At 41.9% G+C, this 144,179-nt stretch overlaps 2 protein-coding genes and 1 long non-coding RNA gene across 6 annotated transcripts; all 3 read right to left on the minus strand.

Annotated features, from left to right (window-relative positions):
* Nucleotides 1-6,529: 6,529 nt before the first annotated feature.
* LOC124242235 (olfactory receptor 2AE1-like) lies at nucleotides 6,530-7,462 on the minus strand. Its single transcript, XM_046667050.1, has one exon. It carries the CDS (start codon nucleotides 7,460-7,462, stop codon nucleotides 6,530-6,532), a length of 933 nt encoding a protein of 310 aa, XP_046523006.1.
* Nucleotides 7,463-60,082: 52,620 nt separating this feature from the next.
* Nucleotides 60,083-114,173, minus strand: RCC1L (RCC1 like). Of its 4 annotated transcripts, none has more exons than XM_046667037.1 (11): nucleotides 113,800-114,173; nucleotides 107,110-107,239; nucleotides 104,319-104,447; nucleotides 103,411-103,477; nucleotides 102,794-102,845; nucleotides 100,752-100,836; nucleotides 91,629-91,810; nucleotides 87,860-87,947; nucleotides 86,831-87,004; nucleotides 84,314-84,399; nucleotides 60,083-60,267 (listed from the first exon to the last, which is right to left on the minus strand). In XM_046667037.1, exons 1-11 carry the CDS (start codon nucleotides 114,121-114,123, stop codon nucleotides 60,223-60,225), a joined length of 1,362 nt encoding a protein of 453 aa, XP_046522993.1. In that variant the 5' UTR covers nucleotides 114,124-114,173; the 3' UTR covers nucleotides 60,083-60,222. The 4 variants fall into 4 exon arrangements, with proteins under 4 accessions (XP_046522993.1, XP_046522992.1, XP_046522994.1 ...); XM_046667036.1 differs by lacking the exon at nucleotides 60,083-60,267 and adding an exon at nucleotides 78,769-79,806; XM_046667038.1 differs by lacking the exons at nucleotides 60,083-60,267; nucleotides 91,629-91,810 and adding an exon at nucleotides 78,769-79,806 and having other exon boundaries at nucleotides 87,860-87,970.
* A 7,635-nt stretch (nucleotides 114,174-121,808) lies between these two features.
* Nucleotides 121,809-140,619, minus strand: LOC124242241 (uncharacterized). The gene is made up of 3 exons (XR_006889406.1): nucleotides 140,240-140,619; nucleotides 128,156-128,232; nucleotides 121,809-127,062 (listed from the first exon to the last, which is right to left on the minus strand). It is a non-coding gene; the product is annotated as an uncharacterized LOC124242241 (long non-coding RNA).
* Between the last annotated feature and the right edge of the window lie 3,560 nt (nucleotides 140,620-144,179).

Raw genomic sequence — 144,179 nt, forward strand, 5'->3', positions numbered from 1 at the left:
CCTTTTGCTTCCTCTGCTCCTTACTGTTTATTGGAAATCCCAACACTGCCACTTGCATCCTCCAATAATTGACATTTGGAGTCCTATTTACTGTGGCTGTTTCCACCATTTTGGCTAAAACCATCACTGTTGTTCTGGCGTTCAAGTTCACAAACCCAGGGAGAAAGATGAAGCAGTGGTTGCTATCAGGGGCACCTACTGCCATCATTCCCAACTGCTCATAGATTCAAGTGACTTTCTATGCAGGGTTGCAGGGTGGTTGGGAACCTCTCCCCCTTTTGTTGATGTAGATGCACATTCTGAGCCTACACTTCTTGTCATTGTGTGCAGTAAGGCCTCTGTCATTATGTTCTACCTTTTCTTAGGATACTAGAGCTCCTTGGCCCTTGTGAGCTTCACCTTGGCTTTTTTGGCCAGGAGCATGCCTGATACTTTTAGTGAAGTGAAGTGCCTGACCTTCAGAATGTTGGTGTTCTGTGGTGTCTGGATCACCTTCCTCTCTGTGTCTAACAGCACCAAGAGAAGGTTATGGTGGCTGTGGAGATCTTTTCCATCTGGCTTCCAGTGCAGGGCTACCAGGATGCATCTTTGCCCTCAAGCGCTATAATATTCTGCTAAAGCCAGATAGGAACACCCAGCCAGGATTAAGGGTTAAAGCAAACTCTCATGGAAAATAAATATTCTAAGGCTTTACTTCATGATTTCATAAAACTTTTAGAAAGCTTGAAAATTAAGCTATACCTTAGAGACTTCTCACCCTACATCTTGCCATGGATACCAAAATGTTCCCACATCATTTTTCCGCTGATTTGAAATGCCATGGTTATTACGTATTAAATTCCTGTATACAAATCTGTGTTCTGGCCTCACTCTTCTGTCATTGATTCTTTCCTTGAATGAATATCATGCTGTTTTAATATCCTGGAATTCAGAGCATGTTCTGACAGCTGGTAGCACCTGTTCTGCATTGTTGCACTTTTTCAGTTATCTTATGTTTACTCTTACAGATTTTCTCTTTTATTTGAGTTTTGGAATTATTTTGGCAAACTCCGTATTACATATTAAGAGATTTGGACTGGAAATTTTTGAATTTAGGATTAATTTAAGAACTGACTTCTTTGCAATAAAATCTTCCAATTCAGGAATGTGGTTTATCTCCATCTAACTTAGCATTTTCATTTTATTATCAGTTTTATTATATTTTCTGACTGGTTATTTGGATTGATAAGTAGTTTATTGTTCATTGTATGTTTCTTTAGGTTAGTTGTTGGTTCCAATTATTTGTAAGATGATGCTCTTGGACTTCCAAGGTATGTAATATAACATAATGTTTCTTTCTGCTCAAGCTTTATCCTATTTCTTTCTTATTGGGTAGGCAAGATTCTCTAGTATGATGCTTGATAGTTAATTGTGAGCTTTTACTTTTCTTGGCTTTCATGGGAATGTGCCTAAAGACTTTTTTCCATTAAAATTTATGTTTGTGGTAAGTTTTTGATCATACCACATTTTTGAACTTTCACATGAATTTTATTTATTCTTTTAATGAGATAACATTGATTTATAACATTATATAAATTTCAGGTGTACATCATTATATTTTGACTTCTGTATAGACTACCTCCTGTTCACCTCCAGAAGTCTAGTTGTCATCCAAAATAATATGTCATTATTGATGATAGTGCCCCGTATTCAACCCAAGCTAAGTTTTTTACAAAAATTTTACAAGTGTGGTCAAATACATATAATATTTACCATCTTAACCATTTTTAATTGTATGGTTAAGTACTGTTGAGTACCTTCACTTTGTGTGGAACCAGGCTCCAGAACTCTTTCCAACTTCCCAAACTGAAACTCCATCCCCATTAAACAATACCTCAAGCCCTCCTTCCCCAACCATTGGCAACAAACATTCTACTTTCTGTCTCTGTGAATTTGACTGCATTAGGTATCTCATATATGTGGAATCATAGAGTACATGTCTTTTCATGAGTGGCTTATTTCACTTAGTATTGCCCTCAAGGTTCATCCACATTGTTGCATGTGTCAGAATTTCCTTCCTTTTTAAGGCTGAATACTATTGCATTGTAGGCATGTACCACATTTTGTTTATCCATTCATTCATCAGCGGACACATGGGTTGCTTCTACTTTTGGTTGTTGTGAATGAAGCTGCCATGAACAGGGGTGTACAAAAATCCTTTTGGTATTCTGCTTTGGATTCTTTTGGGTATAAACCTAGAAATAGAATTGTTGTATCATATGGTAATTCTAGTTTTAATTTTTTGAGGAAACACCAAACTGTTTTCTATAATGGGTGTACCATTGTGCATTCCCACCAACAGTGGACAAGGATTCCAAATTCTTCATATCCTCACCAACACTTATATTTTGTTTTTTAATAATAGCCTTCAAAATGGACATGAAGTGGTGACTCAATGTGGTGTTTGTTCATTTGTTTTTATTAAAAGGTGAGATTTATTTTTCCTGTTTTATTGGAATATAACTGACATTCAACACTGTATTAGTTCAAGGTGTACAACACAATGATTTGATATATGTATGTATTGTGAAATGATTGCCACAATAAGTTTAGTTAACATCCGTCTCCTCACAAAGTTACATATTATTTTCTTGTTATAAGAACTTTTATGATCTATTCTCTTAGCCATTTTCAAATGTACAATACAGTATTGTTAACTATAGTCGCCATGGTGTACATTACACCCCCAGAATTTATTCATCTCACAACTAGAAGTTTTTACCTTTTAACCACCTTCACCCATTTCCCCTACTCCCAGGCCCCAACTCTGGCAACCACCAATCTCTTCTCTGTATCTCTGAATTCAATTTTTTAGATTCCACATATATATGAAATCATATAATACTTGTCTTTCTTTGTCTGACTTATTTCACTTGGCATAATACCCTCAAGATCCATCCATGTTGTCACAAATGTCAGAATTTCCTTCCTTTTTATGGCTGACTGATATTCCATTCTATATATACACCACATATTCTTTATCCATTCATCTATAGGTGGGTACTGAACTTGTTTCTGTGTCTTGGCTATTGTAAATAATGCTGCTAGGAACATGGGGGTGCAGATAGCTTTTCGAGATAGTGGTTTCACTTCCTTTGGATATATGCCCAGGGGTGGAATTGCTGGATCACAAGGTAGTTATATTTTTAATTTTTTGAGGAATCTCCATTCTGTTTTCAATAGTGCCTGTACAAATTTATATTCCCACCAGCCATGCACAGGGTTCTATGTCTCTATATCCTCTCCAACACTTGTTGTTTCTTGTCTTTTTAATAATTACCATTCTGACAGGTATGAGGTGGTATCTCATTGTGGTTATGATTTGCATTTCCCTGATTCTTAGTGATTTTGAGCATCTTTTCATGTACCTGTTGACCACCAGTACGTCTTTTTTAGAAAAATGTCTTTTCAGATCATTTGCCCACTTTTAACCAGATTGTTTGGAGTTTTTGCTATTGAGTTGTATAACTTCTTTATATATTTTGGATATTAACCATTTATCAGGTATATGATTTGCAAATATTTTCTCCCATTCTATAGGTCTCCTTTTCATTTTGTTGATGGTTTTCTTTGCCTTTCAAAAGCTTTTTAGTTTGATGTAGTCCCATCTGTTTATTTTTGCTTTTGTTGCTTTTGGTATCAAATCCAAAAATTCATTGTCAAGACCAATGCCCAGGAGTTTGCACCCTATGTTTTCTTCAAAAATTTTATGGTTTCAGGTCTTACTTTCAAGTCTTTAATCAAATTTGACATGATTTTTCATAATCATATCCCTAACGATTAATGATGTTGAGCATGTTCCCGTGTGTTTGTTGACCATTTGTACAACATGTTTGGAGAAATGTCTATTCACGTCCTTTGCCCATTTTTTTAATCAGGTAGTTTCATTATTGTTATTGTTGAGAGGCAGTCTCTCTCATTCTTTACATATTCAGGATGTTAACCCCTTTATCAGATAGATGGTTTATGAATATTTTAACTCATTGCATGCAGTCTTTTCACTCAAATGATTATGTCCTGTGATGAAAAGGACATTTTAGATTTTTATGTAGTCCAATTTACCTATTTTTACTTTTGTTGCCTGTGTTCTTGTGGCATGCCCAATAAATCATCAGGAAAATGCAATGACATAAACCTTTCCTCTATGATTTCTTCTAAGAGTTTTATAGTTTTAGCTCTTACATTTAGCTTCTTGATACATTTTCAGTTAATTTTTATGTATAGTTTAAGATAAGCATCCAAATTCATTCTTTTGCCATATCCAATTTTCTCATCACAATTTATTGGAAAAAAAAAAACTGTCCTATCTCTATTGAATGAACTTGGGACCCTTATTAAAAATCACTTTACCATATATATGAGAGTTTATTTCTAGGCTCTATATTCAGTTCCCTTGGTCAATCACCTGTCTTTAGGCCAGGACCACATTATTTTGAGTACTGGAGCTTTATGGTAAGTTTTGAAATCAGGAAGTGTGAGTCCAACACTTTTATTTTTTCGGAATTGTTTTGACTATTTGAAGCTCCTTGTTTCCATGTTAATTTTAGCGTAGGCTTTTCTATTTCTGAATAAAATGCCACTGGGATTTTGATGGACACTGCATTGAATCTGTAGGTCATTTTGTATAGTATGGACATCTTAACAACAGTAAGTCTTTGAAGCCATGAACCCAGGATATATTTTAGTTTGTTTATGTCTCTTTAATATCTTTCAGCAGTGTTTCATAGTTTGCAATGTACAACTCTATCAGTTCCTTGGTTAAGTTAATTCTTAAGCATTTTATTCTTTTTTATTATCATTGTAAATGGAATGAAGTTAGGCCCTTACCTTACACAATTTGGATACAAAACTTAACTGAAAATGCATCAAAAACCTGATGTAAGAGCTAAAACTATAGCACTCGTAGAAAAAAGCATAGGGGAAATTTCATGGCATTGGGTTTGCCAATTACTTCTTGGATATGACACAAAAAGCACGGAAAACAAATGTAAAAATAGATAAATAGGATTGCGTCAAAATTTAAAAAGCTTTCTTCATGAAAGGACGCAATCAACAACATGAAAAGACAACCTGTTGGATAAGATAAAATATTTATAAACCATCTATCTGATAGGAGTTAATATCCAGAATATAGACAGAATTATTAGAATAATAGTGTTATATCTCTTTTCAAGGGGAACCCACATAACACTGTATTAGTTACATTTGGCAGATGCTTCCATTACACAAATAACCATCCATAAAGTTGCCTTCTAAAACAATCTTATAGGCTTCCTGACAGGGCCATAGTTGTGTGTGTAGAGAGAGACGTAGCAGAGGAACAACCACCTGTCTCTAATTGGGATTGTGAGTTAGCTGTTAATGCAACACCCTTCTGCCTTCAAAAACAACCCGGGCACAGTTTCTATAAACATTAATTCTACTTGATATTGGAGTGTTACAGGATAAATCCAACCATAAGGCTAGGTTGGGAAGATGACACCCCACACAATGGGATACTCACCTTATTACAGAATCCAGAAAAGCTATTTCTCAAAGGGAAAATGCTTACTTGTCAAAGAGAGCACAACATTGCTCTCAACCCCTAAGTATTATTCTTCTGAAGATGGTCCCAGGAATTCATGACATTTTTTAAGTAGTAGGGGAAGCAAGATATAGAAATTTGTCCCTCACTTTAGCATCCCTCAGACCACTGAAACCCAGGAAACTTCACTGAGATGTCAGGCCTCTGCATTTGCATGGGATTAATATCTGGCTATCTGAGACAAATGAGTCTTACCAAGCTATCCACTATATTATTCGTTTTTATAATCTCCTACCATCTCTGAATTAAATATCATTAATGTTTTCTGGGTTAGGAAAACAATCTAGGTCCCTTTCGTTTATTAATCCATGCAACAAATAGTTATTGAGCATTTATTTCATGCCAGGCTCTTTTCTTTGCTCTGGTGAGATAATAGCAAACAAAGTAAAGTCCTTGCACTTCGGGAGTTTACATTCTGGTAAAACAGACAATAAATATAATATAATATATAACATACTATTGTGCAGCATCATGCAAAGTAGTATTACAAAGTAGAAGCAGAGGACAGGAAATGGAGAGTGGTGCTTTGGATAGGGTAGTCATGAACATGTTTAGACATGGTACATTTAAAATGAGATCAAAAGGAAATGAGAGAATCTCTGGCACTTTCAAGACTTGATCTTGTACTTCTCAGTCTCCTGAACTGTGAGTAATAAATGTTTTTGTTTAAGCCTCCAAGTCTATGGTAGGTTCTGTTATATTAGCCCAATTGGACCAAGATAGTGTTCTACGGTGCTTAGATGCCTGAGACCAAGTTAGAATACTAGAATTGTGTGTTGACCACTTCATTTTTGCAGTAGTCATCAGGGATCTGGACCCTTGATAACTCTTAGGAATTTATCCAGATAAAATTTAGGATATTATCCCATTCCACCTTCATATTCAGGGAAACCACAATTGCTGTCTTCAAGTGATATCTCTCCCTAACACTCTCCTTAGAGCCTTAGCTACATCCTTATTCCGGAGAGTATAAATCAAAGGATTCAGTGTGGGAGTAATGATGCTATAGAACACAGATGCAACTTTGTCTTGCAATGGGGTGCGCTTGGACCTGGGCCTCATATAAGAGAAGATGCAGGCACCAAAAAACAGGGAAACCACAGTGAGGTGAGAGCTACAAGTGGCAAAGGCATTTCTCTTACTCCCAGCTGAACGCATCTGAATGACACTGTGGAGGATGAAGGCATAGGATATAGAAACCACGAAGATGGGGAGGAGGATAAGTAGGACACTGCTGATGAACACTGTGGTCTCGTAAACAGTGATATCTTCACATACCAACTTCACAAGAGCTGGAAACTCACAGTAGAAGTGGCGGATATTTTGAGGACCACAGAAATGGAAGTGCATCAAGATCACTGTGTGAATTAGGGAATTTATGGATGCTCCCAACCATGATATGGCAGCCATCATCAGTCCCACCTTTCTGTTCATGAGAACAGTATAATGTAGTGGATGACAGATGGCAACATAGCGGTCATAGGACATGAGAGCTAGGAGAAGACACTCAGCACCACCCAAAGACAAATAGAAGAAGTGCTGGGTGGCACAGCCCACAAAGGTGATGGACTTCTTGCCAGATAGGTAGTTGGTAGCCATCTTGGGGATGGTTGTGGAGACATACATCAGATCCATGAGGGAGAGCTGGCTGAGCAGGAAGTACATGGGTGTACGAAGCCGGGGATCGGCACAGATGAGGAGAATGGTGAGGGTGTTGCCACTCACTGCAATCAGGAAGACCACCATGATCAAGATGAAAAGAAAACGTTGGGCAAGGGAATCATCAAAGAGCCCTTCAAGGATGAAGTCTGCCAGAGAGGTCTGATTCCTCTGCCACATCTCCCCGTTCTCAGTCACTGGGGAAATGGGAAGTGAAGATGAAGTGTGATATCGGAAAACTGGAGCTCAGCATACCTGACACTAAGACCTTTTGATCAACAAAAGAATTTTTGCAGAAATTTTTTTTCTATTTCTAATTATTCAACGCTCGAATAACTAAAATAATCTTTTTAAAACAGAGAGAATTTCAAATCTCTCTTCACAAACATGATCACTCTGAAATTCCAGAACACCTAGGCTCTCGTAAGTACCAAGCTTCAAAACAAGAGTTTCTCCTCATTAAGGAAGAAATATATTTATAAAAGTATACATATGTGTGTGTATATATATATGTATACACAATATGTATATATATACACACAATAAATTTTATATACATTATATATGCATAAAATATACATATATACTTTTGTGTTTATTGTATCTGTCAGAGTTGAAGCAGAGAAGCTGAACCACTAAGAAATTTATATGCACATCTACATATACATATACATTTAATGGATTGTACAGGAATTTGGCCTTATTCGATTGTGAAAACTGGCTATACAATCTATTTAAGGCTGTCACCTTTGTGTCTCATGCTGGAACTTGAAGTTCTTGGGGCACACAGTCAGGAAGGGAGGATGTGTATAAAATGTGGTAAATCAAGGGCAGGCTGGAACCCACAATCATGAGCTGCAATCTCACGAGGTGGACTGAAACCCATGTCAGTTCTTGTTGCCTCTGGAATTGGTGGTATGGTTATTGTGCAGAAGCTGAGGTCCTTCTTCATGAGGCTAAACACACACACTTGGCCCAGATGTCACAGAAGCTAAAGGAGGATCCTGGGGAAGGTAGAGTGATTGCAGTCCCAGCTGCTGCTTCACAACATTGACATAAGGTCAGCTGTTCAGAAAAACATCAGTAAAGCAGAAAACAGCTGCTTCCATTCTGCCTCTAAATCTCCCTGAGAATCTTTCCTGTGGCCCACCTTAACCAGAAACACACATAAATGGGAAACTTGGGAAATGTAGTTCATCCTAGCCAAGTTGACCCATTAAACATCACCAGGATCCATCCCCTGTCAATTTGGCTCACATACATATCTCCTTAAGCCAAACTTAATCCCAAAATAAACACAACAAAATCATCCTTCTACCTAACATGATATAACTATCCTGCATAAAACCAAAACATACCAAATATTTGTATAAAAACATGGAAGAAATATCCATTACTATTGTCCACAGAATGAGCCATCCATTCCAAGTGCTAATCAATTCTATGGATGTCAGGTAGTGTTTCTCACTCACTCCTCTTCATGCCAATGGACTCACAAACAAAGTGGCTATAGAAGCAAGGATGGAGGCTATACATGGGCTCAGCAACATGGACTTCCACTCACCAAGGCCAATCTATCTACAGCCACTGCTGCATCTCAGTCTTCCAACAGCTGACACCAATGCTGAGTCGTTGATATGGCATCATTGCCCAGGGGAACAGTCAGCTACGTGGTGGTAGATTGATTACATTGCATAGCTTTCATCATGGAAAGGATAGTGCTTTTTTCTTACTGGAATAGACTCTTTCTCTGGATATGGATTTGCTTTCCTTGCCTACAGTGCTGCTGCCAAAACTACTACTGGTGGACTTACAGAATGCTTTCCTCACTATAATTATATTCCATGAAGCTTTGCTTCTAACTAAGGAACTCATTTCACAGCAAATGAAGTGTGGGAATGGGCCCATACTCATGGAATCCACTGGTCTTTCCGTATTCTCAATCATCCTGAGACAACTGGTTTGATATAACAGTGGAAAAGGTTTTTGAAGACTCAGTTACAGCAAAGCTAGTTGGCAACTCCTCATATTGCTGGGGCAGTGTCCTCCAGGTTGTGGTAAATACTCTAAATTTGCATCTAATTTATGGTGCTAGTTTTTCCATCATAAGTCTTCATGGGACCAGGAATCAAGAGGTGGAGATGACAGTGATATCTCTCACTATAACGTTTATAACTATGATCCACCAACAAAATTTTTGCATCCCCTGTCTGCACTTTTAGGCTCTGCTGGTTTAGAAGTCTTACGTCCAAATGGAGGGATTCTTCCATCAGGTGACACAATAATGATTTCACTTACTGAGAGTTGAGACTGCCACCCTACCACTTTGAATTCCTCATATCACTGAATGAAGAAGTTAAGGAGTTTCTAAATAGTGGCTGATGTGACTGATCCTGATTAACAAGGAAAAAATGAGTTGCTACTACACCGTGGGGATAAAGGAGAGCATGTCTGCAATGCAGGAGACTTTCCAGGGTGCCTGTCTGTGCACAAATGTCTGTGATGAAAGTCAGTGGAAAATTACAACAACCCATTTCAGACAGGATTTCTAATGACCCAAATCTTTCAAGAGTGAAGGTTTGTTTCATCCCACTGAAGAAACATGACCAACTGCAGACAAAGGGAATGTGGAATTGATAGTAAAGGAAGACAGTTATAAACACCATCCATGCCCATGTGAACAGCTGCAGAAATAAAAACTGTAATAGTAATAGGCATTTCTTTCTTGCTTTGATAAGAATATTTTGTACATACATATATTAAGTAAATATTTGTGTGTTCTTCTCCTCCATCACCCCCTTTTCTATCATAAGCTTTGTTAATTTAATTAGGTTCATATCTCAGTATTTAAGTTATAGGCCATAAAAGGGGAAGTATGAATCAAGAGTAGGACGAGAATGAATTTTACTCAAAGACAAAAAAGTGATTTTGTATCCTCTTATTGGGAAGGGTTGGTGTCTTTTATATCCTCTTCTGTGGAAAAGCTGAACAGGTTTTTGAGCGTACATCGACAAATTTATCATGTTAGATGTAAGGATAACTCAGTATTGTCATCATTTGAAGATTAAGTATATAGAAATGTGTATGGATGCCAAGTTGACACATAACAAAGATATTATATTTGTGTACCTAAAAATAAACAAGAAATATGTCCTGGTAGACATGAGAGACTTCAAATTATGAATCAGGCTGATAAAACTAGGATTATCACTTTTAATCAGCCAAATTTCCCAGTCAGTCCTTTACCTAATTCTCCTATGAATGCTGATAAGAATGAGAACCTGACTTCCATGGTGAAGTCCAACTTACAAAAGTAATCCAAACTTATCCTCAAAATACCCAGTGTATCCCTCTTTGTGTTTTTCCTCATAAACATCTCCCTAGATCTTCAGGAATTTGACAATATCTACCTACAATTTAAAGTGAAGAACTCAGAACTGAATGTATTCTTCAAAGTATAATTTGACCAGTGAGAAAGAGGTCACATGTATTATCTCTCACTATATCAATGCAGCCTAGGACCATCATTTTAGCTGTCATCTCACTCTGTTATTTCAAACTCAGCTTCTTGTTGACTGAGGGCCCAACTTTCCCATGTTCCCCCTTATCAGTCCAACTCCAACAAGATGTCCACACATTGCCTTTTTACTAAAATATTCATATATCTTCCTATCTCTTTCCTCATTAGTTTTCATCTTTCTCTGTAAATCTCTGTAGCATATGTTTTCCATCATCTGATGCATGTCCTCTCTCTTCCTCCCCCAGGCAACTTTCCTAATAATTTCCCATTCTGATTTGTGGTTCACAGCTTACTTTTTCCCTCTGCCTTCTGAGGCAGTTTTCCTCATGGACTGACCAGTATCACCCTCTGCTTCAAGGGATGGGGACATAACCTGATAATGCCAGAGAATGCCTTAGTTTCTAAAAAAGGTTTCCTGGATACCTCAAGCCCCAACATTACCTTACCTGGAATTTCCTCTGCAGAAATGTGTATAGAAGTGAAATGGAGATGGCAGGATACGTCCACATGGTCTCACACATTGGCTACTTAGCATCCAAACAAGTCTTTTCTGAGGTGCTCATCAGACTTCCTTCTCTAACCTGGAAATCTCCATTTACTAATAGAATGGCATAGAGGATATTGTCTTAAACAGTCATAACTGTTTACGCTAATTATCCTAGCGACAGCAAGTCATCAGAAGCAACAGAACATGTAATTCTGTAATGCTCTTGCAATGTGTGCTCAGATTTTGAACTCCATCAGCACACATAAGGATAGACTAACTAACTGAATTTCTTTAACCTCTACTAGTTGGGCCTTGAATCATGATATGCTTCTTCTTCCTCTAAATTATATTTCAGGTGCATCTCTATCCCAAAATGACAATTTGAGTTTGAGCAATAAGAATTTCCATTAATGTTACCTGATTAAGAAGCTACATTTAATACCAGCTTCATCATCAATGAGTCCAGAGTCAAAAGAAAATATGTTTTCTATTTTCTGCTATCTGGGATCACTCAAGGCACTCTCTTCTTAGCTTCACGCCTCCTTTCCTACTTAATAAAATCAGAATTTGTCTTTAGCACTGGTCTTTTTAGAATAAGCCCCTTTCTGACTGCATGAATGTTTCCTAAGTAGGGATGAGACATGGCATGGACTGTGCCAAGCATGAGGGAGGAGGAGCACCATCTTTGAGAAGTGAAACAGCTCCTAACCCAGAGGACCTATAATGTTGGCTGAAGCAAATTGAAAACACTAAATATATGGCATCAGACATTCCAACCCAGAGGACACATCCTGAATCTCTTCTGAAAACCATTACTCAAGATGCCAATTACATTTCTTGTATGCATTGAGATAAACATTCCCAAAGGGCTTTCTTAGAGTTAGTTTGTAGGGGTCAGGAGAATGAGTTATTTCAATGAGCATGGCTCAGAAGACAACATGGGAATATCTTCTCTAATGGTCAAAGTGAAGAGAAACAGTTCCTACACTCCCTGGCTTGTTTTTCATCTTGGAACCAAGTTCTCTCTAGCTCCTTTCTATCAAACCCTTTTGAGAAGTCGGTCTGAGAAAGATGTACTCTCTTTTACCCACAGGACCCTTCTGAGGGTTTCCCCATGCGCCACATCATAGAAGAGAAGTCAAAGAATGGAGGCAGGAAATTACCACTAGCATTTCTCACTCTAGCTGCTAGTCATACTTCAATTTTATAGATTACATTAATATAACATGTAAAAAGATTTCAGGTACAGAAATAAAAGAAGAGGGGCCGGCCCCATGGCCAAGCGGTTAAGTTTATGCACTCTGCTTCAGCAGTCCAGGGTTTTGCTGGTTCGGATCCTGGGCACGGACATGGCGCCACTCATCAGGCCATGTTGAGGCAGCATCCCACGTGCCACAACTAGAAGGACCCAGGACTAAAATATACAACTATATACTGGGAGGATTTGGGGAGAAAAAGCAGAAAAAAAAAGAAGATTAGCAACAGTTGTTAGCTCAGGTGCCAATCTTTAAAAAAAAAAAAGAAGAAAATGGCGTATCCATATATCTCCTTATTTACTCCCATCTCATTCTCATGCCCTGTTCTTCCTCTCCATTATAAGGATATATTGAGCTATTCTTTCTCTATCTCAACTCAGATGCTAAAATGTCTTACTTTACTGAGCTTATCTTGTTTACCCTTTGTTAAAAACCCATATGATCTCAATAAAATAATTTAATAGTAAAAACATGGTATTTACAATGGAATACTACTCAGCCATTAAAAAAGACAAAATCATGCCATTTGCAACAACATGGATGGACTTTGAGGCTATCATGCTAAGGGAAGTAAGTCAGATAGAGAGGGACAAATACTGTATGATTTTACTCATATGTGGAAGATAAACCATAAAAACAAACACATAGATAAGGAGAACAGATTGGTGGTTACCAGAGGGGAAGGGCACAGAGGGAGAGCAAAAGGGGCACATATGTATGGTGACACACAAAAACTAGATTATTTGTGGTGAAGCCAATGCAGTATATACAGAAGCTGAAATAGAATACTGTACACCTGAAATTTATACAGTGTTGCAAAACAATATGCCCTCAATAAAATAATTTTTTTAAATGGTTGATAGATCAATTGACAGGCAGAAAGTCTAAAAGCATTTGTCAGCTTCTATTGGTATCAGAAGTTGCCCTGGTTCTTCCTTTTCTTTTTCTGCCTCTTCCTTCCCCTTCCCTCTCCTCCTCTTCCTGTCCCTCCTTTTCCCTTCCTGGACAATTCACTCCCAATGCCAGTAGGTGGGGCACAATAAGGTGGCAGCCACATATTGAGTTGCATGGTTAGAGAAGGGAAGCTATGGCTCCAAGTCAGAGACAAGTTATGGTGGAGAGGGTGTGCACTTGGAGGGGCAGCCTGGCATGCGCATCGGAGAGCAATCAAGGTGAGAAGGGGGTCCATGCAGAGGGTGGCCTAGCAAGACAACCGGAGCCTAAATAGAGTATAGAGAACCCACTTAGGATGAGGAGAGCATCCCTGAGTGGAAAGAGATGGAGGGGGATTGGCCACATAAAAGGGGATTGATCAAATAAGTGAATATACTGAGGATGATGGGAGCCATATTTATCACTGTTGGAGAAGGGAGTCACTGATTCAGAAAGAGAGAAATCCAGTGAACCCTGTGGGGTCAGATTGCAATTAAATGTATTGATGTAAATTCAGAATTTTCTTTATAGATAGATTAGATAGATAGATAGATAGATAGATAGATAGATAGATGTGTGTATGTGTGTGTGTGTGTGTGTAGTTATAAAAACACATTTCTTAGTTCTCTCCACTGATAGGACTTAGAAATAGTGAGACCCAAATAGCAATAAACACACTTCCTGCTCAGATCTTGACTTACATAATCTATGTCATTTTCCACTAAAAGGAACTAGGGCTTCTTGGAGAAATGGCTGATTCTAAGGCTGGGACTGGGAAAGTACAAGAAAAGCCTGAAACATCTTATTATGCTGGAAAGCAAGAGGATACTAAACACTGATGGGAAATTGTCAACAGGAGACAGAAACCAGCCTGACGGCCTTCCACTGACCAATCAGGAACAACTGTATCATCATAATAAAGAATGATAGTGAGAGATTATGACCCATTGCTTTAAATAGGAAAACATGAGTACATACAGATATATATATAAATAAATTGATAAATTTCAATTTGATGAGGATATTTGCACACTTTCAATGTGCTGCTGCTTAAAATTTCCATTAATTACAAAAGAGAAATGGTAGCTTCACAGTGGAGAGACCTGGCAGACAGCCCCTTAATCAAGTGATGCGAGAGAGCATCACCAGGAACAGGGTGAATTGATTGAGCATCGCCTGACAGGATGCAGTGAGAACCCAGTGTCACCTCTGTGACAGTCCTTCCAAGAAGGTAATGCTGAAAGAAATCCTGAAACAGTCAGACAAAAACAAACTGAGGAATGTTCTACTCCTCCTCTCTGACTGAGATGTAATCTTCAAGAGTCAAGGTCATGATAGCCAAAGACCGAGGAAGTGTTCCAGACTGAAGGAGACTCAAGAGAAGTGACATTTAAACACAAAACGGTGGCTGAGTCCTTCTGCTATGAAGACACTATTGTGACAACTGGGGGGATTCAATGGGGTCAGAGGATTAGATGGAAGTAATGTAGCAGTGTGAACTTCCTGACTTTGAAGGTCATTTTGAGGTTATGTAGGAGAATATCCTTGTTTGTAGGAAATACAGGAGGTTATAAAGTATCAGGTCAGCAATTTACTCTGAGATGGTTCAGGAAATAGTTCTTTGAACTGATTTTCTGTAAGTTTGTAATTGTTTTCAGGGAGTGAGGGATGTCACAAAGGCACCTTTTCACTTATACAGCTCTTCTCCTCTCTCACCTTAGTCTTACTTGTATTATTTTAATATAAGGAGGCAGCACAACACAGTGATTGAGAGATGAGGGGCTCTGAAACTGGAACTCCTGGTTTTTGAATCCTACCTCAGTCCAGGACTGAGTGTAGACCATCAGTGGCTTTGGGACAATGAGGACAAGGCACACTCATTGCATAGCTTTCCCCACAGGGTTTGCGCTGAATTTCAGCACCTGTATGCCTCTCAGTTTAGTGCCACTGTGCACAAATTAGCTCAGGGTTAGCCATTTAGCCACTGTTTTAGCTCAGGTTTTCTAAAAGCAGAGCCTGAGATGTGGGTTCTGGTGCAAACGGTTTACTGAGAGACTGTTTTCAGGAGAAGGGAGTGAGGAGAGCTGAGTAGGGAAGGAGGAAAACTTGAGTGAAGATGTGGTCTCAGTGGAACCTGATCCCATTGGGAGCTCTGGAGCCAGAATTGTATTACAGAGTGGATCCTAATTTTAGGCAGGGACCATCCTTTTGTACCCCATCATTCAATCATAGACTGGTCTCCCACCCTCCAGGAGGCACAAACTCCCAGGTGAAAGGGCTTTAGTTTGGCCATGGATGGTTCTCCTGAGAATGGGGCAACTGTGAGCTAGTAATAGCCAATGCTTCCAGCAACTTGGCAATGGATGCACAGCCAAATGAAAGGGATCTGGTACCTTTCTTATCAATACAACCGTAAACAAGTTACTTAACATCTTAGTACTTTTGTACTTAGTGCTTCAGAGTCCCCATCTGCAAAATAGGGGGATAACACAGCACCTATCTCAAGTGACGATGAAATCAGGTGATATGTGCAAAGTGTTTAGGACGCAGACCGTGAAGCATGCACTGAGAGCTTAATAAATGTCAGCTATTATTTTCATAGACATTATCCTCAGTCTTCAGGAGGCCAATGTTGATTTTGAAGTTTGGGCTCCAGCATGATCAACTCTAACTTTATCTGCCATTTTAGAAAATAAAGTTGCATACATATTTCATGGAGGTTTAAGTATGAAAACACTGGTGTCATAGCTGATGCCATTTAATAATTTCCCTAAGAACAATATAAACATCCCATTCTAGGAGTGGCTTTGTCATCACAACTAAGCCTGGGCAAACTTTGAGGGATGCACTGCAGTGACTCTAGGGAAATGCTCCCACTGTGTTCATGTGGGCTCTCTACTGTCCTCCCTTAGAATTGCTTTTCTGCTCCAGAATTCTGACAAGTATCTTGGTGATATTCAAGCTGTGCAGTGCCCAAAACAGATAAAGTTTATCCCTGCAATGCTCAACGATACTCAGGCAGGACAAGGGAAATATTAAGTCAACCTTGGACAATTCAGAGATTCACTCCTTCATCTGTGACAGACTCGCTGAGAGCTTCTTCAGAGTAGATAATTATCCACGGGGTGGAAGACCCTCGGTTTGATGTCCAAACTTCCATATTCACTTCTTCTGGCCAGGAATTGTTCTCTCCATGGAATCCTGTTGGAAGATGCAATAACTCCTAGAAAATGTAACAGTGTAAGTAAGACTGTAGGTATGCATCTGTCATTCTATCATCTATCTATCTATATATCTGTCTACATCTCTCAATCATCTGTCTACATCTACCAGCTTATCTATCATCTATCTACATTCATCCTCCCTCTCTGTCCTCTCTCTCTCTCATCATCATCATCTGTGTATCTATCTAGAAAGACAGAAATGTCTGAGGAGATGCAGGCATTCTAGACTCCACCTGTTTGACTCTTTTCAACCCAGACACGTGAAGAGAAACTTCAGGATGACCCCAGCTTCAGCCTGTCTGCAACCACACGAGAGACCCCAAGAAAGAGCTGCCCAGCTGAGCCCAGTCAACCCCAGATTCATGGGCAACATAAAGAATCAATATTGCCCACTTTTTTGGCATAGTCTGTTATGCCACAATAGATAATTGGAACATCTCTCTTTCACTTCATGTAGAGTAAGATGTATAGGACCCAGAAGAGAAACATGAACTGAGGGAAATAGGAGGAAGCAGAAATCAGACACCATCATGTCCACAATATCCTAGTGGCTTCACAGGTTAGCCCAATTCATGTGGGAAGAGACTACAAAAGGGTGTGAATGCCAGCAGGAGAGAATCATTTGGGGTGCTTTTGAAAACTGGCTACCACAGCCTATAGCCAAAATGCGCCCTATTGAAAGATATATTGTGAAAACATAAAGGCTTGGTGTCACACCAATCCAGCACGTAATAGGTCCTCAATAAAGTCAGTACCCTGCCCTTCTCCTTTGTCCTGAACCATATGACTCCAAAGATCACGACTGCTTAGACCTCGGCACTCCTTGTCATCTGACCCACAACCTCACTGCTGCTTCCAGTGATCCACTATAACTTAAAGCTTTGTTGCTTCCTCCAATTTCCCATGTGGTTCTCCACCAGTTCCCTTGGCTCAGTCAGATGTGTGTCTCTTTTGCGTGGTTGTTCCATTTATCTTTTGCTACTTAACAAATTAACCCCAAACTCAGCAACTTACAACAACCATTTTATTTTGGAAAATATTTTGTGGGTCAGGAGTTTAGGAAGGGCTTTTTCGGGCAGGTCTTGTTTGAAGCCTTTCATAGAGATGCCATCAGATGGTGTGCAGGCTGTGCTATCACAAGGCTGAACTGAACTGAACATCCAAGATGGCACACTCACATGGCTAGAGCTCAGCTGGGGCTGTTGACTTGGTGGCCACTCCCAGATGGCCCCTTCAGGTGGCTGGGCTCAGACTCCACCATGGCTGGGCTCTAAGGGGGAGTTCCAAGGAACCAGCACCAAGTCCAGAGATCCAGATGGCCTTATTCTTCAGATTCCCCAGGCACATAAATCAACAAGCTGGGCAGTTAGGATATATCTTGAGTCGTGAGAATTGCTGGACCCCCTTCCCCTGGGGTATTTCACCTTGCTTTTCCACAATTTGTTATTTCCCAGATATATATTGTGATTTTTAAGCAATGAAGAGAGAATTCAGTTACCTTTAATTTCATCTTGGAAAGATGCTCTCCATAAGAGAATGCTAACAAGGAATGCGCCCATATGAGTCAAATTATTCAGCTCAGACTGCCATAACAAAATACCAGAGACTAGGTGATCTAAACAACATAAGTTTATTTTCTCACAATTTTTGAGGATTGGTTTCATTCTGAGGGCTCTTCTCTTGGCTTATAGATGGCCATCTTCTCACTGTGTGCTCACAGGGCCTTCCTTCTGTGCACCTGCAGGGAGAGAGAGCTCTGGTGTCTCTTCCTTTTCTTAGAATGACACCAGTCCTATGGGATTACAACCCTACCTTTAAGACCTCGTTTAACCTTAATTACCTCCGTAAAGGCCTGTCTCCAAATACAGTCACACTGGGGATTAAGAATTCAACATAAGAATTTGAGGTGGACACAGTTCACTCTATAATGTGAGATAAGAAGTTTGCTCTTCTGTTTAGACCAGTGTTCAAACATGAGCTCTTTTTTAAATTAGTTAGTTATTTTTTTTCAATTTGTGATAAAATGTGTATAACATACACTTGCTATCTTAGGGGGTGGGAACTGTGGCTGAGTGGTTAAAGTTCTACACTCTCCCTTTTGGTGGCCTGGGTTTGTGGGTTCAGATCCCAGGTGTGGAACTACTCCACTCATCAGCTATGCTGTGCAGGCATCCCACATACAAAGTGGAGGAAGATTGGCACAGATGTTAGCTCAGGGCAAATCTTCCTCATGCAAAAAAAATTTTTAAAAAGTTACTAACAATCATTTTTAGGTGTGCAGTTCTGTGGCATTAACTACATTCCCATTGTTGTGCAACCATCACAACCATCCTTCAGAACTTTTTCCATTCCCAACTGAAGCTCTGGACCCATTAAACACTAACTCGCATCCCCCCTCACTTAAGACCCTGGCAACTACCATATTACTTTATCTATGAATTTGACTACCATGGGTACCTCATATAAATGAGGTCATACGGTGTTGTCCTTTTATGACTGGCTTATTTTTCTCAGCATAACATCCTCAAAGTTTACCCATGTTGTAGCCTGCGTCAGAATTTCCTTCCTCTGTAAGGCTGAATAATATACAGCTGACTGCCATTTCCTCAGTCAGGTTTACATGGTCCTGCCCATGATTCTAAAGCACATGGAGGTTAGGGGCCCTTTGGAGGCCTTAGAGGGCACAGTCATGATTGCTGCGGGCCCTGAATATGTGGGGGAGGCACAGCCCCAGCAGGGTCCTTCTACCTGGGTATTTGGGGAGCATGATGTTGGGATTATCTCAGTAAATCCCCGATACAGAAATAAAAGCTCTATCAATAATGGTTTCAACTTGGCATACTGACACAGTTGAAAGGATGTTTTGCTTCAGAAGAGGGTGGTCCTTGGGGATGCTCTCCAGTGGCTGTGATAAAATCATAGGGCCTCGGGCTGGAGTGAGCGACATGCAAACATATTCTTTTTTGGTGGGTTTCACCTGAGCACAGAGCCTCAGATGTGCAGCCTCAGGAGAAAGATAGTCCCCAAGTCCTAAATGGCTGAGGGGAGGGGATGACGCCTCCCTAATTGACAACAAGGACATCTGTCTTCTAAGACGTCTGAATGTCTGTATATACTTTGTGCACTCATGTTTTCCCTGGCCTTAGATATGGCCCCAAAACACTGGTTCCAATGTGTTTCCTCAGAGGAGGGGCAGTCAGGCACTGGTTTTCATTTCCCTGCACAGGGCTGGCTGCTGACTTCCTCCCATCTCTGCCCGTTCTCTCGCCACAGACTTAGGGTTTGGGCTATAATTTGTGGAGATGTTTCTGTGATGATCTCTCTGATTTTTCTCTCTCTGGCCATGAAATTTCCATTCTCAGTGTGCAGTTTAGATAATTCCATCTGCTTTTCAAGAAGGAAGCCCAGTCTATACAGGGATGGGGACATGATTATAGGTGGCTTTCTCTCACTTTATTCATTTCAACTAGATCCAGAATTTTTTTTAGAAAGAGTTTCAATACCATCCTAAACAAGATATGTATTATTTACAGTAAGTATCTTTTCTTCTTTTTCCTCTTTTAAGCCTATTTATTTTTACTTTCAGTGATCATGATGAAAGATATCTATTTAAGCTTCATGTGGTTAAACCAATGTACTCCAAATTCATTTTCTCCTATTCTGCCTGTGTCCACCATTCCCTCAGCCCCTCTAAATTACTCTGTCTCTTTCCATTGGCCTATTTTCCTTTATAGGTGGAGCAATAAAACAAGCTATCTTCCTTCAGTCCTACTTCCCTTCTCCTTTCTTACACACCTCCCATCAGGAACTCACATTAGAACTCTCCCCACACCTCTTCTCTTCCTGCATTACCAGGACATAAGTAAAGGGGAGGGATCTCAATCGACGTCTGTTGTCCTGGATCCACTCATTCCTGCCATGCTGTTACTAGTCATGTGGGAAAAGTGGTGTTCCTCAGAGACGCAGTTCTTTGGCAAGAGGGCAGAGCTAAGAGACTATACAAAACTTTTTCCTACAGAGTCATACATCTGCTAATTTGTCCAAGCTGAGGATGATCATTGATAATATCCCTATAGAGAAGCTCTAAACGTCAGTGTCCTATCTGCAGAAACAGAATTTCTATGTAAATATCATTTTGGTTTGTGAAATACCTAGACTTTCTCTGTGTTTTACTAGGAATGACCCAGGTTTCCTATGTCTAGATGCCATGAAAGGGACAGAGAATGAACAGTCTCTGATGTCTTTTCTCTCCATTGGATTCTGTTTTACTAGTGGTTTCAAGGCTAATAAAGACATAAGCTTTCCTTTGTTTCCCCTATATTTAATCAAATTGCACTAGTCCTGTGTCTGATGGACTGTTAATATCATCATGGTGCAACATTTTGTTTTTCTCATAAAAAAGATGAAAATACACTTCAGAATGACACTCTACCTCTTCACATTGTTAACACCTGTATCAGTTGACATATGAGTTAAAGTCACAACTTTTGCAGGTAGCTATGCATGTGGGGAGGAATAATACAGATGACGTCCTTGTAGGTAGGAAATTGGACCGCTTTTTGCTCTTTGATGTCTTCTGCACCTGTCTTTCTATTCTTCTCTCAGTATTTGTCTAATATCTCTCTCACTCTTTGACCCCTTCTTGGGCTTCCTGTTTTTCTCTCTGTAAGTTTTCAAAATGTATTTCAGAAATGTTATCATCACTTTATCCGGTTTATGTATATTCAATTTCCTACGTTTGGCTGGAGCTGCTGACTGCTGACATTCTACTAGGGTGAGTGAAGGCCAGGGAAATTTCAGGCTTACTCCATCCCCTCACTCACCAACCTTTCCCCTTCCTCTCTCTCTTTTCACTTCTTTGCTATTATTTTCTGATTCTTGTCTTTGTTTCCTCTTTGACCCAAGAGTTCTTCGTGAAAGTGATGATTACATTACAAATGATTTGATTTGTTCCCTACTTTGTGGTATTAATTGAAACATTCTTTGTGGCCTAATAAATCAGATCCCAAATCAGACTGCTTCCTTGGTGAGCTCCTGAATTAGATTCTCCAGGTTAAAGAGTGTGATTTATTTAACAATTCCTTTTGTCAAAGACAGAGGCACTGTTATATTTTTAATTATTTCCTCTGAGCCCTCTGCTCAATTCTAATATTTGTGGAAATAATATGTGTTTTAAAAACCCTCTATCAAGTATAATATACATTCAGAGAAGTGAACAAATCATAAGGGCATAGCATGATGAATTTCCACAAAGTGAGCCCATCAGATCACCAGCACACAGATCAAGAAACAGAATGTCAGGGCTGGCCCAGTGGCATTGAGGTTAAGTTTGTGCACTTTCTTTTGGTGGCCTGGGGTTCATGGCTTTGGATCCCAGGTGTAGACTTATGAACTGCTCATTAAGCCATGCTGTGGCAGCGTCCTACATACAAAAGAGGAAGATTGGCACAGATGGTAGCTCAGGGCCAATCTTCTTCACACACATACACACAAAATACAGAATGTCACTTGTTCCCCCCAGAGGTTCTTCTTGTGCCACTTCCAGTCACTGTCCTACAAAGGCAACTATTACTTTGACTTCTAATACCATGAATAAATTTAGCCTGCCTTTGAACTTGATATATTTAGAATCATGCAGGACACCCTCTTTGGTGTCCAACTTCTTTTGCTCAATGTTTTGTTCTGTGAGATTCATTCATGTTGTTGTGTTTAGACATTTGTTTTCATTACTAGATAGATTTGCATTGTGTGCATATAACACAATTTATTTATCCACTCTAATATTGATGAGTATTTGGATAGCTCCCACTTTGTTGTGCTATAAACAGTACTAGTATGAAAATTCTTGTACATGGATATTGGTAGCCATATGTTAGCATTTCTATTGACTATATTCCCAAGAGCTCATGCTCAACATTTGCAGATACTGACAAATAGTTTTCCAAAAGGGTGGTTGTACTACGTTACTATCCAGCCTGAAATGTATGAGAAATTCAGTTGTTTCAGTTGTTCTACTTCCTCGCCAATATTTGGTGTGTCTGTATTTTTCATTTTAGCCATCATAGGAGGTGAGTGACTATACTTCAAGTGTAGGTTTAATTTGAATTTCCCTGGTGACCAACCATGTTAAGAATCTTTTGATATGTTGATCAGGCATTTAGATGTTCTCTGTCATAAGTACCTGTTCAAATGCTTTGTCTATTTTCTATTGAATTGTCTACCTTTTTCTTAGTGAGATTGTAGGGGTTCTTTACATATTTTGGTCATGAGTTCCTTCTTCAACACAGGTACTGATACTGATTTTCTACTCTGTGACTTGCCTTTTTATTATTTTGATGGTGACTTTTGGTAACTGGAAGTTCTAATCGTAATGTAGTGCAATTTTTCTATTTCTATCCTGTATAGTCTGTTTACGTCCTGTTAAAGAAATCTGTCTTACACCAAGCTTATAAGTATTTTTCTATTTTTTCTCCTAAAAGATTCTTTGCTGCTTTACTTTTAACATTTTCAGGTTTCAAATCCACCTAGAATTGGTGTTTGTATAGGGTGTGAGGTTGGGGTCAAAATGTATCCTTTCCCGTACTGATATCTAATTTACCCAGCATTATTTATTGAAAAGACCATCCTTTCCCCACTGTACTACACTAACATCTTTGTCATATGTGTAGGTATGCATCTGAACTATTATGTTCCATTGGTCTACTTAGATAAACTTGTGACAATAGCACACTGTTTCACTTATTATAGCTTAAGTCTTGATATCTAGCAGTGTAAGTCCATGGGGTTTATTTTTTTCTTCACAATTATCTTGACTATTCTTGGCTCATTACATCAGTCCCCCACCCACCCACCCACCCAAAACTGCTTTTATTTTGTTTGGCACTGCTCTGACTCTATAGATAAATTTGGAGAAAATTGACATCTTTAAATACAAAGACTTCTAATCCCTGAACATGTTATAGGCCTCCTTTTATATAGGTCTTTTAAATTTTATTTAAAAACATTTTGTTGTTTGTAATCTAGCAGTCTTGCACATATTTCATTAAGTTTAATCTTTGGTATTTGAATATTTTAGTGTTATAGATAATGGTACAATTCACAAAGTTTAAAAGTGACCTATGTTTGTTTCTACCATGGAACTTAATACATGGAATTATGAATCTCCTAATTTTATTGCATGAATTTCTTTCAAGCAAACCCTGATCACATTGAAGGTTACATCTTATTCAGTTTCATTTATTAAGTGTCCAGCAACATTCACGACACAAAGTAAGTGTTCAGAAATAATTTGTGTGATTTAACAAACGAAAAAAAATATCCTCTATTACTGCTATGAGCCAGCCAATATGAAATGCGCTGAGGATACACTATAGTACCCCTAGCGGTTCTGTAATGCCTGTGCTCTGCTAGTTCACAGGCAGGGAGTGAGGAGATGAGCACGATGAGTGATCACAAGAAATATTATAAGGGCCACAATACAAGTGCAGTAAATACAAGGTCTTGGGGATTATCTAACATTCCTTTGAGATGTCAGAAAATTCCTCACAAAAGATGAAGTTTTTTATTTTAAGTTCTGAAAGATGAATAGAATTACATCAGCTGAATAAAAGGAAGAAGAAGTCCTTGTCAGAAATAATTAAAATGGCACATTTCCTCTGCTTTTCAGAGACTTGAAAATAAAATATCTAATGTAGCTGGAAAACAGCAATCACACCCCCTTGGTGGGCTCACCCTTGGGCCAATGGAGAATGTGTGGAGAGTAATAAAAGCAGTGGGTGGCCAACTCACTCAATTCTGGCAAATTTACACAGAATGCCTCAAAAGCAGACTTCTTCACTTGCCTAGTCAATGCATCATGGAGTTTGCTTACGGGCAGTGGTGACAATGTAAAATAGAGAATGCCCATGGATAGGGTTTATTACTGTTACTGCACAAAAGGGCATGATCTGCTCATTGCAGGACAAAAGCCAATCGTCAAGAGGAAAGATGGTGGCAAAGAGAGGGCATTTTATTACAGCTTGCTAGTAAGAGAGAAGATGGCCGACTAATGTCCAAAAGAACCGTCTTAAGGGGGCACAGAATCTTGAAGCAGTTATATAGTCCAGTGGGTTATAGGGGAGGGGGTTAGGAATGTTGACCCTCTGGTGTTACAGACTGGGAGTCGCCACACCAGATCTTTCAGTTTTCACTGATGATGGCTATCAGCATAGGCTCTCTGTTTGGGGGGTCATCACATTCCTAAGGAACTCAAAATAACGAAGTCATCGTCTTATTGCACCTGGGAGGTATATGCACTAGCAGGGGTCATAATATCTACAGAACAGGTGGATCTCCTGGAGGGTGCAAATCCAGCTGGGTTAGTTAGTCAGAGGTCATTCAAAGTTACAAACATGGTCTCTTTTCTACAATATGGCTTCCCTTATGTCAACCTTGTGTTGAGCTGGTTTCGTTACCAGGGTAACTGACTGTTAGGTCAGGTCAGTGCCTAGGAGCTCTCAGGAGCACAAGTTTCAAATCATCCTATCAGGTAAACTCAAATTCTTTCTTCTCTTATCCTTTGAGCAGAAACCCTTTGCAAATTTGTCTGCTGAATAGCTCACTTTGAATTCGTGTTGGCTTTATTTGCATGTTTTTTCTCATTAGAATGCCATTGCCATAAGTTGGCATCTCATTGCCAGAGCAGCTTACAGTAGATCACATGCCCTGAAAAGGAAACTTACTTTACTTGATCAGATTTTTATTATGTTCTTGGCTTCTCACAGATTTGATGTCAAAAGTACACAGAGCACACTATAAGTTCTGCCAGTTTTCTCTCTCTGTATCCACAAGTCTGACTCTAAAGTAAAAATTCTCCTGAATTCACTAATTTACTCCTCTTATTTCTGTCTGATATACTGGATGACCTTGCTTTTTCCTATATAATAGATCCCCCCTACTGTCCATGTAACACATACCTGTTTTACAGAATAAGAATTTGGAATGTTATAAATATCTTAATCTAGTCAGAAATAATTAGTAGGCAAAAAGAAATTATAAATGACCATGTCAGAACACTCATTTTTTTTGAAATTATTCTAAATTTCATATTCGAGAAAAATCAATTCAAAGAAAATAATTATACAGGAGACTAATGTGGGGACCTGGAATTGGCCACCCCAAGATATGTCTCTTTGGCATCAGGATTATTTGAGGCTGATTGCTTTTGATAAACTGGGACAGGGAAGGAGGCTCTGAGGAATGGAACTTGCCCTTTGTTAGGACACATTTACATTTGTAAGGTAAATCTCTATCTGTAAAAGGTGCCTCCCTCTCTGTACCAGGAAGAAGAGAGTCGATGACCTTCTCTCTAGAAACTCTTAATCAATACCTGAAGGCAAGGACTTAAATCTGCATTTTATTGTGCTTCTCTGGTAACCTCCTGTAACTGACTTCCCTCCCCCTCCCAACACTGGCATTTCTTTAAGGATTAAGCATCTTTCCTTAGGGAAGGAACTGATTGCTGCGCTCACCTGTGACTGCCCAGCTCCAGACAATAGACCTGCCTCCGGCTACGCCCTCTGAGACAGCAGACCACTACCTGCTGTGTCCATCAAGCGCTGTGCCGACAGGGCAATCTTGTGACTATTGTGGAAGGGACATTTCAATCACATGTGAAACACCCAGTTTGGGGGTATATAACCACTATGTGCACCCCACTTCTTGGGTGCCCTTTCTTCCTTCGGGAAGAAAGGCCCCGGGCCATGGTTCCTCATAAAGCTTTGTTTAATTTTCTCTTGCTATTCTGTCTCATGTGAATTTAATTTGTTCTCCAGCCAGACGAACCTGATGAGGATTTTTAGGCTGCTTAATTTTAAAATGGCTTATGATGAGTATTTTTAGGCTGGTTAGTTTTAAAACTACAGATGAGATTCAGGCTCCAAGTAGTGGAATTTGTTTGCCCCTTTGTTGGGAAACATTTACATTTCTAAGGGAAACCTCTATCTGTGAAGATGCCTCCCTCTCTGTGCCAGGAAGAAGGGGGGATGGTCTTATCTCTAGAAGCTCTTAATCAATGCCAGAGGCAAGAACTTAAATTGGTTACTGTCTGGCAACCTCATGTAACTGACCCCCACCCCCCCCACACCCCCCCCACCCCCACAAATCCTCCTTTGTCTTTAGCCGAGGATAAAATTCAAGCGGTGACTTCTGCCATTTACTCAATCCGGTTTGATTCTTATCTAAAAGTTGTGGGACCGCCAAATGGCCAGACCATACGGGCACTGATACCATTTTAACTTTTTTACATATTCTTTGTCTTGTAAAGAGATAACTCACATACCTGTGCCTTAAATTTAGCCTTACTCTCCACCCAACTTTGCAGCAGCAGCAGCGGCAGCAGCAGCGGCAGCAGCAGGATCTCTGACTGCCCGTGGGTCCTGTCCCCACGCACCAGCTCTGCCTGCCCATGGGTCCTGTCCCCATGCCAGCGGGGGCAGCAGCAGCTGCTCTGCCTGCCCATGGGCCCTGTCCCCATGCCAGCGGGGGCAGCAGAAGCGGCGGCAGCAGAAGCTCTGACTGCCCATGGGTCCTGTCCCCATGCTACACTATTCTCTAAATAAAAGAGCACTACTGCCAGATCTTAAGAGTCTAAGAAATCTTTCTTTCGACTCCTCGGCTCACCGACCCTGCATCAAACCCACATTTGGGGAGAGGAAATGTCCTCCTCCCCTACACTCATTAGGGAAAAAAATCCAATTTAAGATATTAAAGTTTATTAAAACCTAAATTTTCTTCAATGTGGTTCTAGCACTCATTTAAAAATAAAAACAAGACAAAAATGACCATTTTTGCCACAGTTTGGTAAAAAGTCCATTCTCCAAGTAAGTACACAAAAAGCAGTAACTTTTCTATGTACAAGTGGTAACCATATTAAATAAATATCAGAAAAATATTCCAACAATGAAGCAATACATTTAAGATGTTTAGTAATAAACTGCAAGAAGTGTGCAAATCTGCTGACAAAAGATTTTCTCATATTGAGGTATGTGGGGTAACTATTCGAGTTCAAAACTCATGCAGCTTGAACTAAAAAGCCTGACTTATGCCCTATCACACACACATTATACATCTGCTTATCCGTTAAAGTAAAGAATGCACTCTCTTAAGATAAGAATGCATACTTCCCCTCTTATGCCCCATTGGTAACACCCTATTGCTAATGCCTGGATTAGACCCTTTCCTGACAGCAGGGTCATGTTCACCTGCTAATTTGCAACTGAAAACCTCTTTAAAATGTTGATGGACATGTATCCTGGGTGTGTTTAATGTATGTTGTTTGTTTTAAAAAGAGAGAAGACTGCTGAAACCTATGCTTCTCTGGAACGCCTTCTGAGGCCTTCCCTGGTTATAGTCCTCACTCTGGCTCAGAATAAACTCACCCCATCTTTGATTTATAGGTTGGTTATGGATTATTTGCATTGACATTGCTATGAAGAAAATGTCTAAACTTTAATTATGACTACAAAACAGTTTTTGAATAAGCAAAGGGCTCACATTATTTACTGATAGGAAATGTGAAATTGGAAAGATAGCAAAACTTACTAAATTTAATTGTAAATTGAATGCATTGCATACTGAAATGTTACTGAAAATGTGGACCTTCATGTACTATATTATAATGTTGGTACAGAGAATAATTTGGAGAAAATATTCTAAGAATTTTGATAGATGAGAGACATTTATTGACAGATATTAAAATGTATTTTTAAATCTGACAATAAAAAATGGGATACTACAAAAAATACACATTTAAGTACTGTAAGTAATGTACAGCTGGGAATTATGTCTAATAAATCAATAGGCAAATGATTAGAAATGTCAAATATTTGGATCATATTTATTAGCTGCTAGGCATGGTTCCAAATGCTTTTCACATGTTAAATCATTTAACAACAATCCTATAAAGCAGGTACCAATAGCATCCCCATTTAAGGATGAGGAAATGGTAGCACAGAAACTTGCCCAAAGTCACACAGCTGGAACTGTGAAATCAAATTTCAATCTGATAATCTGGCTACATTGCCCATGCATTTAGCCAATACAGTTTGCTGCCTCCTTGACTAATTAATTGTTTCTATCTTCAGAGACCAAATTTAAACAACAATGTCAACCACTTTTTCCTATTTTCTCTTCCATAGCTCAATTTTAATTTTTTCTAGATATTAACAATATACAGATATTTTCACATATTGAGGTGTATGGGTAGCTATTCAAGTTCAAAACTGATTGAGCTGGAAGTAGAAAGCCTGACTTTTGGCCTATCAAACATGCATTGTACATCTGCTTATCCATAAAAATAAAGAATCTCTCTTTAGATAAAGAATGCACACTTCCCCTCTTACACCCTATTGGTAACAACACCCTATCGATGATGCCTTATTGGTAACGCCAGGATTAGTTCCTTTCCTGGCATCATGATTACGTTGACCTGCTAATTTGCAATGGAATACTTCTATGATAATGCATCCTGGCTGTGTGTAATGTATCTTCTTTGTCCTAAAAAGCTATAAGACTGTACTGAAGCTCATGCTTCTCTGGAACACCTTCTAAGGCCTTCCTGGGTTATAATCCTCACTTTGGCTCGTAATAAACTCACCCCAATTTTGATTTATAGGTTGGTCGTGGATTATTTGTGTCAACACAGAAAAAATGGAAGAAAATCAAGATAAATATTGATCAAATATTGAAATATCTTAAGGAACAGGAGTACTTACCCAGTCAGCAGAAACTGACTATAGAAAAAAAATAAAAGACAATAGATTTTCCTGAAGTTTCTCTTCCTCAGAATGAACATAAACCTTAGTTTTCAGAGGACTTCCACTTCTGGGAAGATGGAGTAGATGTACTTTTCCCTATTCCTCACTCTAGGTACAACCAAAATGCTGGGCATATATATATAAAACAAACCTCCCTGCTGATGTGGTCTTAGGGGAGGCCAAGGGCAGAGTCAGAGTTTTTACCACAGCCCAGTAGTACAAGGCTCACCCTCCCCCAGAGTGTAGTGAAGCCACATGGGAAGCAGAAAGGAGGCACTCCCATTCCTCCCAACCAGGGAGGTGTCACGGAGGGCTAGTGGGGAGTCAGAACTCCTACCCCACCCAGGAGAAATGAAGAGATCTTCTCTCATCATGTGTCAATAGAGGCCGAGTGGAAAACTCGGACTTCTGCCTCCCTTGCAGAAACAAAGCAGTGTTCCCCCACCCTTTCCCAGCCAGATCCATGGCAGAGTAAGTCAGACAAACCAGAAGGTTTAAATAAAATCCAGAGCCTCATATCACAATACCCACAATGTTCTAGTTTCCATCAAAAATCACTCATCATTACAAGAACCAGGCTATCAAACTGAATGAAAAAAGAAAACAAACGATGGTAAGACCAAGATCACAGAGATCTCAGAATTATCTAATAAGTGTTTTAAAGCAATTATCATAAAATGGTCCACTGAGTAATTGTGAACACACTTGAGACTAACGGAAAAATAGAAAGCCTCAGCAAAGAAATAGAAAGTTTCACCAATGATTGAACATCATCAAAGTCAATATCCTGGTTTGACATTGTGCTAGAGTTTTGCAAGATGTCACCCTTGGAAGAAACTGTGTGAAGGGTGCACAGGATCTCCCCGTATAATTTCTAACTGCATGTGAATCTATAATTATCTGAAAATAGAAAGTTTAAGTAAAAAATTGCATAGCTCAGATCTAGGAAAACAGACTGTAACACAGCATTTTCAGTGTCAGCTAACACATAGATGTTCAGACTTATTGAAGATGAAGCTGTGGCTATGTTGTCCCTTTTATTGTTGATAATTCAGTCAGTTATTTAACAAATAACTGTATTTGTATTCAACAATATATGTTTTTGACAAATGTATATTGAGTGCCTAGTTGGTGCAATATACCGAGTCAAAAGGAAGTAAAGCTAACTACAAGTAGCAGTTACTGAGAGACTATGCTACAGGTGCATACATACATACTCAGTTTTTCCATAAAAATGCCTATGGGGGGTAGATGTTATCATCATTACCCTTTTTCTGTGAATTGAGATTACTGTGAGCACAAGGTTTTAAAAGTTAAGCCTATAGCTGTCAATAATATAGAATAAACATGTATGAAAGATTTATTCAACTAACTAAATAATGTGGAAATCAGTAAGAGGACCAAAGAGGTTCCAAGCACCACAAACCGTTTTTGTGAAACAGGAGTTTCTATAGTCCATCTGTAAGAGCACTTTGGAAAACACAACATCAACCAAACAATGTTAGAATACGATTGCTAGGTTACATAGAAAAATGATTAATGTCCTACGGGGCAATAAAACCATAATCTTTGGGTTTATCTTTCTCTTGGACAGAAATCTACAGATTAACATGTAATTGCACAGCATTTGGGTTCTAATCAAAGAGTAAATCATAAAGTCAAACAGATGCATTGTCCTGGATAAATAAATAAGCCTTAGGTTGGCTGATTAGACAATGCTAGAATGTGCAACTGAAAGGACATTCAGGCATCCTCTTCCATTATTCCCAAATTTTTAATAATTTTTATTAACAAAGTTGATTAATAAGATTTGACCACCAATAAGTGGAAGAGGCCAAATTTCAATCCTGTTCTAATCCCAAACCTTATTCTCTTTCAAATAGGCCAATTTTCATTGAACACCCTCAGCCTAAGGATATAAGCAGGCAAGTAAAGAAAAATTGCAGTAAAGTGAAAAGTGATTATCAAAATATAAATAGGATGTGTTGGGGAAGTAAGGAGTCAATAAGCCTTACGTGGGCAAGGATTGCCACTCAGGTGAAATCACTCAAGCTCAGTTTAGGGACAGGTGTTTATAGTTAGTCAGGTGTAGAAGGGAAGAAAAGACGTCCGAGGAAGAAGAGAAAGAGAAGTTATACACACAGGTATGAGGATAATGGAGCATTTTAAGAATTGAAGATAGATTTCTTTTAAGACTTTAATAGTGTTGAAAGAAATCAAAGGGCTACCCATGCAAGAAGGCACTAGGTCCAGATAAGTTCACGTGGGAATTTAATCAAATCTTCAGGAAATAGATAATTTTCACTCAATTTGAGCTATATCATAAAATTAAAAAGAAGGAAAGCTTCAAGAATCCTATTGTTTGTTTTTCTTTCTTTTAATTCAATATAAAATTGATGCCGATATCTGGACTATTTTGAACTCAGTTCTGCCTCCCTGTAAGTTAAAAGTTCTTTAAAGTTCTTTCCTTTGAAACATTTAAAAAGCCCTAATTGACTCTGTTGTGCTATTTCTTTAATGTACTTGATTATATTTTTGAATATTTTATTTACAGTTTAGCTTTTCATAAAAGAGAGGCCTATAGTTTTCTTTTTAGTGATACATTAAATTCATGAAATTAAATATTTAGAAATTCCTTTCAATAAAAATTATCAAATACAGAAATTTCTCTAAGTCCTATAATTCTAAGAGAATGACAATTTTTTGGTTTTTTTTGGAGAGGGAGACTGGACCTGAGCTAAATTCTGTAGCCAATCTTCCCTTTTTTTTTCCTCCCAAAGCCCCATTGCATAATTGTATATCCTAATTGTAAGTCCTTCTAGTTCCTCTATGTGGGATGAGCCACAGCATGGCCTGATGAGCAGTGCATAGGTCCATGCCTGGAATCCAAACTGCTAAACCCCAGGCCACTGAAGCAGAGCACCTGAACTTAACCACCCAGGTAAGGGCCGGCCCCAAGAATGATGACTTTTTAAGATAAAAGGTTGTACTGGATGTTAAAGTTAGCAAAAGTGTGTAATGCAAAGATCACAGATTATGGAGTCAGACCCTATTGAGTGGGGCCAGGATCAGGGAAAGATAGGGTGAGGTGTCTGCAGTACAAAATTTAAGGAGGCACTCTCTCTCAGGGTCATGCAGGGCAGGGTCGGCACCTGAAAGTGAGTGCTTCCTTAAATTTTACACCTCTTGTGTCTTGTTTGCCTGACCCTAATCTAGCCCGCTGTCTTAAGTCTGGATCCTAGCCCAGCCCTCAATGCCTCCAAGATCTCAGGTAAGTTACTTAAGCTCTTTAAGCCTCAATTATTTTCTTCTGCAAAATGAGTTGATACTATCTACCTACCTCACAAGACTCTGTGAAAATTAAGTGAGATATTTATGCAATATATCAAGCAAATTGTCTGGAATATCACAGATGCACATTAAAATTTATTCCTTTATCATTGCTACAAAACACCTCTAAGAAAAGGCGCTACAGAAGAAGTAGGTAGAACGTAGGTAATAATGGACCTTTTTTGTTGCGCTAGGAGTTGGGACTCCATCTAGAATGGTGGTTCTCAACGTGTAGCATCTATACCAAGAGCATCAGCATCACTTTGGAATTGATTAGAAATGTAAACTCTCAGTTTCCCAATTAGAAACTCTGGTAGTAGCGTCCAGCAAACTGCTTTAGCAAGCCCTCCAGTGATTCTAATGTGCGTTAATGTTGGAGAATCAGTGCTCTAGAAGATGATGAGAGTAATGGTGGGATTTTAAGAAAGGAAATTACATGAATGGATATAATAATAGAAACATTAATAAGTATGGTTGAATGGATGAGAGATGAGAGAGATTCAAGACAGAAGACAGGGAGACTTATTAGGGAGTTACTTTGTTAAGATACAAGTAATTCAAATCTGAACAAAACAGATAGAAGTCAATGAATTAGAGATTGGTTTTTAATTATTTGGATAGCAGAAATAATATAATTTTGAAGCTAAGTGACAGTTTATGTCTTGGTCATTTCCATATCTGCAAAACTTGGGAAATTGTCTGAGTCAGTGAAGGTTATCAATAAATGGGCACTTTGGAGTGAACAAATCCAGGATATGTCCTATCCTACCTATATTTGTGATATAGTTTGTTTATTTTTTGTTTCTAAGGAAAAAATTGTTCCCTTGAATATAGAAGATGAACAAAAGAGCTGATGCTAGAGCTCCTTGACCTTTGATATACCAAGAAAAAAACAGGAATCATTAACCTGAAATTTTTCTCCCTATAACATCCCTTTATGACTGGGGCTAGGATCTCTAATTATAGCAATTTGGCCAATTGTGAGTATTTTGGGGGCTCATGAGAATCGTTGAATCCAAGTTAATGACACCTTGCTTTTCTTGCTAGATTTGAAGCAATGTATGAAGTGTCCAGACAATCAATACCCAATAGTGTTTGAGATCATTGCCTCCCAAAGGTTGTGATCTTCTCGGCCTGTGCAGATCCTATGGGGTTGGTACTTGTCAGCAAAGCCCTTTGTCTGTCTGTCCTCACAGCTGTGGTTCTTGGCATTTTTGTGAAGTATAGGGACATTCCCATATCACCAAAGCTAATAACTGGGCTCTGAGCTACATCCTGCTCACAGCCCTCATCCTCTTCTTCCTCTGGTCCTTACTCTTCATTGGCGATCTCAACACTGCCACCTACATAAACCAAAAATGACATCTGGAGTTGTGTTTACTGTGGCTGTTTCCACCATTTTGGCTAAAACCATCACTGTAGTTCTGGCTTTCAAGTTCACAACACCAGGGAGAAAGATGAAGCAGTAGTTGCTAGCATGGGCACCTAATTCTATCATTCTCATTTTCTCATTGATTCAGGTGACTTTCTATGCAGTCTGGTTGGGAACCTCTCCCCATTTTGTTGACATAGGTGCACATTCTGAGCCTACACTCCTTATCATTGTGTGCAAAAAGGGCTCTGTCATTATGTTCTACCTTTGCTAAGGATACTTGGGTTTCTTGGCTCAGGAGAGTTTCACTTTGACTTTCCTGGCTAGGAGCCTGCCTCAAACTTTCAATGAAGCCAAGTGCCTGACATTCAGCACGCTGGTGTTCTGTAGGGTCAGGATCACCTTCCTCCCTGTGTATAACAGTCCCAAGGGGAAGGTTATGGTGGTTGTGGAGATCTTTTCCATCTCAGCTTCCAGTGGTGGGCTACTAGGATGCATCCTTGCCCCCAAGTGCTGTAGTACTCTGCTAAAGCTAGATAAGAACACCCTGCCAGGATTAAAGTGTAAAAGAAATTCTGGGGGAAAATAAATATTCTAAGGCTTTTCTTCGTGGATTTCATAAAACATTTAGAAAGCTTGAAAATTAAGAAATACCTTAAATAGTTCTGCCCCATAACTTGCCATGGACACCAAAATGTTAGAACATTATTTTCCCTGATTTGAAATGTCATGGTTATTAAATATCAAATTCTTATATATAAATCTGTCATCTGGATTCACTATTCATTCATTGATTCTGTTTTTGAATGAATAGTACTATGCTTAATTTCCTGGATTTTAGAGCATGCTCTGACTGCTGATAACACCTGTTCATTGTTGCTCTTTTTCAGTTATCTTGTGTTTATTCTCACAGATTTTCTCTTTGATTTGACTTTTTGGATTGTCTTGGCAAAATCCATAATATATACTAAGAGATTTGGATTGAAATTGTACTGAATTTAAAGATTAATTTGAACAATAGCTGACTCCTTTGCAATAAAATGTTTCTCATTCAGGAATGTGCTTTATCTCCATTTATGTTAGCATTTTCATTTTATCTATCAATGTTTCATTGTATTTCCTGACTGGTTATTTGGGTTGTTAAGTAATGTATTGTTCCTTGTACATTTGTAGAGGTTACTTGTTGGTTCTAGTTATTTATAAGTTGATCCTTTTGAACTACTAATTTATGAAAAGTAATATAATTAAATGTTTCTTTCTGCACAACCTTTGTCCTTATTCATTTCTCATCGTGTAGGCAAGTTTCTCTGGTACAATGCTCTGATACTAGAATAGTAGTAGTAATTGTGGGCTTTTATTGTTCTTGGCTTTAGTGGGAATATTCTCAAAGTTTTTTCTCCATTAAATTTTATGTTTGTGGTAAGTTTTTGATCATATCATTTTTTTATGCTTCCATATGAATTTTATTTATTCCTTTATTGAGGTAACATTGATTTACATTACATAAGTTTCAGGTATACATCATTATATTTTGATGTCTGTGTAGACTACCTCCTATTCACCACTGAAAGTCTAGTTGCCATCCAAATGGATATCTCATTAATGATGAGAGTGCCCTGTATTCAACCCAAGCTAGTTTTGTGTATGTGTGAGGAAGATTTTCCCTGAGCTAACATCTGTGCCAATCCTCCTCTATCTTATATGTCGGACACTGCTGCAACATGGCTTGATGAGCAGCGTGTGAGTCCACACCCAGAATCCAAACCAGCAATCCTAGGGCCGCTAATGCAGAGCATGAGAACCCAAGCACCATGCCACTGGGCCAGCCCTACCAAGCTAGATTTTTACATAAATTTTTAAAATATGATAAAATAACGTAACATAAAGTTTACCATCTTAACCATTGTTAACTGTACGGTTCAGGAGCATTACATACCTTCACATTGTGTGCAATGAATCTCCAGAACTCTTTTCTTCTTCCTAAACTGAAAATCTGTACCCATTAAATGATGCCTCAAATCCTGCTTCCCTCAGGCTGTGGCAACCACCATTCTAATTTCTGAATCTATGAATTTGAATATCCTAGGCATCTTGCATAAGTAGAATCATATACATCTTTTTGTGAAGTTATTTTACTTAGCCTATTGTCCTCAAGTTTCATCCACGTTGTAGCATGTGTCAGAATTTCCTTACTTTTAAAGGCTGAATAATAATATTCCATTGTATGTGTATATACCACATTTTGTTTATCCATTCATTCCTCTGTGGACACTTGGCTTGCTTCTACCTTTTGATCTTTGTGAATAATGCTGCTATGAACATGGGTGTACAAATATCTCTTAAACATCGTGCTTTGGATTCTTTTGGGTATATACCAAAAAATGGAATTGCTGAATCGTATGGTAATTGTATTTTTAATTTTTGGGGGGACCACCAAGCTGTTTTCTATAATGGCTGTACCATTTTACATTCCCACCAACAGTGCACACGGGTTCCAATTTCTTCACATCCTTGCTAACACTTGTATTCTGTTTGTTTAGAACTAGCTATCTTTATGGGTATGAAGTTGTGTCTCATTGTGGTGTTTGTTTCCTTGTTTGTTTGTTTTTATTAAATTGTGAGACTTTTCTTCCTGTTTCATTTAAATATGATTGATATACAACATTCTATTAATCCAAGGTGTACAACACAATGATTTGATGCATGTATATGTTTTGAAGTGATTGCCACAGTAAGTTTAGTTAACACCCATAATCTCAAAATATTACAAATGTTTTTCCTGTTATAATAACTTTTATAATCTATTCTCTTAGCAACTTTCAAATATGCAATACAGTATTGTTAACTATAGTCACCATTCTGTACATTACATCCCCAGAACTTATTTATCTTATAACTGGAAGTTTTTACTTTTTGACACCTTCACCCATTTGCCCTCACCTACCTGACACCTCTGGCAACCATCAGTCTGTTAACTCTCTTATCTTTGAGTTCAGTTTTTGTAGATTCCACATATAAGTGATACCATACAATATTTGTCTTTCTTTGACTTATTTCACTTAACATAATGTCCTCAGGGTACATCCGTGTTGTCAGAAATGGCAGTATTTCCTTCTTTTTTATGGCTGACTAACATTCCATTGCATGTATATATAACACATTTTCTTTACCCATTCATCCACAGATGGACACTTAGGTTATTTCCATATCTTGGATATTGTAAATGATGAGTAATGAACACAGGGGTGCAGATATCTTTTTGAGACAGTGATTTTGCTCCCTTTGGATATATACCTAGTAGTGGAATTGCTGGGTCATATGATAGTTCTAGTTTTAACTTTTTCAGGAGTCTGCATATGGTTTTCAATAGTGGCTGTACCAGTTTACATTCCCATGAACAGTGAACAAGTGTTCTCTTTTCTGCATCGTCTCCAAAAGTTGTTATTTCTCACCTTTTTAATAATAGGTATTCTGACAGGCATTGTGGTTTTGATTTGCATTTCCCTGATGATTAGTGATGTTGAGCATTTTTTCATGTACCTGTTGGTCATCTGTGTGTCTTCTTTGGAAAATTATCTATTCATATCTTCTGCCCATTTTTTAATTGGATTGTTTTGGGGGTTTTTTTGCTATTGAATTCTATGAGTTCTTTATATATTTTGGGTATTAACCCTTATCAGATGTATTATTTGCAAATATTTTCTCCCATTCTATAGGTTGCCTTTTTGTTTTGTTGATGTTTTCTTTTCTGAGCAAAAGCTTTGTATTTTGATGTTATTCCACTTGTTTATTTTCACTTTTGTTGCCTTTGCTTTTGGTATCAAATCCAAAAAATTTTTGCCCAGACGAATGTCCAGGAGCTTAGCTGTTGTGTTTTCTTCTAGAGGTTGTATTGTTTCAGGTCTTACTTTTTCAACTGGTTAATCTGATTTGAGTTGATTTTTCCTGATCATATCCCTAGTGATTACTGATGTTGAGCACCTTGTCATGTTTTTGTTGGCCATTTGTACAACTCGTTTGGACAAGTGTCTATTCAAGTCCTTCGCCTATTTTTTTTAATTGGGTTGCATTATTGTTGTTGTTGTTGTTGACTTTTAGTCATTCCGTATATACTCTGTATATTAACCCCTTATCAGATAGATGGTTTACAGTATTTTATTTCGTGCTACAAGTTGTTTTTTCACTCTATTGATTGTGTCGTGTGATGAAGGGAACGTTTAAAATTTTGATGTGGTCCAATTTATCGATTTCTACTTTTGTTGCCTATGTTCTTGTGTCACATCCAGGAAATAATTGGGAAAATCTTATATCATAAACCCTTTCCCCTATGATTTCTCCTAAGAGTTTTATAGTTTTTTTGAGTTTTATAGTTTTAGTTCTTACATTTAGGTTTTTGATACATTTTCAGTTAGTTTTTGCATATGGTGTAAGGTAAGGGTCCAACTTCATTCTTTTCCATATCTCATTTCCTCAGTACCGTTTATTGAAAAAACTTTCACATCCTTATTGAACGATCTTGACATCCTTGTTGAAAATGATTTTACCATATACATGAGGGTTTATATCTGGGATCTATATTCCGTACCATTGGTTGACATGCCTGTCTTTATGCCAGGACCACACTGTTTGGTTACAATAGATTTGAAGTAAGTTTTGAAATAAGGAAGTGTGAGTCCTCCAGTTTTGTTCTTTTTCTGGATTGTTTTGGCTATTTGAGGTTCTTTGTTTCCATATGAGTTTTAGCATAGGTTTTCTATTTCTGAAAAAATACCACTGGAGGGAGCCGGCCCCGTGGCTGAGTGGTTAAGTTCTCACTCTGCTTTGGGGGCCCAGGGTTTTGCCGGTTCGAGTCCTGGATGTGGACACAACACCATTTATCGGGCCATGCTGAGGCGGAGTCCCACATGCCACAACTAGAAGGACCCACAACAACAACAACAACAAATACACAGCTTTGTACCAGGGTCTTTGGGGAGAAAAAGGAAAAAAAATATTTTCAAAAAAGAAAAAATACCATTGGAAATTTGGTAGGAATTGCATTGAATCTGTAGGTCACTTTGGGTAGTATTGATGTCTTAACAACAGTGAGTCTTCCAATCTATGAACCCAGGATGTCTTTTCATTTATTTATGTCTCTTTAGTTTCTTTAAACAGTGTTTTGTAGTTTTCAGTGTTCAAATCTTCCAGTTCCTTGGTTAGGTTGCTTCCAAAGTATTTGATTCTATTTGATTGCTATTGTAAATGGAATGAAGTTGGGCATTTACTTTACACAATATGGATATAAAAGGTAATTGAAAATGTATCAAAACCTAATGTAAGAGATAAAACTTTAAAACTCTTGGAAGAAAACATAAGGGGAAAGCTTCACGACATTGGATTTGCAAGTGACATCTTGGATATTACACAAAAAGAACAGAAACAAAAGTGAAAACACGTTCTTTGGACTACATCAAAATTTTGAAAATTCTGCCCATCAAAGCTAGGAGAAGACACTCAGCACCACCCACACACAAATAGAGGAAGTGCTGGGTCACACAAGCCACAAAAGAGATGGACTTCTTGCCAGATAGGTAGGTGGTAGCCATCTTGTGGATGGTTGTGGAGACATGTATCAGATCCATGAGGGAGTGCTGGCTGAGCAGGAAGTACATGGGTGTATGCAACCGGGATCAGCACAGATGAGGAGAATGGTGAGGGTGTTGCCACTCACCACAATCAGGAAGACCACCATGGTCAAGGAGAAAAGATAAAGGTGGATGAGGGAGTCATCAAAGAGCCCTTCAAGGATGAAGTCTACCAGAGAGGTCTGATTCCTCTGCCACATCTCCCCTTTCTCTGGGGAAACTGAAAGTGGCAATAAAGTGTAATATCAGAAATACTGGAGTTCAGCACACCTGACAATAATACCATTTGATCTACAAAGAAATTCGAAGATACATTTTTCTATTTATTATTATTCAATAGCTCAAGTTATTGAAATATCCTTTTAAAACAAGATAGAAAACTAAGAGTATCTTTTCACAAATATGGTCACTCTGAAATTCCAGAATATTTAGACTCTATTAAGTGCCAAATTTCAAAACAGGAGTCTCTCCTCATTAGGGAAGAAATTTATATATATATATATATATATATATATGTTGTATGTATATACTAAACTTTATAAGTATATAGTATATGTAAGCTATACATATATACATTTTGTGCTTGTTATATCAGTTAGAGTTTAACCAGAAAAGCTGAACCACTAAGATATTTATACATACATATAAACATACATTTAACGGAGTGTACAGAAATTTGGCCTTATGCAATTGTGAAAGCTAAGTAAGCAGTCTGTGTAAGGCTGTCACCTGACGCTGGAACTTGAAGTCCATGGAACAAGCAGTTCAGAAAGGGAAGATGGATATAAAGTGTGGTAGATCAGTGATGGGCTGAAACCAACAAGCATGAAGGGTAACCCCACAAGGGCAAACTGAAACCCATGTCAGTTCTTGTGCCAATGGAATTGGTGGTATGGTTGTCTTGCAGAAGCTGGGACCCTTCTTCAGGAGACTAAACACACACAAGTGTCCCAGAAGTCACAGAAGCTAAAGGAGGACCCAGAGGAAGGTAGACCAATTGCAGGCCCAGCTGTATCTTCACACTGATGAGGTGAGTCAGCAACAACATGTATAAACTACAAAATGGCTAATTCTCTTCTGCCTCTAAATGTCCCTGAGAATTTTTCCTGTAGCCTACCATTCCAGAAACACACTTTCTGGGAAATACAGTTCATCCTAGCCAAGTTGACACATTAGAAAACCACCAGAGGCCATGCCCTGTCAATTCAGTACATATGCAAATCGCCTTAAGCCATACTTCATCTCAAAGTAAACACAACAAAATCACCCACTTCCCTAACATGATATAACTATTCTGCATACAATCAAAAACATGCCAATTATTCATATGGAAACAAGGAAGAAAGACCCATTACTATTGTCCGCAATATGAGTCATCCTATCCAAGTGCTAACCCACTCTGTGGTTGTCAGTTAGCACTCTTTCTCAGTCTCTTCTCTTTATGCCAATGGACTCACAAAGTGGCCATGGCAGCAAGGATGGGGACTATACATGGGTTCAGCAACATGGACTTCCACTTACCAAGGCCAATCTCACTGAGGCCATTACTGGGTACCTGATCTGCCAACAGCTGAGAGCTACACTGAGTCCCTGATATAGCATCATTCCCCAGGGGAACAGCCAGCTACTTGGGGGTAAATTGATTACTTTGCATAGCTTCCATTATGGAAGGGACAGTGTTTTGTTCTCTCTGGAATACACACTTACTTTGGATATGGATTTGCCTTCTTTGCCTACGGTGCTGCTGCCAAAACTACCACCTATGGACTTACAGAATGTTTTGCTCACCATAATGGTGTTCCTCAAAGCTTTGCTTCTGAGTAAGGAACTCAATTCACAGTAAATAAAGTGTGGGAATGGGCCCATGCTCATGGAATCTGCCAGTCTTACCATATTCTCCTTCATCTTGAAACAACTGGTTTGATATAATGGTGGAATGAGCTTTTGAAGACTCAGTTACAGCAACAGCTAGTTGGCAACACTTCACACTGCTGGGGCAATGTCCTCCAGGATGAAGTAAATCCTCCTAATCTGCATCTAATTTTTGGTGCTGTTTCTTCCATTACAAGGACATCATGGACCAGGAATCAAGAGGTGGAAATGGAAAGGAGTTCTCTCACTATAACATTTATAACTATGATCCACCAACAAAATTTTTCCTTCCTGTGTCAGTGCTTTTAGACTTTGCTGGTTTAGAGGTCTTATTCTAAAGAGAGGAATTGTTCCACCAGGTGACGCAACAACCATTTCATTTACTGAGAATTGAGACTCCACCCTGTCACTTTGGGCTCCTCATATCACTGAATCAACAAGCAAAGGAGGTTACTATATACTGGCTGGCGTGACTTATCATTACTAGCAAGAGGAAACTGAGCTGCTCCTATACCATGGGGATTAGGGGGAGAATGTCTGCAAGGCAGGATATTTTCTAGGTACATGTCTGAACTCAAAATTCCTGTGATGAAAGTCAGTGCAAAACTACAGCAACCCAATTCATAAAGGACTTCTAATGGCCAAGATCCTTCAGGAATTAAGGTTTGGGTCATCCCAACAGACGAGTAACCATGACCAAATGCAGACAATGAGAATATGGAATGATAAGTGAAAGAAGGTGTTTATAAACACCAGACATGAGACAAGCAACTACAGGAGCAAAAACTGTAGTAGTTGTAGGCATTTCTTCATTGTTTTTATATGAACATTGTATGTGTATATGTGTATTTATATATTTACATACATATTTGTGTATAAACATACAAAAATACATATAAATATATATACAACATACATATATAAATACAATACTAACTATATTATTATTAAATATATTATTAAATATGTATTAACTAAAAATTTTTGTTTTCTTAATCTCAGTCATCCCCTTTTGTAACACAAAATATAATGATATATTTAGCTTCATATCTCAGTATTTAAGTTATAGGGTATCAAAAGGGGAAGTATAAATCAGGAGTAGGAGTAGAAAGAGTTTCAGCTAAAGACAAAAATGAGATTTTGTATCCTCTTATGGGAAAAGAGTTGGTGTGTATTATATCCTCTTCTTGGGAAAATGTTAACGTGTTTTTGGTTGTACATGGATAGTTGTACCATATTAGGTGGAGGAATAATGGCATTGTCTTTATTTGGAGATTAAATATGGTTTTAAAAGATGTGTATAGGTGCTGAGTTGACACATAACAAAACCACCATAGATATGTATGGGAAAACAAACAAGAAATATATCCTGGTAGACACGAGAGCCTTCAAATTATGGATCAAGCTGATAAAACTGAGATTATAACATTTAATCAGCTAAATTTCCCAACTGCCCTTTAATCTAATTCTCATAAGAATACTGATCGGAATGAGGACTTGACTTTCATGGTGAAACCCCAAGCAAGACAATAGTAATCTAAATTGATCCCCAAAATGTCCATCCTACCCCTCCTTGTGTTTTTCTTCCTAAACATCTCCCTAGAACTTCATGCATTCCAACTTATCCACCTACTGCTTAAAGTGAACAACTCAGAACAGAATGCATTCTTCAAAGTATAATTTGACCAGGAAGAAATAAGTCATATATATTAACTCTCCATACTAATGAAGCCTAGGATCATCATTTTGGCTGTCACTTCACACTGTTATTTAAAAGTAGGCTACTTTTGGACTAAGGGCCAAACTTTTCCATGATCCACCTGATCACTCGAATCCCAAAATATCCACACATTTCCATTTTACTTAATTACGCACGTTTCCCTATCTCTTTCCACATTAGTTTCCATCTTACTCTGTAAATCGCCATAGCCAAAGTTACTCCATCATCTGATTCATGTCTCTCTTCCTCTCTTAGGCAAATTTCCTAATAATTTCCCCTTCTGATTTGTGACACTCAGGTGACCTTTTTCCTCTACTTTCTCAGGAAGCTTTCCTCGTGGACTGACCAAATATAGCCCTCTGACACAGGGATGGGGAAATAAGCTGACAATGCCAGAGGGCACCCTACTTTCTAATAAATGTTTCCTAGATACTACAAGCCCCGACTTTATCTTACCTGGAATATCCTCTGCAGAAATTTGTGGGCATAACAAGTACAGAAGTGAAATGGACAGGGAAGGATAGGTCCGAACTGACTCACACATTGGCTACAGATCACCCAAGCAAGTATTGTCTGAGGTGCTCATCGGACTTCCTTGTCTAACCCTGGAAATCTTAATTTACTGGTGGAATGGCACAGAGGATATTGTCCTACACAGTCATCATCGTTTACCCTAATTATCTAGTGACAGAGCATCATCAGGAGCAACGGCACCTATAATCTGTAATGCTCTTGCAATGTGTGCTCAGATCTTGAACTCCATCAGCACACATCAGGACAGGTTAAGTAACTGAACTTCTTTAGCTTCTACTAGCTGGGCCATTGAATCATGCATATGCTTTCTGTGCCTCTAAACACATATCCAAGGTGCCATTTCATCCCAAAATGGCAATGAAAGCTTGGGTAATAAGAATTTCCATTAATGTTACCTGATTAAGAGGCTATATTTAATACCAGCTTGACCATCAATAAGTCCAAAGTCAGAAGAAAATCTTTTTTTGTTTTTTGGTTTTTTTTTTTTTTTTTTGCTATTTTGGATCACTCAAGGCACTCTCTTCAATTTATACCTCCTTTCCTACTTAATAAAATCAGAATTTGCCTCTAGCACTGGTGGTTTCAAAATAAGCTTCTTCCTCACTACATGAATGTTTCCTCAGCAGGAATCATAGGGGTGAGAATGAAGACAGACTTAGACATGAGCCAATCATGATGGAAGAGAAGAACCATCTGTGAAAAATAAGACAGCCCCCTAACCCAGAGAACCTATGATGTCACCTGAGGCAAACTGAGGACACTAAATGTAAGGCAGCAAGGATTCCAACCCAGAGGAACATCCTGAATCTCTTCTGAAAATCATTACTCAAGATGCCAATTAGACTTGTTGTATGCATTGAGATAAGCATTCCCAAAGGGCTTTCTGGGAGTTTGTTGGTAAGTGTCAGGGGAATTTCAGAGGTATTTCAAGCGGCATTGCTCAGAAGGTAACATGGGAATATCTTCTCCAAGAGCCAATTAACCACGGACAGAAACAATTCCTAGAGTCCCTGGCTTGTTTTTCTGTCTTGGAACCCAGATCTCTCTATCCCCTTTCTATCGAACTCTTATGAGAAGACAGTCTGAGAAAGATCTAGTCTCTATTGCTCACAGGACCCTTTGAGGGTTTCCTCATGTGCCATATCATAGAACAGAAGTCAAGGAATGAAGACAGGAAAGTAGCACTAGCTTCTCCCACTGAAGCTGTTGGTCATCTTCCTATATTTTAGACTACATAAATATAATATGCGAAAGATTTTAGATACAGAAATAAAAGAAGAAAATGGCATATCCATACATCTTGTTTACTCCAATCTCATTCTCATAGCCTTCTCTTCCTCTCCATTATAAGGATATCTTGAGCCATCCTTTGTTTCTCTCTCAACTCAGATGCTAAAATGTCTCACTTCACTGAGCTTATTTGCTTATTCTTGGAGTATATTCAAAGTATCACCAGTTTCCCTAAACCTACTGTATAATACTTTCACATGGTGCTCTCCTTCTCACTAGAATATAATATCTCTCTACTTAAGGCAGCTATGACATTTATATCATTTATTAATTTACTTGACAAATATTTGATGAGCATCTGCTATGTCCCAAGTGCTGTATTGGGTAGCACTTGTACAGTGATTAACAAGAAAGCATGGTCCCTTCCTCCATGGGACTGACAGGTAAAACTAATAAATAAACAAATATAGCATGTTATATAGGGTTAAGAATTTGTATTAATTGGAGGATGTCATAATTATGGTGGTGTGAGAGCGTCCTTTTGTGACTCCCCTTCAATGTACAGTGATTAAAACATCCATAACCCAACGATGGGTACATTGCACAACACACCAGGACACCAGAAAGATCCAATATATGTACCAATGTGTACATATAAAGTGGGTGAATTGGAAGAAGTAGAGGAAGCTAAATGGGAGAACAGCAGAAACAGAGCCCAGGATCCTGGATACCCAGAGCTGTGGAGGGTGAGCCAGCTGCCCCCAATCCCAGAGAACTTGGTGAGCAGCAGCAGATGTGTGTATGAAACTCCAGCCAGTCAGCCACAGTGTGACCTGCAGCCACAGGAAGTGGAGCAGCAATGGAGGTGGAGCCCTGTGATCCAAACCCCTGTGATTTGGTGGTCTTCAGCTCTGAGCCTGGCAGCTGTGGCAAAGGTGCACACAGGACGCCTACATCCCAACCAAAGTTTCATGTGGGCCCACAAGGCGGTGGGCAACAGCTGAGATGGTACCCTTTGTACCAGGCTCCCTCCACACCTTCTCCCTCCCCACACAGTACATCTACAGTAGATCTTCCCACCAGATGATCCTGGATGTGGATAAGGCATCGGCGATCCCTGTGCCCCAGTGGCAAAGCCAGCCACCACCACAACAACAGCAACAGGAAAGCATAGTAGCCCCCAGAGACACAGGCAGTGACAACAAAAGTACAGTTGACATTCGTAGTGGAGGGTGGAACTTGCAGATACTGAAATACAGCCAGAGGCTGCTCAAGTAAGAGGGAAAAAAAACTAGTGACATAGTTCCACATACTGAAAAACTAAAGAAAGTCTTCTAATCTCCAAGCAGCTGAAAAGTTTCAATTAAATCAACACTGTACCTGAATAAAAGAGGTTGCTACAGAAAAGAATTCTCCAGAAACCAAACATAAAGTCATGGAAGATTCTGATCTAACTGATAAATAAGTCAAAGTAGCTATCAGGAAGAAACTCAACAAGCTACAAGAAAACTCAGAAAGGCAGATCAATGACCTCAGGAATAAAATCAGTGAAAAGAAGTTTACCAAAGAGATGGAAACTTAAAAAAAAAAAACTAATTCTAGAGCTGAAGAACTCAATAAATTATATGAAGAATGAATTAGAAAGCAGTGGAAGTGGAGCAGATCATGCGGAGAAGAGAATTCATGAGCTCAAGGATAGAAATCTAGAAATGATGCAGGTATGAGAAGAGAGAACTAAGACATTTCAAAAAGAGACATTTTATGAGAATTGTCTCACTCCATTAGAAAAGGCAATATAATGGTGGTGGGGATTCCAAAAAGAGAAGAGAATGAATAGGAAGCAGAGAGCTTATTTAAATAAATAATTTCTGAGAACTTCCAGAACTTGGAGAAGGAACTAGATACACAAATCCAGGAAGCTAATAGAACACCCAATTATCTCAACACAAAAATAACTTCTTCAAGACACATAATAATAAAACTGTCAAAAATCAATTTCAAAGTCATGGCCAGCCCCATGGCCAAGTGGTTAATTAAGTTTGCGCACTCCTCTTCAGTGGCCCCGGATTTTGCTGGCTCAGATCCTGGGTGCAGACATGGCACTGCTCACCAGGCCAGGCTGAGGTGGCATCCCAGATAGCACAACCAGAAGGACCTATAACTAGAATATACAACTATGCATTAGGGGGATTTGGGGAGAAGAAAAAACATCAATGACAAAGAAAGAATATTAAAAGAAACCAGGGGAAAAAAGAAAACAACCTACAAAGGAATGCCTATTAGTCTGTCAGCAGATTTCTCAGCAGAAACCCTACATGCCAGCAACAAGTGGAAAGATATATTTCAACATGTGGAAGGATAAATACTGTCCACCAAGAATACTCTATCCAGCAGTTATTTTTCAGATAAGAAGGAGAACTAAAGATTTTCCCAGACAAACAAAAGATGAGGGAGTTCATCACCCCTACACCTGACTTACAAGAAGTTTTGAAAGGAGCCCTCCTATCTGAAACAAAAGGCAACTGTATACAAATCTTGGAGCAAGGTGATAAATAGACAGATATAATCCTAATACTTATAATTTGCATAAGAATAGATTAGTATACATTTAATTATAACATAAAGTTTAAAGGGAAAGAAGCACTAAAGATAACTGTAACCACTTCAATTTGGTAACAATATCACAATACAAAACAGGATAAATTGTGACACAAAAACCCAGAAGAGGTTTTCAGATGAAATGGTAGAAGTTTCCTAGGAAAATGAAGATAAGAGGCAGTCAACAGAAAAAGGACTGTCTTATCTATGAGACCTTTTCTACAAACCACATGGTAAATACAAAACAAAACTTCAGAACAGAATCACAAAACAGAAAGAACAAGGAAACTGAGAAACAAATCACAGAAAACCACCAAGCTGAAATCCCTGGCAGAAGTATAGGAGAAAAAACAATGGAAATATAGAGCAACAAGAAAACAAAAGATAAAATGGTAGTATTAAGCCCTCATATATCAATAATCACTCTAAACATAAATGGATTGAATTCACCAATCAAAACACAGAAAGTGGCTGGATGGATTAAAAAATAAGACCAAACAATATGCTGCCTTGAGGAGACCCATCTCAGATTTAAAGACTAAGGAAGGGTCAAAGTGAAGGGATAGAATATGATACTCCCAGCAAATGCAAACAAAAGAAAGTGGATGTAGCCATACTTATATGAAACAAAATAGACTTCAAGACAAAACAGATAAGGCACAAAGATGGAAATTATATAACAACAGAGGGGAAAATCCATCAAGAAGACATAACGCCTCTTGATATACATTCACCTAACATAGGAGCACCAAAGTATATAAAGCAATTATTAACAGACCTAAAGGGAGAAATTGACAGCAACACAATAACAGTAGGAAAATTTAACATCTCACTTACATCAATGTATAGATCATCCAGACAGAAAATCAACAAGAAAACATCAGCCTTACATGAAACATTAGGGAAGAATTACTTAGTACATATATAGAGAGCATTCCATCTAAAAGTAGCAGGTACTATTTTCTCAAGTGCACATGGAAAATTCTCAAAGGTAGATCATATTTTGGGAAACATAAGAAGTCTCAATAAATTTAAGAAGATTGAAATCCTATCAAGCATCTTTTCCAACCACAATGATATAAAACTAGAAATCAACTGTGAAAAGAAAGTTGAAAGTCACAAATATGTGGAGACTAAACAACATGCTCCTGAACAACTATTGGATCAATGACAAAATCAAAGTAGAAATTTAAAACTACCCAGAGACAAATGAAAATGAAAACACAACATAACAAAACATATGGGATGCAGTGAAAGCAGTGTTAAGAGGACAATTTAAACCAATACAGGCCTACCTCAAGAAAAAAGAGAAATATCAAATAAACATTCTAACACTATACCTAAAAGAACAAGAAAAAAGAACACACAAAGCCCGAAGTCTGTAGAAGGAAGGAAATAATAAAATCAGAGCAATAATAAACAAAATGGAGACTAAGCAAAGAAAGGAAACTATGGAAACTAAGAGCTGGTTCTTTGGTTTTTTGTTTTTTGTTTTTTTATTGAGGTAACATTGGTTTACAACATTATATAAATTTCAAGTGTACACCATTATATTTTGATTTCTGTGTAGATTACATCATGTTCACCTCCCAAAGACTAATTAACATTCATCATCATACACATGTGCCTAATTACCCCTTTCGTCCTCCTGCCTCCCCCTTTCCCCTTTGGTAACCACCAGTCCAATCTCCATCTCTATGTGTTTGTTTGTTGTTGTTTTTAATCTTCTATTTATGAGTGAGATCATAGGGTATTTGAATTTCTCCATCTGACTTATTTAGCTTAGCAGAATACCCTCAAGGTCCATCCATCTTGTCACAAATGGCAAGATTTCATCTTTTTTTAAGACTGAGTAGTTTCCTTTGTGTATATATACCACATCTTCTTTATCCTTTCATCCCTTGATGGGCACCAAGTTTGCTTCCAAGTCTTGGCAATCGTGAATAATACTGCAATGAACATACACGTGCATACATCTTTATGAATTTATGTTGTCATGTTCTTTGGACAAATAACCAGCAGTAGAATACCTGGATCATCACTAAAAATAGATGATAGTTCTATTTTTAGTTTTCTAAGGAACCTTCATACTATTTTCCAAGTGGCTGCACCAATTTGCACTCCCACTAGGAGTGTATGAGAGTTCCCTTTTCCCCACTTCCTCTCTGACACTTATTTCTTGTCTTGTTAATTCTAGCCATTGTGATGGGTGTGAGGTGATATATAACTGTAGTTTTGATTTGCATTTCCCTAATCATTAGTGAGCTTGAACATCTTTTCTTGTGTCTGTTGGCCATCTGTATATCTTCTTTGGAGAAATATCTGTTCAGAACTTTTGCCCATCTTTTAATTGGCTTCTTAATTTTTTTGTTGTTGAGATGTATGAGTTCTTTGTATATTTTGGATATTAACCCCTTATTAGACATATGGTTTGCAAATATCTTCTCCCAATTGTTAGGTTGTCTTTTCCTTTTGTTGATGGTTTCCTTTGCTGTGCAGAAGAATTTTAGTTTGATGTAGTCCCATTTGTTTATTTTTCTATTGTTTCCCTTGCCTGGTCAGACATGGTACTTGAAAATATACTGCTAAGACATATGTCAAAGAACATACTGTCTATGTTCTAGAATTTTTATGTTTTCAGGACTTTCATTCAAATTTTTAATCCATTTTGAGTTAATTTTTGTGTAAGGCGTAAGAAAAATGGTCTACTTTCATTCTTTTCCATGTGGCTGTCCAGTTTTCCCAATACCATTTATTGAAGAAGCCTTCCTTTGTCCATTGTATGTTCTTGGTTCCCTTGTCAAAAATTAGCTGTCCATGTATGTGTGGGTTTATTTCTGGGCTCTCAATTCTATTCCATTGATCAGTATGTCTGTTTTTGTGTCAGTACCATACTGTGTTGTTTGCTATAGCTTGTAGTATATTTTGAAATCAGAGAGTCTGATACCTCCAGCTTTGTTCTTTTTTCTCAGGATTCCTTTGGCTATTCAGGATATTTTATTGTTCCATATAAATTTTAGGATTCTTTGTTCTATTTCTGTGAAAAATGTATTGTACCATTGATGGGATTGCATTGAATCTGTAGATTACTTTAAAAGTATGGATATTTTATCTATATTAATGCTTCCAATCCAAGATCATGGCATCTACCCATTTCTTTGTGTCTTTTTCAATTTCTTTCAACAATTTTTATTAATTTTCAGTGTATAGGTCTTTCACGTCTTTAGATAAATTTAGTCCTAGGTTTTTCATTCTTTTTGTTGCAATTGCATATAGGATTGTATTCTAATTTCTCTTTCTGATACTTCATTGTTAGTGTATAGAAATGCAACTGATTTTTGTATGTTGATTATGTATCCTGCAACTTTACCATATTCACGTATTATTTTTAATAGTTTTTTGTTGGATTCTTTAGGGTTTCCTATATATAAAATCATGTCATATTCAAATAGTGACAGTTTCACTTACTTTCCAATTTTTATCCCTTTCATTTCTTTTTCTTGCCTGATTGTTTAAGAGCTAGTTCTTTGAAAATATAACATAAAATATAATATAAACTGTCAGCTAGACTCACTAAGGAAAAAGGAGAGAAAGCTCAAATAAACAAAATCAGAAATGAAAGAGGAGAAATTACAATGGATACCACAAAAATAAAAAGGATTATAGGAGAATACTACAAAAGGCTGTACACCAACAAATTGGATAACTTAGAAAATGGATAAGTTCTTAGAATCATATAGCTTTCCAAAACAGAATCAAGAAGAAATAGAGATTCTGAATAAACCAATCACAAGTAAAGAGATTGAAACAGTAATCAAAAACCTCACAAAAATCAAAAGTCCATGACCAGATGGATTCTCTGGTGAATTCCATGACACATTCAAATAAGACTTAATACCTTTACTTCTCAAACTCTTCCAAAAAATTGAAGAGGATGGGATACTTCTTAACTCATTTTATGAGGCCAAGATTACCATGATACCAAAATGAGACAAGGACAACACAAAAAAGGGAAAACTACAGGCCAATATCACTGATGAACATAAATGCAAAAATCATCAGCAAAATATTAGCAAATCAAATACAATAATAGATTAAAAGGATCATACACCATGATCAAGTCAGATTTATTCCATGGATGCAAGGATGGTTCAACATCCATAAGTCAATCAATGTGGTACACCATATTAAATAATGAAGAATCAAAATCACATGATCATCTCAATAGATTCAGAGAGAGCATTTGAAAATATTCAACAATAATTCATGATAAAAACTCTTAATAAGATGGGTATAGAAGGAAATAAACTCAACATAATATAGGCCATATATGAAAAACCCACAGGCAACATCATATGAAATGGTGAAAACCTGAAAGCTATTCCTCTAAGAATAGGAAAATGATAAGGATGCCTACTCTTGCCACTGTTATTCAACATAGTATTGGAAGTCCTAGCCAGAGCAATTAGGCAAGGAAAAGAACTAAAAGGAATACAAATTGGAAAGAAGTAAAACCATCACTATTTGCATATGAAATGATTCTATATGTATGAAACTGTAAAGAGTCCACCAAAAAACAATTACAATTAGAAATAATGAACAAATACAGTTAATTCACAGGGTATGAAATCAAAATAGAAAAATCAGTTGCATATTGATATACTAACAACTAACTAGTAGAAAGAGAAATGAAGAATACAATCCTATTTACAATCAAAATGAAAAGAATAAAATACCTAGGAATAAACTTCACCAAGGATGTGACAGACCTATGTACTGAAAACTATAAGACATTGTTGGAAAAAAAATGAGGAAGACATAAAGAACAGAAAGATATTCCATTCTCGTGGATTGGAAGAATTAACGTAATTAAAATATCCACATTACCTTGTGCAATCTACAGATTCAATGTAATCCCAACATGAATACTAATGATGTTATTCATAGAAATACAACAAAGAATCTTAAAATTTATATGGAACAACAAAAGACCACAGATAGCCAAAGCAATCCTGCTCACTGCCCTCATCTTCTGCTCCTTACTCTTCATTGGTTGTCCCAGCACTGCCACCTGCATCCTCCAACAAATGTCATTTGGAGTTGTGTTTACTGTGGCTGTCTCCACCATTTTGGCTAAAACCATCACTAATTCTGGCTTTGAAGATCACAACACCAGGCAGAAAGATGAGGCAGTGGTTGCTATCAGGGGCACCCAATTCCATCATCCCCATCTGCTCATTGATTCAAGTGACGTTCTGTGCAGTCTTGTTGGAAACCTCTCCCCATTTTCTTGACATAGATGCACATTCTGAGCCTACACTCCTTATCATTGTGTGCAATAAAGGCTCTGTCATTATGTTCTACCTTTTCTTAGGATACTAGGGCTCCTTGGCCTTTGCAAGCTTCTCCTTGGCTTTCCTGGCCAGAAGCCTGCTTGACACTTTCAATGAAGCCAAGCTGACATCCAGCATGCTGGTGTTCTGTAGGGTCTGGATCACCTTCCTCCCTGTGTGTAACAGCCCCAAGGGGAAGGTCATGGTGGCTGTGGAGATCTTTTTCATATGGCTTCCAGTGCTTGGCTACCAGGATTCATCTTTGCCTCCACGTGCTATAATATTCCCCTAAAGCCAGATAGGAACACCCTTCCAGGATTAAGGGTTCAAAGAAATTCTGGGGGAAAATAAATATTCTAAGACTTTTCTTCATAGATTTCCTGAAACATTTAGAAGACTTTAAAATTAAGCAATACCTTAAAGAGTTCTTGCCCCACATCTTGCCAAGATACCTCAATGTTCTAACATCATTTCCCCTGATTTGAAACATCATGGTTATTATATATTAAATACCTATATACAAATCTGTTTTCTGGACTCACTGTTCTTTCATTGATTCCTTCCCTGAATGTATACCACACTGTTTTAATATCCTGGATTTCATAGCATGTTCTGACAGCTGATACCACATGCTCTTCATTGTTGCTCTTTTTCAGTGATCCTGTTTTTATTCTTAGAGATTTTCTAGATGGTTTGACTTGGTGAATTATCTTGTCCAATTCCGTAATATATACTAAAAGGTTTGTATTGAAATTGCATTGAATTTAAAGATTAATTTGAGGAACAACTGATTTCTTTGCAATAAAATATTTGCCATTCAGGAAGCTGATTTATCTCCATTTATCTTAGCATTTTCATTTTATTTATCAATGTTTTATTATATTTTCTGACTGGTTATTTGCATTGTTAAGTAATGTGTTGTGTTTTGTACAGTTCTTGAGGTTACTTGTTAGTTCTAATTATTTGTGAGTTGATCCTCTTGGATTTCTAAAGTGTAAAAAATAACGTAATAAATGTTTCTTTCTGCACAAGATTTATCCTTACTCCTTTCTTATTGTATTAGCAAGAATCTCTGTTACAGTGCCTAATAGTAGTAGTAATTGTAAGCTTTTATTGTTCCTGGCTTTAGTGAAAATGTTCCTAAGGGTTTTTTTCCTTTAAAATTTATGTTTGTGGTAAGTTTTTGATCATACCATTTTTTTAACTTCCATATGAATTGTATTTATTCTTTTATTGAGGTAACATTAATTTATAACAATTATGTAAATTTCAGGCGTACATCATATTTTGACTTCTATATAGACTACCTCATGTTCACCACCAAAATTGTAGTTGCCATCCAAATGAATATCTCATTAATGATGAGAATTCCCTGTATTCAACCCAAGCTGTTTTTTATATAAATTTTTAAAATGTGATAAAATACACATAACATAAAATTTATGATCCTAACCATTTTAAGTGTGAAGTTCAATTCTGTTATGTACCTTCATATTGTGTGCATTCAGTCTCCAGAACGCTTTTCATCTTCCCAAACTGAAAATCTGTACCCATTAAACTCCCCAAACCCTCCTTCCCCAGCCTCTGGCAACCACCACTCTACTTTCTGTCTCTATGAACTTTATTACTCTAGGTATCTCATATAAGTGGAATCACGTAGTATCTGTCTTTTCATCAATGATTTATTTCACTTCACATATTGTCCTCAAGGTTCATTCATGCTGTAGCGTGTCAGAATTTCTTTTCTTTTTAAGGCTAAATAATATTCCATTGTACGCATACACCACATTTTGCTTCTCCATTCATTCATCAGTGGACACATGGGTTACTTCTACCTTTTGGCTACCGTGAATAATGATGCTATGAACACGGGTGCACAAAAATCTCTTTGAGATCTTGCTTTCAATTCTTTTGGGCATATCCAGAAATGGAATTGCTGGATCATATGGTAATTTTATTTTTAATTTTTTGAGGAACTGCCAAACTCTTTTCTATAATTACTGTACCATTTCAGATTCCCACCAACAGTGCCCAAATGTTCCAATTTCTCCACATTCTCACCAAAACTTATATTCTGTTTGGTTAATAATAGCTATCCTAATGGGTATGAAGTGGTGTCTTATTGTGCTGTTTGTTCCTTTCTTTTTATTAAACTGGGAGATTTATTTTTTCTTGTATTATTGAGATATAATTGACATATAACATTATATTAATCCAAGGTGTACAACACCATGATATGATATGTGTATATATTATGAAGTGATAACCACAGTAAATTTAGTTAACATCCATCACCTCACAAAGTTACATCATTTTTTATTGTTATAAGAACTTTTATGATCTATTATCTTAGCAGCTTTCAAATATACAATATAGTATTGTTAAGCATAGTCACCGTGCTGTACATTACATCCCCAGAAGTTATTCATCCTACAACTGGAAGTTTTTAACTTGACCACCTTCACCCACTTGCCCCACCCCAATCCCCTAACTCTAGCAATGACCAACCTGTGTTCTATATCTCTGAGTTCATTTTGTTTACATTCCACATATAAATGAAATCATACAGAATTTGTCTTTCTTTGACTTATTCCACTTAGCATATACCTTCAAGGGCCATCCTTATTATCACAAATGTCAGGATACCCTTTCTTTTTATGGCAATATTCAATTGCATATGTATATATATATATATAGCACATATTTTTATCCATTCATCCATAGATGGGCACTTAAGCTGTTTCCATGTCTCGGCTATTGTAAATAATGCTGCTATGAACATGGGATCACAGATATTTTTTGATATAGTATTTTCACTTCCTTTGGATATTAACCTAGGAGTGGAATTGCTGGCTCATATGGTAGTTCTATTTTTAATTTTTTTGAGGAATCTCCATTCTGTTTTCAATAGTGGCTGTACCAATTTACACACCCACCAACAGTGCACAAGGGTTCCCTTTCTCCACATCCTCTTCAACAATTATTATTTCTTATCTTTTTAATAATAGCCATTCTGACAGGCATGAGGTGATATTTCATTCTGGTTTTGATTTGCATTTCCCTGGTAATCAGTAATGTTGAGTATCTTTTCTTATACCTGTTGGCCATTTGTATGTCTTATTTGGAAAATTGTCTAATCAGATATTAGGGTTTCTTTTCTGCTGAGCTGTATGAGTTCTTTGGATTTTTTGTATATTAACCCCTTATTGGATATATGATTTGCAAATATTTTCTCCCATTATGTAAGTTGCATTTTCATTTTCTTGATGGTTTTGTTTGCTGGGCAGATGCTTTTTAGTTTGTTGTAGTCCCACTTGTCTACTTTTGCTTTTCTTATTGCCTTTTCTTTTGGTCCAAATCCAAAAATTCATTTCCAAGACCAATGTCCAGGAGCTTAGCTGTTATGTTTTCTTCTAAAACTTTTATGGTTTCAGGTCTCACTTTCAAGTCTTTAATCCAATTTGAGTTGATTTCTCCTAATCATATCCCTAATTATTAGTGATGTTGAGCATCTTTTCTTGTGCTTTTGGCCATTTGTAAACTTTGTTTGGAGAACTATCCATTTAAGTAATTTGCCCATTTTTTAAAAGGTTGTTTTATTCTTGTTGTTGTCTTCTGGCCATTCTTTATATAATCTGGATATTAATCCTTATCAAGTAAATGCTCTAAAGGTATTTTCTCCCATTCCACAGGTGGCCTTTTCACTCTACTGATTGCGTCCTGTGATGAACAGAAATTTTTAAAATTTTGATGTAGTCCAATTTATCTATTTTTACTTTTGTGGCCTGTGTTCTTGTATTATATACAAGAAATCATTGGGCAAATCCAATGTCATAAACCTTTCCCCCTATGATTTTTCCTAAGAGTTGTATAGTTGTAGCTCTTACATTTAGGTTTTTGATACACTTTCTGTTAATTTTTGTATATGGTGTAAGGTAAGTGTCCAAATTAATTCTTTTGCATATCAAGTTTTCCCACCACCATTTATTGAAAACACTGTCATATCCCTATTGAAGGATCTTGGCATCCTTGTTGAAAATCATTTGACCATATGTATGAGGCGTTATTTCTGGACTCTCTATTCAATTTTATTGGATCATATGCCTGTCTTTATACCAGGACCACATTATTTTGATTACTGTAGCTTTGTAGTAAGTTTTGAAATCAGGAAGTATGAATCCTCCAGTTTTATTTTTTTCAGGATTGTTTTGCCTATTTGAGATTGCTTGTTTCCATACAAATTTTGGCATAGGTTTTTCTATTTCTGAATAAAATGCCACAGGGATTTTGATAGACACTGCATTGAATCTGTAGCTCACTTTGGATAGTATGGATGTCTTATCAACAGTAAGTCTGCCAATTCATGAGCCCAGGATATCTTTTCATTTGTTTATGTCTCTTTAATATCTTTCAGCAGTGTTCTATAGTTTTCAGTGTACAACTCTATCAGTTCCTTGGGTAAGTTACTTCCTAAGTATTTTATTCTTTTTCATTGACATTGTAAATGGAATTAAGTTGGGCCCTTACCTTACACAATATAGATATAATAGTTAACTAAAAAGGTATCAAAAACCTAATGTAAGAGCTAAAACTATAAATCTCTTAGAAGAAAACATAGGGGGAAGTCTTCATGACATTGGATTTGTTAATGACTTCTTGAATACGACACAAAAAGCTAAGAAAACAAAGGTAAATATTGATAAAATGGACTACTTCAAAATTTAAAAACTTTTGTTCGTAAAAGACACAATCAACAGAGTGAAAAGGTAACCTATGGAATGAGCTAAAATATTTGTAAACAACCTATCTGATAAGAAGTTAATATCCAGGATATACAAAGAACAATTACAATCACATAGTGTTACATCTCTTTTCAAGGGGAGCCCACACACCACTGTATTGTTTACATTTAGCAGACACCGGCATTACACAAATAACCATCTAAAAAATTAGCTTAGATTGTTTCAATTTCAAATAATCTTATAAGATTCCTGACAAGGCCATAGTTGTGTGTGTATACAGAGAGAGGGAGCAGAGGAACAACCACCTGTCTCTAACTGGGATTGTGAGCCAGCTGTTTAGGCAACACCTTTGTGTCTCCAAACAACCCAGGTGTGGTTTCTGTAAAAACTAATTCTCTTGACATTAGAGTGTTAAAGGGAAAATCCAACCTTTGGGCAAGGTGTGGAAGATGACCCCCAACTCATGATGGATAGCTCACTTTATTACAGAATGTGAAAAAGCTATTTCTCAAAGGGAAAATACTTACTTGTCAAAGAGAGTACAACTTGGCTCTCAAACCTTAAGTATTACTCTTTTGAAGATTGTCCCAGGGCTTCACGACATTTTTAATAGTAGGGGAAGTAGGCTATAAAAATTTTTCCCTCACTTTGGCATCCATCAGACCACTAGACCCCAGGAAAGTTCACGGAGATGTCAGGCTTCTGCATACACATGGGATTAATATCTGACTATCTGAGACAAATGATTCTTACCAAGCCATCCACTATATTATTCATTGTTATAATATCTTCCCCTCTCTGAATTAAATATCATCAATGTCATGTGGGTTTGTAAAACAATCAAAGTCCCTTTTACTTATTAATCCATGCAACAAATAATTATTGAGAAATTTATTTCATATCAGGCTCTTTCCTTGACTCTGGTGAGACAATAGTACCCAAGTAAAGTCCTTCCCTTCAGGGAGCTTACATTCTAGTAAAACAGACAATAAATATAATATTATATTATATATTGTGCACCATCATGTAAAGTAGTGTTACAAATTAGAAGCAAGGGACAGAAAACGAAGAGTGCTATTTGGATAGGGTACTCAGGGAAGCATGTTTTGTCAAGGTTACACTGAAAAAAAAAGATCAAAAGGAAATGAGAGAATGTCTAGGATTTTCAAGGCTTGATCTTGGACTTCCCAGTCTTCAGAACTGTGAGAAATTTATGTGTGTTGTTTAAGCCACCTACTCTATGGTATTTTTGTAATAGCAGCCTGAATGGACTAAGATAGTACACTATGGTGCTTAGAGACCTGAGACCAAGTTAGAATACTGGAATTATTTGTTGACCACTTCTTTTTTGCAGTAGTCATCAGGGATCTGGACCCTTGAAATCTGTTAGGGATTTACCCAGATCAGTTTAAGGAGCTTATCCCATTCCACTCTTATACTCAGGACAACTGCAATTGCTGTCTTTGAGTGATAACATCTCTCCCCAGCACTCTCCTCAGAGCCTTAGCTACATCTTTATTCCGAAGAGTATAAATTAAAGGATTCAGTGTGGGAGTAATGATGCTATAGAACACAGATCCAACTTTATCTTGTAATGGAGTGCGCCTGGACCTGGGCCTCATATATGAGAACATGCAGGCACCAAACCAGAGGGAAACCACAGTGAAGTGAGAGCTACAAGTGGCAAAGGCATTTCTCTTACTCCCAGCTGAACGCATCTGAATGACACTGTGGAGAATGAAGGCATAAGATGTAGAAACAAGGAAGATGGGGAGGAGGAGAAGTAGGACACTGCTGATGAATACTGTATTCTCATAAACAGTAATGTCTCCACATACCAACTTCACAACTGCTGGAAACTCACAGTAGAAGTGGCGGATATTTCGAGGACCACAAAAAGGGTACTGCATCAACATTGCTGTATAAATTAGTGAGTTTATGGATGCTCCCAACCATGACACAACAGCCATCATCAGTCCCACCCTTCTGTTCATGAGAACAGTGTAACGCAGTGGATGACAAATGGCAACGTAGCGGTCATAGGACATGAGAGCTAGGAGAAGACACTCAGCACCACCCACAGACAAATAGAGGAAGTGCTGGGTCGCACAGCCCACAAAGGTGATGGACTTCTTGCCAGATAGGTAGTTGGTAGCCATCTTGGGGATGGTTGTGGAGACATGCATCAGATCCATGAGGGAGAGCTGGCTGAGCAGGAAGTACATGGGTGTATGAAGCTGGGGATCAGCACAGATGAGGAGAATGGTGAGGGTGTTGCCACTCACCGCAATCAGGAAGACCACCATGGTCAAGGAGAAAAGAAAAAGATGGGTGAGGGAATCATCAAAGAGGCCTTCAAGGATGAAGTCTGCTAGAGAGGTCTGATTCCTCTGCCACATCTCCCCGTTCTCAGTCCCTGGGGAAACAGGAAGTGGAGATGAAGTGTGATATCAGAAATACTGGTGTTCAGCATACCTGACAATAAGACCTTTTGATCGACAAAAGAATTTTTGGAGAAAATTTTTTTCTATTTCTAATTATTCAACAATTCATATTATTGAAATAACCTTTAAAAAAAAAGAAAGAACGTCAAATCTCTCTTCAAAACACGATCACTCTGAAATTCCAGAATATCTAGGCTCTAAGTGCCAAACTTCAAAAAAGAGTCTCCCTCATTAAGGAATAAACATACATACACACACACACACATATCCACACTAAATTTTATATATATATATATAAAGTATACATATATACTTTTTTTACTTATTATTTCAGACATAGATTAACCAGAGAAGCTGAACCACTAAGAGACTTATACATTCATATAAGCATACATTTAATGGATTGTATAGAAATTGGCCTTACACAATAGTGAAAGCTAGTTAAGCAGTCTACGTAAGGCTGTCACCTTCTGTCTGATGCTGGTACTTGAAGCCCAGGGGGCAAGCAGTCAGGAAGGGAAGATGGGTATAAAGTGTTGTAGATCAAGGGCAGGCTGGAACCCATGAGCATGAGCTGCAACCCCACAAGGTAAACTGAAACCCACGTAGGTTCTTGCTGTCTCTGGAATTGGTGGTAGGGTTATCTTGCAGAAGCTGGGGTCCTTCTTCATGAGGCAGAAACACGTACACCTGGCCTCAAAGTCAGAGAAGCTAAAGGAAGATCCAGGGGAAGCTGGAGCAATTGTAGGCCCAGCTGCTGCTTCGTACTACTGAGGTGAGTCAGCAGGTCACCAACAATGTCTGCAAACTACAGAATGGCTGCTCCCTTCTCCCTCTCAATCTCTCTAATCTCTCTTGTGGCCTACCTTAACCAGAAACACATAAAAATGGGAATTCTGGGAAAGGTAGTCCATCATAGCCATGTAGACACATTACAAAACCACCAGAGTCCATCCCCTGTCAATCTGGCACACATGCACATCTCCTTAAGCCACACTTAATCCCAAAACAAACACAACAAAGTCATCCTTTTGCCTAACATGGTGTAACTATCCTGCATACAACTGAAAAGATGCCAAATATTCCTATAAAACAGGGAAGAAATATCCATTACTACTGTCCACAGAATGAGTCATCCTCTCCAAGTGCTAAACCATTCTGTGATGTTAGTTAGCACTCTTTCTCAGTCACTCCTGTTAATGCCAATGGATTCACAAAGCAGGTGGTCATGACAGCCAGGATGGAAGCTACACATAGGCTAGCAACAGGGACTTCCACTCACCAAGGCCCATCTCACTACAGCCACTGCTGGGTGCCCAATCTACCAATAGCTGAGACCAACACTGAGTTCCTGATACGGCATCATTCCACAAGGGCACAGCCAGCTACTTGGTGGTAGACAGTTTACAATGGATAGCTTTCATCATGGAAAGAATAGCATGCTGTTTGTACTGGAATGGACCCTTACTCTGGATATGGATCTGCCTTCTTTTCCCACAGTGCTCCTGCCAAAACTACTACCTATTGACTTACAGAATGCATTACTCACCAAAATTGTATTCCACGGAACTTTGCTCCTAACTAAGGAGCTCATTTCACAGCAAATGAAGTGTGGGAATTGGCCCATGCTCATGGAACCCACTGGTCTTACTATATTCCCCATTACCCTGAAACAAGTGGTTTAATATAATGGTGGAACGGGCTTTTGAAGATTCAGTTACAGCAACAGCTAGTTGGCAACACCTCACATTGCTGGAACAATGTCCTCCATGATGAGGTAAATCCTCCTAATCTGCATCTAATTTATGATGCTGTTTCTTATGTCACAAGGGCTTATAGGACCAGGAATAAAGAGGTGGAAATGGCAGTGAGTCCTCTCACTATAAAATTTATAATTTTGATCCACCAGAAAAATTGATTCCTGTGTCTGCACTTTTAGGTTCTGCTGGTTTAGAGGTCTTAGTTCCAAAGGGAGGAAATTCTTCCACCAGGTGAGACAACAATGATTTCATTTACAGAGAATTGAGACTGCCACCCTGCCACACTTGGCTCCTCATATCACTGAATCGACAAGCAAAGGAGGTTACTATGTACTGCCTGGAGTCACTGATCCTGACTAGCAAGGGGAAATTGAGTTGCTACTACACCTTGGAGATAAAGAGGAGCATGTCTATAATGCAGGTAATTTTCTAGGGTGCACCTCTGTACTCAGATGGCCTGTGATGAAAGTCAGTAAAACACTACAACAACCCAATTCACACAGGACAGCTAATGGCCTAGATCTTTCAGGAATGAAGGTTTGGGTCACCCCACCACACAAAGAAGCATATCAACTGTGGACAAAGGGAATATCGAACGGATAGTGAAAGAAGGTTATTACAAGCACCAGCCATGAGCACATGAGCAGCTTCGCAATCAAAACCTGTAATAGTTATAGGCATTTCTTCTTTATTTTGATATGAATAACTTGTACATATATATTAACTACATATTTTCGTTTTTGTCCCCTTGGGCACCTTTTTTATAACATAAGATACATTAATATAGTTAGGTTCATATCTGAGTATTTAAGTTATAAGGCCTAAAAGCATTATAACTTGAATCAGATAGTAGATTGAATTTCAGCTAAAGACAAAAAAAGGATTCTGTATCCTCTTATGGGAAAACAGTGGGTATGGTTTATATCCTCTTCTTGAGGAAAGGTTAACATATTTTTGGTTTTACCATGTTAAGTGGAAGGATAACTTGGTATTGTCTTAAGTTGAGGATTAGGTATAGTTTAATGAAATGTGTATGGGTGCTGAATTGACACATAACAAAGCCACCATAGTTACACACCTGAAAAATAAAACAAGAGATACGTCTTCATAGACCTGAGAGCTTTCAAATTATGATCAAGCTGATAAAACTAGGATTTTAAAATTTAATAAGACAAATTTCCCAATAAGCCCTTTATCTACTCCTCACAGAAATACTGATCAGAATGAGAGCTTCATCTCCATGGTGAAGCCCAACTCAAAGAAATAATAATCTAAATTGATCCCCAGATTATCCACCTTATGCCTCTTTGTTTTTTTTCTCCTAAACATCTCCCTAGATCTTCACGTATTGCGCACTATCTACTTATGTTTTAATGCAAAGAACTCAGAACTGAGTGTATTCTTCAAACTATATTTTGACCTGTAAGAAAGAGGTCACATGTATCATCTCTCTCCATGTTAATACAGCCTAAGATCATCTTTGTGGCTGTCACCTCACACTGTTATTTCAAACTCAGCTTCTTCTTGACTAAGGACCCAGAATTCCCATGCTCCCCTTGATGGCTCCAATCCCAAAAAGACATCTAGACATTTTCATTTTACTATGTATTCATATACTTTCCTATCTCTTTCCTCATTAGTTTCCCTCTTTCTCTGTAAATCTCCATAGTGTAAGTTTTCTATCATCTGATTCATGTCTCTCTTCCTCCCTTAGGCAACTTACCTAAAAATTTCCCATTCTGACTTGTGTTCTCCAGCTGATGTTTTCCTCTGCCTTCTCAGGAAGCTTTCCTCAAGGACTGACAAGACATCACCCTCTGACTTAAGGGATGGAGAAACAAGGTGACAATGCAAGAGGATGCCCTAGTTTCTAATAAAGGTTTCCTGGATACGTCAAGCCCCAAAATTTCCTTACCTGGAATTTCCTCTGCAGAGACTTGTGGGTAGAACAAGTATAGAAGTGAAATGGCGAGGGCAGGATAGGTCCACACTGACTCAAACATTGGCTACTGATCATCCAAACAAGTCTTTCTAAGGTGCTCATCAGACTTCCTTCTCTAATGCTGGAGATATCCATTTACTGCTGGAATGGCATAGAAGATAATGTCCTCCACAGTCATCCTGTGTCCTCCACACTACTTATCCTAGTGACAGGGCATAATCAGGAGCAACAGCACATGTAATTCTGTAATGCTCTTGCAATGTGTACTCAGATTTTGAACTCCATCAGCACACGTCAGGACATATTAAGTAACTGAGCTTCTTTAACCTCTACTAGCTGGGCCTTTGAATCATGCATATGCTTCTGCTGTTTCTAAACATATATTTCAGGTGCATCTCCATAGCAAAATGGCAATGAGAGCTTGGGCAAAAAGGATTTCCATTAATGTTACCTGACTAAGAAGCTACATTTAATACCAGCGTAATTATTAAAGAGTCCAGAGTCAAAAGAAAACATGTTTTCTATTTTCTGCAATTTGGGATCACGCCGGACATTTTCTTCCTCACTTTACACCTCCTCCAAATTAATAAGATCAGAATTTGCCTCTAGCATTTGCTTTTAGAATAAGTGCCTTCTTGACTGTGGAATGTTTCCTCAGCAGGAATCATGGGGGTTAGGGTGAGGGCAGACATGGCAAGACGTGAGCCAATCATGGGGGAAGAGGAGCACCATCTGTGAGAAATAAAACATCCTCATAACCCAGAGGACCTTTGATGTCAGCTGGGGCAAACTGAAGGTGCTAAATATATTGCGTCAGGGATAGCAACCCAGAGGACATATCCTGAATCTCTTCTGAAAACCATTACTCAAGATGCCAATTAGACTTGGTGTACGCATTGAGATGAGCATTCCCAAAGGGCTTTCTTGGAGTTTGTTTGTAGGAGTCAGAATGAGTTACTTTGATGAGCATGGTTCTGAAGACAACATGGGAATACCTTCTCCAAGGGCTAACTAACCGTGAAGACAACAATTCCTAGAGTCTCTGGCTTGTTTTTAATCTTGGAACCCAGATCTCTCTATCCCCTTTCTATCAAACCCTTTTGAGAAGACAGTCTGAGAAAGATCTAGTCTCTATTGCCCACAGGACCCTTTGAGTGTTTCCCCATGTGCCTTAAGATAGATGAGAAGTCAAGGAATGGAGGCCGGAAATTACCACTATGTTTCCCACCCAATCTGGTGGTGATATTTCAATTTTATAGACTACATTAATATAACATGTGAAAAGATTTCAGGTACAGAAGTAAAAGAAGAAAATGGTGTATCCATATATCTCCTTCTTATTTACTCCCATCTCATTCTCATAGCCTTCTCTTCCTCTCTACTATAAGGACCTGTTGAACTATTCTTTGTTTCTCTATCTCAACTCAGATGATAAAATGTCTTACTTCACTAAGCTTACCTTGTTTATTCTTTGAGTAGGCCCAATATATCATCACTTTCTTCAAATTGTACCATCTAATGATTTTACCTGGTGCTCTCCTTCTCACCAGAATACAAATTATCTCTAATTAAGGCAGATACAGTATTTATATAATTCATTAACTTTTTTGACAAATATGTGATGAACATCTGCTATCTCCCAAGCACTGTATTGGGTAGCACGTGTACAGTGATTAACAGGTAACCATAGTCCCTTCCTCCGTGGGACTTATAGGTAAAACTAATAAATAAGCAATAACGGTATATCATATTGGGTAAAGAATTTGTATTAATCAAAGACATCATCATCATGGTGGTGTGAAATGATCCTTTGTCCTCTCCCCTTCAATCTGCAGTGATTAAGTCATCCATAACCCAACAAAAGCTACATTGCAAAACACCCTAGGATACCAGAAAGATCCACACATCAATACATATGAAGGTGAGTGAATTGGAGCACACAGAGGAGGTTAAATGGGGAAACAGCAGAGGCAGAGCCTAGGATCCTAAACCCCCAGCCATGGCAGCTGACCCAGCTGCTCCCAGACCCAGAGAACCCAGTGTGCAGAAGCAGAGGTTTGTATGCATGTCTACAGCCAGACAGCAGCAGAAGCACCTGCAGCCCTGGGAAGTAGAGCAGCAATGGAGGTGGAGCCCTAAGATCCATAGCCCCCGCCCTCAACTCAGAGGTTAGCAGCAGTGGCAGAGGTGTGCACAAAACTCCTACATCTCAAACTCAGTGGCACCTGGGACCACAAGGTAACAGGCAACAGCTGAGATAGTGCCCCAAGTACCAGGCTCCCTCCACATCCTACCCATCCCCCCACCACTCCAGTGGAACTTCTGACCCAGGTGACCTCAGACATGGGTGAGGCATGAGCCATTGCTGTGCCTCAGCAGCAAAACCAGCAACCACAGTGACACCAGCAACAGCAAGGCATCAGTGACCACCCCCCCCCCCCAGAAGTGCAAGCAGCAACCACAACAATATCAACAATACCCAAAATACAGGTGGTGGAGTTTAGAAGATGGAGATCCTCAAATATAGCGAGAGGCAGTTACGTAACAGAAACCAAAAACTAGCACTATAGCGCCACCTACTGAGAAAAAAACAGAAAGGCTTCTAAACTCCAAGCAGTTGAAAAGTTTGACTCAAAACAAAACTGTACCTAAATGAAAGATATGTCTGCTACAGAAATCAATTCTCCAGAAACAAAACATAAAGTCATCAAAGATTATGATCTAACAAAAATTCAAAACAACTATCATAAAGAAACTCAATGAACTACAAGAAAATTCATACAGGTAATTTAATGAGCCCAGGAATAAAATCAATGAGCAGAAGGAGAACTGTACCAATGAGATTGAAACTTTAAAAAATAACCAATCAACTCATTTAATGTCAAGATGGTGGCATAGAAGGACTCTAAAATCACCTCCTTACACAGACATAACAATTTACAACTACTCTTGGAACAATTATCCTTGAGCAAGAACTGAAAACCTGGATAAAAGGATCCCCCACAACAAGGTACAGTGCTGACTGAGGTGGAAGAGGCAGAAATTCCTTTCTGGAGAGGAAAATGCCACCTTCTAGCTTCAGTGCTTCATGGCCAGCTGGGAGAAATCTTAGGGTATGAAACCTTCCCTGGAGGAGTGGGGGATCTGAGCGGGGGAGCATTATCACAATAAGCAGCTTTTGGACTCAGCACATCTGAAACAAGCATCATAATGTCTGGCTTTCCTGGCTATTAACAGCAACAGGGGATACACTCAGAAAAGCTATCAGACATAGGGTGAAAAAGCCTGCTCTTTAAGGCCCCACACACAAATTCATCCATTTTGAAAAGCAACATAAAGCACCAGAATGAAAGGTGCACAGTCCTTTGGTGAAAAGAGACTCACTTGATAGGCTCTCATCACATCTCAGTGAGAGGTGAGATCTCCCCAGGCTGGGACCACCTCCCAAGGGACTGAGACATTGGTAGCAGCCATCACTGTGACCTAGTTCAGGGTGCTGACACAGATGCTGGCAAACCCCATTGGAGTTCTTCCCCTGGCCTGTTAGCCCAGGGTCTGCCCCACCAACTAGAGAACTAATTTAATCCAGTTCAGCCAGGGCAGGAAGCCTGCCATAGGGGCTGGGCCCACCCAACAGCAAGCTCTCAGGGAACTTGCGGACCTGAATAGGTGGGGTGCCTGGAGCCTCTCTAGCTGGACAAGTGGGTCCACATCTGTGAGGCAGGGGTGGGCCTGCATTGGTGGAGTGTGTGGGGCCTCTGCAGAAGGGGGACTGGGTCTGCTTCAGTGGGTCAGGGTGTGCACATGGGGCAGGACTATGTTAACGTGGTGTGTGGCCCTGTTAGCACTGGGGCTTCTCAGCTGCAGCAGACTTGTGCTTCTCAAACAGCCACAAAGAGGATTGGCCCCACTCTCCAAAGCCAGAAACAATTGGGTGCTCCCATGCATGGAGCTGGCACCACTCAGCTGCAACCCTGAGAGAGCTGACAACAGCTTTGCAGGCTGGAGGCCTATAGCAATTGTAAGCTCCTGAGCCTAGCAACCAGCCATGCTGAGGACCTACTCACTTAATAGAAGAACTGCAACACGAATGTCCTATTAAACCTTGCAGCCAATTGTGCTAGGGCTCCCCATGCCTGATAAAGTGACTGAAGTGACCATCACAGCCACACACAGCTGAGCATGACAAATAACTGGCCATGGGACAGCCTATCCTCCCCAGGCACCTGCAGCAAGAGCAATGCTGTCACAACAGAAGGACACATGTAGCCCCCACAGAGCTCACTCCTGGGACATTTGGAACTGGTGACGAGAGGAAAGCATACAGCTGGGCTTCATAAGGCATCTCTTACATAAGGCCCTCTCTCCAAGATCAGGAGATGTAGCTGACCTACCTAGTACACAGATATAAGCACAGAGAAAGAGGCAAAGTCAGGAGACAAAGGAATACATTCCAAGTAAGGGAACAGGACAAAACCCCAGGAAAAAAACTAAGTGAAACAGAAATAAACAATCTACGTGACAAAGAGTTCAATCAAAAAGTCATAAGGATGCTCACTGATCTTGGGAGAAGAATGGAGAACTCAGTGAGAACATCAACAAACAATTGGAAAATATTAAAAGGAACCAATTAGAAATGAAGAATACAATACTGGAAATGAAAAATTCACTAGAGGGACTCAATAGGAGAGTAGATGATACAGAAAAATGGAGCAGCAAGTTGGACAAAAAACTAGAGGAAATCAACCAAGCTAAACAGATAAAAAAAAAATTTAAAAAGAATGAGGATAGTCTAAGGGACCTCTGGGACAACAGCAAGTGCACTAACATCCATATGATAGGTATCCCAGAAGCAAGAGACAAAGGGGCAGAGAATCTATTTGAAGAAATAATAGCTGAAAACTTTCCAGGTACAGGAAGCACAGAGACCACTAAACAAGGTGAACCCAAAGAGGCCCACACCAAGACACATTATAATTAAAATGTCATGAATTAAAGATAAAGAGAGAACCCTAAAAGCTACAAGAGAAAGGCAACTAGTTACATACAAAGGAAATACCATACGGTTATCAGCTGACATCTCACCAGAAATCTTACAGGCTAGAAGGAAGTGGCACAATATATTTAAAGCACTGAAAGGAAAATACCTACAGCCAAGAATACTCTACCCAGCAAGGTTATCATTCAGAATGGAAAGAGAGATAGAGAGTTTCCCAGACAAGCAAAAAATAAAGGAGTTATCACCAAGCAACCGGTTTTACAAGAAATGGTAAAAGGACTTATTTAGGTGGAAAGAGAAGACCACAAATAGGAATAAGAAAATTATCCCCCCCAAAAAAGCATTAAATCACTGGGAAAGGCATAGATACAGTAAAGGTAGCAGTTCAGCCACTCATGAATATAATATGAAGGTCAAAAGACAAAAGTACTAAACTTACCTATTTCCATGATAAGATGGGTAATGGACATGCTCACACACACAAAAAAAGAGGTTATATGTGATACCAAAAACACAAAATGTGGGAGGAGGAGAGTAAAAGAGTAGAGCTGCCCAGTGGCTCAGCTTTTAAGTGTACACATTCCACTTTGGTGGCCCGGGGTTCACTGGTTCGGATCCTGGGTGCGGACATGGCACCATTTGGCAAGCCATGCTGTGGCAGGTGTCTCACATATAAAAAAAAATAGAGGAAGATGGGCACAGATGTTAACTCAGGGCCAATCTTCCTCAGCAAAAAGAGGAGGATTGATGGCAGATGTTAGCTCAGGGCTAATCTGCCTCAAAAAAAAAAAAAATTAAGAGAAAGGAACCCAAACATAATACTCTTAAAGAAAGCCATTAAACAATAAGGGAAGAGAGCAAGAGAAGAAGGGACAGAGAAGAACTACTAAAACACCCAGAAAAAAATAACAAAATGGAAATAAGTACATACTTATCAATAGCTACTTTAAATGTCAATGGACTAGATGTTCCAAACAAAAGGCATAGGCTGGCTGATTGGATAAAATAACAAGGCCCATATATATGCTGCCTACAAAAGACACATGTCAGATCTAAAGACACCAACAAACTGAAAGTGAAGGGATGGGAAAGATACTCCATGCAAATGGCAATGAAAATAAACCTGGGGTAGCAATATTTATATCAGACAAAAAATAGATTTTAACATTTTTTTTTTAAGATTTTTTTCACTTTTTCCTTTTTCCTCCCCAAAGCCCCCCGTACATAGTTGTATATTCTTCATTGTGGGTTCTTCTAGTTGTGGTATGTGGGACGCTGCCTCAGCGTGGTTTGATGAGCAGTGCCATGTCCACGCCCAGGATTCAAACCAACGAAACACTGGGCCGCCTGCAGCGGAGCACGCGAACTTAGCCACTCGGCCACGGGGCCAGCCCCCAAAAAATAGATTTTAAAGCACAAACTTTAACAAGAGACAAAGAAGGGCACTACATAACGATAGAGGGAACAATCCAACAATAGCATATAACACTTGTAAATATCTATGCACCCAACAGAGGAACACATAAATATATGAAGTAATTAGTAACAGATATAAAAGGGAAAATAGAAAGTAACACAATAATAGCAGGGGACTTTAACACTACACTTACACCAATGGATAGATCATCCAAACAGAAGATCAATAAATAAACATTGGCCTTAAATGACACGTTGGACCAGATGGACTTAGTAGATATATACAGGACATTCCCTCCAAAAACTGTAGAATTCACATTCTTTTCAATTCACATGGAACATTCTCCAAGGTTAATCACATATTAGGCCACAAAACAAATCTCAATAAATTTAAGAAGATTGAAGCGTTGGGGGCTGGCCCTGTGGCCGAGTGGTTAAGTTCACACACTCCGCTGCAGGCAGCCCAGTGTTTTGTTGGTTCGAATCCTGTGTGCAGACATGGCACTGCACATCAAACCACGCTGAGGCAGCGTCCCACATGCCACAACTAGAAGGACCCACAACGACGAATATACAACTATGTACTGGGGGGCTTTGGGGAGAACAAGGAAAAAAAATTTTTTAAATCTTAAAAAAAAAAAAAAGATTGAAGTGATATCAAGCATCTTTTCTGACCACAATACTATGAAACTAGAAGTCAAATACAGAAGTAAAATCAGAAAAGAGACAAATATCTGGAGATTAAAGAAAATGCTACTGAACAGTGACTGGCTCAATGAAGAAATCAAAGGACAAATCCAAAAATATCTGGAGACAAATGAAAATAAAAATATGACACGCCAAAATTTACGGGAAACAGCAAAAGCTCTTGTAAAGGGAAGTTTATAGTAATACAGACCTACCTCAACAAACAAGAGAAACCTCAAATAAACAATCTAACAGTGCACCTAAAGGAAGTGAAAAAAGAAGAACAAAATCAGTAGAAAGAGAGCAGATTTCAAAGAAATAGAGTCTAAAAAAAGAATAGAAAAAATCAATGAAACCAAGAGTTGCTTCTTTGAAAAGACAAGCAGAATTAACAAACCTATAGCTACACGCACCAAGAAAAAAAGAGAGAAGCCTCAAATAAATAAAATCAGAAACAAAAAGGGAGAAATTAAACAGACACATCAGAAATACAAAAGATTATAAGAGAATACTATGAAAAGTTACATACCAACAAATTGGATAATCTATAAGAAATAGCTAAATTCCTAGAATCATACAACTTTCCAAAACTGAATCAAGAAGAAATAGAAAATTTGAATAGATCCATCACCAGTAAGGAGATCAAAACAGTAATCAAAAACCTCCCCAAAATAAACGTCCCCGACCAGACAGTTTTCCTGGTGAATTCTACCAAACATTCACAGAAGACTTAATATCTATCCTTCTCAAACTTGTCCAAAAAATGGAAGAGAAGGGAAAGCTTCCTAACACATTCTATGAAGCCAACATTACCCTGATACCAAAACCAGACATGGACAATACAAAAAAATAAAATTACAGGCCAATATCACTGGTGAACATAAATGTAAAAAACCTCAAGAAAATACCAGCAAATCAAATACAATAATACATTAAAAACATCATACACCATGATCAAGTGGGATTTATTCCAGGGATGAGGGATGGTTCAACATCCACAAATCTATCAAAGTGACACACCACATTAACAAAATGCAGAATAAAAATCACATGACCATCTCAATAGATGCAGAGAAAGCATTTGACAAGATACAGCATCCATTTATGATAAAAACTCTAAATAAAATGGGTATAGAAGGAAAATACCTCAACATAATAAAGACCATATATGACAAACCTCCAGCTGATATCATTCTCAATGGAGAAAATACTGAAAGCTCTCCCTCTAAGAATAGGAACCAGGCAAGGATGACCACTTTCACCACTCCTATTTAACATAGTATTGGAAGTCCTAGCCAAAGCAATCAAGCAAGAAAAAGAAAGAAAAGGGATCCAAATTGGAAAAGAAGAAGTGAAAATCTCACTATTTGCAGATGACATGATTTTATATATAGGAAACCGTAAACAATCCACGAAAAACATTTTAGAAATGATAAATGAATATGGTAAAGATGCAGGATAAAAAATCCACATAGAAAAATCAGTTGCAGTCCTATACACTAACAACAAAGTAGCAGAAAGAGAAATTACCAATACAATCCCATTTACAATCACAAGAAAAAGAATAAAATAACTAGGAATAAACTTCACCAAGGAGGTGAAAAACCTGTACACTGAAAACTATAAAACATTGTTGAAAGAAATTGAAGAAGACACAAAGAAATGGAAAGACGTTCTGTGCTCTTGGATTGGAAGAATTAAGAGAGGTATTACATTCCCCGATTTCAAATTATACTACAAAGCTATACTCATCAAAACAGGATGGTAGTAGTAAAAAAAGGACTCACAGGTCAATGGAACAGAGTTGAGAGACCAGAAATACAACCGCACATCTATGGACAGCTAATCATTGACGAAGGAGCCAAGAACATATAATGAGGAAAGTAAAGTCTCTTCAACAAATTGTGTTAGGAAAAGTAGACAGCCACATGCAAAAGAATGAAAGCAGACCATTGTCTTACACAATACACAAAAAATAGCTCAAAATGGATTAAAGACTTGAATGTAAGACCTGAAACCATAAAACTCTTAGAAGAAAATATAGGCAGTACACTCTTTGACATCAGTGTCAGCAGTATCTTTTCAAAAACCATGTCTACTCAGGCAAGGGAAACAAAAGAAAAACTAAACAAATGGGACTACATCAGACTAAAAAGCATTTGCAAAGCAAAGGAAAACATCAGCAAAACGAAAAACAGCCCACTAACTGGGAGAAAATATTTGCATATCATATGTCTTAAAAGAAGTTAATTTCCAAAATATACAAAGAACTCATACAACTCAACAACAGCAAAAAATAATGAACAACCCAATCAAACAATGGGCAGAGGATATGAACAGATATTTTTACAAAGAAGATATACAGATGGCCAATGGGCACATGAAAAGATGTTCAACATCACTAATTATTAGGGAAATGCAAATCAAAACTACAATGAGATATCACCTCACACCCATCAGAATGGCTATAATTAACAAGACAAGAAGTAACGAGTGTCGGAGAGGATGTAGACAAAAAGAAGCCCTCATCTACTGCTGGTGGGAATGTAACTGGTGCAGCCACTATAGAAAACAGCATGGAGATTCCTCAGAAAATTAAGAATATAACTACCATATGATCCAGCTATTCCTCTTCTGGATAGTTATCCAAAGAACATGAAAACACTAATCCAAAAAGATATTTGCACCCCTATGTTCATTGCAGAATTATTCACAACAGCTAAGACCTGGAAACAACCTAAGGGTCGAACGATGGATGAACAGGTAAAGAAGATGTGTATACATATACACAATCAAATAGTACTCAGCCATAAAAAAGATGAAATTTCGCCATTTGCAACAATATGGATGGATCTTGAGGTTATTATGCCAAGCGAAATAAGTCATCTATCTGAAAAGAAGTTAATTTCCAAGTTATTATGGAGAGAGCCAAATACTATATGATTTCACTCATAAATAGAAGATAAAAACAACAACAACAATAAACACATAGATATAGAGATTAGTTTGATGTTTACCAGAGGGGAAGGAGGAAGGGGGTGGGCAAAAGGAGTAAAAGGACACATGTGTATGGTGACAATGGTAATTAGTCTTTGGGTGATGAACATGTAGTTTACACAGAAATTGAAATATAATGATGTACACCTGAAATTTATATAATTTTATAAATCAATGTTACCTAACTAAAAATAAAGTTTAAAAAATAAAAAGTAAGAGCAGGTGACATCTGAATACAATGTGACAGGATTCAAAACAAAGACACCTGGGCTATTAATGAATGCAAATGGACTTAACCCTGTTATACACAGAAAAGAATTTTCGAATTAGATCACAAAGCAAAGTCGAACTCTATGCAGTATAAGAGAACATATCTCTATAAAAAATAGTTCACAAAGCTAAAAAATGAAAGAATGGGCAGAGCTAAATGAAAACTGTAAAAAATAAGGACTATGATCTTATCATCTGAAAAATTAGAATTCAATTCCAAAGGCATGGAAGACAAAAAGAAAATATTGTAATGATAAAGGGTATTATTTTAAGTGTATATAACATTGAAACTAAAATCTGTAAAAGATTGTAAAAATAGGTGCAATCTATATGAAGATACAGTAGTTACAAAAATGTAAGCACTCACACAGCAGCAACAGTTAATAAAGCCAAACTATAGGAACTACAAGGGGAAACAAACTGCAGGAGGAAAACATTAATCTACCTCTCTCGGTCTAAGAAAGATTAAGTGTACAAAAATATAAGTAAAGAGTGAAGAAAAGCTAAAAAGAGAGATACCTAACCAACCTCATGAGTTAAGAGAGCTCTCAGTGGTCCACTGAGAGAATCTGGGTGGTATGGTGATTAAGCACCGAATTATGGGGCCAAAGACACTGAGTTCAAATCCCATTTCCAATACTTACTGGCTATGCGATCTCAGACAAGTTACTTCAACAATGAGTGCTTATTTCCTCTTTTGAAGAATGATGCACTCCCGGTATCTAAAACAGGATTGGAATTTTCTGACCACAAGCAATTTCATATAACCACATTACCAAGATTGGTTAGAAAATAAACCAGGAATTTAACACGTCCTTGAATTTCTCTGATTATACACACCCACATTAGAATTCACTTTATAATAATGTATATTACACATGAGAGTTATTTAATTTAATTAGAATATGACAAGTATTAATGTGCTCAAGAATTCCAAGTAAATAAAACATTGTCTAGTTAAAATAGAAAAAGAGGGAAAGAGACTGTTTGAGTGTGAGAAAAGAACGCTTTTCTAATTGCTTAAAACGTACTTGTAGCGATTTCTGCTTCTGACCAAGATGCAGTAACATGGGTGGGATTTTCCCTTCTGCCTGAAACATCTAAAAAATTGCACAAAATGTATAAAACAAGAGTTTAAGGCACTGGACATTAGACCAAAAAGGACAGTAATCCCTGCCTTGACAGTTGCCAGTCTGCAGTGATGGAGGAATAAGGCAGGTGGAAGCAAAGTACCTCCCTGAGTTGAGGAGATGAGTTGAGAGTCTGCGAATCCCAAGCCTACTGGAATTAGCAGGGCAGAGTACTGGAGAGAAGAAAGCTGCAGACTGAGAGAAACCTAGAGATGTGGAGGAGCTCTCCCTCAGGTACTGAGCAGAGTACTGATCAGCTCACGTGCTTGATGACACTACTCAGGGTTGGGAAAAAGAACTACCTGAAAATATTGGGGGAACACTACGTACACATGGGGCAGGCCAGGAACAGTGCCTGTTCCTACCAGCCAAACTGGAAAACCCGTTTTGGAGTACTGGGTGCAATACTAGAAGGTTCTTGCCTCAGTAGTGAGGAATAATTAGACCTAGACTAAACCATCTTATGCTTCTGCGTAACAAGTCCTAAAAGCAAGAGGCAAAATGATCAGACTCCCAATAATGTAACTGAACAAAGCTCAAGAACATTTGTAGGAATACGAAAACATTCAGCACATAACAAGGTAAAATTCACAACATCTAGCATTCAATAAAAAATTATCAGGCATGCAGAGAAACAGGAAAATATTACCCATAATAGAAAAATCAGCAACTTGAAACCAACCCAGAACTGAGACTCAATAGACCAATTTGGGGTATCTTACTCATCATATTGGTTAGATCAGACAGAATTGGCAAACAAGGACATTAGAACACTTATTACAACTGTAGTCCACATGTTAAAATGCTAGAGGAAAGAGTAAACATGTTAGCAGAGACAAGGAAGATAGAACAAATACACGAGTTTCTAGAGTTGAAAACCGCAATGTCTGAAATGAAACACACACTTGGAGGAATAAGCAGCAGATTGGGCACTGCAAAGAAAATATGAGTGTACGAAGACATAGCAATGGAAATTATCCAAAATGCAACAAGATAGGAAAAAAATCTGAAAAATGATGAACAGAGAATCTGTGAGCTTTAGGACAACCTCAATCAGCCTAATATACATATAACTGGAGTCCTTAAAGAGTGGAAACAGGAGAGACAAAAAATATTTGAAGAAGTAATAGAACATTATTAAGTAATTAGATCTAATTGATGCTTACAGAACACTCCACTCGACAAATACTACACATCTTTCAAGTACATATGGAGCATTTGTTAAGATTTAGGCCAAAGCATGTGATCAGTTTTGCTGCAGCCACTGCAGGGAGAAGGGCCTTAGAGCAGTTCGAGTAACTCTTTTGGTGGTCAGGAGGGGCCAGGCCCCTTCAGGTGCTGGGACCAGGGCATAATGCAAGAAAAGAGAATGTTGTGCAGCTTTGCAAATGCAGTCCGAGTGTCTATCCTGCACCACACACTCAGCCCGACTGCCACCTGCTGTGCCAAGTCAGAGCACTGTCACTACTGTTTGGTTCTCAGCATCCGACTTTGTCATGTGCAACACAGTAAGTGCATAATTATTTCCTGAACTCATGAAAATATGAGCCAGCCATACATTCAAGAAACAAGAATGGTCAGGACAGGATTCTACTGCACGTGTCTGAGGTTGACCTGACAAGAAGGGAAGGCTAAGTGCCCTTATTCACTGACTTAAGGTTCTGCATGGCAGTAAGGGCCATCCCTCCTGCAGAAATCATTATAGAGCGGCAGCATATGCATCTGGCAGGCTCAGGGAATGGAAGACAGAGACCCAAGCACATTAGTAACAACTGTCCACTGGAGGACACAGTGGTGGCCACCAAGTGACGAGTCCCTACACTTTCTCAGACCACGCCTGCCACTCAGGCTCTGCTCTGGCCGTGGCTAGTGACCCCGATATATGTGAACGGACAGTCTGAGGGTAAGAAGATGGAATGGCCAGAGGACACGTCAGAGTCAGTCCGTGGTCACTTCATTCAGGGTGTCATTCACACGCTCGCTGAGGTGAGAGGAGCCTGGAGCGTGCAAACATGGACTGTTCACAAGAACAAAAGGATAAATCATAGTGACCAAGCTAATGGCAGAGAAGGTTTCTTTCCCTGTGTGTTAAATGCTGGGAGGGGCTGGGAACAAGGGGACAAAACCTGGGAAAGGACATGAACACAGAGGACAACTGGAAAGGGGCTGGTGTGTGGCAGATGAGTTCCAACCAGGAACCCCCATCACCCAGAAGGATCACAGCCACACTGCCCGGCCAGGCTGACTAAGCCCAAAGGGAAGACACTGGGTTTTAAGACAAATCCAAGGATGCCCCGTATTATACCCTGGTGGCCACGTCCAAGGTGGAGGTTCTCACTGGAACTGAATCTTGGTGGTCACTGGGGTGGGAGACTTAAAAACCACGCCCACCTTCCATCACCATCAGGGTACTCCATCACCACCATCACCTAGTGGCCCTGGACACCACTGTGGGACCCTGGGCCTGACCTCTGGAGGGGCCCCCCCTCCATAAATCAGGACATGCTTTAAGGGGTGCAGTTCACTGAGGACAGATTACTGTTTGTCACCCTGGGGCGACAGGGTACCTGGCCCAACCAGGAGTTTCAGGAAGGAAAATGACAAATTGTTTTCACTTTAAAGTTTATGGAAAAGCTGGGCTGTAATGAACATAAGAATGGTCTCCCACAGAGAAGTGGAGGCAACATGAGCCCAGATGAGGGGTCCCAGGGCTGCTACCCTGGACACCAGCTGGCTAGTGCCCACTCCTCAGTCTCAGCAAGGACATCTACCCAGGGACCATTCCCGTATAAATTGCAACTAGCCTAACCTCATCCATCCCTTTGCCTGCTTTATTTTTCTTCACAGTCCACACAACCATCCAGCAGACTTTGCATTTTGCTTGTTTAGTCTGTTTCGTCCTCTAGAACTTAAGCTTCATGAGACCTACTTACAGGGAGTTTTGTCACCACGTGACCCAGTGTGATGAACAGGACCCGGCTCGTGAGGGGCCACAGGGGGGATCTGGTGAGTGAATGAACAGAAGGAAGGGGGCACGGGCAGGCAGGGAGGGAGACCCCAGTCTGTGGCATGATTACCAGTGATGTTTGTACGTCCTTGTTTCCTCCCAACTGAACCGTGGGAGTAGACTCAGACAGAGAAGAGTTTCCAAGTATGGCTGTCTTCTCAAGTACTTTTCACTGGCTTCTAGTTGCTGCTTTATCAAACAGCCTTGTTTTTGAAAGCTAATCTCCAGATGATCAGGTAAAATAAAAAGACCTCTTTAGCTCTTAAAAATAAAAAGGCAGAAAATAGACTTTATTCCAAAAGATATTTTTAAAAGGTATGCTTAAAGAAAAGTTATGTTACTAACTCAAATATTTCTCACAATTTCCGAACCTTCTTCTCCAAGGCTGGCTCTCCAGCCAAGCTTTTGCAGGATGTGTTCAGAGTCCTCAGCCCACAGGAATTTGGCCTCGATCTTCTTCTGTGGAGGCTTCTCTTTTCCAAGCCAGGCAGTGAGAATGGATACAAGGCAGGTGACAGCACTGGGCCCACTGGGTACGAGGATGGCGCCCACTGGTATCCCCAGGGAGAACCCCAAACCAAGGGATTTCAGAGTGGGTCCCGGCAGTGAGCTGGCTGGGGACAGCTGGCAGGAAATGGCTGAGTGGGGAGGGGGACCTGAATGAAAACCCCAGGCCAAAGCTAGCCTGCTCCCTCAGTGGGACTGGGGTTTCCCCTGATGCCCAAGCAAAGCCTGCCCAGACACCAACCAAGACCTTTCTGTGGGCAGAGGGGCCACAGAAGCCCTCCCGAGCACTGAACTCTGTCAGGCCACCTTTGAAGTTCAAGTAAAATGATACACTGTGAGCTAACCTTTCCTAAGACCAGTTTCTGGGGCCAGATGTGACACCAGAAGCCATCACAGGTTCCCTGGAAAGAACCAAGACGTGTGAATCAGCCTTGCCCTGCCGGGATCACACAGCCATGGGACTCGTCTCACTGGAGCTCGGCCCGCTAGAGGCAGCCGTCCTGTGCTGAATTTAGCAGGTCTCATCCTTAGCTGGAGAAGGGACCACATCCCGGGACTTCCAGTATGTTCCTGCTGAGGGCTTGAGGCGACAGCGTCACACTTCACAAAGGGCCTAATCCTCTCTGACCCTAATCAAGAAACCCAGCTGGCTGCCACTACTAAGCAGTCCAAGTGGTTCTGAGGCCAGGGCCGGGCTCGAGTGGGTCAGGCAGGAGATTCAGATGAATGACTTTGCCAGAGTCACCATGTGATCCACACCACATGCCACATCCACAGGCTCCCCGGGCATCGTTACCTGAAAAACAACACCCAGTACACCATGAGGGGAAATGGCTGGCTAGGAGGCAGACAGGCTTGGAGACAGCCCAACTGGGCCTGATCGTGGCTATGCCTCTTGGTAAGTGACTTATCCTCCGAGACTTAGCCACCCCCCCCCCCCGAAATGGGGATGCTTACACCTACCCAGCAGGTCTATTGGGAGGAGTAAATGCCATCACGGTGGGAAAGGCCATCCCAACTCCCACCCCATCAACAGCAGACGTGACTGTTCACACGCAGCCCTCTGAGGGGCCGCTCTGGGCACAAGCACAGACCCTGAGTGCACCGTCCTGGAATGTGCACATCCCACAGAGAGTACTCCCCTCTGAGTGGGGCACCGCCAGAGTCAACACTTGCTCTCCAGCCAAATGATCAGTGACCTTCCTAGGGGTCACCACCATGGTTCACTGGAGCAACTCAAGAAACCCTTTCTCGTGTCTTCAGGGTCCACATTGGGAACAAGGCCCCCGTGGCCCAGTGTCTTCACCCACTTTCCCACTATGTCCAGTTCCAGACAGGCAGGCTGTTTCCCAAGTCACCTGCACCCTTGAGGAGGGATGTTTACTGTGTCTCAGAAGGTGTCAAAGGCCTGCTGACCAGTCTTCACAACACTGCCCATCTACGCTGACATTACATCTCACGAAGGCCCAGCCCTCAGGGTAATGAGCAGACAACCCTCAGGCAGGTGTTGAGGCTCCAGCTGTTTGCCTTTAAACTGACTTGCCTTGTTGCACAGTGAGCCTTCGAAATGGACACCCCCACCAGCTCCAGGTGTGCCCACGACTCAAGGATCTCCACATCCACAGAGCCACACCAGTTCTCCAGAAAAGGGGCGCTTTCCTTCTCTTGTGGCTTTACTATTATTGTTGTTAGTGTTGTTGTTGTTGTTGTTATTTTAAATAGGTAATACATTCATGTGGCTAAGTGACATTCAGTGAAATAGAATAAAAAAGTTTTAAATGCCTTTACTATCACCCCTGTCATCATCTGCCCCATTCCCCACCTTCCCTCTGAACTGGAAACTACTTTTAATGGTTTCTTTTAACCTTCTAGAGGTTCTTGATGCAAAAGCAGCAAATGTGATACAGTCATGAGTCGCTTTACCACGGGGATGAGTCCTGAGAAATGCATCGTTAGGCAATTTCGTTGCTGTGCGAACACGACAGAGTGCACTTTACACAAGCCTGAAGGTACAGCCTACTACACAGCCAGGCTATATGGTACTAATCGTATGGGACCACCGCCCTATGTGTGGGCTGTCATTGACCGAAATGTCACTATACAGCACAGGACTGTACAGCGTTGTCTCAGGTGGCAATTTTTAAGACACTGCACCTGCACCACTACCCCTCAGACGTTTGCCTGGATGCTGAGGCTGCCATTCTGACCAGATGCAAATTCTGCCATCCTTCCCGGTGGCAGTGCTCAGCCAGGCAGTGTGACAACTGGAAAGGGGACCTGTAACAGCCTGTGGAGTTGACTGACGTTAAGAGGGGAAAATGCCTAATCCAGACAGCCCGGCCTAAAAGCCTGGAGGCAGCAGGCACCAACCCCAGAGCCTGGTGCCTTTGATATGGGGAGATGAGGCCATTAAGGACTCCTGGCCACAAGGCAAATGGATGCTAGCAACCAATTTGTGCCACCTGCCCCTCCTTGTCTAAAAATACGTCTTTAGCAAAACCAATCACAGAAATCATTCAACAAACAAGAAGTGGTGCCTCCAGTTCATCACAAAGGAATGCAGGCACAGAAAATGTTCCAGTCCGGCTGTGGAAGCAAAGAAAACGTTGCCTCTGAGGTGACTGGGCACAGGTGCACCTTAGCAACCTCCCCAGGCCATCAGAGTGCACATTACCTTCCAGGGACACAGCCACTCTGCACTCATCTGTGGTCAAGCTGCTGCACTTGAGCACTGATGTCCTTGCCCCCTCAGTGCTCTGGCCATTAGAGCCCAAGTCAGAGCAAACCACTTGGCCTTGGTTTCCTCACCAGGATGATGGTCTCGGCTGAGGCTGGCCTCTGATGTGCAGGCCTGGCCTCTGAGAGCCCTCTCTGGGGAGCAGTGGGTGGCTGCCCCTGACGAGCAGTTTCTCACCCTCTGAATCTGAATCTTGGCTCTTCTTCTTACTGGATGTGTTACCTTGAAGAAATCACTGAACCTCTCTGAGCTCTGAGTATCAATGCGTGGCAGGAAAACATTCCAGAAAGCATCTGGAAAGAGGCGCGAATCAGGTGATTCAGATGTCACTTCCTGGGCCTACACACTCGCAGAAAAGCTCTGTGAGTCTAAGAATAACCAGTTAGTACCATTGTAGCATTCTTTCTTGGAATGCTTCTAAAGTTACATATTCCCCACTGAAGATTAGTAAGAAAACACAGTTTTTTAAAGAATAAAAATCACCTGTAATTAAAAAAAAAAGTGAGTATAACAACAGACTGAAGTGAGGTCCAACTACCCAAGAACAGACTCATCTCATCTTTAAGGAACCCAACTGAGCTGTGCCCAAACCTGGTTCCCGCCACCACCTCTCCCAGAGCCCCGGCCTCCCACCTTCGAGCTTGTACAGAGTGGAAATGCCAGGCCCTCGGCCCTCAGCACCACCCTTTCAGGCCCTGTCCTGCACCCAATCCTCCCAACACCAATCACAAAGTGACAAGGGAATAAAGGAGCTCCACAAAATTTAGCACTCAACAAACATGCAAGGGAGGACACCAGTGTGGCCAGAAAGCAGGCGTCACAGGGGCAGAGCGAAGTATCTTTGATGGCATGATGGAGGAAGGACGCTTCTACAGGAGTGGAAGGAGTCAGTGAAGGGGACTGTGGTCGGAAGGGCAAGCGGTGCCAGGCCCCCAGCAGCCTGCTGCCTCCAGCTCCACCAGAGGCCCCAGCTTGGCCCAGCCATTTCTACAGGGAAAATGCTCTTGGATTTCAAATCTTATCTCAAGGCTGATCTTTGCTCTAATTTGGAGGAAATGAAGGCAGGTGGGGAGCTCTAGTCACAGTGGTCATTTACCCAAAACCCAGTGGCTTTACTGCTTGCCTAGCTTCCCCTCAGAAAGAAGTCCTTCTTGGTGGGTGAAGACAGGGCAGTGAGGAACTATTAAGAAAACAAGTGGGATATCAACATTATTGATGTTCATTGTCACCTGAGCTGCAGTCCGCTGTCCACTCAATGACTCTCCATCCCTCACACATCACAGTATTTCCAGGCTCAGAAAACAAGTGAGCTAGCGCCAACCAGCTTGGGAGCAACTCTGGGGCACAACCATGTTTTTTCTACCAAGTTTAAAGTCTCCATTTTGACCTGTTCTCTTAGATACTGCACCTGTAGTTTTTACAAGGGATGCAGGGCCTGCCGAGGTCACAGGAACCAAGAAAGGCAGCAGCTGAGGGAAGGGCCAATGGAAACGGCCCCTAAACTACCAAAGTGCCTCAAAACATTCTGCAGTGCGATTTTGACAGACAGATCCTCCTTTTATTTAAGTTAGACATTTCTTTTGCATTTTGCAAGTGTTTTTTAAAAAGGCTCTCCACAATTTCAAAACACATTATTAAGATCAAGCCTTCAAAGGAAGCACTTAGGCCTCTGCGTGCATACGGGCACACACACGCACGTGCTCTCTCTGCAGAGCCTGTCTCTGGAGGGAACACGAGAAGCAGGACCGGTGGTGCCTCTGGGACAGGAGACAGGAGACTTAGTTTCCATGATACACTTTGTACCAAATACATATGTTCTGTATTCAAAAAAATAAATAGCTTTTCTTAAGAAGAAACTTAAAGAGCTTACTCAGAAAACAACACTGTGATAAACTATAATTTAAGAAAGAAACTTTTTCCCCTTTAATTCTGAAACAAGACTTTTTGTCTAATTGCATCGTCTGCCTATGAAAAGGCTTATTTTTTTCACTTTCATGGCTGTGGTCAGACCCTCTAAACAGTGAACATCCTGCTTTCTTTTAAATGCGCTCTAAAGCAATCCTCTACACCAGCCCCTCTAAACAGCTGCTGGCATGCCAGTTTTTCCATTTCAAATATGTGCCTCTTGGGAGCCTCTCTGGGGCCTCAGGGTGCCCTGCCTGCAGCTGGCTCCTCTCTGAGGCCACAGCAGGGTTTTCTCTCTCTGCTCCACATGCCAGCGGACAGCCTCTGATGAGGTTTCTCACTGGGCACTGGAACCTGTGGTCAGGCTGTTCCCTCCTTGGGCAGGCTGTTCCCCTCTTGGGCAGGCTGTTCCCCTCTTGGGCAGGCTGCTCCCTCAACAGGCCCAGGAAGGAGCTCAGAGCAGTGAGCTGCTCACCACTATGCACTCTCTCCTGGGGCCCTGGCAGAGGATGCCATGGGGCAGAAGGAGGGCAGCCGGGACCAGGATGGGGAGCAGTTCCTGGGGACCTGGTCCCGGCCCAGCTGCACACTGGGTGCTGCTGCCTAATCAGCTGAGTCTGCCCTGTGGGCACGCCCTTACACCCGCCAAGTCTGGCCTTACCCTCCACGGGAAATACTGGTCTTCCAGGCGACCAATTCCCAGGCACCCTCGGATGTTCTTGCCCCACACAAACAGCTCTCCTTTGTCTGCAAAGAAATGAAAAAAGTGTCTTGGTTGGGGCTAGGCCAGGGGCAAGTCAGCAAGAGGAAGGGTCATGAGAACAGGCTTTCTAGAACCATGTACAGAGTCCAATGTTCAACTTCAATTTCTACCAGGCATTAACGCTTCCTTTTGAAGGGAAAAGTATACTGTCCCCAAACCAAAGACATGTCAAGCCCAGACTGACACTGTCCGCCACATGGGAGATGAGCTCCTGCTCAGAGCTGTGGGCCCAGGAGGCTCCTGCACACGGTCCACTCTGCTCGCCCCTTATGCACCCCCTCACCCACAATCATGTCGAACCAAACCATGCCCTCCACACCTCCTGAAATCGGAGACCCTCCCATCCTGCTCACGCCCTGACAGGGGGAGAAGTAGGCCCATCTGTCATTCCTTGTCTGGGGGTCCACATCTCGGGAGCATTCGCTCAGGTGACACCTGGTCACTGTGCGCCTCTTTGGGCCGGGTCTGTGTCTGTGTGCCGGGAGCTGGGATAGGACAGTGAAGGAACACGCACGGTTCCTATCCTCATGGAGCTGTAGTTGGTGAACAGCTAGAAATAAACGATCAAACCAACATACACATGTTTACAAAGTGTAAAAAGTGCCATGAGGGACAAGAACAGACAGAGTGCTACAGAGGACACCCAGGAGACTGAACCTAGATGAGGGCTCCCGGAACCGCCAGCCTCCAGGACAGGCCCCCAGACCTGGTGGGGCAGCCCCCACTACCCAGCCTTCAGTCCCGACTTCAGCATCAGCTTTGGGCACTCCGTGGCCCTGAGGCTCCATTTCGCCACCCCCGTCAGGGAAGTAGAATTAGAAGACAAGACATGGAGAAGCCAGGACTAGAACCATCTGGGCTGATTAAGAAGGAATCCTTTGGTTACGAGCCGTCAGAACCCCTTGGGTCTGACCCACCCTGAGTCTTCCACTCTCAGATTATACGTGTTTAACAGAACAATTCAGTCTCGCCCCCAAAATGCCAGCAGACCTCAGGGTAAATCAACCAACTCCAGCTCCTAGCCGAACATATGCAAACGCTGGACACAAAGACAGGGGAGAAACGCAAGCTCTGATGCTCCCTCTACTGAGGGATGGTCACCGGCACTGGGAGGGTGGCTTTGGGAAATCTAGACAGGGATTTCATTTCAGTGTGACCCAAAATGGACATACGGCATGACAGCAAACAGAAAACAGTCTACTCTAGTTGCACACTTCATATGGATTTCCAAGGATGTGACTCTGCAGAATTTAAGCCTTAGAACATTCTGGAAAATAGATCACTGATATCTCCGGAATGAGTCCATAATGACTCATTTTTTAAATCAAAATAGCTTTAGACGACTCTCGTGCTCTGGAGTCATTACCAAATGGAAGAACTAACTGTGACAGTGCTTTTGGCTTCTCCCGGGTGATCATGGTGACCACTGGGGCTGCATACACAATCACACGCCCACAGTCCACGCCACAGCCTGGGTGTTTTCAGGGCCCGAGATCTGAACCTCAGACGACAACTGAACAGCAGTCAGGACTTTGGGGCAGAGGGCGGGCATCTGGAACAGTTCTCACAGTAGTGTGGGGCCAGAGAACACAAACGAGAATGACCCAAACTGGCTGTCCCTGCCCAGATGTTTAAAAGACAACAATTTTCTACCAGGAGATGAAAAGATGTTTTAATTGCAAGGAAATATCAAACTTACTTGAGGATAACAAAATGAAATTAATTTAGTTCAGTCTTTCTAGTCCAGTCAACTAAAGAGCAGTGAACTGAACCAAGAGCCACTGTGGTGGAATAGGAGATACCATCAAGAAAAGCGCACACTCGAGAGGTCAGTGTGTACCTGCGTATCTGATGGCTTTGTAATTGGGCAAACCTTTGAGAAAAGCTCCATGTCAGTCTTCTCTTTGATCATTCTCTTCCCAGCACTTTGCAGAAATCAGGCAGGTTTCCCTCCCAAAAACCAGAGGAGGGTCTGACAAGCCTGCCTCCCGCCATCCCACGTTCCTGGATCAGGTCAGGGTTTGGGCTTGACCAGGAACAAGGTGAGCCCCACACATTCATTTCCTAATGAACTTCTAGGGGATTCGCCCAACCTCTGCTGGTTCCCCCCAGCACCTCGACATTCTCAAGGGTCCCTCTCCTACCACCGACTGGAATCCTCTTGAGAAAATTCACTTTCATATTAGCCTAACCACAAACCAAATGAATCAAAAACAAAACTCCAGGATGAAAAAACACACACTTTATACAACCTCAAGCCAAACAGCTTCTGGATTACCTGCTCTATTACTATCCGCATGGGGCGCCCCCTACTGGATGGATGGAAACTGAGAACTACCCACGTTCTGGGGGTGAACCTGAGAGAGTGGAGCTCTGCCTGTCTTCAGGGCCGCACTTTGGGGCTTGGTCACTTACTGGTAAGGGCAGCAAAGTGGCTGAGTCCACAGCGAATGCGGGAAACCTGGACTTCTGGGTTGAACTCAGTCAAGCCGAAGAGAGTGGGAGGAATCATTTCTGGCAGGGCAGTTTCCACTAGGTTTGGTCCTTTCCCAAGAATTCCGTAGCCCCAGACAAAAACATGCCCTTCTTCTACATTACAGTAAAAACAACAATCAGTAAGTCAAACCAAAGTGCCACGTCCCTCACTAGGGATTCAAACTGCACCACTGAGATACATTAGATCCACGTGGATTTTTTTTCTCCTTGCTTGGCAAGAACATGCTGACAGATACTTAAAATAATAAGTTTCTTTTCCCCTCTTTCAAATGCTTGCTTGTGGTGTTATGTCTAGCCAGCTAACCAATCTCAGAATAGAAACTTCCCACATCTTGAGGGTAACCTGGATGGGACCAGGCCATAAATCACCCAGAAACCCCCTGTGAACACAGGAGAGCCTTAGGACAGTTTATCCCCTACCAAGAGCTTTAAGTTTCACACTGATCAGAAGAGCAAGCCAAGTACCAAACAACTTCTGGCCAGATACCTAAAACCCTTAGAAACAATTTTTTGGTTATAAAAAGTTGAATACTCATCAGTGCTGCCAGACGTCTAATCCCGGGGGCGTGGATCTCAGTATCCAAACCCCAAGGCTCTTCTCCATCTGCCTGCTTCTTGGCGCTTCTCTCTGGAGAAGGCAGGGCTGGCATCTGTGGCCCAGGCTAAGGGAGAGGGAGAAAGTATTTCCTTCTCCACTCCAGAGGCTTGCTACAGAATTACTAAGCTCTGGGCTGGCTATTTGTCTACATATAAACTGTGGCTATTACCTCTCTGTCAGCAATGTCACTCTCACCCTCTGTTAACTGAACTCAACCTGACTAGGTCTTCCCACAGCCATGTTTCCTCCCTCAGGCTGAGGGCAGCTGCCTGTGAATCCAACGGACACCGACCCTTCCCCACCCCACCACCTACAGGCTTCCCAATGAAGTGCCTGCAGGAGGGTCTCACCATTTAATACAGCACAGCCTGTGCCTCCACACGCAGCTTGCTTCACCTTCCCCACTCCTGAGAAGGGCAGGCACCGGGGGACATTCACCTGAATCAAAGGAAGGGTCCACACTGTTAGGAAGACAAACAAGCAAAGCAGAGGTCACCCAAAACTGACATCAAATTCCTCCGTGCTGACCGCACTGAGGGCGGAGAGGGCTCTCCGGGAGGGACCGCCAGGGAGCCTGATGGAGCTTGGGGGGCAGTCGGGAGGCTCCACTCTACCCTGTGGTCCGAGGGATGAGGAGTAGCAAGGAGGGGAGGGGAGAGAAGGGTATTCCAAGTAGGGTAGATGGCACCTGCAAAGGGGGGCAGGGCACACCGCCCACTGAGGGAGTTTAAACAAAGGACGAGTAGATGGAGCCAGGGGACAAGGGGGAGTATTTGCAAGATGCTGGTAGGGAGCAGGGAGGGCAAATCATCAGGATGCTGTAGACCACAGGAAGAATTTGGTCTTTATTCTAAGCACAACGAGGAGCCAGTATGGGCTTTAAGTAGGGGAGGAACTGATTTCTAGAGGGGACCGCAGGTGGGCGTGGGAAACAGTAGAGAAGGAGCAGGTAGGGGACAAGCGGGAGCTTAGTTTTGGACACAATGAACTCGCAGTGCCTAGAGATGGCCAAGCGCAAATGTCAAGTGGCACTGAGAGAGGTTTGCACCCCCAAAGAGCAGTCTGGGCCTGACCTGCCAGCTGCAGAGTCCTGAGCTCACGACGGCGATGCAGCCATGGTGAGGGTGAGTGCTTCTGAAGAACACAGAGGAAAGGAGAGCACAGTCCCCACCACAAGGACCTTCGACATGGGAAGGCCTGGTCCAGGAGGAGAGCCAGGAAATGAGACCAAGAAGGAACCAGAAAGGGAAAGAGCCCTCCAAGAGTCTAGCCACAGGGGCAAAAAGAAGAGTGTTCTTCACAAAGATGGTGAGCATGTCACGGCCAACGTCAAATGCAGCTGAGAGGTCAAGAAAGGTAAAGATTGGAAAATGTTCTCCAGCTTCTTTATTATTGTTTTTAGCAACATGGAGGTCACTAGAACCCTAGCAAGAGCCACTCAGCAAACTGATACGGTGGAAGCTGAGTGCAACTGACAGAGGAAGGAGAAGGAGATGAGGAAATGCAGATAGTAACTCAACGCAGCTCCTGAGTTTAGCCTAGAAGGGGAAGCAGGAGGTGAAGCCAAGGGGGATTGGGAGGAGACGGAGGGGTCCACACAGGGCCTCTTAAGATGGAAGACACCTGAGTCAGGAGTAAAGACTGATGGGGAGTGACCAGCAGAGAGGGAGGCTGGGGCTGTGGGAAAGAAGGCCCAGCAGATGGAGTAAGGCTTCCGAGGAGGAGGGGGGAGAGGGACCCAGGGCACAGAGAGAAGCATCAGCTTCAGCAGGAAGAGAAACACCTCCCCTCTGCTACAAAGGGAAGGGGCCCAGGGTGGGACAGGTACAGACGAGTGTGTGGGAGTCTGAGAGGGAAACTGAGGGCTTTCTCAGCTGACGGCATCTGTTTCCTCTATGAAACAGGAGGCGAGTTCTTCTGCTGACAGTGAGAGATGGGAGCAAGTGTGACCAACTTAGCTTCCCAGCAGGATGTGATCCTGGTATCTCTGCTGAGGAATAACTTTGGAAAGACAGATTTTAAACGCTTCAGTGACAGCCATGAATCTTTAGAGTCACTCTCAAATGAAGACAGCTGGACAATAATAGCCCCTAATTGACTCAAAAGGAATGAAAAGTCTTTATTGAGCCAGAAAATGTATGCCTAGATGAGCAAAGCTGTCAGAGCTGGGGTCTGGCCTCTGCTGCCTGGCTCTCAGACAGCTGTTTTACCTAACTGTGCTCTGGCAAAGAGCCATTGGAAACGCACCCCTGTTGTCACGGACAGGGTGAGGCTCACGCCACAGTAAAGAATCACGATTGTGGTGGGCTACTTCTAAGATGGCCCCTCACGATCCCCGTCTCCTGCTAGTCACACCCATGTGTAATCCCTACCCTTGCGTGGGGGCTGGACCTAGTGACTTGCTCCTAATGAGCAGAAGGCCAGCAAAAGTGAGGGGAGGTCACTGCTAAGAATAAATGATAGAACACGGACTCCTGTCTTGCTGGCATTCTTTGTTGCCCTCTTATTTGCTCGCTCTGATGAAGCCAGCTGACACGTTGTGAGCTGTCATATAGAGAAGGCTACATGGCAAGGAACCAAGGAAAGCTTGGCCAACAACCATTAGCTGGCCAACTGCCAGCAAGGACCTGGGGCCCCAGTGCAACAGACCACGCGGACCTGCATCCTCCCAACAACCACCGGTGTCGTCTTGGAAGCAGAGCCTTCCCCAGCGGAATCCTAAGATGACTGCAGCCTTTGAGACCCTCAGAGCCAAAGACCCAGCTAAGACCCCCACCTAGATTCCTGATCCACAGAAAACGAGATGATAAATGTGTGTTCTTTTAAGCTACTAATCTTTGGGGGCATTTGTTATGCAGCAACAGATAACAATGAAACGACACTGATCTGCCCCCACAGAAAGGCCATGGGAGACAGTTTTGCAGCCTTGGTATCAGGAAAAGCAGTACTTCTCCTGAACCCTTTAATTACTGTTTATCTTGTAGGAACAACGAACCATTTATATGATCATATTTTCTTCTTTGCTTTGGCTACGAGGAAGCTCAGAGCCAAATCTGCATCCACTTCTAGCCACTGGACCAGACCAGAGAGAATGCAGTCTTTCATCTTATTAGCTGACCTTTAGTTTCCCTCTGTGCAAATCTCTTCATCTGTTCATATATATTTAAAACCCTTCCGGATGTTCTCAAAGTTTGATGAAATTAAAGAATGTAGTATGTTTTTTAAATAGTCCTTATCTTTTAGAGATACTGAAATTTTAACGGATGAAATATAATATCTAGGATTTGCTTCAAAATAATCCAGGGCAGAGAAATAGACGGAATTATAGATGCAAGAGAATTGGCTATTAGAGGTATGGGTTTTGGGGGGTGGCGGCGGATGAAAATGTTCAGAATTAGAGTGTGGTGATGGTTGCACAACCCTGTGACTAGACTAAAAGCCACTAAATTATACACTCAAAAATGGTGAATTATCTCTCTATTTTTAATATTGGGCCATTAGTTGGAAATTGTGGAACATGGGTAATGGGTACATAGAGATTAATTATGCAATGAGCTCTTTTTGTCTATATTTGAAATTTTCCTCAATAAAACTTTTAAAATCCTACTATATTATACTGATGGTGGCTCACTTTGGTGAGAAGGAGGAGGCAGTGACAAGGAAAGGCCACAGGTGGGGTCTGTAGGGCTGCCAGTGTTCTCCTGCCTGATCTGGGTGGGGTTGCACAGGTGTCCTCACTGAGCTGCACACTTAGGACATGTGTGCTTTGGGGCATATATGTGACAACGCAACAGAAAGCACACTGTGACATCACAGGAACGTATGTAAACAGCCTCATATCCCTTTTAGAACAAGACAGGGTAAAGACACACCTAAAATACTGTTCTACATCAGGATTACCTCATCAAAGTATTAATGATGATGGCTTCTGAATCTAAGCTTTCTTTCCAGGCTCCAACGAGATCGCCAAGAACTCGGTACCTGGAAGAGCCCTTCTTACAGCATGTGAGGCCTAAACAACACTTTATACATCACACTTTGGTGAAGAATCTCTTATAATTGTCCTTCGCACTTTATATTTCCAAACCTCCCAGCCCCGTGTTGTAAGTGACTTCATACCTGTGTGGAGTCAGTAACAGAAGCCAGCTGCAGGTACTCAGAGTTTCCCCAACCAAAGAGGCCTCCGTCAGCAGACACGGCCAGGCAACAGTCACCGTAGGTGGCGACCTGGACAACATTCACTCCAGCAAGGTCTCCACCCAGCATGGTGGGTGTGCTGGTGATACTGTAGTGACCCAGACCTAACACAACGGAAAACACTTAATTATTTATTCTCTTAGCAAACACTGACATAGACTTCCTATATGCAAAACACAGTTTTGAACACTTTACAAATATCAACTCAGAAATCCTAACCTGGTCCTCTGCATTATCTACAACTTCCTTCTCCAGGTTCTCAGAGGAGGAAAAAGACATAATTGTAATGGGTATTATTTTAAAACCCTTGGAATTTTCTAGGTCTGATTCAAGTGAGAAAACTTTTCCAGATGAAACACCACTATACAATGAACCAAAAAGAGCGTACATATATTACAATGAGCAATTTCTAATATATTGTTGGTTCTGCTAAAAAGTAAAGGAAATTTCTAAAAATCCATCCCATCCCGACCCCCCAGGCCACCCCCAAAACCCAGGAAACCAAGATAGGGAAAGTGGTGTGGTAACCAGTAAAGAGAGGAAAACACAGGGCTTCCCCGAAGGACAAATGTCACCATCAGCACTGAAATGGAGGGTGACCCCTGGGCAGCAGAGCGAGGCAGGACATTGACCACAGACTCCTGCTCACACCAGGCCTCAAAGCACTGTGAGACCGCAGCACCCTCAGCAACCGCAAAAGCAAATCCACTTCCTCTCGGGGGAAAGCACCTCCAATTTAGGCCCTTAGAGTTTCCGCAAATTAAACTCAATAAAATATGAGCTCACAGTCAAAACCTACTAAACGCATAAGGAAAGATGCCACTACGAATGAGAGTCAACAGAACCCACAACCTATAATCCCCTCCAGACTTCAGACACTGGAATTATGACGCATGAAATAAAAAATACCTGTGTGTGCAAGGTTTAAAGAAATAACATTAGGAATAAGAGACTATTGAAAATGGCCAGGCAAATCATAAAATGAAGAAATTAGAAATGAAAAAATATACTTAAAATTAAAAACTCAAATGGATGGACAAAAAGACAAGCCACAATCTGAGAGAAGATCCGCACAACCCTGTAATAACTGATAAAGAATAAAGATACAGTGTACATAAACAACTCCTAAAAAAATCAGTAAGAAAAAGACAAGTCAACACAAATGGGCAAAGACACCATGTACATTTCAGAGAAAACAAACAAGACTGGCCAATAAACATATAAAAAGATGGGCACTCTCAGGTAGCAATTAGGAAAATGCAAATTCAAACCTCAGTGAGAGAGTATTTCACATCCACCAGACAGGCAAAAACTTATAAAGGAAAAATACCAAGCCTCGGACACGCTGTGGAACAACACTGTGCTGCTGTGGGGGGTCACTTGTTAACTATTTTGGAAAACAATCATTTGAATTACATATGCATACCCTGTAGCTCACTTCTACTCACAGACTCGTCACTAGAAATCCTAGACCATGTGCACAAGGAGACTAACAGATGGTTCCAGAAGCACTGCTTGTTATATAACAAAAAACTGTAAACCGGGGCTGGCCCCGTGGCCGAGTGGTTAAGTTCACACACTCCGCTGCAGGCGGCCCAGTGTTTCGTTGGTTCGAATCCTGGACACGGACATGGCACTGCTCATCAAACCACGCTGAGGCAGCGTCCCACATGCCACAACTAGAAGGACCCACAACAAAGAATATACAACCATATACCGGGGGGCTTTGGGGAGAAAAAGGAAAAAATAAAATCTTTGAAAAAAAAAGTTTAAAAAAAACAAAACAAAACTATAAACCATCCAAATATCTCTCAAAAGGAAAGTGAATGAATTGAGGTATATCCCTATGGTAGAATATCATGCAGCTATAAAAATGAATGAACTGCCTTCAGCAAAGAAGATACAGAATCAACACAAAAAACTCAAGTGCATTTCTATATACTAACAACGAACATTCCACAAAAGGAAATTAAGAAAACAATCCTATTACAGCAGCAGCCAGCAGAATAAAATACTCAGGAACTAACTTAACCAAAGAGGTGAAAGATTTCTACAATGAAAACCACAAAACATTGCTGAAAGAAACTAAAGAAAACAGAAATAGGTGGAAAGACATCTTATGGTCGTGGACTGCAAGATTTAATATTGCTAAGACAACACTATTCAAAGTCATCTACGGATTCAATGTAATTCCTATCGAAATGCCAACAGTGTTTTTCACAGAAATAGAAATATTCATCCTGAAATTCATATGGAATTTCAAAGGACCCTAAAAGCCAATTGATCTTGAAAAAGAACAAAGTTGGAGGACTCACAGTTCCTGATTTCAAAACTTACTACAGAGCTACAGTAACCAAAACAGTGTGGTACAGTGTGGCTTAAAGAGACATGTAAACCACTGGAACAGAATAGTCAGAGATAAACCATCCCATGTATAGTCAAATAATTTCTGACAGGAGTCCCAAGACCATTCAATGCAGAAAGGACAGGCTTTTCAGAGAATGATGCTGGGAAAACTGGATATCCACATGCAAAAGAATAAAGGTAGACCCTTAGCTAACAGCACGTACAAAATCAACTCCAAATGAATCAAAGACCTAAACATAAGAGCTAAAACTATAAAGTTCTTAGAAGAAAAGAGAGCAAAAGCTTAATGACACAGGATTTAACAATGACTTCTTGAATATGACCCCAAAGGCACAGGCACAAAAGAAAAAACAGACAAATGGGACTTAGGAAAATAAAAACCTGTTATGCATCAAAAGACACTATCAACAAAGTAAAAAAGGCAACCCATAGAATGGGAGAAAATATTTGGAAATTATAAATCTGACAAGGGATTAATAACCAGAATATATAGAGCACTCTAAAACTCTACAACAACAAAAAACTCAATTAAAAACTACACAAATGACTTGAACAGACATTTCTCCAAAGAAGACATACAGATGGCCAATAAGCACATGAAAAGATGCTCAACATCACTAATCATTAAGGAAATGCAAATCAAAACCACAACGAGGGTCCGGCCCTGTGGCTGAGTGGTTAAGTTCATGTGTTCTGCTTCGAGGGCCCAGGGTTTCGGCAGTTCAGATTCTGGGTGCAGACATGGCACCATTCATCAGGCCATGCTGAGGCGGCGTCCCACATAGCACAACCAGAGGCCCTCATAACTAGAATATACAACTATGTATTGGGGGGCTTTGGCGAGAAGAAGAAGGAAGAAGAAAAAAAGAAGAGTTGCAACAGTTGTTAGCTCACGTGCCAATCTTTAAAAAAAAGTCATTTGCTTAAAAAAAAAAAATACATGATGAGATACCACTTTACATCCATTAGGATGGCTCCTACCAGAAACAAAAAAACCCAGAAAATAATAAGTGTTGGCGAGGATGTGAAGAAATTAGAACTTCAAACACCACTGGTGACAATGTAAAATGGTGAAGTCGCTGTGGAAAACAGTACGGCAGTTCCTCAAAAATTTAAAGGTAGAATTCCCATATGATTCAGCAATTCCACTTCTGGGTATATACCCAAAAGAACTGACAGCAGGGTCTCAAAGAGGTATTTGTACACTCATGTTCGTAGCAGCAATATTCCAATAGCTAAAAGGAGAAGCAACCCAAGTGTCCATCAATGGATGAATGGATAAGCAAAATGTGTTCTATACACAGAATGGAATATTATTCAGTCTTAAAAAGGAAGGAAATTCTGGCATATGATACAACATGGATGCACTTTGAGGACATTATGCTAATTGAAATGAGCCTGTAACAAAAAGACAAATACTGTATGATTCCACTTAAAAGAGGCACCTAGTCTAGTCAAATTCATAGAGGCAGGAAGCAGAATGATGGATGCACAGGCTAGGGGGAGGGAGAATGGGAGTTACTGTTTAATGGGTATGAAGTTTCAGTTTTGTAAGATGAAAGAGTTCTAGAGATGGATGGTGGGGATATTTGCACAATAACATGGATGTCCTTAATACCACTGAACTGTCCATTTAAAAACGGTTAAGATGGTAAGTTTTATATTGTGTGTATTTTACCACAATAAAAAAAATTGAAGAAAAACAAAAAACAATTTAACAGGCTGGAACTGGCCTCCCTGGCTGTAGGGAAAAAAAAGCAAAACAAAACCCAAACACATACATTCGTATGCAGACACATACATAAAACAACATGGCTGAATCTTAAGAAACACAAGTTCTTAAGACACAAGAACTCACTTGGCTTGTGAGCTATTGGAATAGTGCTGCTATGAACAAGAGCTTGGCTTGTGAGTTCAAGCCAAGTCACAGAAGACTACATACAATATGACCCCTAAAATGAGCAAAACTGGTCAAGACATTATTTAGGAATGTGTGTGTATGTATACATTTTACCCCCTCAAAGAAAGGAATAATAGAAATAAAATTTAGACAGCAGATCCCCCTGGGGGAAGGCAAGTGGAGGGAACAGGAGAGGAGTATAGGGACAGACTCTGCAGCATCGGGAATGTTCTTAACTGGGCAGGTCTTAAATGTCTAGGTCTTCAACTGGGTAGTCGTTTCACAAAAGTTGACTTTACTATCATGTTTTAAAGTTTACATTTATGTTACATATTTTTTATTGAGATAAAATTAGCATAACAAATTCACCATTTCAATCATTTTAAAGTGTACAATTCAGTAGTTTGTAGTAATAGTCAGGATGTTGTGCAACCATCCCCTCTAACTAATTTCAGAACATTTTCATCACTAAGAAATAAACTCCATACCCACTCAGCAGTCATTCCCCATTTTCGACCTCACCCCCAGCCCTGGCAACCTCTAAGCTACTTGCTGTCTCTATGGATTTGCCTATTCTGGGCATTTTCTACAAATGGAATCAGACAAAACATGTTCTTGTGTGTCTGGCTTCTTTCACTCAGCACAATGTTTTCAAGGTTCATCCATGTTATGGCAAGTATCAGAACTCCACTCCTTTTCATGGCTGAATAATATTCCACTGTGTGGATATACCATGTTTTGGTTTTTGCTTTGTTTAAACAAGAGGCAGAACAATTCATCTCCAATCCTTTGTTGCAACATCCAAGGGATTCAACTGTGCAGCTGAGTCAGTGAGCAGTGTGTGCCAACCCAAGTTTACAGGGACCTGAAGTTGTGTGGGATTCCAGGTTCACGTGCCTTGGAAATGTTTCCACAGAGGATCACACAGTGTGCGTAGCACAGAACTGGGAAAATGTACCTGTGTAAATGACACCTGCTATGAAATAGCCATCTAGGCCTCTTTGAGGAAAGGACAGCAGGTGTTAGTGGATGAGCAATGGCTCGAGATGACTGGAACTGCGCTTGCCTCTTCCTCCACCTGGTAATTTTGTCTGTTTTTTTTTTGTTTGTTTGTTTTTAACCTTTGGACCCCCTTCAAACAAAATGAACGCATTTTGTCAGTTAATGGACATTTGGGTTGTTTCTACTTTTGAGATATTATGGGGAATGCTACTATGAACATATGTGAACAAGTTTTTAGGTAGATAAATGTTTTCATTTCTCTTGGCTACATACCTAGGAGTGAAATTGCTGGGTCATATGGTAATTCTACACTTAACTTTTTGAGGAATAGCTAAACTATTTTCCACAGTGGCTGCGCCATTTTAAATTCCCACCAGCAATGTATGAGGGTTTCAATTTCTTCACCTTCTCACCACCACTTGTTATTAGCTGGAGGTTTTTTGATAGTAACCATCCTAATGAATGTAAAGTGGTAGTGATATCTCACCATGGTATTGGTTTGCATTTCCCTAATGACTAATTATGTGTGTCTCTTTCCATGTGCTTATTGGCCATTTGTGTATCTTCTTTGGAGAAATGACTTCACAAAGATTTTTCCCATTTTATAATTGGGCTGTTGTCTTGTTATTGAGTGCTAAGTGTTATACATTCTGGATACTAGAGCTTTATCAGATATATGATTTACAAATATTTTCTCCTATTCTATGAGTTGCCTTTTCACTTTCTTGATAGCGTCTTTTGATGAACAAAAGTTTTTAATCTTCATGAAGACCAATTTATTTATTTTTTTCTTTCATTGCTTGTGCTTTGAGTATCACATGAAGAAACTACAACCTATTCCAAGGTGACAAAGATTTACACCTAAGTTTTCTTCTAAGAGTTTTATAGTTTTAGCTCTTACATTTATGACTTTGATCCATTTTGAGTTAATTTTCATAGATGGTGTGAGGTAGGGGTTCAAATTCACTCTTTTGCAGGTGGACATCCAGTTGTCCCAGCCCCATTTGTGGAAAAAACGATTCTTTCCTTACTGAATGGTGTTACTACTCTTGTCAAAAATAATGGATCATATAAAAAGAAAAGTGGCCCATATATACAAGGGAATACTATTCAGTCAAAAAAGAATGAAATCTTGCCATTTGCAACAACATGGATATATACCTTTAGGGCATTTGGCTAAGTGAAATAAGTCAGACAGAGAAAGATAAATACTGTATGATCTCACTTATATGAGGAATCTTAAAAAAAAAAAAAAGAAATCTCATAGATTCTGAGAACAGATTGGTGGTTGCCAAAGGTGGGGAGTAAGGGGTAGGTGAAATGGGTGAAATGAAATGGGGAGCCAAAAGGTACAAACTTCCAGTTATACAATAAGTAAGTCATGAGGATGTAATGTACAGCATGGTGACTAGAGTTAATAATACTGTATTACATATTCAATAGTTATTAAGGGGGCTGGTCCCATGGCCTAGTGCTTAAGTTGGTGCGCTCTGCTTCAGCAGCCCAGGGTTTCGCCAGTTCAGATCCTGGGTGTGGATGTGGCACCACTCATCAGGCCATGCTGAGGTGGCGTCCCACATAGTATAACTAGAAGGACCGACAACTAGAATATACAACTATGTACTGGGGGACTTTGGGGAGAAGAAGAAGGAAGACAAAAGAAGACTGGCAACAGATGCTAGCTCAGGTGCCAATCTTAAAAAAAAAGGTACTAAAAGAGTAAATCTGAAAAAGTTATCATCATGAGAAAAAAAAATTCTACAACTAGGTATGGTGACAATGTTGACCAGAGTTACTGTGGTGATCACTTCAGAATTATATGCAAACACCAAATCATTATGCCATATAACTGAAACTAATAGAATGTTAAACATCAATTATACCTCAATAAAAAAAAATAATGGATCACAGATGTATGGGTTTACATCTGCACTCTCAATTCTATTCTATTGATCTATGTCTATTCTCACACCAGTACCACACTGTTTTGGTTATTGTAGCTCTGTAGTAAGATTTGAAATCAGAAAGTGAGTCCTCCAACTTTGTTCTTTTTCAAACTTTTTTTGGCTATGTGTGGTTCCTTGCAATTCAATAGGAACTTTAGGATCAGTTTGCCCATTTCTGCAAATAAGGCAGTTGGAATTTGGATAGGGATTGCACTGAAGATCAATTTGGGGATACACATCATCTTTTATATACCCCCACAATGTTTATATGATCAAAAAGATTTTGAAAAAAAGCGATTCAACTTGTTGAAGGATGATGAAAGAAAGGAACAGGATGCTGAGACAGAAACCACAAGGAGAAGAAACACTGGGTTAGAGAGAATGGTCAGGGAAGCCTTCACTGAAGAGATGACACCTGAGCTGAGGCCTAGAAGATGATAAGGGGGGCAAAGAAGAGCGTTCCAGGCTAAGGGGATGGCATGTGCAAAGGCCCTATGGCAGCCAAGAGGAGGGCTCACTCCAGGAACTGAGTGCAGGGCCGCAGGGCTGGAGTCAGAGCCTGGCAAGAAAGGGCAGGAAGGAGGGGTAGCATGTGACGGCAAGTTTCTGGAACGGCACTAGGCAAGTGTTTAGCATGGTTATCTCCAGCTAGTGGGACTTCTACTTTTTACCTCATTTCTGTCTCTGCTGTGAGAATATATCAACAATTTTATTACTTATTCAACAACATTTTAAAAATAAAGAGAAGCTTCAACTTTATAGTTACTAAAGAAAAGCCCATATAAAAAACTAGCACAGTAATGAAATGTAGCACATTTAAATTGACAATATTCATTGCACGTAAGGATATGATTAAAGTGGTACTTCTACCCATTGCTGCTGGCAGTATAAACTGGTAAAACTTCTGGAAAGCAATTTAACAAGGAGTTCTGACAACAATAAAAATACCCCAATCCTCTGATCCACTCCTGGGATTTATTCTAGGGCAATAACCCAAAAGGAAGAAAAAGCTATATATGTACATATGATAAATGTCTCAACATCTCCAATTGCCACTGCACCCCACCCCAAAAAAGGATGCCCTCTGCCAACAGGGTAATGATAAGTAATTATTTGATAAAATGATTAAGTGCTTAATTGCCTTATGGTAAATTAATTTGATGCTATATCATACAAATATTAACAACGGTAACTGTGAAAATTGATTGTATCAACATGGAAAAATGTTTTATGTAAATTTAAATGATAAAACAGGCATATAAAGTCATACCTATACTATGTTACAATATAAACGATGTACACAGGAACAAGGATAGAAGAAAACATGAGACAATGAACCAAGATGATTTGAGGTGGTGGTAGGATTACTGAGGATTTATATAAGATTGAAATCTTAAATTCAAAGGCCTTCCCTTCAGATAAATATCAGAAACAAAAAGATTATAAATACACAAGGTTGATAAAGCCTTTCCCTTATTCCTCCCTCCCTTAATCATGTTCTTCTCAAATCAGCTAAAATCGAGCTCCTTTTAGGTGGCCCTTGTTTCTTCTTTAAAAGCCTCACAGTTTCCTGTCTCTCCAGAGAGAAAGACAGAACCCCTTTGTTGAGGGGCAGCTCTAATCCTCCATCCACTCCCTCACTTGTTCCTCCATCCAATCAGTTTGTTCAGGGGAGTCAGAGTGAGGGGATGGGGAAGGGACAAACAGAACACTGCCCCGAGGAAGTGATAAGAGAGGCAAGAGTCAAAGCAAGGCAGGAGGTTCTATCCCGAGAGCTCTGCAGCTCACAGCTGTATACAGCACCATCCCAAGGGATGAAAGGTCCACTACCTGTTTGTCCATCTGCGCCCCATCCACAAGAATAGACTTCTCCTTTATCCGTTAGGAACAGACTATGGTCCTGACCACAGGCGACCTATCAGACAAACAGGTGGGAGGTTGATGAGAAGAAATCCTTGGAAGCCCAGTGTCCTCGTCAATGGACCCAAAGCACAGTAGCATTCCCTACTGCTCCTGAACCCCGAGGGGGCTGGGTTCAGGCAGGCTGCCCCACACAGCCTCCACATCGGATTCTTTCTCAATCCACTGCAGCCTGGCTTCTGTCCCACTGCACAGAAAGTGCTCTTGCTAAAGGAAAGTGCCAGATATACTAAGGAGCAAACCCAAGATCTCCTCCATCCCACTCCATCCCTGAGGAACCACTCCCTCCTCCATAAGCCTTTCTCTTTCCCATCCCTTTCTTCTGCTTCTCTAATAGCTTTTTTTTTAAACAAGACTTATGTGGATTTTATCCCCGCCCTGCATTTTTTTTTTTAGGCACCTGAGCTAACATCTGTTGCCAATTTTTTCTTCTTTATTCTTCGTCTTCTCCCCGAAGCCCCCCAGTATATGGTTGTATATTCTAGTTGTCGGTCCTTCTAGTTATGCTATGTGGGATGCCACCTCAGCATGGCCCGATGACCAGTGCCATGCCCGTGCCCAGGATCTGAACAGTAAACCCTGGGCCGCCGAAGCAGAGCACGAGAACTTAATCACTCGGCCATGGGGCCGGCCCCTCTAATAGCTTTTAATCTTTGTCATTAGCTGAGCCTCTGGTTCATATCCTTCAGTGCTGGAATCCTTCTCCAAGATCTGTCTTCTGCCCTCTTCTCTTCCCACTCTTCAAACTCCCCTGGGAGGCTGCATTCATTCCCGAGCCTTTTGCTGTCACTTTTACACTTTTATCTCCAGTCCCAAGAACTCTACTGAGTTCCAAACCTACTTTTCCAACAGCCTAATGAAAAATACCCTTGTTATGCCATGTCCTGTGCTAAGTTAATAACCAAGATCACCTAATAAGAAACTGAATGTCAGAGAAGGTTGGTAACTTGCTCAAAGTCATCTAGTTTATATGCAGAGAAGCAGCAACTTGAACTCACATCCTGGTGACTTTGAAGCCTGTGCAAGGAGCACTACACTCTACTGCAACTTTAAAAGCAAAGTCACTCTCTACCTCCTCCACGCCTCCCCCGCCCCCAACCCAAACCTGCTCCTCCTCTGGTTCTCCCTAATCTGGGTTGAAAACATCAGCAGCCACTCATTTGCCTGTGGGGTCATGCTCCACTCCTTCTAGCTCACTGCTTGTCCATCTAATCAAGCCCCCAATCCAGTCAATTCTCCTTATGTCTCCCCATGGCTTTCCAAGTGGCCTTCATCACCTCCTCCAACTCTCCAAAACCCTGCATCGCTCACTTTCCACCTGTCCTCCAGCCTCTCCCACACCGCTCCCCTGGAAGCACAGCAAACTCCAGCCGCCCCTCAGGCTCTCAGCAGTTAAAGCCTCCCCCTGCCCCTCCCCTCCGCCATGGAACCTTTCCTACCACCCATCCCTGGTCTGTCCCTTTCCTACCACCCATCCCAGGTCTATCTGGTAAATTCTGCTGCCACCCCCTCCATGATGGCTTCTCTCCCTTCCATTCCACCCTTGGGACTTAACAATTCCCCTTTTTGTACTCTTATAGCACTTTCTTTATGCATTCATTTGTGTCTTTAAGTACTGACTATAGGTACCTACCATGTGCCAGGCACTGCCCCAGGAATGGGAATAAAATGGTGAGCAAGATAAAGCCAGCCTAGAACACACGGTGTGGTGCGGTACAGCTAACTTTAACCTGTCTCTCCCACTAGGTGTCATTCCCTAAACCTTATTAAATTTTGTACCCCATTATCTACTGTACATCCTGGCCTATAGAAAGCAGGCAATAATTTTTACTAAAATAATTTATTAATTCAGAAAGTCACCCTAACAAATCTGCCATCAGTCCACCCAACTTTCACCCTTTAAAAAGTGCCCCAGGGGGCAGAACTGGTGTCTCTCAGCCCACGCCACTTACCTGGACCACCTGTCCATCGAAGTCCCGCATTCTGTGGACTTTGTGACTTTCGCTACAGCCAGGAGCAATTTGGGGAAAAGCAAGAGATATGGTCACGGTGAGCACTGTGGGCTTCTGGCCCCTCCCTATCACCCCTACGCACACAGGAACTGCTAGGGAAACCCTCGAGGTCAAATAAAAGGCAGAGTTAGACCCAGGTGTGAAAGTAAAACAAACAAAATCCTGTGGTGATTTTACTACGGTGCCAGAGTTGAGACCGGTGTTTAGACCCAGCAGAACAATGCGAGGAAGCAGAGGAAAATGTTTCCAAAGACTAAAATAAATAGGACTGAAACAGAGGAATTCTTAAAGTTAATCAATTTGCTTAAGAGTAAAAAGTTCAAAGAAGTTCCAGGCACCAACACTCAGGCGCCCTCCCTCCCACCAGGCTGAAGTATGGAGCTCACCCTGCAATGGAACAGCACTCTCCATAGCTCTCCAGGGAGCACTCAGTGCTCCTCGCAGGCAAGAGGAACCTTGCCTTTTACTGCTTTGTGGGTCTATCACATAGTAATCACCCCAGAAATGTTTACTGCTCAACACAATTTGGGGGAGGGGTAGTCCTTGTGGGAACTCACCTGTAAATTTCATTTTCAACCACCTTCCTTCCACATTGTCCATAAGAGTTGTTTCCCAGGCTGAAGACTAAAGAATAACACCACCAATGAAATCAATCCTGCAGGTTCAGGATATGCTAGAAAGTCAGGACTGGAAGGGCATCTATAAAGTGATCCTAGTCCTCCTGCTCACCCAACTGCCACTGGGTTTCTTTCTCCAACATTCCCCACCAGCACAGGCATACTCCCAGGCAAGTTGGGGTCTGCTGCAACAGCCTGGCCCCCTCTTCTGTCCCTCTGTCTCATCTCAGGGCCCTAGTTCCGCCTCTCAGGAATTCCATGTGATGAGATGAGCACCTCTTGTGAAAGGCCTTAGCAGTCCCACTCCCTGGACCTGTCACCAGGCTGCCCTCGATGCCAAGTCCCCTCTTGAAAGAGTTCGTAAACACCACCTTCGCATTTTCCTACAAAGCACACTCAGACAGAAAATGAAATTTGAAAAATTTAGCCAACTTGCCCTTCCCTGGAAACAACCACTCCTCTGGAGAGCCTCGGGGTTACCCATGAGCCTGGACTCTGAAAGCCCTGCCATGCGGAAGGAGTGTTAGCAAATGTACAAGAGAAAAGCTGTCTACACACGCAGCCTGGCTCAGCGACTTGACGACAAAGGGAGCGGGAGGCCTTGATGAGGCTGCCTGGTGTGCGCTGTCACGTTTATGAATACCTGAGATTTCCCAAGAGCCACAGAGAGCAGCAAACATAAGAGGAAGGTCTGCCCCTACAGCTCTCTGGAGCCATCCTACTGGTTTGCTCGGGAAATGCCAACAGCTCCACAAATCAGATGGGGCTCAATAAAACAAGCCACTTCAGGCCCAATGGCAAGAAAGCGGTTCCCCGACCCTCCCTCAGTCTTGAACAGGTCAATTCACCTCCTTCGCTGTCTGTCAGGATGAGAGAGTGGGCTCTGCCGCAGGAGACTTGTAGCACCCGTGTCTCCTGAGGTCTGTCCAGAGGCAGTGGGATGGGCGAGGGCTCCAAAACATACTCGTATCCCCTCACTGAAACAAACACAACCAGGGTCAGTGCACTGATGGAGGATCATTGCATTTGTAACATTAAAGGTCATACTGTCCAACCTCCACATTGTTACGCAGTCAGAGATCAGAATGACTTACCCAAGGCACAAAAGTTAGAGCAGAGCGAAGACTAGAAACCCGGTCCCCAACTCTCAGCCCACTGTACCACACTGCCTCCAATACACACTGGGTTATTGAAAAGCATCCTTAGTCTTATTAAAGAAAGCTCTTCAAATGTCATTTAATACAATTTGAATTTTTCAGGAAAGTAAAAGCATTTTCTTTTTGCAATACTAAGATTTCTCGGGAAGATGAAAACAGCATCTCTCATATGATACCACTTATATTAAAAGGAAGCAAAAAGAATACATAGACACATTCGCTTGTAAATGCATTAAATCTCTCTAGAAGAATAAACTGGAAACTGTTAGTACAGGTTGTCTACAGGGAGGAAAAACCATGATGCTGGGAGCACAGAGATGGGAAGCAGACTTTTCATTATATGCTCTGCTCTGCCATCAGGATTCTGAAATGAAATGTTATACAAATATGTTATCCATTCAAAACAGAAAATTTTAATATTTAAATAAGCAAGTAAGGGGGAAGGTTTTGTAGAAGTCACTCTAAAGAAGAAGCTTATTGTTCTTTACAGTCCTACTGGAGAGGCCAGATTGGTGTATGTAGGGAATTCCTCTTGCAGGTTTTAATCAACGAGCTTTCAAATAGTTACAATGGAGGCTGGAGTTGAGAAGATCTGCAAATACACTGGTTCTCAACCTACTCCCCACTATTGATCCCCTATTTTCTCCCATGATCCCCATGTTTAAAAAGATTTTGTCTACCAAATAAATGGCATTATCACCGTTTTAATAATACACTCACCTACTAGTATTCATCAGTGACTGATGTGATTTTCAGACAGAGCTTTCGATAAGCATAGAATAACTGCCTTTTCACAATGAGATGATGTGATTCTAGGCAAAATCAAAGAAACTAGACAATGATGTTAGCTTACAGAGCCTCATTAGGTGAAACTAGGTAATACCTTAAAATACTGAAAAGTCACTCACATCCCTCATTACTACCTGCATAGACCCCTAAGAGCCTAGAAAGTAGTAAACACATAACATTGAAAGGGAATCTGGCTGTAGGTCCAACTAGCAATTGACAGAAAATACAGAGAACAGAGGATCATGTCAACTGGCACCACAGAGATGCAAACTCCAGACTGGAAAATTCTATAGAATAAACAATGTGATTTCTTCAATAAATTTCAAGGAAAAAAGATTAAAATAGACTTAAAAGACTTTTAAAAGTCTTATCAACCCATTGCAATGTCTGGACCTTACATGGATGTTAATTCAAACAAATTTTAAAAGTAAAATAAAAATCTAATGACGTTTATGAGATAACTGGCAACTTGGACACTAACTGGCTGTTTGATGATATTAAGGGATTATATTAATTATTTTTAAGTGTGATAATGATGTTGTATTCATGGTTTTTTTAGAGTCCTTATTTTTTTAGATATGTACTGAAATATTTACAAACCAAATCAATAATGTTAGGATTTGCTCCAAATTTCTCAAGGGCGAAGGCGGGTGAAATGTGTAAAACAAGACCATCATGAGCTGATGATAGCTGAAGCTGGTGACGGTCCGCGGGATGCATTACCAGACTCTGTCCATTTCTGTACATGCTTCCAATTGCTTGCATTAAAAGGTATAAAGAGGGGGCTGGCCCATTAGCAAAGGGGTTAAGTCTGGCGCACTGCACTTCGGCAGCCTGGGTTCACACATTTGGATCCCAGGTGCAGACCTACACCACTCATCAGCCATGCTATGGTGGTGACCCACATACAAAGTAGAGGAGAACTAGCACAGATGTTAGCTCAGGGTGAACCTTTCTCAAGCAAAAAAAGAAGCTTGGCAACAGATGTTAGCTCAGGGCAAATCATCCTCAGCAAAAGAAAAAGGTATAAAGAAATGTAATGTGGCTTCTTATAGCTAATAATGACTTCAATAGTAACTAAACAAGAATCCTGATGAAATTATTCAAAAATGGCAGAAAACAAAATATATGCTATGATCAAAATTATATTTAAAAATAAATTTGCATACAAATGAGAGAACCAAAAAAAATGAAAAGAAAGGTTTGTCCAGTATGTACTTCTGGGTAATTTCTCCTTTATTCTAAAAAATGTTCCCTATTGTACTTATAATACTGCTTGACTAATGACTACTTTTTAAAATGCCATCACAAATCATTTCTAACATTTTTACAATCCAAGTTCTAAATATTTGGAGTAAAGTTCCATCTTAAGGATTTAGTTGAATTTTTTCCCCAGACTAATTCTAGGCACTGTAGAGTGTTTCAAGGTATCTCCAAGCTAGGAAAGAAAGGTCACCTCTTTGGGGCCAAAAAACAACATCTTTACTTACCAGCAAATGCCCTTTTGCCTAAAGGTTCGATGTTGTCACCAAACAGGCTGAAAAATAATCTGTTCCAGATGGTGTCAAATATGTCTTTAAAGACTCCATCTATGTTGTTGTTATGGTTTGGCTCATGTCATCCTACTCTCAAAAGTCAGAGGGAGTTTTCTCAGCCCAGTAACAACGGATGAAGCCAAGGGGAGAGCACTCACTGTGATCTTTCCGGCTCCTGTGAAATCCAAGCTGAGAATCTTTGTTGAGGCCCATTCCCCAAACTTTCGTCACATCCTTGGTTTTAGAGGACAACAGTGTGAATCCATAGCCACAGGCAGCTGATGAAATCTGAAAAAGAGTTGCCATGAAGCATTAACTGATTTGTGATACCAGCAGTGTGACCTGAGATAGACTGCTTAACCTCTCTGTGTCTGTTCCCCTCTATGTGAAATGGAGCTCATAATAGTGTCTCTCTTAGGGGGTTGTTGTGAGGACTAAATGAATTAACAGAGCCAAAGCCCCTACAGTAAATAGCACCTCACTTAAGAGCGATGTCACATACTCACTATTATTATAGGCGGTAGTTGGAGAAGTATCCGGTAGAGGAGAAAACTGAGGCTCCTAGAGACTAAGTAACTCACCTAATACAGTCACACAGCTAATAAGTAGGGGCTGTCTGATTCCAGAGTGCACGCTCTGGACCCTGATGCTGCACTGTGACACTCTCAACCCTGCCATGAAGAAGAATTCATACTACAGCTACAGTGAACATAACACATTAACAGCCCAGTGACTTTGTTGGGTGTTTCACCCGCACTGTTATCAATGTCACCTTCACTGACCACATGAGGAAACTCAGGCTTCAAGTGGGGCTGAAGCAAACCAAAGGCAGCAGGCTTTAGAGTCAACCCTGTTCCCATGAACCCAGTGACCACCTCCTGGGATAGTCCTGGTTTACACTTGACGTCTTGACCTTTGCTCTCAAACAAACTGGATGACAAAATATACAGTCACTCTAAAGAGCCCCCACTCTCTCTTGGCTGTAAACAGTTTATCACAGGCCTCTGCAGCTGATCTCAGAGACTACACGTAGATCTAACCTTATCCCAAGGAAAACGCCAGCTTATCACTGATAATGAACAAACATGAGGAAATCTCTTTTAGTTTCAGCATTTCTTGAAGAAAGCTAGCTAAATATTTCCTTTAAACTTGATTTGATGATGACTTGTTTAATTAAGTCACCCCAAAGTGATATATCCACCTTTTGCCTTGTGGTATTTTCTCTCCTAACATTCACAGGGCACATATACACATGCACCCTTGCGTTCATCAAAAAGCCTCAGTTCTATGGCCTTCTGGAATGGCTCCAGCTCCAAAGAAATGGCCCACTGGGGAGGCAAGAGCCAGCCCCTGACCACAGGACAGGAAACACAGAAAAGAAATGACTTCAGAGGTGAGGCACAGCACACTACGATTATTTTCATTGTTTGTGGTAGCTGTCTATTCAACATTCACCAAATATTTGGTGTGGACCTGCTGTATTAATAAATCTACTAGTAGGTGAAAAGGCTTTGAAGAATACCTGACACAGAGTCAGCATTAAGTAATGTTTGTTATAATAATGCACCAGGAGAGGACTTCTAACTACAGTGGAATGAAGATGTTAGTGAACCTCTCACCAAAAAGTAAGTAAAAAAATGGACAAAACTGAAAGAAAAAAAAAAAACAAGCATTCCAGGGCTCAAAAAACCAATCAAGGGAAATAAACTGATAAATTATTCATGAAGGCTGCTAGAATTACAGGTAAGAATAGCAGGAGTCTACAGACTTCTTGTCTTGTGCTGTTCCGTCCACCCCAGTTCAGGTAGCACAGAAGGTTGAAAAGGGTCTGGCTGGCCGTGAAAACCATCAGCTTCGTTGCCAGAAAGAACTGAGTTAATTTGGGGTGGAGGGTGAAAAGCTCAGGCCCAGCAGCAAACACAGTAGGAAACAAACAAGGAAAATCCACAACTCAGGTTGCAATCCTGATTGGGGCAAGAGGACAGCCAGAAATTTAATGGGAGGATACTAGAAATGAGAGAGCCATCGAAGGCTCTGCACACATCCATGGCTGACTGGGAAACTGCACAAATGAACAGAGGAGCCCTGAGCACCCAGTGGGAAGCTAAGCCAAGACTTGAGAACAGGCAAAACTTTGATGTGGTTCCAACCTACACACAGAATCAAAGGCAAAGGGTAGAAACCCTACAAGCTCAAGGTGTTTGAGCACAACCTCTGCCCAAATCATCGGCTGACCACAAAGGTATGCAGATAGCAGGCAACCATCAAGAAGCCAGGCTGAAAAAAACAAAAGAGGGAGGAGGACAAAACAGAAATCTGAGCAAAGACATCAGTGACCATGCACAGAAGGGGAGACAGATTCTCCATAGATTAAGTCTACAAATGTTACTAAAGAAGAAACTCAGAGGGAAAGATATCAGAATCCAAAGTTTTATAAAATATCATCTAAAGTTCCAGTTTTTAACAAAAAAGTACAAGACATGAAAAGAAATAAAAACGTGACCTATACTGAGGGGAAAAAGCAGCTAACAGAAACTGACAAGAAGTAGACCCAGATGTTGGATTTATCAGACTTTAATGAACTATTGTTTAAGGAATATTTTAAAACCATGTTCAAAAAACTAAATGAAAACATCATGACAATGACTTTACAAATATGGACACTGAATTCACAAATAAAAACATCAAAAACCGAAATGGACGGGCTGGCCCAGTGGCATAGTGCTTAAGTTCCTGCACTCTGCTTTGGGGTCCCAGGGTTCAGGGGGTCAGATCCTGGGCACAGACCTACACACCGCTCATCAAGCCATGATGTGGAGGCATCTCACATACAAAATAGAGGAAGATTGGAACAGATGTTTGCCCAGGGACAATCTTCCTCACCAAACAAACAAACAAAAAAAAACCTAAATAGAAATTATAGAGTTGTAAAGTACAATAACAAGATGAAGAATTCACTTATAGAATCAACAGCAGATTTGAGATGGCAGAAAGAAGAATCAGTTAACTTGAAGAACTATCTCCAGAAATTATTCACTCTGAAGAACAGGAAAAAAAAAAATTGAAAAAGAAAATGAACAGTGCCTCAGAGACCTGTGACACAGTATCAAGCGTATTAACATTTATGAAATGGGAGTCACAGAAGGGCAAGAGAGAAAGAGGTAGAAAAAAATACAGAAATATTGGCAGAAAATTTACCAAATTTTATGAAAAACATAAATCTACAGATCAAAGCTGCTCAACAAATCACTGTTAAAATTGTTGAAAGACAAAATCTTAAAAGCATCAAAAGAAAATGGACTCATCAAGTACAAGGCAACAACAATAAGATTAACAGCTAAATTCTCATCAGAAACTATGGAGGCCAGAAACCAGTAGAATGACATATTCAAAGCAATGAAAGGCAAAAACTGTCAACAGAGCATTAATTCATTCCCCAATAAAGACTGAGAGAATTCACTGCTAGCAGACCTGTCTTAACAAGAACTAAAGACATTCTTCAGGCTGAAAGGAAATGACAGCAGACGGTAACCAAAAATCACAAGAAGAAAGTGAAAGTAATTACAAAGGTAAATATAAAACACTGCATAAATATATTTTTCTTCCTTAATCCCTTAAGAGATTTAAAAGACAACTGCATAAAATAATAATTATAAATTGTTGGGCTTAAAATATATAAAGATGCAACATATATCACAATAACCACACAAGGGAGAGAGGAGGAAATGGAGCTATGTTGGAAAACAGTTGCTATAGCTTCCTCAAGATTAGGTCACTATTGACCTAAAGTAGATTGTGATAAACTAACACACATTGTAATCCCAACAGCAACTACTAAAAAAAAGAAAAAAAAAACTCAAGAAATATAGTAAAACATACAACAAAGGAATTAAAAGGGTCCACTAGAAAAATACCTATTTAACACAAAAGAAGGCAGCAAAGGAAGAACCGAGAAACAAAAAAGACATACAGAAACAAAGATTAAAATGGTAGATGTGATCCAATCACATCGGTAATTACAGTAAAAGGACATTGAGTGACATCAGTGAAAATGGTGGAGCAACAAGAATGCTGGCAAACATTGTCAAAATCAACTTTTTCAAAACTCTGGCAATGAACCAAAGATGTGAAGCAATCTGGGGAATGTCTACTCAAGAAAGCAGCTAAATCACAGTAAGAACAGGAAGCTTTGCTGCATGTTAAATTGACCTATTCCCATCCACCTCTTCTCAGCTCTGCGGCAACCCTGAAAACCAACAGCTCACAATTACAGTGAAAACCAGCAGTCTGGCAGCCACTGGATGAGGCAGGATGGGACTGGAGCAACTTCAAAGCCCCATTCCCAGAGAATTCTCTTTGATCTCTCTGGTGGTTCCCTGCAAGACTCCATTCACAAGGCTCTATTTACTCGACTTGACCCAGTTGTCCCCCAGTGCAAACAGCCCTAGGGACGTTTGTTGAAAACAATCAGAGGCTAATGATGAACAGTGAAGTTACCTGAGGTGGTGGATAACAACTGGAGGAAACAATAGGTTAACCAAAAAACTATCAACTAACTCGACCTGATACTTATAGAACACTCCACCTAAACAACAGCAGAATAGACATACTTCTCAAGCACACATGGAACATTCTCCAGGACAGACCATATGCTAGGCTATAAAACAAAGTCTCAATGCATTTAAAAGGACTGAAATTAAAGCATGTTCTCTAACCACAACACAGTTAAACTGGAAATCAACAAATAAAGAAATCAGGAAAACCATAAATATTTGGAAATTAAACACTTCTAAATAATTCATGGGTCAAAGGAGAAATCAGAAAGAAAACAGAAAAAAATACTTGAAGGTGAATGGAGACAGAGGAAATACAATGGATCAGAACTCATGGGCTGCAGCTAAATAGTGCTTAAAGAGAAAATTATAACTTTAGCTCTAAACTTTAAAGCTTTAAATGTAGCTTTAAACACTTACATTACAAAAGAGAAAAGACCTCAACAATAGCCTAGCCTTCCAACTTAAGAAACTAGAAAGAGCGACTAAACCCAAAGCAAAGAAAGGGAATAGTAAAAATTCAAGCAGAAAACCATGAAACAGAAAACAGAAAGTCAGTAGAGAAGATGTATTAAACCAAAATTTGGTTCTTTCAAGAGATTAACAAAGTTGACAAGTCTTTAGCTAGACCGACCAAGGAAAAGAGAGAAAGTACAAATTACCAAAATCAGGAATGAAAGAGGGGATATCACTAACAACCATATAGAAATTTAGAAGGAAAACACATCAACTGAATTTCATTAAAATTAAAAACTTTTGCTCTTCAAAGACCCCTGTTAAGAAAATAAAAAGAAAAGCCCTACCAACAGAAAATATTTGCAGATATCATACATGTGATAAAGGACCTCTATCCAGAATACATAATAACCCTTACAACTCGATATTAAGAAGTCAAACAACCCAACCTCTCTTACATCCAGAACACAAATTCCGTTTCTATTGATCTCCCCTTTTCAGTTAAAGATCACTTCTTACTCTTGACAGAAACGCCAGAAGCTAAACTGGTTACAACTGCTCCTCTGCCATCAACCACCAAGATTTCCACAACCATCCCCAAGCAAGAACCTGAAACCAGTGAACAGCCATTGATGATTAGGTAGCTGGTAGCTCGGTTTTTTTAATTACTAATTATAGCTTTTAGTTGGTTACCCACCCATTGTTAACTGTGCTGTTTTGGCAATACACTATGGAACTCCCACTAGGTTCCTAAAGATAACACCTCCCCAGTGCCTGGGTCATCATGGCAACAGATGTCTGAGCTGTTGTTGTTCAGGAATTAAGACCCCCTTGTCCATTTCAGGCCAGTTCAGACCAACAACCCCTCAACTGGGCCTGTGCAAATGCTAAACAACTGACCTGTTTTGACATCAAGAAGCTAAAGACTCCACCCTCAGATCACGGTAATGTGGCCATTTTGTGACATGCATCCTATGAAGAGGCCTGATGCTTGACTACCCTTGAGCAGATCATCAACTACCGCACTTCTCCTTAACTCCAATCATCTATTCCTGTCCTTCAGACCGCCCCGCCCCCTTATTCCATGTCCCTGAGACCCCACTTTCAAGCAGGCAGGGCTGAAAGTGATTCTCCTGCCTCCTCTCTTGGCCGCCTTGTGATTAAATCCCTTCTCTTTGCAAACCGATCCTCTCGGAGAGTCTGATCATCGTGTGGCGGGGGAAATGAACCTGGTTCAGTAACAAAGCTGCGCTAAGCGTAGTTTTGCTCTTCTGAGCGTTGCCTTTGGAGATAAGCTGCCCTCTGGTAGCTGTACTTTGCTGCCATCTTTTCAATGCTAAGGCAACTCAGAGGCCTCCTGCGCAACCACTCTAGCGTGTCTAGACCCTTCCTCCCTCCTCTCTCATCCCTGTATTTGCTCCACTTAATACTTAACTTTTCCACTTCTTCACCGACTCCAGGCGGCCGGCAACGTCCCTCGCCTTTTGCATTCGCCTTTCCTAACATCACAACTTCCAAGTCAAGACGGCCGAAGCGCGGATCCCACTGTACGTCCTCCCACCAGCTGTGGGGCCTGGGACCTGTTCCTCGACCTCTCTGAGCCTCCCTCTCCTCTCTCAACTGTGGTGACAACCCTGACCCCCGAGTGACGTGCAGATGGACCAGTCGCTCCATCATTGTGGGCTGCGCCCCTACAGCCTTCCCCTTTGGCTCCTGCAGCCGCTCGAGGGGCGTCCTCCCGGAGTCTGACCCCCCCAGCGTCACAGCTTCTCTAAGAGGCCGAGGGGCCAGGAAAGAGCGGCGGAGGGAGGAACGCAGGGAGGGAGGGGCCGTCCGCACCTTCTGGTCCAGCTCCAGGCGGTAGGGCACCGGCTGGATCCTGCGGCGCGGACGCGAGCCGGCGCGGGGCGTAGGCCCGGAGCCGGGCAGCACGAAGGTGGGCACGCCGAGCGCCCCCGAGAAGCTGAAGCCCCACACGAAGATGCGGTCGGCGCGGGCCGCGCGCTCGCCCACGTACTGGACCACGGGAGCGGCCGCCTCGGCCTCCGCCGCCTCGCGCCGGCTCCGCGAGCGCCCGGCCGCCGTCCAGTGCCCTCGCCCAGGGCCCGGGCAGCTCAGCCGGCGCCCCAGCCGAGCCCCCGCCGCCAGCACCGTCAGCGCCATTCTCCGCTTCACGTCTCAGCGGCTTCTGGGCGCCGCCATCTTGCGTGACCCTTGACCCCACGCCCCGGCATATGCGCCGGCGGCCTGTTTCCTACTGGCTGAAGGCAAGGCGCTGAGGACAGCCAATGGTTCAGGGAGGCGGGAGGGCTGGGCTGGGCTGGGCGGAGCCGGGGACTCGGATTCTGCCGAGTGAACCAAGGGGTTCCGGTCTTGGACCTGCCGACTAGTGCGCGATCATCCTCGGAGTTCCAGCTCCTCCTGAGCTCAGCGGGAGCGCAGCGCACGTTTCCCGAGCATCTGCCCGGCTCGTTGGGTGCAGGACGCTTTTCTTTTGCGAGGCCCTTTGCTTCTGGGCATCAGCGGGGAGAACAGTCGAGGGTAGCTTATCCTGCAAAACTCCAGGGCAGTGCCATCCCCTGTCCTGTTTCCTCCCTTTGCCACTGTCCCTTGTCGTTTCTTACCTGATTTTGTCGGGGCCTTTCCCGACTGCCATCTGCTACCAGGCCGCTCAGTCCGTGCTCCAGCCCCAGTGAGCTAGAGGGTAGCTCCTACTGTTGTCCTTGCTGCCCAAACCCCTGCCGTGCTTCCCTGCTGTCATCGCAACGCATGTTCCTCCCCAGCTTACCTCTGATGTAGATTAAGGCTACCCCAGGTAGAGATGCCCAAGGTGGCCTGGCCTACATGCCATACTATATGAGCCGGTGGATGTTTTTTATGGTATGAATTAGGGCTGCCCCAGGGAGAGAAGCCCAGGGCATCCTCACCTACATGCCGATCTATATGGCCAGATTCGTATCTAAAATTATATGACCGCACAGTAACCAGACCCCATCTGAACTGAAATCATTTAATGACTTTTTACATGATCTTTTCTTTTTCCAGTAAAAATAAGTCATGTACCCATGCTTTATAAAATTAGCCCTAACCCTCAACTCAGGGCAGCAGCAGAAGCTCTGACTGCCCGTGGGTCCTGTCCCCATGCTATTCTATACTATTCTTTAAATAAAAGAGCACTACTGCCAGATCTTAAGAGTCTAAGAAATTTTTCTTTTGACTCCTCGGCTCACCGACCCCGCATCATTTCTGGTGGCCCGTACGGGGAGCTTGCTTCATCGGCTTGTGAGCTCGAGTTCTGGTAAGTGCCCTTTATCCTTGTGCCTTTCTCTTTTTTGAGGATGGATCTAAATTCACTTCTCCATCGGGAACTTTCTTGGATGGCTGTATGAATCCACATTTGCTGCCCATGGCTACTCTATGGGGCAAACTGTGGCATTCAGCTTGAAGAGAATCAGTACCTTAAGCCTCGGGGTGATGAAGAATGAATTAATCCATTCCTTCCTGACTCTATCTCTAATAGACAAATTTTACATGGGCACGGGTCAGCCACTTAAGTCATTAGGACGGTCGCCAATCTCCAAGACTCCCGTGGAAGGTTTCTTTTCCTAAGGCTGGAGTGCCATCCCTCTCATAGCACCTGACCACGCTCTGAACTGCGGGAAAGTCCCAATCGGGACTCCAGTTCAAGGGAAATACCAAACTCTAACCTTTGGTTGAGTATGGGAACCCCTTCTTGGGAGAATGGCTCCAGGCTGCAATTGGGTAGAATGTTCCCCAGACTGGCGGAAAATTCCTCACTGTTTTTCTCTATCCTTTTATCCTGGGGACCATTCACCAGGCACCTATTACTGCCAGGCATAATAGGGAAGATGTTCAAGGGATGCCCCCATCATCCCTTGCTACAGGAACCCCATTGGGGGGATTTTCAAGGTAATGGCTCCTTTTCTTTCTCCTTTTCTCTCAGGGACCATTCACCAGGCCTATGCTGCCAGGCAGAATAGGAAAGATGTTCACCAGGCACCTGTTACTGCCAGGCATAACAGGGAAGGTATACAAGGGATGCAGTGCCGGGGGATGCCCCCATCACCCCTTGCTATAGGAACCCCACCGTAGGAACAACGGGTAGGACGCTGACCTAGGTTCAGGGGGGATTTTCAAGGTAATGGACCCATTTCTTTTGTCTCTCTTGGAGTTACAATGGCCACTTTCGTCTCCTTTTGAGCTTTGCAACCAGGAAACAAAGAAATCTTTAAAGAATCAAAGGCTCCACCCGTGGGAGCCCCCACTCTGGTTTCTGGGCCTGATCACCCTGGTGACTCCAAGTGGGGTGCCTTCTCTTGGCGGTTGACTCATTGAGTATTTTAGTCACCTACTGAGTCTGCTGTGAGGGTAGGAGACCTGTGATTCATTCTGTGAACTGTCCTGCTGGAGTTGTGTGCCCCAGCACAGTAACTGTTGTGTGACTCTTATCTTGATAACCCTCTGGAAGAGGCCAAGAGGGCGAGGTCTGATCTCTTCTTTTCCTTTCTTTGTCTGTTTCGTTCATCACCTCCTCTGTTGTCACCAAGTCGAGGTTAAGTTTATGCTGGACCTGAGCAGAACCTGGACTTTCTGTAAAATCAAAACTTAAGCCTTTTGCCAGGGACTTAACTCTCAACCCTGGTGCTGGGAGCCCCAGCCTCCAGCCAGTTCCATACCTTTTCCTCCTGCTTCCCTGCCTCAACCATGCTGGCTCGGAGACAAAGTGCCCAGGCTGAGCGAGACTTGACTAAATCTTATAACTATGTCAACACCCACAATCGGACTCTGCACCCTTCTCCAGTCCACTGTCAGTCGGACACTGGCTTCACCGCCATGGGGAACGCCCTAAGCATCCCCAGAGACTCACTGCTCGGGTGCATTCTAACTAATTAGAAACACTTTCAATTGGATGGGTTATGCCCCAGAAATTCCAGCTGGGAGAAAACTTGAGGGGTTTCTCTGTGGCTTTGTGATGCAGTTGGACAAGTAGATCAACCTGGAATGCAATTTGAGTTACAATCCAGTTTCTGGGAAATCAAGAGCAACTGTCCTTAGAAAATCCTTGCAAGACTGGAAATACAGCTCTAGAGGCAGTTCAGATTCCACCTAGTTCCTTTATCACAAAAAGGATTATCATCTCCCCTCTCCAGGAACTACTATCTAGCCTATCACTAATTCATAAGACTGAAGAGAAAAAAAAAAAAAAAGAGGAGGGGAGAGGAAAAATGGCCATAAGCGTGCCCTTGCAAAAAATCTAGCATCTTGAGTGTCTTCTCCACAAATATTGGTAAAAAAAAAAATAGCTGTGCAGTCTCTGTGTACGTATGTCTTATGTATGTTATATGTGTGATATTTTTACCTCCGGATGGTATGGCCAAAATTAAGAGCTCAGTTTAATTGGCTTAAAGTAAGCACTTACATAAATTCTAAATGTAGTAGAAATTAATCCAATGTCTTTCAAGTTAATGATGTGAATTAACCTTTGGTAAATGAAAGCTTGTTTAAGTTTGTTGGTTTGATTGAAAATAGTCTTCTTGTCAGAGTTGTCAGTATTCGCATATGATGCAGGCATGCAGCCTGGGTTTACTAGTCAAATAAGTTCACATTGTCTGTTAAATTCGTCAGCAAAACAATACCTGTAAATGATGACCAGTTTTGTCTAATATCTCATGAAGTTTTTGTGGGTACAATAACTGTTTTATGGTCTGTATACTTGAAAAAAAAAAACAGCTTCCAAATTCTTTTTGATAACAATCTTGAGTTTTGCAAACTTAAGTTAAATGATAAAAATCTGATCATCTGGGTCATTTTTGGGTTGGATATCACACAAGCATTACGGCTAAACTTATCGAAGTTATCTACTTTTGGCTTCTTATTGCAGAGAGGCTAAAAGTCTTTGGGTCTGTTACTGTAAAGCGGCGTGTTTCTAGAAATTATGAAGTGTTTAGAATGCTAATGTAAAAGACAATTTGTAATTGCTTACCTTTTAGTGTTTACTAGGGTCTGTTAATGGTTAAAAGTTCTAATTAACATATATAATTAAAGCTACTGGAAATTAATAAGGAAAACAGCTCTGTATTCAAGGAAAGTTAAAATGTATGTTTTTAGTAAAGAGGGTATAAAGAATGGAAGTATTTTTGCTTGATGGGTTAAGAAAGATAAATTTGTCCTAAGGTACTAGAAAGGAAAAAAAGAAAGACTTTGGGACAAATTCTGAAGGCAAAAAGAAAGTTGTAGAAGGTTTATGAAGGAGAAATTCTGAAAGGAGTTTTATGTCTGGTCAAGTAGACTAAGATTAAAGTAAATCCAATTAAGTGAATGAGTTTTAATGTTAAAAATAAGCTGGTACAGAAATTAAAATTTGGTTTTCTCTCAACGGATAATTTTCTTGAACTTTTGGCCTGCTCTAACTCTACCTAAAAGACAAAAATCTATGTTTTGTTAAAACAATTTCCTATATTCAGAAAGAAAGAGGTCTCTTCTAAAATTTTTTGACTGTGTTGTTTGCTCTTGACTGTCTCTGTTGTCACTTTGAATGGATACCTGAGCATTGTTTAACAGTGAATGTTGTTTCCTATTTGAACAAGTATTTTAAAAAATTTTGATATTTTTGACAAGCTTCTCCCTCAAAAATATTCAAATCCTGAATGAAGGCTTTCTTTTGACCTGGTAGATGGTAGAAAAATTTCTCTGAGGATTTTCAGAGGGCCCCTGAGACTTCTCAAAGAAATTTGCTCTATCTTCCTTTAAGGAGGAAAAAACTAATTAGGCTTATTTGGTCTATTAAGCTACATGGGAAGCATTGTCAAATAAGTGATGATAAACTTCCTTAGGTGGTATTATGTGGGTAAATGCTATTGATATAGATGTCTTAAAATTATATAGCATTCCTAAAATTTTGATCTGTCCTGGTTATCTCGGTCATAATGCCAATTCTTATCTTGAAGTGTTGTATGTCACAGAAGTAGTCAAGTTTCTTTGCTCATTGCCCTTTTGAGTCTTGTCTATTTGCAGATAGTTGCTGTTTTACTCTGATGCTTTTTGCTTTTGCAAATATGTTTCATCTTCAGAGAAATTCCTGGAAAGGATTCTGACACATGATTCTAAGCTACAGGTTTCTGATAAACTTTCAGATTGTAAAATTGAACTGGGTAAGAAATTATAGAATTCTAACGGAGAAACTGAGCTCATAGATCTGCTAACAGAAGATTAAGCTCAAGAACTGATTATACAGGACTGTGTGAACTGATGAGGATGATTATAATTTTTTGTGACTTCTGTTTGGAATATTGTTGAGCTTTGATGTTTTGTTTTGTTTTCTCATATTTAAGGAAATATTTTTCTCTTTTCTCTTATGCTAACTATGACTTACAGCAATTTAGTGAAATATACCTTTATGAGCAAAAGTGAAGCATTTATCTTTTTCTCCCTACCTGATTCCTCCAGAATTTGGAAACTCTTTGTGAGTATGGTTATTTCATGGCAATATAGTTATTTGCATAAGTTCACTAAGAATTTGGTCTTCTTATAACAGGACACATTGGTTATATTACCCAGGCTCTGACTGGAATGGCATATTTGAGAGAAACATACAGGTTCGGATATGACAAGACAGCTTTTCAGGAATAAAGATTGGACTTTCTGGAAATAAAGCCACTTGGAAATATGGGCCTGGTACCTTCTTTACAGAGATTCTGGCAATCTTACCCAGTAAGTAAGGAAGCTTACTTATCTGGCAGGTGCAAGGAACCTCAGAATATTTTGGGGGACCTCGAGAAGAGAGAAATCCACCCAAATCTGTAGGTACTACAGGCAAAATCTGACGGCAAGTCCTTGGCTTGGCTTTTCTGGCCTCAAGAGGCCTTCACAGTTCAATCCGAGATTCCTCATAAAAAAATTCCAGCAAAGCAGATTTTAAAAAGCCTGTATAATCAATTACTATTCTTGCTGCTCTTATGTAAATAATTGGACCAAGTTGTATTGAAACTACACTTTATTTGCAAACCAGTTAATCTTAATTTGGCTATCTTTGGTAAAAATGAGGGTGATTTTAGAGAGAAGAAATTATGTTTCAGTAGAAGCTATAGTAGGCATTCATGGATATTAGATTCTAGCTCTTTTCTTCCACAAGATTCATCTATTACTAATCATAATGTCTCCTTGTGGCCATCTGTCTCTGATACCTGGGAGTTCCCTGGCCACAATCAAACCTTTTCCTTCAATACTACTGCCCAAATACTAACTAGATTTGCCTTGTCACAGGTGGATCATAAACAACAAGTTCCAAAGGTAAAGTCCCCAACTTATCGATACACACAGGATGGACTATATCAAATTTGGGACGAGTATATTTGGCTCATTCCTACTAGTGGTCAACTCAGTCAAAAGGCCACTCTATGTTGGGAACAAACCAATTACAACTGTGATACATGCCCTAATAGCACCCAACCTATGGGGAAAATTCCCCATTACATGTGTTCTCATATCATAGCCTTAAAAAAATACTGATTGGTTTGGGACTGACTGGGATAGACGGCCCAGCATGCGTTGATTAGCCCCTAATGGCACTCAGTGGCTATGTGGCTCCAACTTATGGCCTTGGCTGCCACATGGATGGATTTGACGATGCACTTTAGACTTCGTCTGGATGCAAGGTAGAACTACATTTACTGTATCTCCTCCTGCTAACCTTCTCAACCTGGAACAGCGCTGGACCTGCTCTGTCTTCCACTGGTATGACCATCTTTCCTCAATTTTCCTTCCCCAATTAGGAATCGAAAGTGTCATCTTGCACATGGAAGTCCTAAACAAATTTACTATGAAGGCATTAAATGATACACAGCATAGCTTTTTGCTGCTCGATTTAGAAGTATCCCAAATGCGTAAGGCAGTCCTCCAAAACCGAATGGCACAGGATGTCTTGACAGCAGCACAGGGAGGCACTGGTGGCATTATAAAAACTGAATGTTGTGTCTATATTCCTGACTACCATCAAAATATCTCTGGCTTCCTATCTGATATGAGCAACCAAATTAAGTCCATGTCTGACCCTGCCCTATCTCTAAATGATTGGTTGAACTCCTCGTCAGGACCAGGTTTCTGGACTACTATCAAAACCTTATTCATTAGGTTAATCATACTGCTTGTATTTTTTATTATAATTTGTTGTCTGTTTCATTGTCTTCCGCACGTCAACAAAGTTTCACCTCCTGGACCACCTCTTGTCAAATGATTCTCTCAACTCCAGAGGCTCTGTATGCCTTGTCAGCCTTGGACTCCATGGGTGCAGCCATCCAGTCCACTGAAGCTCCTACCTATACCTATGGCCCCATTTAGGGACAGCTCTACGACCTTGTACAGCCGGAAGTAGTTACAGAAGACAGATCATAGTCCATATCCCCAAAAGAATTTGGGCCCAAATGGGTTAAGGGGGGGTTTATGATGTGGATTAAGGCCGCCCCAGCTAGAGAAGCCGAAGGTGACCTGGCCTACATGCCAAACTATATGACCCGGTGGATTTTTATGGTATGAATTAGGGCTGCCTCAGGGAGAGAAGCCCAGGGCATCCTCACCTACATGCCAATCTATATGACCAGATTCGTGTCTAAAGTTATATGACCACACAATAACCAGACCCCATCTGCACTGAAATCATTTAATGACTTTTTACATTATCTTTTCTTTTTCCAGTAAAAATAAGTCACACACCCATGCCTTATAAATTTAGCACTAACCCTCAACTCAGGGCAGCAGCAGGAGCTCTGACTGCCCATGGGTCTTGTCCCCATGCAGCAGCAGCAACAGCTCTTCACTGCCCATGGGTCCTGTCCCCATGCTATTCTGTACTGTTCTCTAAATAAAAGAGCACCACTACCAGACTTTGAGAGTCCAATAAATCTTTCTTTCGACTCCTCGGCTAACCGACCCCGCATCAGGAGCACCATGTTTTCATGTTGTCTGCCCATCTGCCGGGGCCACAGCCTCAGCAGAGCCCGCAAGGAGCACCCAGGATGTAGATGCAGGCTCCTGTCCCACTTGAGATGTCTCTGGACGTTTGTGGAGAGGGACACAAAGGTAACACAGGGACGCCCAGGGTGGGGCAATCCAGGCCAGGCCACCACTGTGGTGCCACTTGGACAGCCCTACGTCCCCTCCCCGTGTGCATGTGTGTGCATGTATGTGTGTGTATGGGAAAGGGTGGTTTGTGTGAGTGGACAACTGCGAGGAGGAGCAGGCTAATGAGGGGTTAGAAACCTGGTGGGCCGGTCCCATTCCCAACCCAGCTCATGGCTTGTCAGGTGGGACATGGAGTGCCGGGCAGCACCGTGTGCCCGAGGTTTATCCCGAGCCGCTGAGGTCTCTTTGTATCATCCTGGGGAGAATTCTGCGCAGACACAGGTTGGTGCCTGATCTGGGAGCATTAGGTGCAGAGGGCAGAAGACAGAGCAAGAGCAGCTGAGCAGGGCTCTGATGCTTCTGGGCTGGCTGTTGGTCACTGTCTTTGCAGAGGTCCACTCGGGAGATTGGCGCTGAGCTGGTGGAAGGGGACACGGAGTCCATCTCCCCGAGAGAGGAGAAGCTGTGCAGGAAGAGTGGAGCGGCAGGCGTGGGGAAAAGGCCGGCGTCTTCAGTGACTCTTGTCCAACCTCAGAGACAGCACAGGACCCAGCACATGTGCAGGGACAACAATCCTTTTCAGCAGCTCCTGCAGAAGAGCAGGAGACAGTGGGCCCCATGACGGGAGCAGGGAGAGCCAGGCCCTACTCAGGCTGGTGCAGGAGCCATGCAGCCGGCTGTCATCGAACCAGCTGAGCAGGGAGAGCCATCCCCTGATCCTGCTGCTGCCCTGGCTGTGGAGCTGGATGAAGATGAGGCCTCAGACCAGGGAGAGCCATCCCCTGCTATGACTCCTTCTTGGTCTGTGGAGCCCGCTGAAGATGGGGCCATGAATCAGGGAAAGCCATCCCATGCTCCAGCTCCTGCTAGGGCCCTGTGGCAGGCTGAAGTTGTCACCAGGGAGCAGGGAGAGCCAACCCCTGCTCCAGCTCCTGCTGGACCCCTGCAGGGGGCTCAGGCCCCAGCATTGGCCCCGGGAGAGCTCACTCTCCAACCCCCGTCATCCCCAGCTCCTGACCCATCCCTTCCACCTTCTCCCTCACCACAAACTCCCTTCCTCTCCCTGGTTATCCTGTATGTATGTTTAGCATTTTTTTATTTTCGTTTTTTCTGGGGTTTTTTGGTGTTTGTATAAATTTTGAAATAAATTGATTTCTATTTGAAGAACTCTGCGTTTTCTCCCTTTCAATTGTACAATTCCTGAGCGTTAAGTACAGTCACAACGTTCGGCCTCCATCACCACTGTCCAGTTCCTGAACATTCCCTTCACCACAAGGGAAACCTGTTCCAAAAGCGCTCATCCCCCGTGCCTCCCTCGCTCCCTGACAACCCCTATTCTGTGTTCTGGCAGGTTTTTGTAAATCTTTTCTGGATGTTTCCTATCAGTGGAATCATGCAATAGGTGGCCATACTGGTCTGCTTCCATATTTTCAGAAGCACTGATCGAATTTTCATTTCTCTTTCTACTTGAATAGCATTTTTGCCAGCTAATAGGAAAGTCCCAATGGATTATGGAGTAGATGCTTCAAATGAAGCCCTTTTGGTAAACATGTGCATTAACTCAGGCTACAGACCACTCTTCTAAGGGGGACACCAGAGCCACAAGCCACACAGGAAATGCCTGGTTCTTCCCGTGGCCAAAACAAAAACAAGAAAAAGGGAGACAGCTGGAAAGACAAACCACAAACTGGAAAGCATTCCTCCTCAACCAAGGTGAGAGAAAGGTGAAACCTCTCACTGCACCAAAAAACTCTCGAAAGTCGTTCTTTTAAAAGGGACAGAGAGCAAATACACGCAACTCCCAAGAGGCGAGACATAGGGACAGCATATGTCAGAGATCCTCGACCTACCCCATGAGGACACGTACAAACGGAAACACCGTGGAGACGGCATTGGTCACCACCAGACTGGCAGGTTTATGATCTGGTGGCGACCAGCTCTGGTGAGAATGTGGGCAAGCAGAGGCCCCCGCAGATCCCTGGAGAGCAGGGGGAAAGGACACTGCTCTCTAGGAGAATAGCCTGCAGGACCCATCCAAGTTCCCCAAGAGCCCACCTTTGCTGGAAGTGTGAATGCCAGGAGTGTGGCCCACTGGAAGTCTTGTAGAGTGTGTGTGCATGTGCGCACATGCGTGTGTGCACTTGTGGGTGTCAGGCAGGGAGGATTCCATGGCGTGTGCTCTTCCAGAGCCTGATCTGCCCAGCGGTGACACTGCCAGTGAATCCTCTTCCTCTTGGTACTGTCTGGGGCACAGCATCAGAGCTTTTGCAGAGCCCCAGCATGGAATATGGGCCGTCCCCAATTTTTCACTCTGAATCCTGCTGAAGGGAACATCTGCCTCCATGAAGCTCTATTTAGGACAGAATCCACGATGTGGAATTTATGCGTCAAAATGTATTTGGTTTCTAAGGTATTGGCCACAGTTTCCAACATCAGAGGCCTCTTTGAGCCTTGTTTGGGAAAGTAGGGGCACAGACACGCTGGGGCTGAAACCTTATGGATGGAGGGAGGAGGAGGAGCTGGGAGTGGGGGTGAGCAAGGTGCCTGAGAGTGATCTCCCTGGTGGAAATTGTCCTTTCCCACAGCCCCACACCTGGCCCCACCCAGGATGCGGGTGTCATGGGCTAGTTCTAGAGCTGGTGCTAGAGCTGGTGCTGCAGCTGGCTTTAGTCCAAAAGATTCCTCTGATCCCAGAACTGGCACCTGAGCTGAAGCTGGAGCTGGCTCAACCTCTTGGGTGGATGCAAGAGCCGGTGCTGGAGTTGGCTCTAGATCCATAGCTGGCACTGGCTCTAGCTCTGGAGAAGGTGTTATACTCAACATACCTCCAGACATAGTGTAGTCCTGGTTGTGCAGGGCGATATAGGTCTTGAGCTGGCTGTAACTCTGGCACTGCAGCTCCTGCTGGAGCTCTTGCTGTTTTTGGCTCTGACTCTGGGGCTGGCTGTGGATCTAGTTCTGAAGCTGACACTGAAGCTTGTGCTGACTCCTGAGGGGGTGCTGCAGTGGCTTGAGCTGTGGATCTGCTACCGGATCTCGATGTAGCTAGAGCGCTAGTGTTACAGCTGGTGCTAGAGTTAGTGATGGATCTAGCTGTGAAACAGGTGGTGGACTTGTTGCTGGTGTGATAGCTGGTGCTGGAGTTGGCTCTGGCTGTAGAGGCTGCTGGTTCTCATTCTGAATCTGGCTTGATCTTTTCAGCTGGTGCTTGAGCTGGCTCTGGCTTTGGAGTTGGCACTGACTCTTGTTCTGGTCCTACATCTGGTTCTTGTGGTTTAGCTGTAATGCCCGTCCCAGTTCTAGCTTTGTAGCTGGGACTAAAACTGGTGGTGGAGCTGTTTGTAGCTCTGGCCCTGGAATTGGAATCAGGGCAGATTCTGGCACTGGGACATATACAGGCTTTGGTATAGCAGTTGAGGATAGAGCTGCCTCTGTCTCTATGAAATTGGTTTTAGAGCTGCTACCACAGCATGCTCTAGCACTGATGTTGGGGCTAGAGCTGTTGCTGGAGCTGGTTCTTTATCTGGAGCTGGGACTGGCTCTAAGTCTGCTACTGGGAGACAAACCTGCTCCCACTCTGGAGCTGGGGCAAGAGCCGGCACTTGTGGGGGCTCTAGCTCTGAAGCTGGGTCTAGAACTGTTGATGAAGCAGCCTCTAGCTCTGTATTTAGTGCTGACTCTAGCTCTGGAGTGGGTGGCAGGAATGGCTCTAATTCTGGAGCCAATGCTAGAGCTGGTGCTGGAGCTGGCTCTTCCTTGCAACCTGGAACTGGCTCGAAGCTGGATCAAGCTGGTTCTCACTCTAAAGGGAGCACTGGGACTATTCCCATGGCTGACCCAGGACGTGGGGACAGAGCTTCCTCTATCTGAGGAGTGGTGCTATAGCTACTGTTCAAGCACGCTCTAGCTCATGGGAGAACACCAGCTCTGACCCAGCAACTAGCACTGGAGCTAAAGGTGGAGCTGGCTCTATCTCAGGAGTTGATATAAGTGTTGGATCTGGAGTTGGCTCCAGCTGTGGATTTGGCTCAAACACCGGTGCTGAAGCTATTGGTAGAGCTCGTGTTGGAGGCACCTCTGGCTGTGGAGCTGGTGCTTCCTCTAATTCTGGAGCTAGTAATAGAACCGGCTCTAGCAGAGGATTGAGTGCTGAAACTGGTGCTCCAATTGGCCGTGAGTCTGGAGCTTTGGTTGGAGCTGGCTCTGGAGACCACTGAAGTACTCGAGCTTCTGCTGGAGCTCATGTGAAATTTGGCTCTGGTTTTGGACCTCGTGCTGGAGTAGGCTCCAGCTCTGGAGCTGGCACTGGGGCTTGCTCCAGCTTAGAATTGGGTGCTGGAGCTAGTTCTGGTGCTGAAACTAGCTCTAGAGAAGGCTCTCATGCTACAGCTACCTGGAGTCCTAGTGTGTCATCAGAGCTGGTGCTGGAGTAGGCTCCAGTTCAGTGCCTGTCATGATCTGTTCCTCTGGAATTTGTGTTGGGTCTGATTCAAACTCTAGAGCTGGTGTTAGGGTTGGTGCTGGAGCTGACTCATAGGTTGATAATAGAGTTCCTCTCTCTCTGCAGTTGGTGACAGAGTCAGTGATGAAGCTGGTTCTAGCTTTGGAGCTGGTGCTAGAGCTAGTTCTGGAGCTGCTTGTAGTTCCAGGGCTTTGACATGAGCATCTCGTGTTGGAAGTAGTTCTAGCTCTGAGCTCATACTAGATTTGGTGATAGCGCTGGCACTAAATCTGGGAGTGGCACTGGAGCTCCAGCTCGGGAACTACTGCAAGAGCTGGTGCTAGAGTTTGCTGTGTGTCTGCCTAACTGTTCGGCTTGTGCCAGAAGCGACTCTAAGTCCAGATTTGGCACTAGAGCTGGTGCGACATCTGGCACTCACGGTGGTGCTAGCTTTGGAGCTGGTGGTCGTGCTGGTTCAGGAGCTGGCACTAGCTCTGGAGCTTGTTTCAGAGCTGGCAGTGGTGCTGCAAGAGGACAAAAGTTCTCCAAGATGACTGCCTTTCCAAAACCACAAAACATCTTACTGCCTCCAGAGAAGCCCCACCCCTAGAACCCCACTGCAGGAAATCTTCCAGGACTGTAGACTGTGTGTGTGTATCAAATACTATTCTGTTCTTCTCTTCCTTATCTTCTTAGCATGTAACATGACATATAACAAAATAATTATCAATAATAGTTAACTTCACATAATAGTATTCAAGTGGTTGAACAGCAAGGAAAAGAGTGAACTCACCCAAGGACTTTGCATCTGCCTTGGGGACAATATTTGTGTGTTTTGGGTTGTACGCAGGAGAGGTGGACCACGGCAGGAGGAAGAATGACCTTCTTCCTGTCTTTACTGGGAGATTAATACAGCTAAAGGAGATGTGAGTGGGTGCCACATTGAGGGAGCGTGGGCTGTGATGGTCAGTCTCATGTGTCCACCTGTCCAGGCCATGGTGCACAGCTGTTTAATCAAACTGGACATTTAGTCACGTGTTGCTGCAAAGGTGTTTTGCCGACGTGGTTAACAGGTGCAATTAGTTGACTTTAAGGAAAGGAGATGACTGTCAACAGTGCGGGTGGGCCTCGTCAGTTGAGGGCCTTCAGAGCAAAACCTGACATTTCCCAAAGAAGAAAATCTGCCTCTAGACCTCAGCGTCTAGACACCAGAGGTGCTTCTAGTCTGCAAGCCTGGCCTGCAGACTGTGGACTCGCCAGCCCACATGCTCACACAGGCCAGTATATTAAAGTCAGTCTCTCTCTCCACATGCCTATACACACATCTGTGTATGTGCGCACGTGCATGTGGGTGTGTATCCTGCTGCTTGTTTTCAGGAGAACCCTGAAAAACGCAAGGCTGAAGTCCCTCTGTCCTTCCCTTTTCCACTTCAGAATCCCTGTCATTCGAGGGCCTTAGAAACTCAGCGCCATAGGCAGTTTGCAGACGAAGTGTCTGTCCACTCCAGACCTTGTACTGCATGGCGGGCACTCCCAGCACCGCCGGGGAATTCTGAGAAAAGCCCGGCTGAGCCTTTCCTGGATGAAGACACACAAAGGACCCCAAAGGCCCCTTACCTGCAACAGGCCGAAACGAGGAACAGAAAGCTCACCCTCCTGAGGGCCGGCCGACAAGATGGTCAGCACCCAGACTCCTGCAAGAGAAAAGCGATATATGAGGCCTCAGAAAATAAACCCAAAACGGGATTTTCAGAATGCGGACTTCCATGCCAGAAAGTGATATCGACCTTGATATCAGTTTCCCCACATTAAACCCAATATATATTGGGTTGAAACCAAAACACTCATTCCCTGCTTACTCTCTGGCTTCCTGGCTCCAGAATCTACTATCCTCCATGGAGACAGACACTGTCAAGGACAAGCACCTGGATAATCTCCTCCCGCAAAGAGATACGGGATGGTGGGAAAGCTGCTGATCAGCAAGGTCATGAGCTCCCTCCTCTCTGCAAGTAGTCTCAAGGCCAAAGACCGGCTGGTGGGAAAGCTCCGACCAGCAAGGCCATATGCTCCCCCTCCCCTACCCAAAACACCAAATAAAAACCCTTCCTTTCAGCTTTGCAGGGAGTTTGGGATTTCAGTGTTAGCTGCCCTCTCTCCTTGCTCAGCGCCATGCAGAAATAAAATTCCTACTTTCTTCCACCACACCCGGTGTCAGAGATTGGCTTGCTGGCCAACGGGTGAGTGACCTCACTTCAGGTTCGGTAACAAAAGGGCTGTCGAGAATATGTCACGTTTCCTTTAACACACTTCTTTGGGAAGTCAAGCTTTTGCCTATCTGTTGTGACCCTTTAGCACTTGCACTTGATACATGCTCCTTCCTGCACGGTCCTCTCCTTTCGTGCTAAATGTTTCCACTCTATAGTCAGTCAAGAGAAGAAAAATGATGGCCTGTGCATGCCAGAGGGAGCCAGCACCGCCGGAAATCACCATGAGCATGTGAATTTCTGCCATCACTTGTTTGGAGCGGGGGCCACGCCCAGCTACACAGCAGCCAGGCAAGGATAACCGGGAGCAAGGGGTCTAGATGACTCCTTCGACAGCTTTCTGCAAGGATTTGCTGCGTGGATTCTGATTTGCTTCCAGAGAGGTCTGTGTGTTTGTGTGAGGGAGAGAGATGGAGGAAGAGGGCAGGGAAGGTGATTTCATGGTTTGAAAGCTGCTGGGAAAGCTGATTCCCACTAAGTGCAGAAAAGCCATTGGACAAAATCCAACGCCCTTTTGATAAAAAGACTCAGGACACTAGAAACACAAGGCAACTCCCTGAGCCTGGGAAAGGGCATCTGTGAACAAGACAGAGCTCACAGACATCATACTTCATGGGGAGAGACTGGAAGCCTCGTCCCTGATGTCAGGACAAGGTGAGCAAGGGCCACTCTCATCAATTCTATTTTACATTTACCAGAGGCTTTAGCCATGTCACATAGGCAAGAAAATGAAATAAAAGGCATCCAGATTGGACAGAGTGAAGTAAAACTCTCTCTATTTGCAAATGACATGACCATGTATACAGGAAATCAGAGAAAACAAGGAAAAAGTATTGGAATGAATAAATGACTTCAGCAAGGTGGCAGGATACAAGATCAGTAAAACAAAACAAAACAACCACCTATCTATGGAACTACAAGTTGGTGCAGCCACCATGGAAAACAGTATGGAGGTTCCCCCAAAGATTAAAAATAGAACCACCATATGATCCAGTAATTCCACTTCTGGGTATTTACCCAAAGCAAACAGAGACACTCCTGCAAAGACATCTGCCCCCCATGTTCACTGCAGCATGATTCACAGGAGCCCAGACACAGAAGCAACCCGAGTGTCTGAGCTATAGATGCACAGAACAGGCTGTCAACTGCCAGGGGGAAGGGGTGGTGGGCGGGCAAAGGGGGAAGGGAGTCAAAAGATACAAATTCCCTGTTCTAAAATGAAGAAGTCCTGAGGACCTAATGTGTATCATGGTGACTAGAGTTAGCAATACTGTAGTGTCTATTGGAAAGTTGCTAAGAGAGTCAATGTTAAAAATTCTCAAGACATGAAAAAAATTTTGTAACTGTATGAGGTTGAAACAGCACAGAAAACATTGCCCATCTTAAACTAGTTTTTCTCCCTTAACACAGGTTGTTGATTAATCAATCCTGGTGCTCAACAGGAGAGATAGCACTGTGCATGCGCCAGGCAGGAACCCATGGCCCCAGGAGGACCCGGAGACAAGAATCTTCAGAAATGCTGCCACCGGAAGCAAGCGGTCCTTCAATAAGCACCATCTGGCTTCCAGCAGCCCAAGTAGCTTGACTACCGGCTGCAGGCTAGCCAGGCAGCCCACGTGGGCCCAGCAGCAGCTTAGTGGTCCATAAGTGCTGAAATGTCACCCCAAATCTGCATTGGGGAGACAGATTGGAGAGATTTGCCCCCTGTCACCTTGCGAACCGAGCTTGCAATGAAGCTCTTCTTTTCTCAAAAGCCAAGGTCATAGTCCAGGCTTCTATGTGCGTCAGGCAGCAAGCCCTTGCTCAGTAACAAGGTGATGGACTCGAACTAGACTTACGGCAGTAAGATTTGGGAATATACACATATGTGGAATCATTATATTTTACACCTGAAACTAATATAATATCTCAATTAAAAAGTCAATTTTAGGGGCTGGCCCCGTAGCCAAGCGGTTAAGTTTGCACGCTCTGCTGCAGGCGGCCCAGTGTTTCGTTGGTTCGAATCCTGGGCACGGACATGACACTGCTCATCAAACCATGCTGAGGCAGCGTCCCACATGCCACAACTAGAAGGACCCACAACAAAGAATATACAACTATGTACTGGGGGGCTTTGGGGAAAAAAAGGAAAAAATAAAATCTTTAAAAAAAAAAGAAAGTCAATTTTATTTCTCCATGCTAGCAATGAAAAACTGACAATGAAAGTAAGAAAATAGGTTAATTTACAATAGCATCCAAAACGATAAAATCCTTAGTAATAAATTTGGCTTAGGAAGTACAAAACTTGTACAACAAAGGCTCCAAAACATTATTGAAAGCAATTAAAGAGGGCCAAAATACATGAAAAGACTGCCCATATTCATGGATCAGAAGACTTTATACTATGAAGATGGCGATACTGCACGGAGAGCACTGCAGAGTCAATGCAATCTCGAGCAAAATCTCAGCAGCCTCTTTTGCAGTAACTGACCAGCCAATCCCGAAATTCATAGAGAAATGCAAGGGAGCCAGAGGAGCCAAAGCAACCTCGAAGAAGAAGAACAGGATGGAGGGCTCACACTTCCTGACTTTAAAACTCATTGTGAAGCTGCAATAATGAAAACAGTTTGGTACCGACAGAAAAATAAACACGCAGATTGTGGAACAGAATTGAAAGCCCAGAAATAAATGTTCACGTTTACAGTCAGTTGAATTTTGATGAGAGACGAGACAGTTCAAAAGGGAAAGAATAATTTTTCAACAAATGGGATTGAGACAACTGGATATTCACATGCACAGGAGGAAGTCAGACTCCTTCCTCACAGCACCTCCAGAAATGACCTCACAGAGATCCAACACCACATAGGAGGCAGCACTACACAACTCCTACAGGAAAACACATGGGATCACAACTTCTCACCTGGAGTCAGGCAATCGTTTCCCAGGGATGACACCGAAAGCACTAGTATAAAATATAAAAGAAATTTATTGGACCTCATCAAAATTAAAAACACATGTGTCTCAAACGAGAGTATCAAGAAGGAGAGAAGACAACCTGCTGAATGGGACAATACCCAAGCGAATCACAAGTATAATAAGAGACCTGCATGTAGAAAACATACTGAACACTTAATGGTCAATAATAAAGAAACTACAGGTGTGGGCGGAGCAAAATGGCAGGGTGAGCTGACCCGGGACTCTCTCCCCACCAAACTACAACAAAAGACTGGAAAAAAACTGAATTTCAGCAAATAAACCTAATGCCAGGACGTCAGAAACCTACAGCATCAAAAATACGGAGGACGGAGACCCTGCTGCCGGCCTTGGAGGAGCTGGAAGGCAGTAGGAGAGAACTTCGCTCCCTCCCCTAGAGTCGGGGATTGCTGCCGCGAGTGAGGGAAGGAGCGGGGGAGGGGCCACACAACTGGGGTATCATCCAGGACTCCCGCTGCCGGTACAGTGGAAACTCGCTGATGGGGGAAGGCTTCTGTGCACAGGGACCCCATAAACCCAGGGCCCCAGGAGACCAGAGAACAGAAATTACCTGAATCCAGACTGGCAGGTGAGAAAAACCGCCCCTTCCCCTGGCGAACCACGCTGGGTGCAGCCATCTTGCCCGAAGGCGCAGAGCTCAGAATGCGCGGCTCTCGACCCCCATCTAGTGGCAACAGGCTGTAACTGCAACCGAATTCTACCACCATGCGAAAAAACCGCTCCTCTACCATCCAGCAATTTATAAAAGCTCCAGACCAGAAGGAAAACAATAAAAACACAGAATTAAGTCCTGAGGACTGGAAATAGGTAAACTAAGTGAAAATGAGTTCAGAGCAGCTATAATAAAAAAACTCAATGAGGTAGACAGAAAGATAGAGAAACAAGCTGAGTTCTGGAGTTACTTCACAAAAGAGATTGAAATTATAAAGAAGAATCAAACAGAATTACTAGAGATGAAAAACACAATGGACCAAATAAAACAGAATACGGATTCCCTGAATGCCTGGGTAGACTCCATAGAAGAGAAAATTAGCTTAATCGAAGATAGACAGGTTGAATGGCTTCAGACAGAGGAAGAAAGAGAACTAAGAATTTAAAATAATGAGGAAAATCTCCGAGAGATAGCGGACTCAATGAGGAGAAAAAATTTAAGGATCATAGGAATTCCCGAGAATGTGGAAAAGGAAAATGGAACAGAAAGCATGCTTAATGAAATTATAGAAGAGAACTTCCCAAATCTAGGGATTGAGGGAGAAATGTGTGTAGAGGAAGCTTTCAGATATCCTCGATTTGTCAATGTAAAAAGACCTACTGCAAGGCATATAGTAGTACAAATGGCAAAAATGAAAGACAAAGAAAGAATACTCAGGGCAGCAAGACAGAAGAAAATAACCTACAAAGGAACTCCTATCAGACTTCCAGTGGATTTCTCTACAGAAACCTTACAAGCTAGGAGAGAATGGCGTGGCATATTCAAAACTTTAAAAGATAAAAATCTTCAGCCAAGAATACTCTACCGAGCAAGAATATCCTTCAGATATGAGGAAGAAATTAAATCTTTTCCAGACAAACAAAAGTTAAGGGAATTTGTAACCAAAAGTCCTCCACTACAAGAAATCCTCAAGAAGGCTCTCATACCAGAAAAAAGAAAAAAGGGAGAAAGGGGTCACAAACCACAGAGTAGGGAGACAGATGAATAGAACCAGAATAGGAAGCAAATACTCAACTATAGCATTAGGATAAAGGTAAGGAAACTACCAAAGCAAAGAGGATCTTATCACTCTAACTACAAACTCATAACATGAGTTGGAATAAGAAATTAAAATAATAATTTAGGAGGGGAAGAGCAAAGGGACTAAATCAGTCTAGGCCAAGAAAATAAGAGGCCACCAGAGAATAAACTATATTATACACAAGATTCTAAATACAAACCTCAGGGTAGCCACTAAACTAAAAAACAGAACATAAATAAAGAAAAATCTAAGAAACTCAGCATAAGAAATTACAGTATTAAATGGGTAGGCTAAAGAACACAGGAAGAGAAACGCAGGAAAGCCAGATAACGAGCAACAGATTGACAGCATTAAGTCCACATGCATCAATAATCACTCTCAATGTAAATGGATTGAACTCTCCAATAAAAAGACACAGATTGGCAAAATGGATTAAAGAACAAGATCCAACAATTTGTTGCCTCCAGGAAACACACCTCAGCCCCAAGGACAAACACAGGCTCAGGGTGAAGGGGTGGAGGGCAATACTTCGACCTAATAGCAAGCAAAAAAGAAGGAGGTGTTGCAATTCTTATATCAGACAAAGCAGATTTTAAAATAAGACAGGTAAAGAGAGACACAGAGGGACAATATATAATGACCAAAGGGACACTTCATCAAGAAGAAATAATGCTTATAAATATCTATGCACCCAAGATAGGAGCACCAAGGTTCATAAAGCAACTATTAACACAACACAATAATAGTAGGGGACCTCAACATCCCACTCACATCAATGGACAGATCATCCAGACAGAAAATCAACAAGGAAATAGTGGAGGTAAACGAAAAACTAAAACAATTGGACTTAGTAGACATATATAGATCATTTCATCCTAAAAGAGCAGAATACACATTCTTCTCAAGTGCACATGGAACATTCTCAAGGATAGACCATATGTTGGGAAACAAGGCAAGCCTCTACAAATTTAAAAAAAATTGAAATAATAACAAGCATCTTCTCTGATCATAATGCTATAAGGCTAGAAGTTAATTACAAGAAAAAAAGCTGTGAAAGGCACAAAGATGTGGAGACTAAACAATACACTACTGAACAAGCAATGGATCCTTGAAGAAATTAAAGAAGAAATCAAAAAATACCTGGAAACAAATGAAAATGATAACATGCCATACCAACTCATATGGGATACAGCAAAAGCTGTATTAAGAGGAAAATTCATCGCAATACAGGAACATCTTAACAAACAAGAAATATCCCAAATAAGGAATCTTAAACTACACCTAACTGAACTAGAGAAAGAAGAACAAATAAAGCCCAAAGTCAACAGAAGGAGAGAAATAATAAAAATCAGAGCAGAAATAAATACTATTGAAACGAAAAAGGCGGTAGGAAGGATCAATGAAACAAAGAGCTGGTTCTTTGAGAAGATAAATAAAATTGGCAAACCCCTAGCCAGACTTACAATGAAAAAAGGGAGAAACCTCAAATAAACAAAATCGGAAATGAAAGAGGAGAAATAACAACAGACTCTGCAGAAATAAAACAGATTATAAGAGAATACTACGAAAAACTCTATGCTAACAGAATGGATAACCTAGAGGAAATGGATAAATTCTTGGACTCCTACAATCTCACAAAGCTCACTCAAGAAGAAGCAGACAATTTGGACAGACCAATCACAAGGAAAGAGATTGAAACAGCAATCAAAAACATCCCAAAGAATAAAACCCCAGGACCAGATGGCTTTCCTGGGGAAGTCTACCAAACTTTCAAAGAGGATTTAATACCTATCCTTTCCAAGCTATTCCAAAAAATTAGGGAGGATGGAACACTTCCTAACACATTCTATGAGGCCAACATCATGCTGCTACCAAAGCCTGACAAGGACAGCACGAAAAAAGAGAACTACAGACCAATATCACTGATGAACATAGATGCAAAACTTCTAAACAAAATTTTGGCAACCAGAATTCAGCAATTCATCAAAAGGATCATACATCATGATCAGGTGGGATTCATACCAGCGACATAGGGATGGTGCAACATCCGCAAATCAATCAACGTGATACACCACATCAACAAACTGAGGAATGAAAACCACATGATCATCTCAATAGATGCAGGGAAAGCATTTGACAAGAGCCAACAGCCATTTATGATAAAAACTCTGAACAAATTGGGCATAGAAGGGAACCACCTCAACATAATAAAGGCCATATATGACAAACCCACAGGCAACATCATACTCAATGGGCAAAAACTGAACGCCATCCCCCTGAAAACAGGAATGAGATGCCCTCTGTCACCACTCTTATTTAACATAGTACTGGAGGTCCTGGCCAGAGCAATCAGGCAAGCAAAAGGAATAAAAGGAATCCAAATAGGGAGGGAAGAAGTGAAAGTCTCACGGTTTGCAGACGACATGATCTTATATATAGAAAACCCCAAAGAATCCATTGGAAAATTCTTAGAAGTAATCAACAACTACAGCAAAGTTGCAGGGTATAAAATCAATTTGCATAAATCAGTAGCATTTCTATATTCTAATGACGAACTAACAGAAAAAGAACTCAAGAACACAATACCATTCACAATCTGAACAAAAATAATAAAATACCTCGGGGTGAATTTAACTAAGGAAGTGAAGGACCTATATAATAAAAATTACAAGGCCTTTCTGAGAGAATTGGATGACGACGTAAGGAGATGGAAAGACATTCCATGTACATGGATTGGAAGAATAAACATACTTAACATGTCCATTCTACCTAAAGCAATCTACAGATTCAACGCTATCCCAATCAGAATCCCAATGACATTCTTTACAGAATTAGAACAAAGAATCCTAAAATTTATATGGGGCAACAAAAGACCCCGAACTGCTAAAGCAATCCTGAGAAAAAAGAACAAAACGGGAGGCATCACAATCCCTGACTTCAAAACATACTACAAAGCTACAGTAATCAAAACAGCATGGTACTGGTACAAGAACAGGTGCACAGATCAATGGAACAGAATTGAAAGCCCAGAAATAAAACCACATTTCTGTGTATAGCTTATCTTCGACAAAGGAGCTGAGAGCATACAATGGAGAAAAGAAAGTCTTTTCAATAAATGGTGCTGGGAAAACTGGAAAGCCATATGTAAAAGAATGAAAATTGACCATTCTTTTTCACCATTCACCAAAATAAACTCAAAATGGATCAAAGACCTAAAGGTGAGACCTGAAACCATAAGGCTTCTAGAAGAAAACACAGGCAGTACACTCTTTGACATCAGTATTAAAAGGATCTTTTCGGATACCATGTCTTCTCAGAGAAGGGAAACAACAGAAAGAATAAACAAATGGGATTTCCTCAGATTAAAGAGCTTCTTCAAGGCAAATGAAAACAGGATTGAAACAAAAAAACAACCCACTAACTGGGAAAAAACATTTGCAAGTCATATATCTGACAGAAGCTTAATATCCATAATATATAAAGAACTCTCACAACTCAACAACAAAAAATCAAACAACCCGATCAAAAAATGGGCTGGAGACATGAACAGACATTTCTCCAAAGAAGATATACGGATGGCCAATAGGCGCATGAAAAGATGCTCATTATCGCTGATCATCAGGGAACTGCAAATCAAACCTACACTAAGATATCACCTTACACCCATTAGAATGACAAAAATATCTAAGTCTAATAGTAACAAATGTTGGAGAGGTTGTGGAGAAAAAGGAACCCTCATACACTGCTGGTGGGAATGCAAACTGGTGCAGCCACTGTGGAAAACAGTATGGAGATTCCTGAAAAAATTAAAAGTAGAACTACCATATGATCCAGCCATCCCACTACTGGGTATCTATCCAAAGAGCTTGAAGTCAGCAATTCCAAAGTCCTATGCACCCCAATGTTCATTGCAGCATTATTTACAATAGCCAAGACATGGAAGCAACCTAAGTGCCCATCAACAGATGAATGGATAAGAAGATGTGGTACATATATACAATGGAATACTACTCAGCTGCAAAGCAGAACAAAATCATTGCATTTGCAATAACATGGATGGATCTTGAGGGAATTATGTTAAGTGAAATAAGCCAGTTAGAGGAGGATAATCTCTGTATGACTCCACTCATATGAGGACTTTAAAAATGTGGACAAAGAGAACAGATTAGTGGCTACCAGGGGAAAGGTGGGGTGGGGGGTGGGCACAAAGGGTGAAGTGGTACACCTACAACACGAATGACAATAATGTACAACTGAAATTTCACAAGATTGTAACCTATCATTAACTCAATAAATAAATAAATAAATAAATAAAATGAAGAATTAAAAAAATAAATATAAAATAATAAAGAAACTAATAACTCAACTTAAAAATGGGGAAAGGAGCTAAACAGACATTTCTCCAAAGAAGATACACAAGAGGCCAAAAAGCACAGGCAAAATGCTCAACATCGTTACTCAGAAGGGAAAAGCAAATCAAAGCCACAATCAAGATATCACTGCCCAGCCACTAGGACTGTGGTAATTTAAAATGTAGATAGTAAGAAGTGTCGACAAGGATGGGCAGAATTTGGAATCCTCATACGTTGCTGGCAGAAATAAAACATGGCGCAGCCCTTTGGAAAACAGCCCAGCAGCTCTTCAAAATCTAGACGCAGTTTCCATACGACGCCACAATTCCAGTCCCAGGTATGTACCCAGGAGAAATGGAAACATATGAAAAATTTGAACATGAATGTTCATAGCATCAGGATTCACAAGAGCCAAAAGTTGGAAACAACCCAAATATCCCTCCACTGGTTAGTGGATAAACAAAACATGGTATATCCAGACAACAGAATATTATTTGGCATAAAAGAGAATCAATTACTGACATGTGTTATAAATGCGGATGAACTTTGAAACATCCTACATTAAAGGAGCCATCAAAGGACCCGTATTGTGTTATTCCGTTTATATGAAATGTCCAAAATAGACAGAGAGAGACAAAGAGTGGATGAGTGGTTGCCTAGGGCCATGGGGATGGGGGAATGAGAGTGACTTCTCATGGGTACAGGGTTGCATTTCGAGGGGATGAACATGTTCTACTATTGTGGGGATGGTTGCGCAGCTCTGTGAGTATCCCACAAACCACTGAATTGTACACTGAAAATGGGTGGATTACATGGCATGGCAGTTATATGTCAACAAAGCTGTTTTAAAAAAGAAGAGTAATTTTCTTTTAACTTTGGGATGTGCCTTTGTCCCACGATAAGTAGGACGAGGCACTGGCTACAGCCGAGTCCCAACCAATCCAAAGGATGTGGGTCACAGCCCCACAAAGCCCACCCCCAGGGAAAAGGGCAAGACATCCTCGGAAGGAAAGGATGGGGGATGCTGACCACAGGAAGAGGGGTGCAGACTTGCTCCAGCCAGCAGCATGGGCGGCAGCAGCCCTAACCCGACCCTTCACACTAAAGAAATTTTGCCTTGAATTTATGCCTCGATCTTCCCAAGGAAAAGCAGGTGCAGCTTAAGGTGTCTCTCTCGGTAAGAGGGTAGCTGGCAGAGGACAGAGTGGAAATTTTATCTTTTGATTTTCAAAGCAGCTATTCCATGTGGGAAACACATCCAAAGGGAGAAAACGTGAGTGCGTATGCTGTAACATTCTCTCTAATTCAATCAGACCAAGACACGGAGGTTTCCTTAGAAACTTGACCAGAACAGAGCTGGAGATGGGATTTTAAACAGCAGGACTTGGAACAAGTGAACATTATTGACTCATTGGTGTGATAGTCAGGGACCCACCAGGGTGAACACAGATCCTGCTGAAAGATGAATGAAAGTGCCCAAGGGCATCGATGAACTCTGGTGAGACGGAAGGAGCAGGACCTGTGCAGTGAGCACGGAAAGGGGAACTTTCCACGACACACAGGCCATGAGCGAGTTTCACTGGAACCACTCATCTGAGAGCTCGGCCTCTCTCATTTGTCTGTTTACCAGTTTAGACCCTCAAAGGGAAAAAACTATTTGTGTCCCCTGTTTTATGGCTTCAGGAACATTTGGTAACTTAAGGCATCAGCTGTCAGAGCTGCAGGAACTTCTGGAAACCACTTAGGCCCTCCAGCCTAGCCCGATGTTACAGATGAGGAAACTGAGACGCAGGGAGGCACCAAGGACACACTGGGAGTCTCTCTGACAGCTGATCCAGGGCCTTTCTCCCTGGCGAGACATAAAAATCTCTGCTCCCTGTGCCAGGAGTGGCCTGATCATTAGAACAAGACATTTTCCAAGAAAGCTGCCTGTTTACCATCAAGTGACCCCCAAACAAAACTTGAAGGATACCAGTAACTTTTGACATCATTTTAAAGAAACAAAGGTTGGTGCTTTCTTTTTTCCAAAGGGTAAAACATAGGATCATTTTCGTTCTTTCCCCAACGCAGAAACGAAACAGTCTACTGGACAGGAGAAAACTCTAGGGCGAGTTGCCATTTTCAGTTTACCCCCACGGACATTTGAACCAAACGACTAGAGTCCTGACCCCTTCATCCCTATAGTCCCCCACAGTAAACGCATCAACTCATCATAAATGAGCAGAGACACATTGGTCTCCTCGCCCAGGTAGCATCCACCTGCGAGACAGGTGTGCTCCTGCCATCAGGTCCCCGTCCCTCCCACAGGGGTCCAGACAGGGCCTGGCACAGGGGTGGGGGGATGGCGCCGCCTTTGGTGGTGGGCAGCAGCTCTCTCACCTGCAGGCTGACCAGGCCAGGGCCGTGTCCTTCACCGAGGTGACGGAGGTCTCCTGCTGTCCCTGCAGATGCCGACCAACAGCCCTCGGTGATAAAGGACCGGGACACGGAGCAAAGGGCACCTGTCCCCTGCGTCCGGCCCACAGGGCGAACCACAGGCGGGTCTCCGAGCTCAGAGGCCATCTCTGCGGCCCCGGAGCCTCTTCTGCCGGCCTCTGGGCGCCGGCTGGCCCAGGACGCGGGGCCGAGGGTTCTGGGGGGACAGGCTCCCTCTCTCGGCTCCCCCCGCCGCGCCCACAGCCTGACCCCTGGAACCCAGGACCTCTCCGCACGCCCCACCCGACCCGGCCACGGAGCAGATGGCAGGCCAAGACCCTCGGGAGCGGCTCTTGGGCGCCATTGGCGATGCGCGTGCGCGTGCGCGTGGCGGGCGGTCACGGGCACGCGCTTTCTCTGGCCGTTGTGCACAGGGCCAGGAAGGGAGCCCGGCCGACCTCGGGGTCCGCCCATGTCCGCCGCTGGAGGGAGGCCGTGCGGTTCCGAGCGCGTCCCCGCCACAGCCCGCGGGGAGAGCCCGGCCATGGCCACGCCAAGCTGGACTGCTGCAGCCCCACCACCCGCCCCTCAGGGGACAGTGGGGAAACGGAGGCCAGGAGCGGCAGGGACTGGCTGGGCCCTTGAGCTGGGCAGAGGCCAGAGGACAAGAAATAGAGGCTCCTCCCGTTTGCATCGCGGCGTCTGTGTTTCCATTCACTGGCTTATTCATCCACTCGTTCACTCATGGCCTCACTCACTCACTCATTCAGCCAGTCATTCATTCATTCAGGCTTTCACTCATTCATCATCCGTTCATTCGTTCAGGTAGGAATTCATTCTTTTAATCGTTCAGCCAGTAGCCTCTATTCCCTGCTTGTGTGCCCAGCACTGTAACTTCACCAGGGAGCAAAACCCAATATGGTTCCTGCCCACGTGGAGCTCAGGTCCCTTGTGTGACACGAAGAAAACGTCAGAGGAATCCCATGCTGGGGGCTGCCATCTTGGGTGACCCTTGATCCCATGTTCAGGACAAGAGCCCCTTACCACGTTTCCTGCAGGCTGCAGGCAAAGGTGGACCCTGAGGGCAGCTGTGGCTCAGAGAGGCCTGAGGAAGATGCCCCGCAGGGGCTGAGGGTCTCTGGGCTCAGGGTCGGGAGGCAGGCGGCGCAGGGAGGGAAACGAGAGGCGGGGTAAGTGGGCACCGGGAGCCGCCACCTGGGCTCTGACCTTGTGTCTTTGCCTCTGTGCCTCTCCCTGGTGAGAAAAGCTCAAACCGTCTACACTAACCCCACCCCTCGCCCCTCGCCCACCCCATCCCTGTACAGTCCAGAGTGGTGAGAGCCAAGGAGGGGAGAGGCAGGGACAGGGGGAGCCCTGGCCACCACTTCCCCTCACTCCAATTAGAAATATCTGCTCTGGTTCCACCCTCGGCATCGGTTCCCCTGGTTCCCATGAACCCCCTTCTCCCTGAGCCCCAGTCTTCACCCTCAGAGAGTTGAGCGGGACTGGCTCTGCACCTCCATCCTCCACAGGGGTCTCCCAAGTCCCCCAAGAGGTGCTTCCCATGCCACTGCCCTCAGCCCAGGCACTCGTCCGAGCTGGAGAGCTGTGCACACCTCAACTCTCAAGGTTCAGGGGGTCCAGAGCCCCCCAAGCACCAGCAGGCTCCCCTCCCACCCTCTGCAGGCCACAGGCCCCTGGTGGAAGAGAGGGAGCCGGGGAACTCAGAGATGCCCACTGTGGCCTCCCCACCGGGCAGCATGGCCTCAGGGACCAGTGTGGTGTCCAGAAGAAAATGCAGGGTCTGGTGGGGCTCGTCCCCTCTGAGGTGACAGAGGAGGCCATGGAGGTCAGCAGAGAAGGCTCTGGGGAGACAGGAAAGTCGTGGCCCCCACCCCAAGCTGATGGCACCATTTGCTGATCAGCAAAGAGAAACTTGCCCACCTACCACAGGACCCTCCTGGCAGCATCTCCGAGGCTGACCTTTAGGACCCCATGGCCATCTTGGACCACATTTCTGAGCCACTGGGTCTGGATGTGGGGACATGTAGGGCCCTTCCCAGCCCCGGTTAAGAGAGGGGACTTTGGGGAGCTCACAGATGAGAGCAGAGCACGCCAGCCCTGGGACTGAGGAAGTTTTGATGCCACTCTGTGAGTGGACACTGGGCAGAGGTTGGAAGGAAATCCCCCAATATATCTGTGCCTACTGTAAGCCAGGGCAGGGGCCAGCCGGGCACTGCTGTCACAGCCACAGGTTGGCTTAGTAAGGGAAGCTTGGGGGGAGGATGATGGGGACTGCCAGTAGTGGAAAGACACGGGCTTTGACTTTTCAGCTCCTGCTAGGGCTGTGGAGCCAGCTGAAGACAGGGCCCAGGAGCTGGGATAGCCATCCCCCACTCCAGCTCCTGCTGGGACTCTTGAGCTGGCTGAAGACGCGGCCATGGAGCAGGGAGAGCCATCCCCTGGTCCAGCTCCCACCATGGCTGTGGAGCCAGCTGAACATGTGGCCCCAGAACAGGGAGAGCCATGCCCTGCTCCGGCTCCTGCCAGGGCCCAGGAGCAAGCTGAAGTCACGGCCAGGGAAGAGGGAAAGCCATCTGCTGCTCCAGATTCTGCCTGTGCCTGGAAGACTGCTGAAGCCCCAGCCACGGTCCAGAGAGAACCATCCACTTCTCTGCCTCCTGCTGGGGCTGGCGAGGCAGCTGAAACCACAGCTGCAGATCACGGACAGCCATCCCCTTGTCTAGATCCTCCTGGACACCTGGAGCCTGCTCAGGCGCTAGCCCTGTCCTCGGGAGAGCTCACTCTCCAACCCCCGTCATCCCCAGCTCCTGACCCATCCCTTCCACCTTCTTCCTCACCACAACCTCCCTTCGTCTCCCCCCTTAACCTGTATGTCTGTGTGGCCATTTATGTTTTTTGATTTCTTGTCTTGTTGTGGTGTTTGTGTCAGTTTTGAAATAGATTTGTTGATTTATATTTTAAGAAATCTGTGTTTTCTCCTTTTAAATTGTACAATTCCTGAGTATTAAGTTCCAAGCTCATAGAGACAGCCCCCAACAGCTCACTCATCTAGCACATGTCTAGAAGGAGCACCATGTTTTCGTGTTGTCTGCCCATCTGCCGGGTCCGCAGACTCAGCAGAGACCGCCACGAGCACCCAAGATGCAGATGCTGGCTCCTGTCCCACTTGAGACATCTCTGGACGTTTGTGAGAAAGGACACAAAGGTAATACAGAGACGCCCAGGGTGGGCCAATCCAGGCCAGGCCACCACTGTAGTCCCACTTGGACAGCGCTACGTTCCCTCCCTGTGTGTGTGTGTGTGTGTGTGTGTGTGTGGAAGGGTGGTTTGTGTGAGTGGACCACTGCGAGGAGGAGCAGGCTGATGAGGGGTTAGAAGCCTGGAGGGCCGGGCCCATTCCCAACCCAGCTCATGCCTGATTGGGTGGGACATGGGGTGCTGGGCAGGACACTCTGCCTGAGGTTTCTCCCGAGCCCCTGAGGTCTATCTGTTTCATCCTGGGGAGAATTCTGCACAGACACAGGGTCGTGCCTGATCTGGAAGCATTAGGTCTAGAAGACAGAAGAAAGAGGAAGGGCAGCTGAGCAAGACTCTGATGCTTCTGGGCTGGCTGTTGGTCACTGTCTTTGCAGAGGTCATCTCAGGAGGTGGGCACAGAGCTGGTGGAAGGGGACACGGAGTCCATCTCCCCGAGGGAGGAGAAGCTGTGCAGGAACACTGGAGCGACATGCGTGGGGAAAAGGCCAGCGTCAGAGCCAGTACAGGGCCCAGCACATGTGTGGGGAGAACAATCCTTTTGAGCAGCTCCTGCAGAAGAGCAGGAGACAAGCGGGGCCCCACGCCGGAAGCAGGGAGAGCCAGCCCCTACTCAGGCTCCTGC

This window comes from Equus quagga, chromosome 7 (genome assembly GCF_021613505.1).
Source record: "Equus quagga isolate Etosha38 chromosome 7, UCLA_HA_Equagga_1.0, whole genome shotgun sequence".
In the NCBI taxonomy this organism is placed as follows: Eukaryota; Metazoa; Chordata; class Mammalia; order Perissodactyla; family Equidae; genus Equus; species Equus quagga.

What these genes read in the sequence shown, in the direction of transcription:
- LOC124242235 (XM_046667050.1), bottom strand. Translation starts at nt 7,462, where the DNA reads ATGTGGCAGAGGAATCAGACCTCTCTGGCAGACTTCATCCTTGAAGGG.
- RCC1L (XM_046667036.1), bottom strand. Translation starts at nt 114,123, where the DNA reads ATGGCGCTGACGGTGCTGGCGGCGGGGGCTCGGCTGGGGCGCCGGCTG. An exon ending in TCGATGGACAGGTGGTCCAG is followed by an intron (nt 100,837 to 102,793) that starts GTAAGTGGCGTG and finishes TTTGTCTGATAG; the next exon opens with GTCGCCTGTGGTCAGGACCA. An exon ending in GGGCGCAGATGGACAAACAG is followed by an intron (nt 91,811 to 100,751) that starts GTAGTGGACCTT and finishes CCGTTGTGTTAG; the next exon opens with GTCTGGGTCACTACAGTATC.